At 40.8% G+C, this 143,453-nt stretch overlaps 4 protein-coding genes across 11 annotated transcripts; 3 read left to right on the forward strand and 1 right to left on the reverse strand.

Moving 5' to 3' along the window:
• Positions 1-49,934: 49,934 nt before the first annotated feature.
• Positions 49,935-60,429, forward strand: N6AMT1 (N-6 adenine-specific DNA methyltransferase 1). Of its 7 annotated transcripts, none has more exons than XM_038142660.1 (9): positions 49,938-50,114; positions 50,975-51,064; positions 51,480-51,570; positions 52,105-52,188; positions 52,295-52,436; positions 53,102-54,039; positions 56,533-56,714; positions 58,064-58,285; positions 58,600-60,429. In XM_038142660.1, exons 1-6 carry the CDS (start codon positions 49,969-49,971, stop codon positions 53,206-53,208), a joined length of 660 nt encoding a protein of 219 aa, XP_037998588.1. In that variant the 5' UTR covers positions 49,938-49,968; the 3' UTR covers positions 53,209-54,039; positions 56,533-56,714; positions 58,064-58,285; positions 58,600-60,429. The 7 variants fall into 7 exon arrangements, with proteins under 7 accessions (XP_037998597.1, XP_037998588.1, XP_037998564.1 ...); XM_038142636.1 differs by having other exon boundaries at positions 53,102-53,229; positions 53,608-54,039; positions 58,064-60,429; XM_038142653.1 differs by having other exon boundaries at positions 53,102-53,229; positions 53,906-54,039; positions 58,064-60,429.
• On the reverse strand, positions 53,541-65,281 carry CGGBP1 (CGG triplet repeat binding protein 1). 2 transcript variants are annotated; one of them, XR_005257583.1, is made up of 3 exons: positions 65,228-65,281; positions 62,027-62,988; positions 53,541-53,675 (listed from the first exon to the last, which is right to left on the reverse strand). XR_005257583.1 is itself a non-coding variant. In XM_038142682.1 (2 exons), exon 2 carries the CDS (start codon positions 62,965-62,967, stop codon positions 62,464-62,466), a length of 504 nt encoding a protein of 167 aa, XP_037998610.1. In that variant the 5' UTR covers positions 62,968-62,988; positions 65,228-65,281; the 3' UTR covers positions 57,736-62,463. The 2 variants fall into 2 exon arrangements, 1 of the variants encoding a protein (XP_037998610.1); XM_038142682.1 differs by lacking the exon at positions 53,541-53,675 and having other exon boundaries at positions 57,736-62,988.
• Positions 65,282-65,776: 495 nt separating this feature from the next.
• ZNF654 (zinc finger protein 654) lies at positions 65,777-96,040 on the forward strand. Its single transcript, XM_038137350.1, has 9 exons — positions 65,777-65,946; positions 74,615-74,760; positions 77,718-77,799; positions 79,063-79,198; positions 82,900-83,102; positions 83,836-83,975; positions 88,099-88,240; positions 89,594-91,910; positions 92,233-96,040. The coding sequence occupies exons 1-9, from the start codon at positions 65,815-65,817 to the stop codon at positions 92,238-92,240; spliced, it is 3,306 nt and encodes a 1,101-aa protein (XP_037993278.1). The 5' UTR covers positions 65,777-65,814; the 3' UTR covers positions 92,241-96,040.
• A 2,660-nt stretch (positions 96,041-98,700) lies between these two features.
• C1H3orf38 (chromosome 1 C3orf38 homolog) lies at positions 98,701-104,408 on the forward strand. The gene is made up of 3 exons (XM_038137364.1): positions 98,701-99,265; positions 100,608-100,828; positions 102,558-104,408. The coding sequence occupies exons 1-3, from the start codon at positions 99,133-99,135 to the stop codon at positions 103,131-103,133; spliced, it is 930 nt and encodes a 309-aa protein (XP_037993292.1). The 5' UTR covers positions 98,701-99,132; the 3' UTR covers positions 103,134-104,408.
• The last annotated feature ends 39,045 nt before the right edge of the window (positions 104,409-143,453 follow it).

Consider the following 143,453-nt stretch of genomic DNA (forward strand, 5'->3'; position numbering starts at 1 on the left):
AGAGATGGACGAAAGAGAAACACAGAGAAGTGCCAGCAGGAAGTAATTTTTTGGAAAGTCATGTTGAAGCTGAGATGCTGATGGAAGAGCAGGACAAAACCTGCTGGTTCTTTGCTGGGAATGAGGACATTTGGCCAGTGATTTGCTCTGGCATGAGGTGAAATGGAAGTAAAGATAATGCCATCAGCATCATGATTCCCAGGGTACCAGATTCCATGGGTAGGAAGTTTTAAATGAGTTCAAACAGTACGCAAAGAGCTGCAGAGTCAAGCAGCCATCCTACAGCAGGCTCTGTGGCCATTAAAAAGGCAGAACTCTCCAAGCTCCTGAGGTGGGGAAGTGAAGAGGGAGGTTCTGGGCTCTTCTCTCTGGGACCTAGTGGCTGGAACGTGGGAATGGTTCAAAGCTGTGCCAGTGCAGGTTCCCACTGGACATTGGGAAGCATTCCTTTACTTCCATTCCATTCCAATTAATACTTTAATACACTACCAAAACACACACCTCCCAAGGAATAGATCAGACCATGTGGATGGTCAGGGAATTTTTCTGGAGCACCAGAACAGCCCCTCCTTCTCAAGCAACTACAGAGTCGCTTTCACTTTGCTGCTGAGATCTCACTGTGGCAAGACCATGATTTCATGGGAGAGGTGCACAAGAAGAAACCATTTGCATAAATAATTATAAGTTTCTAGATAAGTTTCTTTTGATTTTTATGCTTTCCCATACTACTATGCTTTATCCTACAGAGAGGTGGTAATTTTTGTCATTGGTTGATGCTTAGCCACGATTCTCCTTTCCATGAGCTCTTTGTGTCTTTTGGATGATAAATCATGGAAACTTCTGTAAACTTGACATGTGTTCAGCATGAGCTCCTGCTGCTCTGTGGAAAAACACCATTCTAGACACAGCTACACAGTATTTATATTTACCATATTAGCAACATCCGACAGCATTGCCTGTTGTGACTACAAAATCTGGTTACAACAGAATTGGGGGTAGCATTGAGGCAACAGCCTACCTTGTCTCATGGCTGTTTATAGCAAATCTCTCGTGATGTTCTTTGCCAGAAACCCAAGACTTTGCAGCAGAAAGTCCCATTCCTGAGCAAATTTTAGAGGAAAATAACCCTCAACAGGTGAAACCCAGCCCCAAGCAACTCCCTGGAGAGTTGCCAGCTTGTTCCTCACACCTTCTCACTGACTCCCTGCTGCTGTCACTCTCCAAATACTCCCCCTTCAAATCTAGAGGCAAAGAAAATAGAAATCTTGGTGTTGGAAGTGTTTCACTACTTTTCTGGACACACTTGTCAAACCTTTCTGTAAAGGGCCTCGTGCCCCACTGGGATATTCTGGAACAGTGCCTGTGACAATGCAGGAATTAAGCTCCCATGAGCAGAAATGTGGCTCTATATCTGATTTACCCACCACTAAATGCTCTTAATTACCTCAAAGATACCTCCAATTACCTCAAAGATACCAGACACTGCAGAGTTTTGGGGTTTTTTTGCATACTCTTACAGTCGTTTGACACATTTATCAAACAGGTTATTTCACCCAAGTTAAGCTTGCTGGCTTTAACAGAAGACAAAGAGCAAAGCAAAGAGTTCAGGGGGATTTATTTCTTCAGAAACCAAATCATGCTGATTTCATCCACAGAAAATGCTCATGCACCCCCCAGATTCTTTAAACACAAAGAACACACGTTGCACATGATGTGTTCCCCTTATAGAATCCACAGCCCTGACAAATTACAAATTACAGTGGCACTGACTGGGCTTCTGGAAGGGTTCCAAGCAGCAATTCCTCACATTTCACCCACACTCAGAGCCTGGATGGTTGCTTCATTCCTGAGGCTGTGCTGCTACAAGCTCCTTGGAACAGGTCAACTCCAGCCTCCCTCCAAGAGCCACAGCATCCAACCTCTGCATCAGTTTGAGTGACACTGCACAGGGCACTCACTGCACAGTTTGCTTTGCAAAAACAATGCTGCTGCTCTGAAAATCTCCAAGGCAAGAGCCCAAATTATTTTAAGAAACATGAGACTGAGTGAAGAATGTGGCTTGCACGGCTGAAAATGAAGTTGGTCTATTTTGAAATATAGCTTATGTAAATAAAATGTTTGGCTTCCTTACATTTTTCTACTTAAATTCCTGCAAGAGTCAGTGAATTCAGATGGTTGCTGAAAGTCCAAATTATTCTAATTGTCTTCCAAAACTGAGCCTCAGTTTGACCAAAAAAAAGCCCCAAATGCCCCCAAAAACCCAACAAAACCAAAATCAAAGCAAACCAAACTAAACCAACCAACCAACCAGCCAACCAAAAAACCAAGCCAAAACAAACAAAGAAAAAACCAAAATCCAAAAAACACCAAAACAAAACCAAGCAACCCCCCAAACAAATAAAAACCAAACAAATCAATAAACAAGCAAACAAAAAAGAAACTCAAATCTTTTGGTTATTTGCTGAAAGACTAGTTACATGTGATTAATTTTAAATAACCTTGACTGTTTTCCTAGATAATGCTAATAATATTTGAGCTTTAAGCTTTAGTAACCGTGGAAAATGGAATAAAATTAAATATATTCTTGAAATAGCCATCCTGGACATCTAAATATGAAGCTGGAAAAACAGTGTCAATTACACCAAGATTTTATTTACACAGGATATTCACATTGTAGCTAAGTATCTCACTTGATTCATTATTTTGTGTTTCTCTAATCTTTAGCTCTCAAAACAATGTAAAAAGGGCTCTAAACAGAATAAAAAAACATTTCCAGAGTTACTGGTAGCATAATATTTAAGTCATGGGTGAATTATGGCACTGAAAAAGAAAAATCATAAGTAGCTTGGAGACACTTAACATGTAAGATTTTTTTTTCTCTGTATAGTCATATTCTAATATTATATTGCCATTTTCTTACCACAACTGAATACAATGAAATCAAGTCTCTCACTTGTTCATATCACAACCTATCTGGATGATTTTCAGGAAAAAATCCTTTTTTCTGCTGTGATTTCAGAATCAATATTCATTATCATGCGCAGAAGCAACAAAGAGAAAGATGCCCCTTTTAAATATATTTTTGCTTCTTTCCACATTTATCAGGCACTGAAATGCACTGCAGATATTTTGAGACACAGCTCAGGAGGGAAGGAAGAAAAGTTATTGCCTTTTAGTTCCTTTCAGATTTAAACAATCAGATCAAATATTCCCATTCCACCTCAAGAGAGACAAATGGGAATGAACCCAAAGATTATTAACCAAATCCAAAAACTAGAATTCTCTGGACAAATCTAGTAGGATATTTAAATAGATTTTAAAAAATTGTTTTACACAGCACAGGGTGAACCTCTGGGAATTACTGCCTCAGGAAACTGACTTATTATCAACAGGTTCAAAGAGGGCTTGGACAAATTCATGAGCATTAGTCCAGACACAAAAACTAAGGGGACTGAAAATCAAGGAACCCTGTCCAGCTCCTTGGCAGGGACCTGCACAGCAGCACTAGAGAGGACAGGAATCCCAGTTCAAAGGAAATTTCAGTTAAAAGGTCATGCAAGTCCACTAAATGGAAAAAAATATGTGTAATTATGCCTTCAAATCAAACAAGCTGCTGATAGCAGTTCCCAAAGCTGAACATATAAAGCAGGTGTTGTCAGCTCATGTTTTATCTGCAGAGTTGTGTAAAATGGGGACAAAGACATCCATTCAGCCAAGCAGGATGTCTTCAAAAGTGAAAGATGCTGCACCTGGATTGGGGCAATTCCTAGGCTGAATCCAGAACAGAACAACACTGGGGAGAAGGATTTGGGGATGCTGCTGGGTGAGAGCTGCACAAGCCCCAGCCCAAAATCCCCCCTGTGCTGCACCCAAACCCCGTGGGCAGCAGGGATGGGGGGATTCTGCCCCTCTGCCCTTCTCAGCTGAGACCACAATATTTATCTGGGTCTGTCTGCTGTGTTTGGACAGTACATTTGTGCAGGTATCATTTATATTTGACGTGAAGCATTGAAATTATAAAAACCAAAATCTGTCAGTTATTAAAATAAATCTGTCTTCAGTTAAAAATATATCAACAACAAAATGCTCTCTTTTTTAAGCAGATAAACTCATAGAAGGGAAATTTAGTTCAGGGACTGGACTGGGATAATTAAATTCAGTTTTATCCTGGCAGTAGATTTTGTAAATACTTGGACAGGTCTTCCAGTGCTTCAGTTTCTCACCTGCAAAATGACAATGAAAATCCACATCTCACAGCCAAGACAGAAATTCCCTTAAATTTCTGCAAAGCAAAGGTAACACAGGGTTGGGGAATTGTCGAGTCAATGGGACTGGGTTCAGTCAGACTGAACAAACAAGATCTGCCACTGGAATGTTCCCACTTCCAAATTGTGTGTCATACACTGAGTTTATCTTCACAGCCAGGAAACTCCTTAGGTTTTCAGCTGCAGAGGTTCTGCAGCCAGTGCCATAGAAATCAAGGTTAAAATATTGTGTTAAAAGGGCACTAAATGTCAGAGCAAGGCCATTGGCTCAGCTCGAAGCACTGCAACACAAGCAGACATTTTTCAGGTGGTTCCTTCAGATACGAAAAGCAGATTTTCAATCCAAAGAGCACTGGTGAGAGCCAGGATCTCAAAGGACATCTGCACCTTCAAAGGTCTCCCTTTGGATGACTCCTGTAGGGGAAGGGGGTGAGGTAATGGCCCAGGGATTCAGCCATAACCTTGTGATGGATGTGCTTAGACCTTGCTTTAAGAAACCCAGACACTTTAAAACTCAAAATAGCCAGGAAGACTGGAATACTTATCTTTTCAAACAGAGGAAATTCAAATTGTCGATGGGAAATAGAATGGAAATTAGAAGGATTTATAGATAGCTTTTCCTGTCTCATTGCAGGTATTTTGCTCCCAGGTGGTAGATCAGGAGATTTCTGGTTTGCATCACTCTCTACCCTCTGCTCCCAGGAATGTTTGCATGTTCCCTTTTAGGGCCACCTGGCAGCCTGCAAGGTGCCTCAGAAACCCGCCCACCATTGCACCAGCTCCACGATCCCTTAAAAGAACTTGGCATGTTTATGAATAAAAAAGGCAGGTAAAAAAAACCCCACACAACCAACCAACCAGCCAACCAAAAAACCCAAAAAAACCCCAACCCCCCATATATATATATATCTATATCTATCTATCTATCTATCTACCTATCTATCTATATAATTTATCCAGCAAGAAAGAGCACAGTGCTATTTTATTTACCTGTGAGATCCTATTATTAAATTTAATGCTATCATACATTTGGCTTTTTCCAAATACCTCCTTATTTTTTCACTCAAGGATGGTGAGTTGACACTTGGGACTGGTGCACATTAAATCCAACCCATCCTGAAAGTTTTGGGAGAAAATTGAAAAAAAAACCCCACAGTTAATAGGTGTGGGTTTTCTATACACAAAATCACCCCCCATTGCCTGTTTCGGATTGCCACATCCCTCAGGAAATAATCCAGTAAAACTGCCACTAAGAGAACTATGGGTAATGCAAGAACTTTAATATTACAACAAGAACTACAATAGGTGAGTGAATGAGTCAGAAATTCAATGAGGTGAACCAGACAACAAATTTCTTATGAAACTTTTCTTTTTCATCTGGAATCATTGATTTCTCACATTGCTAATTCCTGATATCTTTTGGCAAAAAAACCCTCTGAATAACCCAAATTATCAAAAATTTGTATTAATATACTCATTATTTAAGCAAATCAATTAATTAGCTATCAGCAATCCTATTTGTTGTTGTCACAGTACTTCTCTGTGTCATGTACATATTTTTCCTAGGGTTATATTCGGGTGTTCTCTAAATCCCACAGCCTGATGCCAAGCTCAATCAAACCATCACACTCTGCACATCACCCTCCTTGTCAACAGCACTCTTGTTAATGTTAATTATTGCAAGGATTAGAAATAGGCATTCAGTAATTAAGTGCACATCACATTAATCAGTAGCCTGTTAGCAAACTTCTCAAGAGCTGAAGGAAAGCTTAAGTGGCATTGACAGACACAGTCTGCATTTGCAAAGTACTGCTACTTCCTCCTGGTGCTTACACAGAGCCTGGCAAGTTTGCATAGTTATAAATTTATCAAATTTGTCCCCCACCAAAATTCCCAGTTGAATGGACCAGTAAAGATCTTGTTGAAGGAAATTCATGCTAGCATGAAGTGTTTCAATAGCTATATATATCTACATCTATCTCTATCTCTATCTCTATCTCTATCTCTATCTCTATCTCTATCTCTATCTCCATCTCTATCTCTATCTATATCTATATCTAATGTATGTTATTTCAATTTATGTTGTCAGGTTAGAATAGGAATATTGATATGTTGATGGACAACCATTCTCAGTTCACTCAATTCTTATCACCTATTTCTAGATTCTAACCTGGTTGTGAACCAGAAAATCTCTGAATTACTTCTGTGTTTTTATAAACTCACAATCATACTTTTCTAGGTGCCAATTCCAGCACGAAAGGTTTGTTCTGTATTTTGTATTGGAAACATGTAATTAATTATGCAGTTTTTAATAATTACCTGCACTGTCAACAAACACTGATTTGCACAAATGAAGATGTCACATCCTCTGAGCCTGTTTTGGAAAAAACAGCAGTGATTCTGAGGAATTGGTAGATATTTGCCCTTTTATTCATAATCAACTCAAAATCACACAGAATAAAGGCAAAATACTGAAGGAATGAGTTGAAATTACAGGAGAAGCAAATATTAGGTAGAGCATGAGAAAAACACCCTCATGGTGCTATCATTCATCATTCCCCACTGCCCATGGCAGGGAGGCAGCAGAGGGGTTCTACCTCTGGGCCCAAATTATGTTGAATGGTGTCATGAGCAATTTTGCAGCTCTAAGAGACTGCTGGATGCAGAGAAAAGCCACTAGAGCTGCCAGTAGCACCAAAATATTCTAACTAAACCATGAGCTATGGATCTGACTACTGTCTCTTGATTTCTTTTGCACTTTCCCAACTGGAGCATGACCTGGGATTCAGTTTTGTTCCTTCTCCCTGAGCGTCTGCCCCAAGGTGTCCGGCTGAAGACACCAGATAATACTCCCTGTTAAATTATCTCCATGGTGAACAGCAAACATTGCCCTGGGCCAGTAAATGTCATGGCCCTCACAAGGCCTGTGTTTCTATCTTGGTTGTTTTCAGGGGTCTGATCTTCATACTATATATTTTTTTTTATTTTCTCCCCTTAATTTCTATTTGAGGTACATGAGAGTCCCAGAACACTCTTACACCTTCCTTTTCCTTTTCCTTTTCCTTTTCCTTTTCCTTTTCCTTTTCCTTTTCCTTTTCCTTTTCATTTTCCCTTTTTTTTCCCATCCCATTAATAGTCAGGATATTGTCACTGGCTTTGAAATACTGGGGGAAAAAACCCCAAAAACTCAGCCACACTTTTCTATGTATCTGCTTGTCTCTCATATGTAAAAATGTCTTTTTTTCAGTCCATTAACACATATCAAACTGAACTGGAAATCAAACATCAAAATGTTATTCAGAATATAACTTTTCACAGTGCTATAATATGTCTTGTTTAAATACCCTAAGATTTATAGATATCTGGGGAAAAAAGCAGAAAGCTTAAAAATAAAGGAGTTTAAAGCCTGAAGTACATCTGATGGATTTAGGTAGTTATGTCTGAAAATTAAGCCTCAGTCTTCTCCAAGTCCCATAACTCAAGCTGCTTTGTATTTCAGTCCTACAAAGAACTAAATAACTCACTGGCTACTGTCCTGCAAAGTCATTTCCTCTCTTTGTTTTCCATACTCAAATTTTCATATCTTTTCCAACCTTTTGTGCTTAGAATGAGTCAAGTCTGGCAATTTTTCCCAGAATGGCCCTTTTTTTTCCATAGATACAGTCTTTATTATCCTCCTTGACTCCATCTAACACAGATTCTTGTCAGTGCTCTCATAAATTATTATTTTTTGCAGTTTTAGAACTGGTGACTAAAATGAATTCAATGGGACAATTTGTGCTAAATTAACAGGTACTGCTGAGGAATAGCAGCATCTATTTCAAATTTTGAATGTGGTTCTGTATGGAAAGCAGGAAAAAGCTCCACTTGTTAATCAGTTTTAATTATCCTGCAGAGAAGAGAAATACAGCGTCTCTCTTACAATTGGTCCTCTCATTAGAGAATACTACAGCTAATTTTTAAGTTAATTTTGCTGCAGGACCCTTTTGTTCCTACCCTTGCTATTATTTGTTTATGGACCTGATAAAAGGGAGAAGAAATAATCCAGCAGCAGGTCCCAGACAGTCTGTTTGGAAAGAACTATTCCCAGATTAACTCTGCAAGAAAAATGACTGGAAATACTATGATTTGTTGATTACATCTCCAATAGGCCAAGTCAGGGGTAAAGGATGAGCAATTCAAAATACAGAGAGCAGGGCCAATGTGCAAGCAAAGGCTTCTATTTTCAGGAAGACACATTTTTAATGCAGACCAAAAGAGACAGGAACAGAGAAAGAAACAATCTGTTCATGTCAAAACAGAGGGACTTTGTGACTGCCCAAATGAAAAGATGAGGCAAGATGAGAAAGGATAAAAATTATTATCTATCACTTTATTGTTTATATTATTCAAAAAGCAAAGAAAGAAGGGTTTGACATTTTGTGGGGCTGGGACAGGAAACCAGTACTTGCCCATTTCTAGGATACTTCAGACAAGTCCCATGCCAGCTGCCCTCTGCAGAGAAGAGAAATTCCCTGTTTAATAAAGTTGCTGTTTTTCATCCCAAAGCTTCTCCTGTCCCAAGGTTCTCCACTCAGAACATTACAGCCTTGTCTGTCCCACGCAGCATCTCTTCAGGGACATCTTCCAGGGCCATCACAAACAGCCTGACACCACCTGAGAGCATTCCAGATACAACAAACCCCATGGGAATTCTGTCACTTCTTCTGACAGGGCCTAGAAATTATCCTCAATTTCTTAGTCCCAGATGTTTTTGTAAATGTCCAGCTCCATCTTGGGCCTGTCCTAACGGGCAGATATTAGTCATGAATGATAAACACATCCTTGTAGCTACAGCTGTTCCTTCCCCACAGATAAATAATATAGATAAACAGGAGTTTTGGGGCTATTAATGTTATTGCCCTGAAAGATGCTGCTCCAGTTTTGGGAGCGCTGACATTCTGCTGCTGTAATTAGATTCCCAGAAGTGTTGCCTACTGATGGTGCCAAGTGCCTGGTGCCAATTAGGCTAAATTCAGACCTATTATAAGGATGTGCAATGTCCTTAGAGAGGCACTCACTGAATTTTTCCCAGACAAAATGATCCCAAATTAAAATATAGTGAAATGGTCTTCTGACCCTTCCTCATCTTCTTTTCTGATCATAGTTCTTACCTAAAGTAAGTTTTTTAACACAAAAATGTGCCAGTGACACCGGTACCAAAACTCTGTGCCACAATGGCTGAATTCACTTTGGTCCACTGGGGCTTGGACCATCTGGAAAGAAATCAAAAACCCTTTAGAAAGGGAATAAAATACATGGTCAGACTGTGCAGGTGAAATGGCCACCAGGGTGCCAGGGAGGTGGGACACTGGGCACAAAAACTGGTTTCAATAAAATGGCAGCAGTAGAAGTCAAAAGCAGATTTTAATTCTACTTGAAAAGAGTCTCTCTCACTTCTGGGAAAAGGCTGCTGTTCCACTTAGATTTAATTTGCAGTTAAGGTGAAATTCCTGAAGAATCCCCTGCCACTTAAAAGAATTGATTACCTAACCTAGAGTTGTGCAATATTTCATACTAGATAAGTTCTCCTATAGAACTTTGTAATTCTCCTATATAAAATATGAATGTAATGATTGCTGCTGAAAATCCATGATGTTTCCATGGAGAAACATCATGAATGAATCCATGAAGAATCCAAGAGGTGGACACTTGTGTACTTTGAGTTCTTATTATAGATCTGTACAAGGAAACGTATTTTAGAGCAGAGGTAACAGCTCCTGTGGTTAAGCTTTTCTCCTTAAGCTCTGCCATTCAGGCCTTTCTCCTACCACTTTGGCCTAGGGGTAACAAAATCTAGAAATCTGTGCCCTTTCTCCATGTCTCAGCATTGTTTTAAATTCAATTGCTGAAGTGCAGCAATTGCTCATGGAAGTGGGAGGTTGTCTGCAACTTCCATTTCAGAAACCATTTAGTCCTTACTTTATTTCCCATTGCTTCTCCAGTAGGATGTTTTTATTGTTGTCTCTCTGAGGTATAAAGAGCACTCATTTTGTGCCATAGGAATTGTATTTATTGTCATAAAGACAAGCTCATACTCAGCCACATCCAAGTAACGCTGCAGTGTTCAATAGTGTTGTATTGCTGGGCAAAATTTCACCAATCTTTCCAAACTTCTCCCTTCACTTATTTTCTGTCACAGTCTCCAAATGCCCCCTTTATTTTGGCTTCTTTCTAAAGGCAACAAATCCAAAACTGTTGAATTAAATGTTTAATGGAAAATGCTTTTTTTAATAGTATGATTTCTAATTTTATGTAAAATCCTTCTTTTCACAATTGAAAGATTATAAAGATATCTGATTTAAAAGACAGACCACTTCATTTGGAACAAGATAAAACAACAAAAATCTCCAGATGTTTCAGACATTTTGGAACAACAGAAAAAAACCCAAACAAACAAACTCTTACATTTTCTTTAGTTATTCAAAATCAGTTATTTCAGTTATTTAGTTACTCAAAAATTCAGGTCTTCATATGTAGAAATTGTTCATGCTTTAGGCTTGTCTCTTTTTTTTTTCTTCCTCCCTCCATATCCAGATAAAATTCTGTCAATTCTTTGTCTTCTTGTGTGAAATTATTCCTCCCTCCCCTCCCTACCATGCAAACCCCAGTAAAAACAGATGTCACCTGTACAAGCCAGGTGATTCCCTGTCTGCTTCTCCTCTTGCATCACCACATTGCACTTGGTTCTTCTCATTTCCCATTTAAAAAAAAATTAATTCTGCCCCAGCCAAACCCAGCACAACGTTGAAACTTGAATGGTAACTGCAGACACAGACATATATACACAGAGGGGTTTTTTTATATAAATGCATATATTACTCTATTAGCTCTGAGCCTGAGTTCGGTTTTTCTGGTTAAGCAAATTAAGGAAAAGATTAGAAACTGTAATAAAACAACAGGATTCAGTTCTGCTCCAGGGTCCATCAGCCAGTCCCTGGTCCTGTTTAGGGTGTCTCAAAGAGCACTGGAGCCAGCCCATAAATATTTAAGGAGATCATAATGACAATGATGGTGACACTGGGTCACAGAGCTCAGCAAGGAGTCAGGCTGCCCTGAAGAAAAGCCACAGAAACAGAGCAACTGTGATTGACCTCTATAAGAGAAAACATCAGAGCAGTGGGCTCAGACCAGCATTGTTACATCACTCAGGCAAGGAGTTTTCAATTGTGGTCACTGGCGCTTGTGCAAGAGCGTGCAGTGAGAAAATGAGTCTTTGTTTTAAACACACCAACCACTTATTCCCTTTCAACCTCAGAACACAGCTTTTCTTTTCTTTTTTTTTTCTGTTTTTTTTTCCCTGATGGCTCTGTGTTACACTAGTACATAGATTAGCTTCTGTTTGAATAAAACATAATCATTTTTTAAAATTATACACCACAAATGCATACATGCATAGAAAGAGGAATGTGGCTTATCGCTGAGCCTTAGTGGCCTCCAGACTTTCAGAATGGTTTTTCTGAACAGAGTGTAACAAAGAGGGATAGGAAAAAGAATTAACAATGCCCAGCATATGGACAAATCCTGATTCTGCCCTGAACTAGATACAAATTTTTTGCCTCCAAATACAGGGATAAAACTATATTGCTGTGTTTTGGTTCTCTCTTTTGATAGGACTAAATGAAAACTGCATGGATATAATGGAGATGGAATTTAAAGGGGTCCAATTTGAATGGGCTCTAAACAGCCTCAAAACAAAGGTCATTTCATTTCACCCCTGCCATGTCAGGGACACCTTCCACTATCCCAGGTTGCTCCAAGCCCCATCCAGCCTGGCCTTGGACACTTCCAGGAATCCAGGGACAGCCACAGCTTCTCTGGGAATCTGTGCCAGGGCCTCCCCACCCTCACAGGGAACACTTCCTTCCCAATATCCCATCTAAACCTACTCTATTTCAGTTTAAATAACATGTAATAACAACACAAAGACTTTGGAATTCATTCCTACTCAATAGGTGTCATTTTGGTCTCCCTCTAGTTGCTTCTGCCAAAATATTCAAGTATAAAATCTATAGCAATGACATGCAATATGCTAACTGTTACATATATTTTTCCTCAACCATTAATTTCTGTGTACTAAATTGCATACTTTGGCAGAATTTTTAAGTGGGCACAATTTAGAAATTGCAGTATAATATGATCTGGCCACGTGAAATGGCAACATTTGGGACACTGATCAGACAAAATCAGTAAGTGGTTTAAAATAGGTAGTTCCAGTTTTAAATATAATACAGAACATCAACCATATAAAATTAGTCCTAGCAGGTTAACAAAAGAATTCTTTATCCTCTTTATATGCACATAATCACATTCATCCACTACCGTTTCCATAAAATAAACTATATTAAAACTAAACCTTCCCTTGAGTGGCAGTGGGATCTTAAAAAGATTTTACTGATTTTGCTGAGTCAGAAAATGGTCCTGTAAAGTAAAAACAACATAATAAAAGCACTGAAAACAAAAATTCTCAGTTAAGATTTTATTGTAATATTTAAGATCCAGTGTGCAGAGCTCAAGAAATCATTATTCTGGAATAATAAGTGGTATTTGTTATAGATGTATAAGGTAGATATGTCTACATTTTAATGTATTTATATAATGTGAGCTGCTGCATGTACACATTATAATGAGATGGATATACTCAGTTATATAGATGCACACACCAAAGGAAAAAAAAACACATTACTGCAGCTACACATGTTTTTCAGAATAGGGAAAGGTTTTTGTTCAGACTCCAGTAATTCTGGTGGAAATAATGTGCAAGGCAGGCATGTTTTCCATTAACCTAAATTCTGTTAGCCCCCACAGAAAGCACACTGCTGAGAAATGATTTCATCCTGCACCCTTCAAACCCATCACCCCACATATCGGCTCAGGGTCCTGGGTATTGTAACCAGCTAATGTTGAAATACCAGCTTAATTACCTTGTAGAGTTATTTGTTTGTTCTGGAAAACTAATCCACGGATTCATGTTAATTCACAGACAGCAAGTCTGAGATCCACATGACAGGCTTGAGCCAAAGCACATTAAAGTCAAAGAAAGTTCATTGACGTCAAAGGTTTTCGGATCAGAAGCTAAAATAAGGTATTACAGCTCAGCAGTGAATAACACTTTTGTTAGGCCTTAGTTTTTGGTGGATGAGGGGAGCGATTGTCTTTTTATCTTTCTTCTTCTTACTCTCCTTTTTTCTTGTTTTTCCTTCCTTCTTCTTCCCTTCCTTCTTCTTTCCTTCCTTCCTGTTTCTCTCTCCTTTTCTCAGCAGACTGGCATGAGTGCATTGTTTTCACTGAAATTGAGTGGAGTTGTGTTATGGACACAACAGAAGTAGAAACAGCTCAAATATGGCCAGCTACTGAGCATCCCTATGGAATAATCCGAATTCCAAGCTGTGCTACCCTTAAACAAACGCCCTCAGCTGATTGGAATTTCTCATTGGCTGCAAAGCAGAAGAGTTCAAACACTAAGGGCTGAATTTCCCTGCAGCCACATGTCTGAAGAGTTATTTGTATATTTAAAGCAAATCCATAGGTTTCGTGAAATCCTCACCAATTCCAAGGAAAACATTGGAGTTTATGCAATCCTGACATTATACTCCATTACACAGCCCAAACAGGGGCCAAAAATATCTGAAATAGTGCAAATATGAGCTGTGAGATCCAGAGGGCACCTTGCAGACTTTGTTCAGATGTTTGTAGTGTACCTCTAATGACTTCTAGATCCAGAAAGGTTTCTCAGCAAGATTTAGCACAGCTCAGCCCTTTCCTGACACCATCCTGCAAAAAATTGCTGAACGTAAAAGAAGAATATTATTTTGTCCTTTCGTATTCATCATACAATTGGTAAAATTACCCGTGGCCTTCAAAGGAGTCTATTTTCCTTAAACATGAGAGTAATACATTGTCTTTTCTATCCTCTTCCAGAGGCTCAGCTGTCTGACAATCCTGAAATTGAAAAACAAAACCACTATGTTCCAAAATTCACCCATTTAGGTTTTTTTTACTAACTGCCTCTGTGAAGAAACAAATATTGTCTTAATCATATCTTGGGATGCATTGAGATCCAGCTGTGATTTTCATATGACCTCTAACATAAGAAAGATTTTTTTTGAATTGGGTTTGTCCACGTGTGAATATAAACATTAATTTCTGCTCCTATAATTGCATTTCACTTCAGAAACAGTATTTTCAGAGATGCTTCCAAAAGATTAATAAGAAATATTAAGTATCTTAAACTGGACCCCCTGCATGTATCAAATACAGCATCCTACTTTTGTTTTTTTATTTGTTCTCTATAACACTGTCTAATTGCATCTATTAATTATGCAACCTCCCTCAAAACCTTGATAAACAAGTCCCATTTGCAAGAAGAGAAGTTACTCATATCCTGCAGTAGAAAAAGCCTCTTACTTACATTTTGCTGCAGGTTTTTCCTCAAAAACTCAAGATTGTCTACTCTTCTTAAACATAAAACCAAGAAAATCACCATTTAGCTTTTGGAGCAAACTTGTTTTCTGATCTGGCCTTTGACTTGGAGTACAGCAGTGTAAAGGTGGTGAGATAGAACAGAAATAAGGAAAAATTAATGTTCAACAACACAAAGCCAGCTTCTTATGTGGTTTCTCTGCTCATTTGTGGAAGCATCTCACTGCACAATTACATCTACTAATGGTAATAAGTGATGATTTTCAATCTGTTCTCAATAAAAAATAGACTTCAGCTGAGTGACTAAAATAAATATTACATATACATATACATATATATATATACATATATATTTGTACATAATTAAAGGCATATGTATTGCTTGCCTGTTTAGTTTGCTGAAATCTCCCATTACTTTTCTCTATCTTTATTCTGGAATTCTGTGACTTCCTGAAAAGTTGGCAATCACAGGTTTTGAATTTTATGCAGTGGGCAATTTCTTCTTAGTTTTAATTCTCTCTTAATTAAATCTTTCTGGTGGTTAGATTTGCATGCGGGGGGATGGGAACCAATTTCAAAGACAGATGCCCCTTTTCCTTCATCCCCCATGAAAGTCTTCCATATGGAGAATGTCAGTCAGAAGCCTGGCCACCATTTAGAAGTCACTGGATTTTATGAAGCAGGGGCAGAGCCAAGTAGTGCCCAGAGTCACCTCTGGCTCCTTCCAAGGGAATAATTTCACTGATAAATCTTTATTCATCTTGTTCCACTGATAAATTAGTACTGAGTATGAATTCTTTTAATACAAAGAACAGGTAATACTGCTGAGTGAGGAGTTTTCTGCATCTTTGGACTGGAATTACAGTGGTTTTCCCCAAGTGGATGTAAAATACATAGCAAGTTTAGGAAACTTCTTACATTATCTCTCACATTCTCTCTGGCTCAATAAAAAAAAATCTATTTGAGTGATTTCAAATAGCTTAAAAAAGAGATCCAGCCTTCTACTTCTTATCTGTGCTAACATCATCATCCACCATGTTTAGGAAATGATTATTTTGCAAGTGGATATTTTCTTCTAATGGATTTTAAAAAATGTTTTCAGGCTGGGATAATAAAGCTTAATAAGGAGGAAGGAGATAATTTTTTTAATCAGGATTTCTCTTGAGTCTTATTTTAAATTCAAACTGCAAGATACCCTCTAATTCAATATGCTTAAATTAACCCTTAATTCAATAATGCTGGATCAAACCTGTGAGAAATATTTACATCAACATTGCTGACTCCCTAAACAAAACACTATCTGAGTCATGTGCTCACACATATCTGGGAGATCAATTATGGAGATGGATTTTTCTGCCTAAATCTTCTCACTGCCTGCCTTGGAATTCTCCAAGTGATGGTAAAGTGTGAAAGTAATTTAAGGTTGCTCAAAGGCTGCCTTTACTTTATAACTTGGTGTTGGCTCTTTGCTGAGAGCAGGTTTTGGATAAGCTTTGTTTATTTCCTGGTGACATCAGGATAACCCAAAGCTTATTAAATTATTAAATGCATGGCATGTCAGCTTTCTATAGCTCATCTTGGTAGGGCCTGAACTCTGAGTGAAGAGAAATGACCACCAACTTGAAAAATACACTGCTGCATTTGTCCCACAAAATGCAGGCCACTGCTGTGCCCATGAGTGATGCTGCCAAGCTCCAATATTGGGAAGTGACTGAACTGCTGAGCAAAAAAAAAAAAATCCATCAAACCACAGCTTTCATGTCTTAGGTGTCCAGTCCTTGGATCTGCTGCAAATATTCCCCACAAAAAGAAGCACTTGACTGCCTCAGCTCCCAGCTAAAATTGTCCAGATCAGACAAAGTGTGTTCTTGACCAAAAAAAAACCCAAAAAAACCCCACGCCCACATAAATTATTGTTAAAAATCAGCAGTTTGTGGTAAGGACCTGAGAGCAAGGTTTCACCCTTGGAAGCTGTAAGCAAGTAATAATTAGATTTCCAGGCCTTGCTGTGACTCTTTACGGGTTTTTCAGTCTCAAGGAGTGAAACTAACCCGTAAATGATCTGCTGTGGCCTCGGGTAGCAAACTGAACCAATGTGTAGGGGATTTAGACCATTTCCATAAATACATTTGAAAACAAAAATGATGGGTGTTTTCAAACAGGCCTCGAGTGAAAAAAAAAAAAAAAAAAGAAATTTTGAGGGCCTGTGCAATCTCTGCAGATGATATCTTCTCCATATGTGCCTGAAGTGCACTCCAGCCAAGGAGCTCTCAGAGAGCTCGAGCTGCTCTGACGGAATCTCACAATGTGCCTCTGGACTGGGATGGAGAGAGCACAGCTAAAATTCCTGGCTAGGAAATACATCACTTATAAACAAACCTGCTCCAGGAAAAAAGTCATGGAAAGCGCTGAAAGCAGTCACATGGCAATGCAAGATGTCAGCAAATGTCTTTTTTTTCACCCCAAAGAAAGCTGAAAGTCAGCACGATTGAATGTCTCATGCCTGCTTCCTTATCAGGAGTATTTTTGCTGGCCATTTATCTGAATAAGTACTATATAAAATTAGGAAAAAAAATAAAGGAAAAGAAAAAACAAGCCTACTGTCACTGTGCTAAATCACTAAATCAACTGCAAACAGCATTGACTGCAGTCTCAAGCCAAGACCTGGTAGGATCTGATTATTAAAAGATGCCTCTTCCCAAATTAAGGTGCAAATGAAACCATAGGCCAAAGTAAATAATATGGATTTTATTTAACAGCAAATGTGATGAGGAGAGAGGCAGGAGGGAGAGAAAGAGACAGAATGAGTAGGAAGAGAGACACCACCATGTGGGTTCCTGCAGCATCCCTCCAGTGACCCTGAGATTTCTTTATAATTTTTACTTGATTTCTCATCATAAAGGTTCTCAGACATATCTAGAATTTACAGCTCCAAATGGAATATATTCTTGAAGATTCCAATTTTTTTTTACTGTGCACTGAAAAATATGTTTTAAACCCTGTACAAAATTTAATAAGAAAGTGGTAAAGGTCTGGAGTAAGAGTGCGCTTGGTTAACATTGGGTAATTTTAATCCACTGTTCCTGTGTCATGATGAAATTATATTTCTTGTTCTCCCAGCTGAACAAAAACAATGAGGTATTTCACAGGCTGATTCAGATGCAGAATATCTCAGAACAGCTTGGAAATTCAAAGCTAATGCATGTAGCATTATATACTCCACTTTTCACCTTTAACATTTATCATCCCAAAAAGCAGCCTGGGCCTCTCTGTGGATGCTCACACTATTAGGCACAACAAACATCCAAAGTAGCAGCTGGAAAAGGGCAAAAGGAACTCAGAACTAAGTCTGTAAGACCTGAGCCAAAGAGGACAGCAGCTGTTATTTGGTTATTTGTGTTAGCTAAGTTGTATCAGTGGCAGATCATTTTCCGCCCTAATACAATTATGTACTTGCAGAAGTTGTTGTTGTTGCTTTTAATTGTCTGAGGATGGTTTAATGCTATTAGTAGGACATCTCCAGTCTTTAAAAAGGAAATTAAGATTGCGAAATGCTGCATGATTGTGAGAGTGAATGTATTGTTGTTCCACTACTGGATTTCACAGAAAATAGTTCAACAGTGAATTTTGCTATATTAGAATTAAATTCTCAGTGGAAAAATGCAAACATGCCAATGGAGGTGTCTTTATTTGCATCAGACAGTCATGTGACTCTACAAGCTTCTTAAAGCCATAAAATACTCAGATATTTGGGACCTTTTCAAATATTCATGACAGAGCTCAGATTGAGCAATTTAATGTTGTGAATTTCTACAGATCATATTTTAATCATCCATAAATATTTCAGAGTACTCCAAAATAAAGTCATTATAACTTGTGATTTAACAGTGATTTAGGATGTATGTTCAATAAAGTTATCACCACTGGAAAGCCATTTCATTTTTTTTTTTTTAGTATACAGGGTAAAAACGGCTATGGTAGTGGAGACATCAAGATCTGAGCTGCCTGTTCTTAATGCAACAGATCCCTTGTTTCAATTACAGTTTAGAAGGTCATGACTGAGCAGGACAACTTTAATACAAGTTCCCAGCAAGTTCTGCCTGTTTCCTTCTCTCAGCTGCCAGACTCCACATGTAGCTTGTATCCACCAGCCCCAGGTCAAGCAGGTCAGGTATTTTATAGTTATTTTCTAAAATTTGTTAAATCACCCCAGCTTCTTCAACAAATCAGCTGAAAAAGGTCCTGTCTTTAAAGCCACTGTAGTATCATAAGAAGATGGAGGAAGGTCAGTTGTTCACGGCCATCAAAGTCTCAAAAAAAGTTTACAGTGACAATTCGGACTAAAAATTAAACAAGTTTCTTACACAAGAAAGGCAAATGTTTTGGGAAAAGTAAATAGGGCATTTTTAAACATAGAATATGGCCTTACAGAGATTACATGAGGTGTTTAATAAAATGTAGTTTTGAATACTCCAAATTTTCCAAGATATGGGTGGAACTTGAAAATTGTTCAGTTCAAATCTTTACAGGCAGAGGGGAGAGAAGAACAATTTTACCAATTAACAGCTTCTTTCCAGTTGAAGTTGATAATTATAGGGAGTTTGTAGGGTTCAGGAAAATCAAAGGCCTCTGCAATCAGTCCAGACAAATATTTTTCTTGGTGTCTCTATCACTTGGACAATCTGCTTGTAGTTCACCTATTACTTTCATGTACTACATAGTTTATATATAAGATTATTTTCCAAATTCCATCTGTATATTTTGCCTGTAAACTCCTTCCTAGGTAAAGACCATCACTATCTTGCCAACCACAATTTCACAAGCTGTTTATTAAACAAAACAAAACAAAAACCCCAAAAAAACAAAAACCCAAAACCAAACCAAACAAACAAAAAAACCCATTTCATTGAATCACAGAATGATTTGGTTTGGAAGGGACCTTAAAGACCACCCAGTTCCAATCCCCTGCCATGGGCAGGGATACCTTCCATTATCCCAGGTTGCTCCAAGTCCCATCCAGGCTGGCCTTGGACACTTCCAGTCCAGTAGCTGTTTAGACATCTGTGTGCCATGAATTAATGGCCACATGCCAGGCCCTGGTCAGGTATTGCTCACCAGTGGTGCCCAAAGGACAAAGTGATGGCACATGGCTGAGGAGACATCAGGAATTGCTCAACTGCAGGACCTGCTCTGTGGATAAACAGAGGACATTGCCCTCACAGCCTGGAAGTTTGGATCTTCTCACATCCAGGGATTTGTTCAGAGGTGGTAGCCTGTGTCAATAGTTGAATTCTTACCATGTCTACCCAGTCATTTCAGCTCTCCCCACTATCTCATATAGGATCAGGCTGAAAGCACACCCATGACCCCCTCACAGTACAGTCTCCAGTGCTATCCCAGTGCTAAGTATAGCTGGAACTTGGCTTCTGATTTAAATTAAAATAACCAACCAGGCACACAGCTTAACCTATTCCCATCCTAAGGATACAGGGAACTTGATTCCCTAGGGAATTCAACTGTGCAAATGTCCACCAAGGACCATCTCTGAGGTCACAGTAACACCTGCACTGAAACTGGCCTGGTGATAACTTTTGTCTTCTTCCTCTGCTCTCCTTCCAGGCTCTGGTTCTTGGATCTTCACCTGGGCTCCAGTCCCATGCCCTGGGGTCACAGAGGAGAAAGTGGAAGATCAAGGGACATAATCCTGACTGTCCTAAATCCCAGGCTGTTGTCCCTCCTACTCATAGCTGTCAGAGGCAGTTGAGAAACCTACTGATCTGCTGCTAATCTCCCAAAAGCCTCTTCCAAACCACACAATCCTGGCTCTGACTTCACAAAATCTCCCAGTCCAACAAAAGTGAGGCTTCTCCAAGCACAGTCTCCAGTCACAGTCACAAATTGTGGTTTCTCGTAGGTGGAGGCACCAGCAAAGGCTTGGCTGGGCCTGGTGCCTTCCTGGCCTTCCCAACACCCACGGGAAGCACTTTGAAAAAGGGAGAGCACCAGAGATGTCACTGCACTGGCTGAGGGGGACACACACAGAGCACAAAGCCTTTCACAGGGTGTGGGGGGTTCTTCCCTGCAGCTTTTTATACTGTTGGGTCAAATGTGGCAGCTATAAGGCCTCGTCCGGCTTGCAGCGGCACAACATCGGGGGTCACACACACAGATCCTTGGGCAGAAAGGGAATTTATCTCCCACTCCCAGTCCTGTTAGAAACAAATAATCAGTATTGCAAATAATCAGTATTCCAATAAATAATCAGTATTCCAGGCTGCAGGGACTGTCTCCAAGAGTCTTGCTTTCGTTACACCTCACTGCCCTGCTCAAAGGTCACAGGAGGAACTCTGTGAAAGAATTGGAATTCAAATCCAGGTTTCTTAAACACCAGTTTTACTATGGCTCTATAATTAATGTATCCTATGCAAGAAAAATGTTATGCATCTTATTTTATTATTTGGAAGCAGGGCCTTCTGGTTTTTATATTCCGTCATGGGCACCAGTTCCATAAATACTTTCTGCACATGACTGATCCTATGCAGGGTCTGAAGTCAGACTGCTAAAAATACATGGCTGCAGGATCGAGGCCTAGATTTGTTTTCAGTCATTCTTATGAGAAGTTATTTATCTTCTGAACCCCCAAGCCACATCTCAGAAGGTTTTTAGGAGGAAACCTAAAGGTGCGCCAGGGCAGATAGCTACCCAGTCTTCTTTTCAGTCTCCCAACATGCTCTGTTACAGCAACAGCTTTTTACCCCCCAGAAAATGAGTGAAAATAGTCAGAAATATGAATGTATGGATCAGTGGTACATCAATGAAAAATATCTAAATTCCTTTTTACACCCTTTACTAAAATATATTGCACTTTTCAGCTGTTGCCATTTTTAAAACTTGCTTGGAAGGAAAACTGTTCTATGAGGGAAAATCACCTGCAATCCCCTCAACAGAGTGAGCAACACCAGCAGCAAGCCCAGATTACAGTAGGGTTTCATCATAGTAGCAAAGAGTGAGTAAGTTTAGCTACAAAACTGGACCAGACCCAACTCCTGAGAGCTGCCACCTCTCTATGAACAGTCCTGCACTGCCATCTGCAGCTGCCTGACAATATTTGGATTTCTCCACAAGCAGGCTCACATCAACATTGGCAGCAGCATCCTCCCTGTAAACACTAGGAGTGTTCAGTGGCAGGCAGACTTTTTTCCCACTAATATTATCATGCTAAAATAACCAAAATATTCCTCTTTTTCAAGATTGTGTTTGTTCTTTCTCCAGCTTTTTTTTTTTAACTTTCTTCTTTATCTCACTACTCCACTGTCTTTGCCAAATGAAATTGAATGTCAGATACAAAGTGAAACATATTTATTAACCCAGAAGATTTGTAACACACTGAGAAATAAGACCTTCTTAGAAGTTGTGCAGGATGTCGTAACTACACATGGAAAATATGGAAATTGTTTTAAATTTGTTTAGCTACGTTTATACCATTAAAACTGGGTTAACCCCTAACATCTATCGCCAGAGAAATATAAATAGGCTTGGTAGGATTTGATCTGAAATAAAGAACAAACCTGAGAAGATCCACAATCCCAAGAAATTTATTTGGGTGATTGTCATGTTCTGAAAGATTTCTGTCTCATTAGCAGCACATGGGCCAGGTCCTGCCTTCAGCCATCCTCCTACAGCCCTGTGATGCAAAGGGGGAATGGCTTTACCTTAAGGGACAAAGGCTTCTCCCAGTGCCTGGTCAAGTCACAGTGCTTAGAAACAGATCCAAGAGCCTCTTAAGAGGCAGGGGTTGGGCCAGAGGCAAATCTTACACAGGCACATGGCCAGGAAAAATGTCACATGGAGGAAATCAGCCAGAAGGATTTCAAAACTGGGATCTAGCCCTATTGCTGATGAAGTTGGGCAACCTGAACTGAGCACTTGCAGTTCCCCAGGTAACAACTACCCAGGGTTTCTCCAAGCCTTGTCCAGCCCGGCCTTGGACACTGCCAGGGATCCAGGGGCAGCCACAGCTTCTGTGGGGAGCCTTTGCCAGGGCCTCCCCATCCTCACAGGGAAAAATTTCTTCCCAATATTCAACTTAAACCTACTCTCTTTAAGTTTAGAGCCATTCCTTATGTTCTGTCCCTCCATCTCTTCTTCCAAGTCCCTCTCCAGCCCTCCTGGAGTCCTGGAAGGGGCTCTGAGGTCTCCCTGGAACCTTCTCTTCTCCAGGACCAACAGCCCCAACTCTGTCACAGCTGATTTTCATTGGAGAGATGCTCCAGCCCTTGGATCATCTTTACGGCCTCCCCTGGACTTGCTCCATAATTTCCAGAGCAAAGGTCTGAAGGAATGCATGTGGAAATTTAAACTGTAGCACAGGGATCAGTCAAATAGGGAAACATGGAGAAAAGTGACCCGTGACTTGTTTAATACCTAAAGTGCTTTCTGCACAAAGTGCTTCAAGGAAATGGTTTGTAAGGGTACAACTAATCCCACCTGCCAGTGTGTGTCCTTGCAAGTGTTAGCACAGCAAAACCAGAGCCAGAACATAAAGATCAAGGACACTTCAGTATTAAAAACTATTTTTAACAAGAGGTAAATTACATTCCCTGACATCATTTTTTATCCTAAATATTTTGCCCTATATGAAAGAGTCACTGCAAAGTAAAAGAAGATTTATGACTATGTGGCAGGACAAATTGTAGTGGTATACGAAGAGATTGCGTTACCAGAGACATTAGAGTTTAAAATACCGCATGAGCCTGGGCAGGACTGTGCTTGAATTTTCATGTAGCCAGACTGACATCTTGTGGTTTTTGCAGGACATCTGAGCTTGCATCTGAGGGGAATTAACTTTGTTAGGGCACTGTAAAGTTACACACATTTCTTTCAGCAGAACAGTGTGTGACTCTTCACTGCATCCATTGGTTGCAGCCAGGAAATTTGGAATTGTAGAAGCACGAAATACTCTGAGTTGGCAGGGGCCATCAAGGATCACTGAGTCCAACTCCTGGCCCTGCACAGACACCCCAAGAGTCACACCCTGTGCCTGAGGGCACTGAATGTCTCCTGCACCTGCAGTGGGAATTCTTACAGAAATGGAGACAAACTGAGCTCCTCTTATGAACAGATCACAGCTGCTAATGCCATAAATGCTGTGCATGCTTCCAAAGAACAGCTCAAAGCAAGAGCACACCTAAAGCTGGGAAATATCCAAAGTCATCATCTCTCCCTTTCTCCATGGAGGATGAAGAAGGAGTGAGGCCTGTCTCCTAACCCGGGACACTTGGGCTGACCCAAACTAAGGGGCATATGTCCCAACAATCTTTGCAAGACCTTGCACTCCTGATGCCTGGGCAAATGTTCGCGCTCACACTTCCCACACCCAAGCACTGGGAGCTCAGCGTGGGTGTAGTCCCCTGAGGACAAGTGGCACAAGCAGAGCACTCCGCCAATAAAAGCTGGATTTCTTTCCTCCTTATTTTTAACACAAGAGAATAGAAGGGGAGGAATTAAGGTCACCATGCTAAGAGAGGTGTTTCTGAGGGCAGACTGGAGCCAAATGCCCAAGCACATCAAATTACTCTGGCTGAAGTTACAGGGAATCAGCAGCTCGAGCTGGCCTGGAGCAATAAACTCAGCCAAGAGTCTCCCACACAGCTCTACTCCTGCACCTCCAACACAGCCTAGATTAAATGTCCTTGCTGCCCCAGCTGGGATCTGCTCTTCATCAACACCTGACTTCCACACCAAATTGTAGTTTAATGCCTATCCCTAAACACATAAAGCTTGCTGATAAAAGTGTACTGAGGGCTATTTGGTTACAGTTACTAAGGCAGCCATAGGCAGGGCTTGGTGTTCACATCTCCAGGCTGTTCCCATCTTTCTCCACTCTGCTCCCAAGCCATTTCTCAGCTTCTTTGCATTTTGAACAAACTCTGCCTACAAAACATCCATTTCTCGCACAGGAAGGGCAAAGGGGAGTGGGGAAACATGTCCCTCAAGATATTCCCTTCTTTTTCCCACAAGACAATTCAAAATTCTGGCCCCAAAAAAGGCCAAATATTTTAAAGCAGAGTATTTAAAGCAGAGCTGGAGGGTTCTGTGAGTGGGGGCATACCATGCCTGCATGAGCTCCCCCAGCTCTGCCCTCTGTTCCCAAAGCACTTCTTTTCCCACAGCCATGAATAAGAGAGAACACCTCATTCCATTTCTTGTTTCCCATTTGTCTTTACAATAAGCCCTTAAAACACAAGCATTTTCTGAAGACTGAGAGATTCACCTTTCAGTATTGTGAGGTAGTGAGCAGTGTTTGTAGACCTCTTAACTTTCTTAAAACCCAGAGCAGCCCCCCCAGCCACAGCTGGCAGCACTGGCACTGCTAAAGCCAAGACAAGGTCATGCTCACAGCACCTCATACCAGGGCTTGAAACTGCATAGGCCAGTTTTTATCAGGATAAACACTCCTGGAAGCATTACTGAAGCTACTGGGAACTATAGATGCAAGCACAGCAAGGTTTTCAGGGTGAGACAACACCTTACATTTGACCCACTGACAAAACTGAACAGAGCTGAAACCCTTCTCACCCAAAGGGGCTTGGGTGTCCTAAATCTTGTCTGATTTCTCCCATGTGTATGAACTAGCGCAACAGAGGATCATATTTCTCCCTAGAAACCTTCCCTCAATCAGGAGAGGCCATCAAAACCAAAGGATAACTGCTGGTGGCACCAACACAGCTCAAGAACCAGACAAGACAGCAGCCATGATCTGTAGCTCTTTTTCAGCAAAATGACTACAAATAAGGCCTCTGTCCTTCTTCCTCTTGCAATGTTTTCAGTTACTGTGTCAGGGAACAGAAGCTCTCACCACAGGCACCATCTTGCCTCATTTGGGGAGTCTGTGGTAAAGCTTTGTCTTCTTCAGCTCCCTTGTTAATTGTTTCAGCACCATGTGGTAGAGATCATCATTCTTCACTGTCCAAACCCATTCTATAATTATCTGCAGAAAGACAATGCTATTGACAGCTGGCCTCACCAGCAAAATCAGGGCCTGTACCTCCTCCAGAAGGGAAAACAGTCCAAGGAGGAGGACAAAAGCTGGTAGGTGTGGGCTTAGCTGGCTCTCAGGTCTTCAGGAAGGGGTTTAGACAAGGCTTTGCTGGCTCTGAGATGTAAGCTAAGCTGCTCAGAGCTGTGACCCATACTGGTGTGCAGCACTGCCCAAGTGAATTTTATGTTTCTTTTGAGCTACCATGAGCTGTATCAGACAGCCAAGTGACAGAACACTGGATTTTTGACCAATGGCTCATCCAAACAGGTGAGGTTCTCCTCCTTTTTGTCATATAAATGTGCATGGATTTTTCCTCAGGTGGACTCACAGAACTTAGTATCACACTGGGCCTGGACAAGCGAAGAGGCAAAATGAGGATCTTCAGCTTCCTCCAGTACCAAAAGACTTTGTGTTCTTGGAGAGACCCACCAACAGTCAGCAGCTCAGCTCAGCTGAGGAAAATCCTTTCAGGGCTGAATTCTTTACAAGCAAAGCCTCTTCTACACTCCTCAGGTAAGTGCTGCTGGTCCTTATTTTAGTTGGTTTCCAGCAGCATTCCCCTGGAGTTAATTATGCAGCTCACACTGCTGTTAATTACAGTCAAACCTAATCCTCCACATGCAGTGCACCCAAAACATTACCCATGAAACTGCAGCTTTGCAGTTACTGCACTTCATTTTATGCAGTTTCCCTTATGCTGCCCTGAATGCATTTTCATTCTCTGCCCAGGAGCAGTCCAATCCCTTCAGTAGCAAACAATAAATGAATCTTAGGAGGCTCTAGTGTACTTAGGAGGCTCTGGTGAACCTATGAAGAGGCAATTTATTTCTAACTTGGCACTAGGCACAGCGTGCCTTGTAAATGTCAATTTGTGTATGTGTGAGCATCTGACACTGCTCAGCAGCACATGGCTGGGGCCAAGAATTTGACTGACTCTGGCTGATTTGAGAGCCTAAAAATATTCTCTTTTATCAATATCCACCTTTTTGTGCTCATTTGTGTGTTAGCAAACCCCTAAGCAGGCCATGGTTTCATGGGAGTGTGGGATGGCCTGCCAAAAACAGTGTGATGACACAGTTTGTACCACTGCATACTTAGCTTTGTCACTGTTTGTTCTAAATCTGCTGGAATCAGAGACATTTTAATCTCTCTTATTGTTTTGTCTTCATTTAGATGCAGTGCCCAAAGGGCCTCTGGCAAGCAGAGATACAGCTAAATAAGTCAAATGCATTGTGTTTACTACTGTAGTTCCTACCGTGGGCCCAACTCTCCTCCCATTGACGTCAACAGTAAATCTTCCAATGGATTCAGTGAGAGCCAAAAATCTCTGGTCACACCCTGTTATGTTTTATACCAGCAGTACTGTGGGCTCCCGCTTCAAATTCTAGCTCTTATTCCAAGATGGGAAACGCAGGGGACTTTAAAAGAGGGTTTGATGATAAATGTCTGCATTTATGAGGCAAGATGCTTTGTTTGTTACTGGAGTGTGACAAAGGTTGAGTGCCAGAAGAAAATTTTCAGGAATATCAAGCAAAAAATTCAAGTTTCTAACTTTGCTTAGAACAACATGATAATAGTGTACTATGATAAACCAGTAGAATACTTAAATGACACCCTAAGTGTGCAGCTTGGATACACCAATTTTTCTATCTCATGAGTCCTTTCCAGCTGGTGACTCTCAATTCTGCCATATCACTTTCAGTTTCACCCAAGGAAATGGAATTAATTAACACTTAATTTCTCTCTTGAGTGTTCATGTTGCTCCCTTTTCCTAGTTCTCTCACCCTTTTCCCTTCATTTTTTGTGCTCTTTTCTGCTCACTGCTTTCCTTCTGTGTTTGCTGCCTCTCAAAGACCTCTCTGTTTGGAACTCAGCCATTTAGAGCCACCCAGTTCTTCACACCTGCAAAGCTTTTTCTCTCTATTATCAACTTTCATACTTTTGCATGGCCAAAATCACATAGTGCTTTCAGGACTGCTCCCTCTCCCTACACTTTCTTGATTCAGCTTTATTTCCAGTTCCTTAGCACTTTGATATGCCCCCCATAAATTAATTGGCTTTCACAGACACCTTCTCCAATAGGAGAGTTCAGCCTGTCTTGCCTGACACTCTGCACTGGCCAGACTCTTCCCTGCCTCCATTATTAAATCAGGCTGCAAAGCAGGGAAAAGGGAGATTGCATGAATTTTGCACAGTGATACCTCAGTACACTCCTCACCTTCAAGGGATGACTCCAACAAGTAAACCAAGCCTACAACAATATTGTTCATATCATGAGATTTCAGATGCTGAGCAATGAGGAGTAAGAGGATGTCACTTTTCTTTTTTTCTTTTTTTTTTTCTTTTTTTTTTTTTTTGTGGGGCTGCAAAGTGTAGGGGACAGTCAGGAAGGGGACACTCAGCACATCCCACACCCCATTTTCCTGACAGACCACTCTGTGACACTGAGGAAAAATTATGTTCCTTGATGAAAAGATGCAGAATCCACCTGCACACATGTTAAATATTCCTGCAAATGCTGGCACAAGTTTTAAGGACATCATTAGTGCGAGTCAGCATTCAGTGAAGGCAGACTCTTTAAGCAGGGAGGCTGGACTAGATGCTTTTCAAAAGTCTTTTCCTGCCTAACTGATTCTGTGATCATGGCATTTGTAAAAATCCTGAGGATGCAGGAAACATACACTTAAAATGCTGTGCAATGTCCCCTGCCTTCAATGAGCCAGCAAGTGAAACCTCCTGTAGATAGACCAGAATAATCTCTGGCTTTTGAGGAGCAACACCCTGCAGATCAAGAAAAATCCCAATATCACACAGACCAACCTGCTGCCTGGAAGGAAACACTTCCAGGAAAACCACCTTTGAAACACGAATTTTGCAATTTCTGCATGGTCATCATCATGCTTTTAACAGATCCTCTGGGAAACTCAACAGAATAAAGGTTATTTGGCATTATAGAAGTGTATAATGAGATGAGAATACTCAGTTATTTAGTTATTAATGGGATCTATAATTTAGATCCCATTCTTTGGACCACCCCACCTTAGCCTCTAAATTACATGTGATTGCAACTCTAACATGTAACAAGAGCTGCACTTGTGCTCTGGCAAGCAGATCTGTAAAAACCATATATTCCTGCTGATATTAACAGTCATTATACTTTTTTCTTCCTGAAGTGGATATTTATTCTTAATTCTGCCCCTTCTGAGTATTGCAAAGCCACATCCATTAAGGAACAATGAGTTCTGCTCTGCATCATGTTTCCATATGTTCTGCTGTTCTGCATTGTGAGTTAATGGATTTCTGTTCTGCATCACGTATCAATATGTTCCAAATCCAAGGCCATAATCCTGTCTCTCCAGACAGCCTCTGCAAGACAAGGAATGAGAAAGATTAACCAGAAACAGAATCTGAAGAATGTGTGCTTGCATAAATGCAATGCAAGACACGGTTTGGCTGGTGGGAAGTTGTCGTGACAGGAAGAAGTCAAGGGGAATGCAGCTTGAATTTCAAGAAGATCAGAAGCCTGCAGAGCTGGAAGATGGACAAATGTGTCTTGTGGACTAAACAAAATGCCATAAAAGCTGCTGTTACATAGGCATGAAACTATATCATGCCATATTTTCTGTGCTATTGTTCAGAGAATGAGTCAGTAATGTAGAAGGCCTTTCAGCACATTTTCCCTTCTGCTAAAAAAAATTCAGAGAATGGAAAAAATAAAAAATCTGATTGTGCATCTAAATTTTTAATTGCTCTTTCAATGTATTGGATAAATTCACACTTTCAAAGTTGCAGGTTTTGGGGCAGAGATTTTTGTTCTGCATGGCTGAGCTTTTTGGACAGCAGCACATCTGAAAACCCACTGCAGATGGATACCAGCAGTGGGCAGAGCTGGAAAACTGCATTTGAATGGGTCATGTATAGCTTTACTACTGGCACAACATCAGTCCCATGACAAAGTCAGAAAAATAAACCAAAGTGTCAATAAAAGATGCAAAAATAATAGAAGAGAGGTCAAACATTATCCCAAATACTGTATTGACCTTGAGTCCAGCTCTTCCATTAGAGACACTTAGTTTTATTTCAGTGAGGGCAGGGGAGGGGTGGAAAAAAATAAATATTTATTTGTATTATTTACATTGCTTTCTTTCTTTATGAAAACAGTAGGAAACCAGAATAGACACCCTTCATCTTATGGCAACTGCAAGCAGACTATAAATGGCAATAAACATTGAGTTAGGAGCTTAGTCAGGAGATTTTATTGCAGATGCTCTGAGCAAGAGACATTTCCAATCCTTCACGGTCCTGGAGATGTGGAGTTCTCAGCTCCCACCCTGAGAGTAAAGATTCGCTGTTTCTTACAAGCTAATCAAACCACGGTAATCTTTTATAAAGATTGCACAGCAATAGGGTAAATTATGTGGAGGTTTTCTTCTGCAAGTAACCACAAATTGCTACACACTACGAGTAACCACAAATTTTAAGTGCCATTTGCAAGTACTTACAGTACCAGGAGTTCCTTAGACTAAAGAGCACTGAAATATTGAGTCACACACGCTCAAAAATCATCTTTTGCAAAAAAAAGGAAAAGTAGTTTTTGGACCCAGCCTACAGACACTTAATGTTTTATTATACTTTAATCAAAGCCCAATTAGTCATAAGATAAATTTAAACAGACTTCAGCAATAAAATGTCTGTCTCAGGCTTGTCTTACGCAACTCGAGAGCAAAGAATAAGGGTTTTTTTAATGGAAAACAGTTTTGTTTGAGTTAAAGAACATTTATAAAATCAGCTGCCAAATCACAGTCTTTGTAAAGGAAAAATATTTTAATTGGCTTTCAGATTTTTCCTGATGAGGCATATTTGTTATCTTTTCCATCTGTGCACCTGAAAGCATCCTCTGGCTCGAAGGACTTCTTCAGCGCTTATGTTAGCACTGTCATTATTATTCTTAGCATAGTATCTGGACTATTGTGGTAGGTCTGTAAAATGTTTTTCTGATGGCACACAAATCTTGTCAGCAAACGCACTCCAGTCTGCTCTCAGCTGGTGCGTAGTAAAGATAAATAACTAAAGAATTCTCCATGTGACTTCACGCAATATCCTTGGTAAACTATTTATTATGTCTGGGGCTATACAATGCCCTGTCTCCCACTCTCCACTTTGCACAATTTAGTGATTAATGGTTAAAAAAGGCAAAACCCCTGCCAGTTTGAACAAAAAGTCCTGGGGACTTGATACAGCTGGGCACGCTTCCAAATTGGAGGAGGCACCAGTAAACCAGTGCAGAATGTTACCGATCCGCTCCAGGCATGAGAGATCAGATCCCAGCTTGGACAAACTCCACAGAGTCAAACACAGTCAGCAACCAGTTCAGGAGTCCTCAGGATGTCCCTGGATGTCGATGATCCAGGTCTGGTCCAGTGTCACAGCTTGCTCTGAGGAAGCACTGTGATGGTAGGGGGGATTTTGTACTCACAAAATCATTTTGTACTCACCAGGGACCCTCAGCCCTGGGTGTTCCTTCTGTCTCTGGGTGTCCCTGGGTGTCCCTTCTGTCCCTGGGTGTCCCTGTGTGCAGGGAGGGCTCTGAGCAGGGCCCAAGTTCTGCTCCAGGGGCCAGCAGTGGCACCAGAGCCACGGGCAGGGACTGAGCCCAGCAATTCCCCTGCACAGGAGGCAGAACTTCTGCCCTGGGCAGTGCCCAGCCCTGAGCAGAGACCAGAGAGGCTCTGGGGTCTCCTCCCTTGGGATATTCCAGAACATCTGGACACTGCTGTGCTCTGGGATGGCCCTGCTGGAGCAGGAAGGTGGCACCAGATGCCCCTTCCAGCCTGAGCCATCCTGGGATTCTGTAGGCAACATTTGCCAGAGCCCCAGTTCAGTAAAAAGTCTTTTAAATGTGGTTAATACGAGTTTGCTGAAGGTTCCTCTGTGCAAACCAAGCCAAAGCTGCTCAGTTGGGATGGGAAATAAACTCTCTCTTCAGCAGGAGACATTTAATAAACTGTAGGCAAGGTCGAGGACCCTACATCTACAGTTTTCTTCAACTAGTGTGAGATGAACACTTAATTTGCAAAAACCAAACACTCTTCTTTCACACATGTAAGTGAAATATGGAACTTCTTTGCTGTGTTTCACATGTAAATGAGATGTGGGCCAGAATTCTTGCAGAACAGAATCATAATTTAGAGGTATTGTGATTGGCCAGGAAATCTTATGACTGGCGCTTCCTAAATCAGGTGCTTAATTTTGCAACTTGATGTCTTAGGATTTTTATAAATATCAGGAATTGCTTTAGGGAGCTTGTTTAGTTGATTTGGACTTTTTGCCATTTTCATAAGAAATGTGAAATATAACCTGCTTTCTTGTATCTCTGCAGAAATTCCTGCCTGTTCAGCAGCTGCTGAAATCTAGACCCACCTAGATACATGCTGGTTTCAAATTTGTTTCTCTCACCAATACTAAAACCAAGCCTGGCCAAGAAAACCCAACATAACTTTGTCTTTTGTTATGAAGTGTCTCACTACGCCTCATCACAATGCAGAGATATCACAGCACTCTGAGAAGCCAAAGCAATGTACAGGGAGAAACAGGGAGAAAAGCAGTGTTGGAATGATGAGAAGAGCAGGCAGCTCTCCAAAGACAGGAGAAGGAATAACTGAAAAAACACAAATGCAAGTGCAGTCTTCCCCACAAGACAGAGCTCAAAACCAGAACAAGTAAAGGCACTTTATGTAGGAAAGAATTTGTATTCTGCAAATTCTGTTGTGATTTTATGATCTGCTGTTCACAGGTTGCCCATCTCTTGTCTTGGTAGGGTGACAAAAATAAGGGGATGAAGTAGAAAGGGAAGAGCAGGGGTAAAAAATTAGAAGAAAGGTGACTCCAAGGAACTGGGTGTGCAGGTAGGACTGCAGAAATCAGCCAGCAAAGCAGCATAGGAGGCACAAATCACAGCCACTTATGCTGAGGCCCCCATTTGTGCCTGGATGAGAGGGAGGTGGCACCAAGGCTGCCAACAAGTCCATCTCCACAAGTTCTACAAGCTCCTTGGTTTCCTTGGTTCCTACTAAAAGTGACCCAGGTAGGAGCACTGTGCCACAATTCTGCTAAAATTTCCACAGAACACCTTCTGGGGCTTGTTCAGGTTGGAAAACAAATCACAGAAATTCATGTTCAACACAATTCAAGCCATGTTGGCTTCTGAGTTTTCACTTTTTTACCGAACTGGATTCTCCAGTACAATCCCTTTAACCATGAAATGAGCCTCTTAGAAAAAAGCCAGCTCTCCACTTTGTACAGCCACTCAGAAGGCAAGTTCACACTCCACCTGAAACAAGCAGCATCAGTGCTCCCTCCTTGCCTCAGGAGACTGCAATTTGCCTCCTGTACATCCATCTGCACACAAACATGTGTGGTTTGGCTCTGATCAAGGTCTGGAGAGAACCTTTTCCCTCAGTAAAAACCCAGATCAGCTCCACTTAGAAATATGTGGATGAAGCACTCTAAAGGCTGAATAAACAAAAACATTCTTGCAGATTTGAGGCAGGACGACTTGGCAACATGTTTTTGGAGGAATTTAAATCTTCGGTTAGTCCTGGAATTCCTACAGCACTACCAATTAAATCTACAAGTCAATAAATAGCAAACTGTGTCTATTAATTAAAGACTACAGGTCACTCTGTTGGTATCCTCACTCTAAAGGGTTGCACAAGACCTTTTTGTTTTGAATATTTTTTGAAGATTGTTTTGCAAGATATGCAATCAACAGTTAACAAACAGCATTTTAAAATAAAATTGAAGAAAAACAAGATACTCTTTTGTTAAAAAGTAAAAGAATGCCCAATCATGGAGAAGAAAGTCCCTACTTTAAATAAATGCAGTAATTAAAATGGAATCATAGAATGAGTTCCTGGGCTCCCAGCACACACAGCCAGGTCATATTCAGCCTCCCATCCACCTGCAGATATTTTTAAGTTACCCATTTAAAAACAGACTGAAGCCTCAATTTATTTTAAATTAGCATTGTTACTTTAGCTTCTCTTAAATTCTTGGGAGTTTTCTCCTGAGTTTAATGAGCTTAGCAGTGCTTTTACAGAGTAAGTGTTTAACATGTGCTGACCATACAACCAGCAGGATAATTTCCACTGGAGAAAATGATTTCAAGCTCCATAAATCAGAAGCAAATTTACAATGTTCTCCTCTAATTGCTGGGAATAGTTTGAAAGCAAGAGGAGAACAAAAATATATTAAAATAAAAAGCATGTTTTAACATATTGCAAACAAAAGAATCCACTGTGTCATTGTAGTGACATCAATTCACTCTCTACTGAGTACCAGGGGAGTCCTAAATTCAGATGTCACATGTGGTAATTACTGCAAGCTCCCTGAGCCAATTGGGTAGAAAGGAATAGGAAAATAAAGGAGAGCCTCTTACAGCACACTTGCACAACCCAAATGTCCAGATCAGAAATAAAATTATCAGACTTCTTACAGCCTGTCAGGAATTCTTTCCTATAAGAATGCATGTAAAAGCCCTATAAAGGTGAAGGCTACTCGGATTTCAAGAGATTCATGAAGAACGTTTCCTGTAAGGCCAATACAAACTACAAAGTAAATGTATGCATGAGAATTAAAACTCTGCTGAAGCAGCACAGCATCACTGGAATAGGTACAACCACCCATTTTAAAACAGTAATTGCATCTGGAAACTTAATCAGAAGTTAAACCTTAAACCCCAGATAAGCCTGATTGTAATATGCACAAAATAAATCTTCAGGCTAGGAGTGTGGTGGAGAAATAAATCTCTATTTCTTACAGGTGTTAAAAATCAAAATAACATTCAGCATCCAAGGCTTTTGTTTGGAAATCCATCACGGGCCAAAGCTCCACATTTTTATGGATTCATTTATAACCCATTTTGCAATCACTTGCTGCATGCCACATGCAGTGTTCTGTGAAATCAGCTAACTAATTACAAAGTGCTGAACTGGACATGCCCAGACCCAGCACAAAAGAAAATTCCTACTGCTCTGCTCATTTGAAAGTCAAATTTCGAAAACAGAAAGGGGAGGCAGCAAACCTGCATTTCTGGGAGACATCACGGGGGCTTTCAAGCACAAACCTAGAGCTTCCAGATGTGAAGATGCAAAGGCTGCCTCTTTTTTTGGGATATCTTAATGATGTCATCAATGCCTCAGAGGTCCCACTGCAAAAACATTGCCTGATGGAGCATGGCTGACAGGTTGTGCTTATAAGGAAGGGGAATATGAGGTCAAAGAGGGTTCTGGACATTAGGATACATGACATGAATGTGTATGGAGGTTGCACAGTGCTTGTCTTCTCCTGGCTCCTGTCTGCCTCTGATCAGTGCAGTTATGTCCACTCATAGAAAACACCTTGTGTGGCTCAAAAAGGCCAATGAATCCTCCTGAAACTCCTCTATCTGCTGCTAGGACAGGATGCACTAGAACCACACTGGCTTCCCAGGCACCTGGATGATGAAAATAAATTTTCCAGGAATAGGAGGATGCTGGAAGCACAAGATCCAAGGTCAGCTGACAAAGGTGACAGCAAGCAACGTGCCTCTAGAGAATGCAGCATCATGAAGTAGCTGCACCCAAATCTCTGTATCAGACAGAGCTGAGAGGAGTAAGAAGATCAGGAAAATGCCTTGTGACTTGGCAACTGCAATTCATAACATTTGTGCTCAAAACTGTCTGCCCATTTGCCAAAAATTCATCTAAGAAAAAACCCAGCCTGGCTCTTTTGCTTTGGTGACAATCCTCTGACGGGATGTGGAGAGGGAGGTTGCTGAGGGAACGTCAGAGCCATTTAAGGAGTGAATTTTGTGAGGAATACAGATGGGAAAAAGCAAATGGAAATTGCTGAGAGCAGGGGGACACACTGGTCCCTACTGGTCCTGTCTCTGAGGCAGCAGGGGCAGTGCCATGTCAGGGCAGGGCATCATTTCCATAAATTTGTGGTCCTTTAAGCATCAACATAATCTAGTGGAAGGCAGTTGGAACCAGATTATATTTAAGGTTTTTTCCAGCCCAAACCATCCTGTGATTTTATCAGTGCATGATAATTTCAGCTTCTAGAAGGTATAATTGTAGTGACTAGGCTTGTAACAAGTGTGGTTGTCTTTTAGGAGACAGGGATAATTCTCTTGGTGAATTAACCATTTTTACCTGTCATGTATTCTCTGTTCAAATGTTCTGCCAAACAAAGCATCAAGCTGTCTGGTAGTGTAGTCTGAGGGTGTGTGGGTTACTGTGCCAGCTTAAAGGCCAAAACAATTACAGGGATAATCTCTATATATTGTGCAGAAGAACAGGACAGTTCATTTAGGGAAATACCTGTTGAATCTGGAATTCTGTGCCTTGCAATGCACATTTCAGAAACAACCAACTAGGTATGTGATCATGCAATTCTACATTGCTTCTTCTCTTCTTTTTATTTAGATTTTTTTTAATGGAAACTTCTTGGCACAGCTTTTCAGTCATCACTAATGAGCACAACTGCAGTGGGCTGTAAATAAATAATCACATTTGAGACATAAAAGGAAACAAACTTGTTCTTGTGACTTCAAAACATCAGTTTCCTTTTTTCTTCTAAACATTCACAAGTTCTTATGTATTAATCAATATGTGTGATGCTTGAAGCTTCTTAAAGCGTGTACCCTTTTGGTTTGTCTGGCTATTAATTAATTCCTGATTAATTGTCATTAATCAGGAAACACTAATGTAAAAAATACCCAAGATAATTCTTCCTTAAATTTCAGCAAAAATCTCACTAGAACTTACTCTTCTTCAGACAGGGAATCATCATGAACTACAAAAATCCATAGACCGGACTTACTTAAAAAATAATTCTAGTAGTATTGGTTTACTGATACTAAGATGTGAGTGAAAATACACAGCATTTCCAGGGTGTAGTAAGAATTACAATATGCCTTCCTCTAGCAAATAACAGCTGTAAGTTCTTTAAAGTCTTGAAGGGACAAATTGAAATTCATCCATTCATCCATCTAAAGAGAAATGTCAACATTTTTTTCAAATGTTCCAGTTAAGTTAATGTGTGTTATTTATCTGTTTCCCTTTCACAGACCTCATTCTATGAGTGCCGAGATCCATGTTCCAGCAATGGGAACCAGAACCATCAACAACTGCCCAGTCACAAGACCCTCTTTCACAATTTCATGCTCTGTTTTACCTGAGCATTTGAAAGGGCTTGAAAAGTGCTAGCTCTCTTGTAGGGGCAATGGTGACATAAAACTAGACAGGATGTTAAAACAACTGAAAAACTGTTGAGTTTTCTCCCATTAACAGCTGCCCAGGAAAAAGCTCAGCTCCCTCTCCTGAAGACTGCAGCAATAGGATTCCCAATATCTGATACTGTGAAGCAGTAAAAGTTGTTTCACACTCACCCATCTTAATTGTTATGCAGGTAAACCATATTTAGTAAAAATTAACTTTTCCAACCTATTTAAATAGAGAAATATTCTGCACCATCAGAGCTGTCAGATCTTTCAGGGCTGTGGGATAATCCAGGTGCTGTAGACAGAGGGAAAAAAAGCAATGGGGTAAGTCCCTATACCATAAAGGAATTCCCTCTCTATCCACTTCAGTGTGGCTAAAGCTGGCCTTGCTTGATTAAAAACAATCAGGTTGTGCAATCCTTTGGCTCCGTGGCTTTTGGAACACAGGATGCATGAGGGGCAGGAGGATTCTGAGCTGGTCAAATCAAGCACCACTGTTTGCTGTTACAAGAGCACCTTCTACTGCCTGTGCTGTGGCATTGTGTTAGGAATGCTGAAACTTAACACAGCTCCCTCTGAACTCATCAGTGCCCTCCTAAAATAATGTTAAAGGGTGATCTCATGTATAGTTTGGCAAAGGAAATTATGCAGATTTCAGACTACTTGTGTTTTTAGAACTATTCTTTGAGCTTCAATTCAAAATCTCAAATATTTCCATGCCTATACTCTGTGACCCATGCAGATGCTTTCCCTGCTTTTCCCCTGCACTTATGTTCAATTTCTAGGTTTTATTTCAGTTCAAGCATAACTGTTGAGACTATTTGCAATTTTGCTGGAGTGGAGGATCACATAGCTCATAAACCAGCCATTAATAAAGCAGCAGCTTTAATTACAGTATGTTTCCAAAGCTGAGGCATTTGAATTCCACGTTCTCAAGAAACAACAGTGTCCTGCCAAATTATACACTACAGGAACTATAAACATTGTTTAGAAAAATGCTACTACAACCATCAGACACAATTAGTCATTACAGATCTATCTGCCAGGGAATACTGGAACTTTTCCTTCCTTTTTTTTCCTTCTTTTTTTTTTTTTTTCCTCTTGGTTCTGTATTCTTGATAAATCTGCCCAAATTAAATTGAGTGTCCTCACTTAAGTATCTCTTTCAGGGGAAAAAAAAGCTATTCATGAGTTTCTTGTCAACTGTCCCATGAATCAATTCAGTTGCAACATGACACCAGAAAGAAGCTCTGACCTTAACAAACCTTATGGACACCAAAAGGGATGACTCAGCAATTGAATGGAGAGAAATAGAAATCATCCATTAAATCATTTAGTGGTGACAATCTTTTTTGTCTTAGTAACCTAGTTCTCCACTTACGGAACTAATGGAACCATGGCCACCAAAAACTCAGTGTATTGTGAGTTCAGATCTCCTTCTCTGCCAGTTTAATTGTGAATAGCCTACTCTTTTTCTTTTTTTTTTTTGATAAATGTAAACAATCTTGAAAAATCCAACCCTGTACTCTGTTCCAAACAGTTCCTATTTCAGACACGCTATGCAGAAAAACAGTCTCCACAAAAACTCAGACAGCTTAAAAACTAATATGAGTGGCCACATATAAACAAAAAGAGATTTTTGTTCTCTTAGAAGACCCCCTTGGGACTGGTACTGCAATACATCTGAATGATTGTGGGTTTATTCTGTCATCTCACAAGATAAGGCTTCCATGAACTTGCTCTCTAACCACGTGCACAAGAGCTTGGAATTTATCCTATTGTTCAACTAGAATGCAAGATGTGTATACAATGCTGTCATCCCCTTGCTTGGCAGTGTCCCACTCTACATGAGAAGGCTAAAAAATTAGTTTCCAGAGATGAATACTCAGCAGAAATCTCAGCACCTCGTTTTTGCATATTTTCCCTAGCAAAAATTCAGCCCAGTTTAGCTTTTCTCCTTTTTCTATGAGCGTCTGGATAACATCAAGTGCTGTCAGTTAGGCTAATTCTGTTCTTGTGTGAGTGGATTCATTTTGACATCATTCTAGACCTGGCCTCAGTTTTGGGTACATACCAGTGGGGACAGGTGGAATTTCAGTAATAACTCTTGTCTCCTTGGCTGTGTTATAAAGCTAACCTGTGGAATCCAAGCAGACAAAGCAAAAGTGTGCTGAGGTAATTGGTATTTTATTTTGTACAATTTCTATTTATATTGAACATTTTAATTATTGAGAACATATCTTAAATCTTATAGACAAGACTAGTTTTGCCACTTTTCATGAATCATGAAAGCGATCTGCTTTTAGAACACTTACTTTTTGTACCATTTTCTAAAATTAAGTTGTGGGAGCTCAGTCTGTTTTTGCCCCTGTGTGTTTGGACATTGTGAGTTGATAATTGTAGCATGTTTGTACTACAAACCGTGCTCTGAACAAGGGCTTAAATCTGTTCAAGTTTCTTCATGTGAAAGGAATGTTGGCAGGGCTAGAGAGAAAAAAAAAACCAGTAAAAAAAAAACGGTCTTGCACGAAGAAAGGAACTTTTTCTGTGCAGTAAATGTGATGTGAATAGAGAGAAGACACATTGTTTTCCTCTTGTTCTGGCACATACCGAGTGAATCAGGTGTGATTGTGTTTAATCTTGATCTATCCAAACAGGTTGCTGCTTCGACTGTGCATTTCCTCAAAATTTGCTGTTTGCTTTCAGTAAATTATCTCAACCCTCAGTCTCTGGCTTTGTCCTTCTCTTGCTTAAAGGAGCAGGGAGGAAGGGCAGGAGCTTATTTGGAGTCGAATTTCCAGCTGGTGTTAAACACCACAGTGCCGAAAGTGGCAGTCATGACAACAGTCTTTCACTGCAGGACACACTGCAAGGAGTTATCTTATTTCTTTGGTGGAAACAAGGAGTCCCAGGCTTGAACTGAAAAGAGAGCTGTTTGGGACAGGCATTTTGAAAAGCCCTTTCTAATTTTAAGGAAAGTGTCAATGTGCAATAGAGTGCCTAGAAAACTCTGGAGCCTGTGTCATGGATATCTTTAAGGACATGTCAGAAATGACCTCAGTGGCTTTTTGGTCCTTCCTTGCATGGGAGAGAGGAAAGTCTAAACCCCTCAGGTGGATGGAAGTGGGTGTAATGGCAGATTTGAGCATTTTCTCTATTTCCTCACAAGAAGACAGGTCAGAGGAAACCCCTCTGCAGGCCTGTCCAAGACTCAGCTGTGCCAGGCACTCTGTGTAGCTTTGAATCAGGCCAGCAGTGTGTGCAGTCTGTCCTCACCACTCCCCCCACCCTCTGTGGCCCCAAAAATTGCAGGCTGTGAACCAGAGGCAACTCAAAGCTGTCCTTCCCTGTGCCACAGCAGTGACAGAGCTGCTCTCCCACCACCAGGAGGGGAGGCTGCTGGAGTATCTGCCCTGGATTGATGGTTTCTTGGTAATTTTGGGAGATCAGAAAATAAAACACTTCCTTCCATGCCTTATACATACTGTAAGACAAAGAAATGTAATGGGAATATCTTCCCACTCCTGCCCTGTTCTGATGTTTTTGTCCTGTTCTGGTTCTCTTGTCCTCATTGCCAATAGCTCTCCATTTCTCAAAATCTTTTCAAGCTGGCAGTTGTTAATCAATAACTAAATATTTGAGGATTCTTGCCTCACTATGGGATATTGGAGCTGGAATAAGGTTGAGTGATGAGCCATTCACAATTTTTTACTCTTAGTTAAATCATTAATGTTTATAACCTGCACTGCTATTTCTAAAAATATCACTCATATTCCAACATCACTGTGATACTACAACAAATATTTGGAAATTAGATAAACTTCAAGTTAGTGAAATGCCATAGGGTCAAAAGAGATTTGGAGAACAAAACATTTCAGTTCATGTCAGGGATTTACAGAAACAATAAAGTTCTATTATTTTCATATTAAGTTCTTTCAATCTCCCTGAAATTCTTCCTTCTTCCTCCCCTGCACTGCAAGATACTAAATTTACGCTAAAACTAGAGTTTTGAACAACTGTTGAATTTCTCATTTTATCTTAGTAAAATCCTCTTAGAACTAGAGAAAGGCCAAATTGTTTGTACTTTTGTGTTATCAAAATGTAGTAGAGGAAACTATCCATAAAATGTTCACTTTGTAAAGACTTGACTGGCTTTTTGGATGTAGCTTATGTTACATGCAAAGAGTTCTGATGGAAGGTTTACAAAGTTATATATAGTGTGGGAAGAAAGATGACCCTACTTATTGTCATTTTAAAAATGTCCAACAGTCTTCATGAAGTCCTTAAAATGCATTTTGATTCTTTTTATTCTCTTGAAAAAAACACTCTTTCACTTGTTCCATCCACATCTGCACAGTCAGAAACTGCCCTGGAAATAAAACATTGTGGAGGAGTTTTATTCCTGCTGCTCAGGCATTTTGCTTCTCAGACTGGCAGACATGGGAATGCTGGGAAGACATTGTGATGAATTGTTTGTGGGGGAAATAAATCCCTGACATTTTTCATGGGTTATCTGCACAGTTGGTTAAAATACAGCACTTCCAAGGTTTTCATACAATTTCCCTTAGCCAGAACACTGCTGGGAGGCAATGCAGAGCCTAGGCTGGTAAAGAACTGGGATAAGAAAGTCACAGAAAATGGAAGAAGATGGATCTACCAAGACCCTTAAAGCCATTAATTTTCAAGGAAAAGTTTCTTTGCTTCAATAAATTCTACAGGCATTAACTGATGTGGCTAAAGTATTCTAGGATGTCTTCCTACTCAAACTTCTTATTTGTTCATTTTCAGAAGGAAGAAGAAGTTTAGTTAGATCCAAATTTAATAGTAAGACCTCTGGTACAGTGAAGTATTTATGTCTGATTTCAGCCATGGGGTTTGTGTAATTTTCTTTTTCCCAGAACTGCCAGTTCAAACAACTGTAGAAAAACGATCATATCACTTTTTTTCCCTATTTGTTTCTGTATCTGGAGCTCCGATTAAATTCTTGGTGCTAGAAAAGGTAACTCTGGTTTGTATACTATCATCAGGTATACAAAGATCACATCCTTAACACAGAGAAGAGAAAAAGTCTACAGGAATGAACACCAACATCAGTATTAACTATAAACATCTCATTTTCAAATTATAACTCTACATATGGCGTTTTGTTAGGTCTTGTGCAAACCCTCTGCCTCATCATCTCCTTCTGCAAGTTGTAGCTGAGTGCAAGAATTAATTATGTGACCCGTGGGTAGTGAAAAAGGTTTGATGAGCCAAAACCTTCCATTCATTTCATACCTTCATAAAAGCATTGTTCTGATTTGCACCATTTCCAGTGAAAGGAGGATGGATGGTACTTGGAAGAATTGCATCAAGGCAAAATATTGTATTTGGCATTTAAATTCACAGTTGATAGCAGTTTCAGAAATGCCTGATTCCGACAGTCAATGCCAAGGGCTACATTTTTTTGTATTCTGTAATACTCCTCAATAATTGCTCCAAGACTCATACAGAGAGAACTGTGCACAGTGAAGGCTGTTACTAATTCTTTGATCAAAATCAGATGATTTGCCTTTCAGATATTTCTGAGGTTCCAAGCTGTTCTTGCTTTGGTTTTTGCTGTAAGAATACTTGATGCAATGTACAACGTACATGTTTGCCCCAGCTCCTGAGCCTTGTACATGTGTGAGCAACAACAATCAAGGTGCAGTAAATTTCCTGAGGATTAATGCCTGGCTGGGAGGGGATGAAGGTCAGCAGCACAGCCAAGGATCATTAACCCAAACTGGTCATTAATCTCAAAAAATATTTCATAGCAAGTTCAGTATTGTTATTTTAAGATGGCAATGAAAAAAAACCATGGCTGTAGGAATTTTTATTTGACAGGTTTCATGGTAATATCTAGTATATTTTATAAAAAAATAATTTGACTTAGAAGAATTACATTAATTAATCAGACCACCAGCCTATCTCCCAGTGATTGATTAGTTTTGCTTTCTTTAACATATGTAACATCAGAAAGGATTTATAATTCTTTTTTCCATGTGCAATTGCTGTGGACCTATTAAAGAGTGACCTGATTTGTGTATCTATTTACAGGTTTCTATTCCCTTCCCAAATTCTAACTCCTAGAGCTTACTTACATCTCTCTCTAAATATTTGTTTGATGGAACATCTACTCAGGGTATTACATTTCAAAGTGATGTTTCAAAAGGCTGTTCTTTGCACAGTAAGGATACTACAGATTTACTCCCTTTAGAAGCAGAACTCCATCTTAGTACTCCCTTTCCTGAAATAAGTCCCAAAAACCCCCAAGATACTGGCAGCCCTTTTGTTTAGGCACCAAAGATGCCAAGGAGCTCAAATATCCCCCCAAATCTTCTGGCATATTCCAAAGTAGCACTGATACAGGTGACAGCTGATGAAAACCTTTACAGACTCAGCAAAAAGGGGAAAAATGCAATTAATCTTACACAATCCGAAAAATCTTTCTAAAACAAAAAGCTTTTTTTTTCTTGTTTTCTTTGTTAGTTCTGTGTTTCTTCTTGCTAGGAAACTTCTTCCTGGGAGGTGCTCCTCAGCTTCTCATCCTTTGTAATTTAAATACCTTTTGGTAGAGATTTGCTGCTGAAAGGGACAAAAATCCTTGAGTTCAGCTCTCCAAGTTTACACGCAACAGATGCAGATCTCCAGAGCTTTGTCTCAACTTGCCGCCACATCACAAAATATTGTCCAACTTTTCTTACAAACTTGAGCCCCGCACTAAGAGACCAAAGTGAGGGAGAAGGAGTGACAAGGATTCATCTCAGCAGTTTTCCTGGATCCAGCTGAGGTCAACCTGCAGTGCTTTGGAGCATGGCTCACCAACCAGGCACCTTGAAAGTTTGAATTCTAAATCACCTCATTCATTCTTCCTGACATATGTTATGTCTCTACTTGTAACATATTTTTAGTATTTCCTTTAAAATATATTAACAGGTGTGAGTGTGAAGAACAGACAACTTAAGGAGGTGGTTGTTACTGGACAAAGACTCCGTTTGGGTGTAGTCCAATGAAAATATTGCAAGCCAAAAATAAAAAAGCTTCACAAATCTCACATTCTTATTGTAGATCAGGCTAACTCAGCCAGGAATATGCTAATCTTCAGGTTCCTTCCCACAATATATTCAGTTTCTTCTTTCAGTCATGCTTTTTTGTGTATTTTCTTTTACTCTTCCTTCAAAAAAGCTAAGAAATGTAATTAAAGTCGATATTAAGAAAAGTAATTAAAGTTGATATAAAGTTATGGAAAGCCATAGAAAACATGGCCTCTCATTCATAGTCCCTTGCACTCAGATTGTGTTGGTGGCAGTTTGCTCCTGTCTTGTACTGCCATAAAATCCCTCACTATGGGCCAAAGTTTGCTATTCTATCTTCGACCGAACAAAGTATGGTTTCAAAATGTCATTTCTGAACAACATTTCAAGGATTGTTTTGAAGCAAAAATCCTTTTTAATATCTCTTTATTAGGTTTTCACAGTATAATACAGACAGGAAAAACCTTTCTTGTCTTTAATTTTCTAAGTTCCCAAGAATTGACTCATAGTTTCAATTTCTTCCTTTCATATGATGTAGTTTTTAACATTCACTATTTTAAAAGCTTCCCTTGTCTTCCATCCTAATCTATTCTCCAGAAAGTCCAAGTCTTTTCCTGGCTTCAACAGCTTTCCATCCCCCATTAATGAGCTTCTTTACAAAACCAGGACACAAAAGATATGATATAAAAATACATATATACATCATAAGGTAACATATATTCCATTAAATAAAATTTTTAATTGCCATTATAAATATATGTATGCTTACATATCTCAACATCAATATACATAATACTTCCAATTTTATTTCCTCTCCTTCTAACCTAAGGTATGTCTATGTTATCTCAAACAGATTTTTACTGATTTTCCATTATGCTGATTTATTTTCTGATGGATGACAATAAATTTATCCTGAAATGTATAAGGACAATTATAACTGTGTCTTCTAGGTTTTCTATCTTCTGTTTATGAATATTACAGTGGTTATAGCTCTGATGAAGTCAATAAAATTATAAATTAAAATAGGTAAAGATCTGGTGTGGTGCATTTAAACCCATTCAGATGCCTATGATGAGACAAAATTGGTGTTAATTCTTGCTTTTTCTAGCACTGACTAATTGAAATAACCAACTGACTGTGTTGTGGCTGCTTCTCTGTACAGGCTGCTATAGAACTTAATTTCTTGTGAGTTCCTGGAAAAGCCAGACATCATTCCTGCTCACTGAAGGAGGAAATGTTGGTAACCAGTTATGAAAGAAAACTCCACCACAGCTCTGCTGCTTTAGGTGCTGTGGCTTAACATGCAAATGAAAACCAAAGGACTTGGTCATCAGTGACTTAAAAACCCCAATTCCATTTTTGCCATTAGCAGCAGGTTTTTCCCAGGTTTCTGGCCTAAATCCAGTTAAAACAACTATATATGACTACTTACTAAACATTCCCTTTCTGCTCAGTTGGTTATGGCATTATTCACTGTCTCTTCCCAAGTGCTGAAATACTTCTATGCACTGTTAAAAATTCCCTGCCTTTCCCCTGAGGCAGCTGCATTTCAGTGTTGGAGTGATGTAATAATTCCTTCAAGAGTTTGCAATTGGTTTTTAAAGCTTCACATGCACTCCAGGATCTTTCAGGGAAGGCTGTAAACAAACTTCCAGCATTCCTGCTCTCTAATATGTCATCCCTGGACCATTCCTTAGCAGGTCTAAAAATCCCACAGCTGTGCTATGATGTACTGCAGAATGATGTAAGGGCACAGATTTTCATCAGTCAGGAGGGAAGTGATAAGAGATTTGAGCTATTCACCTTGGAAATAGAACTGTGTGTAAACCCAGATTTGACTCATCAGGCAGTATCTGTGGAGATTGGGATGTTTTCTTGGAGGATAAACCCCAAGGTTTGTTATTTGGTAGGTTAGGGAACTCAGGTATGGTTAGAAAGGGTCATAGGGAAATGTGACACTTGGAAGAAAAAGTGAATTATCCAGAGACTAGAAATGAGTAACATCCAAATGGTTTTCACATCAACAGCAGCAGTAGTTCTTCACTTAATATCCAGGAAAGCAGTAAAAAGATGATATTCTTTTGGCCTTGGTTAAGTGATGAGCATGTTATTCAAGGATGCCAAGGTCAGAAAGGGATGAAAACATTTGATTGATGTAAGAGATAGAAGCAAGGGAATGAATGAGAGCAGGAATAAAAACCAAAAAAACCCCAAAGCTTATTGGTTAAACAAACATCTCAAGCATGAGATGGTGTCAAAAAGAAATAGGGTAAATGACTGATCACTAAAAAAGCCGTGTCTTAGAAGCCAAAATATATAATGTAAAATAAGAATTATTAAAATTTGAAGGGTTCAAGGCCAGGTTAGACAGAGCTTGGAGTTACCTGGTCTAATGGAAGGCAGGGCATGGCAGGGCACTGGAATGAGATGATCTTTAAATTCCCTTCCAACTCAAACAATTTTATGGTTCTGTATTTCTATTGAAGATATTAAATACTAGAACAAAAAAGATTGGACGTGTCCAAGAGGACAAGAAGGAAAACAGCAGGACCTCTGTACTACTGACCTGGGATAACAATTAAAAGGAACAGCTGAGTGATGATTTTGGCCATGTGGCAGAGGCAGGACACCTTGCTACATTACTGCAGTGTCTGTCTCCATTTTTAAACACCAAAATTAATCTGCTTAGGCTCTCATGCAGCTTGAGATGTGATGTGGAAAAGCATGAACTAAGCTGGAATTGGCAGCAGGAGCCTGAAATGAACAAGAAACTGAACATAAGTTAGTCATAAACTATATTGAAAAAGAATAGTGACAGATGCAGTCACTACTGGTGACTCCTGAAATTTGAATCCTGGGGCTGTTTGTGCTTAGTGATTTTATCAGGATCCTTGCCATCACTGTGATGGCAACAAGAAATCAGGAGACATCAATTTAAAATGAAATTATCAGAATGTGAGCAATAGGCAAGCAAAAAGGGAACTTTTAAAACCAATAAAATGCTACAGAGTTGTCACTTTATGGTCAGTTATTTGGAAATTATTGAGGAAAACTTAGGAAAACGAGCTGATCACAAAAGGTCAAAAAATGTTTCTGCAAAGGAAGTGTAACCATGAACCTGGCATGTACCATGAAAATTCCACAAGAGATAATGAAGCTTGTAAATTATTCAAAGCATCCGTAAGGTATTAACTTTAATATTTTGTGCCAGTCACATTCAGGGTGAAGTCAGACTTGAATCCATGTGCAGAAAGTCTAGAAGTGTGGTAAGAGAAATTAAAATAATGTCTTGCGACAGGAAAATTTTTAGAGTGTGTTTTATTTAGTGAAGGAGAACAAGGGCTGATGAAAACTTCTCTTTGCCTACAAATCCACCAAGAAAAACTGTGAAAATAATTGCTTAAGTTTACATACTTGACAGAAGAATGAGTGTAAAACTTATCCCCTCTGTATTTATGCTAGGATCTACAAGGTTTCTAATTATTAGAGCACTGAAGTGTTACCTTTTGATTAGAAATTCTGATGGCAAGAGAATGATCTACTTTTAGGAAGATACTTGCTCAGCTGAAGAAAGAAATTATGAGGTTTCTTCCAGCCTTCTCTTGGCAGTTCTGCTCTTTGTAGTTATCCTGATTGCCCTACTTCCTCAAATGCAGCAAAACAGGAGAATTTCCAAGTCCAGCACAGGCCTAGGTCTCTTCCAGGAGATGCATCTGTGAAATGTTTGAGAATTTTACAGAGGAAGCCTTTGAGGGCTAAGAGGAAATCATGGGTTAAGGATTCTGTATGAGAGGCATGGCCCTGAATTCCAGATGGGATGAAGCCATACAGCTTAGTGTAAACAAATGGTTATGATTCCTGTCAAGATCAATTTTTCATCTCCATAAAGCCTAGTTTAATAACATGGCACAGGCACCGCTGAAAAAGGGGAATATCAGCTTTCCAACAATTTCCCAAAATTGAAATAGAATCTGTTTTGGCAAAAACAGTACAGTTGTCTACCAAGAAAAACATTTTAGGTAGGTAGTTATGTAAGCAGTAAAAATAAATGTTTTATAAAATGCACCCACAAGGACTTAGAAGTATTAAAAAAAGCCCCCAATAATAATTAACCAGATTTCATGAAGTATGAAACAGCCAAAAATAATAAGCAGTACAGCTGAAGGAGGTGAAGTAATTTCTCCTACTGCACTCCAAAGCTTGACCACCTGGAGAGACTAAAAAAATATATCCGAAGAATTAATTGTCCTAATATGGGCACAGTGCAAAATTCTGTCTCTTAACATGACTTCATTTGGCCAAAGGAATGGAATTGTATGGAAGCTTAATATGTTTTACAAGTACTTGTTTCTCTGGCACAGCAGCAAATCTTTGGGAAGGCAGATGAAATGAAGGAGCATCTACTACATTTCCTTTGGAGCCAAAAAAAGCTGGTATTGTCTCCTGAAGAGAAAGTAACATTTTAAATTAAAAGGTAATATTAGTACAAGATCAAGTCCATGAATAAATTTACTCTGGAAACTGAAATTTTCTGAACTTCTGAGCTTCTACAATTGTTTTTTCTGGGTAGTGGATCAAGAAGCCTATTTTAAGATAAAGCTTGGTGGTTTAATTTCCGTGACAGGACAAAAACAATCCTTGAGTCAAAACCTCATCTTTGGATCTGTGAATATTAATCTCTGCATATCTGATTGCACTGACTTTGTTGTCACCTTTTTCCTCCACTGACCTAGAGAGTCACCTCACTCAGAATTTGAGTGTTCAGGGCATTGATAATCCAAGATACACATTTAATGGGAATTAGAATCTGTTCAGGTCTTTCTTCTGCTTTTGATCAGAATGTCTTTGGGTTTTGTTGAGTAGAGAAAATCATTAATCCAATCTGTGGCCTGAAATTTTTCCTCAATCCTAAATTACTGCCTCCAGCTCTGGGGTCTCAGCACAGGAAGGAGCTGGAGCTGCTGGAGAGAGTCCAGAGGAGGCACCAGGATGTTCAGAGGGATGGAACAGCTCTGCTGGGTGGAAAATCTGAAAGAATTGGGATTGTTCAGCCTGGAAAAGAAAAGACTTCAGGATGATCTAATTGCAGCCTTCCAGTACCCAAAGAGAGCCTACAAGGAAAATTGAGAGAGACTATTAACAATGGGCTGGAGTGGCAGCACAGTGAAGAATGGCTTCAGATGGATAGAGAGTAGCATTTGAGTGAATATTAGGAAGAAATTATTTTACTGAGTGAGGGTGAGGAAGGCCTAGCACAGGGTGCCCAGAGAAGCTGTGGCTGCCCCTGGATCCCTGGAAGCGTCCAAGGCCAGGCTGGACAGGGCTTGGAGCAACCTGGGACAGTGGAAGGTGTCTGACCATGGCAAGGATGAAATGAGATTAGTTTAAAGGTCCCTCCCTACCCAAACTAATCGGTGTTTCTGTGACTCTCAAGTTCAGATGCTTGGTACATAAGGATGATGTGTAGATGTGCTGGCTAAGAATCACAGTAATATAGTCCTTTTATTATTAGAAAACAGAGCTTTTTTGGATATCAATATCAGGGTTTACCCCGTGCGTTTCAGAAACTTCCTCAGCAGCTCTTTCCTTCGGGTTTGTGCTGACTCCCCGTGGTCGTTTTTGTGATGGAAACACCATTTGTGAAGCCGACACCGAAATCAGGAGCAGGAACAGCATCGCCCTCCCTCTCGGTCCTCAGGAGCACCGGCGGCGGGGATGGCACATAAACCACACCGATGGTGTTTAATGTTGGATTGAGGCCATGAGATGCCACCGCACCTGCTGCAATTTCGGGTCGAGCACACCCGAGCGCCGCGGAGCGATGCTCGGGGGGAACGGCCGCGTTCCGCCCCGTTCCTGCCCTTGTCCCGCCCCTTCCCCCGGATGCGGGCCGGGATGGCGCTGCCCACCCCGCGGTACGAGCACCTGGGCCCGCGGGGGCCCTTTCGGGACGTGTACGAGCCGGCCGAGGACACCTTTCTGCTGCTCGATGCGCTGGAGCGGGACGCGGGCAGCCTGCGGGAGGCTCGGTGCGGCGGGGCTCGCTGGGGAGCCGGGAGGAGCGAGCTGAGGGGGGATTGCTGGCACAGGGGTGTTAAAGCTGTGAGGGAGCTCCAGAGGGGCTTTGGAGGTGAGGAAGGGCCAGCAGGGGGGTAAGCTGAGGAGGGATTGATGGCACAGGGGTGTTAAAGCCATGAGAGAGCTCCAGAGGGGCTGTGGAGGTGGGGAAGGGCCGGGAGGAGCGAGTTCAGGGAGAGTTGCTGGCGTAGGGGTGTTAACGCCATTGGAGAGCTACACAGGGGCCGCGGAGATGGAGTAGGGTCTACACGAGGGTGAACTATGTGGGGATTGCTGGCACAGGGGTGTTAAAGCCATGAGAGAGCTCCAGAGGGGCTGCGGAGATGGGGAAGGGCCGGCGGGAGTGGCTGAGGGCGCTTGGCTTCTTCAGCCTGGAGAAAAGGAAACCTCGTCGCTGTCTGCAGCTTTCTCTTGAGAGGCAGCAGAGGAGCCAGCACTGGTCCTGCTCTGTGTGAGCTGAGGGGCTGGCCTCAAGCTGTGTGTGGGGAAGGGTGGATATCAGGAAAAGGTTCTTCTCCCAGAGGCTGGTGGGGCACTGGAGAAAGCTCCCCAGGGAATGGTGACAGCACCATCCTGACAGAGCTCAGAGAGTCTTTGGATAACAGTCCAGGGATGCACAGGGTGGGATTGTTGGGGTGTCTGTGCAGGGCCAGGGGTTGAATTGGATGATCCTTGGGGGTCCCTTCCAGCTCAGGATATTCTGTGATTCTGTACTTCAACGTGTTTGGGAGGACAGCATGTTCTATAATGTTGTCTTGAGCAATGCTGTGTCTGTTACAAACAAAAGTCATCCAGAGTGTTCTTTCTTTAGAGTCGAGATCTGCCTTGAAATAGGATCTGGATCTGGTGTGGTTTCAACATTTCTGGCTTCTTCCATCCTTGGACCCAGTGCATTTTACATGTAAGTATAACAGCACTTAAAGTGTTGCATGCAATAATGAAGGATGCCTAGCTCAGGATGCTTAGCCCTCTCATATATATTTATTATTTTCACATTTTAAAAACTAGTCTTTTCTCAATTCTATACATACATAAATCAAAGCAAAGAGAGCTTGTTGAGCATTTCTGAGCTTATGGTGCAGCCTGAAGTATTTACTTCAGGTTCTGTAACAAATGAGTAGTGCTGTGACTAGAAATGCATTTTCCCATTTCTCAGACAAATTGCTGAGCCTACACTTGTGTTTGCTGAATTTAATCCTTTTGAGTCCCTTTTAACTCAGAATATTCTGTGATTCTATAAATTAGCTTGTGGTTCATAGTGTTAAACTTCAGGTACAGTACCCTATAACTTATATGTTGTAATATTTCCGTTTTAGATGCACAGATATCAACCCCATGGCAGCTTACTGTACCCAGGAGACAGCTCTGCTTAACAATGTTCACCTGCAGCCTGTCATCACTGACTTGGTAAGAGAGAGGTTTCAATAGTATCTCCTTCATAGTTTGTGTAATTTTTTAATACTTACTGGAGATCATGGAATCACAGAATAGTTAGGGTTGGAAGGGACCTCTGGACATCACCCACTGCCAAAAAAAACCCAACCAACTACTCAAGCTCTAAAATTCAAAATTAAGCTCTAAGAATTAATTGTATTAATTAAATAGATCTGTACATATAGTTTGGAAAGTGCTGGACAAGGAATTCTATAGTGGCCTGACATTATCATAGCCCTTTGTCTGAAGTTATGCAGTTCTTGAATCTCAGCCTTTTCTGATTTAATTAGAACTTTTGTCTGTTGTTACCTTTAGTTTCTTACAAAATTTGATATGGAGAAAAGCTATTTTTTATCTTTAACCCTTTTATATATTTATAAAATAGGATGTAGGTAGGCCACAATAAATAGGATTTTAAATGGCTGAACAACTGCACTTTTACAAAACATTTGCATTCTTCATGTTCCCAAAAAAAACCCCCCACACAATCATCAACTTCACCTACAGGTCAAAGGATTATCCCCAAGATTAAATGGGAAGGTTGATCTGATGCTGTTTAACCCACCATATGTGGTAACACCTTCTGAAGAGGTAGGAAAATTTTCAAATACACATTAAAAATAGTATTGCTACTGTCTGTTGTTGTGACAATTCTGTCATTCTGTTTTATGATGATCTTTGCTTTCCTTCTTCCTAGGTGAAAAGCCATGGAATAGAGGCATCCTGGGCTGGGGGCAAACAGGGCAGAGAAGTAATGGATAGAGTTTTCCCATTAGTACCAGACCTGCTTTCACCAGGAGGATTATTCTACTTGGTCACAATTAAAGAAAATAATCCAGGTGATCACTGTCCTTGGACATTCAAATAGGCCAAACCAGGTTGAATATGGTATAAATCAAAATGTTGATCACAGATTGACCAAAACTGCAAGCAAATTTATCAAAACTAAGAACTCCCCAAGCTAGTTTGGAAAGTGTGTGAGACCCCAGCAGCTCTGCAGGAGTTCAGTTCCAAGTTTGGAAGGTGGATTAATTAAGTCTGAATTAATTAATGATGCCAGGCCAGTTCTTTCTTATGGAAGAGAATGGTGATGTTAACTGAAAAGGCTTAGTGGGAAATGTGATGTCTTTCATTTTACAGGTGTAGAGAAAAGATTTGGTATTGTTCCTTCTGATTTTATGCTTAATGGCCACAAATGGTCATGTAATGACAAGATTATTCTTCACACCTGATTTATTAGGCAGCTTTTGTGAGAAGGTGCTACAAATTTCACTTTCTCCTACAGTTTAGCTTCAGACAGAATTCTAGCAAAATACTGAACTGCAGTTTGTAAATTGTGAGCTTTATTTGTGTTTGGTGGGAGATTATTTTCCATAAAAGTTCCTGTGTGAAAGAATAGGAGGACAGAGTTTAGAAACTTTGCTTTACAGCTTGACAAATATTTTAGAACTGTCTTCTATAACCAATTTCAACTCATTTGTAAACACTGCACTTTCCATTGCAGATGAAATTCTGGAAACAATGAAGAAAAGTGGCTTAAAAGGCACACAAGTACTTTCCAGGCAAGCAGGACAAGAGATGCTGACAATCCTCAGATTTAGGAAATCTTGATAACTTCTCTTCACCTGCCAGGTAGTAGGCATGAAGAAAATTGTACACAGAGTTGTCAGTTGGTAAACACTGAAGTGAATGCAGTCTGCCCTCTGTTAATGGCAGGAACTTACTCATACAAAACAAAAGAAATAAATGAACCCAAAAACTGAACTGGGGAACCAAATTTCAATGGGTTCATAATGATTTAATAACCTCTGACATAATCAATGCCACACACCAGAGAGTCTCACCTCTACAAACCATGCACATGTATCACTTTTAATTTGTAGTCTTCAGCTGTCATTGGTCAGAACCAGGATCATTTTACACCATCAGCATTCACCACAAACTGCAAGTTTACAAGCAGCAGTGTTAAGGTTTCCTTCTGTTGGCTTAAAAAGTTCTTTCCTCTCCCAGGATCAGCGTTCTCAGCACGGATCACTTTGGCCTTGATTAAGGACCAGAGTCTTCCACGTCCCTCTGACCTTCAGAGAAGAAGAAAGAGCCTGGTTAAAATACACAGATGCTCAGAGTTCAGGACAAAAGCATTTGGAGGAAGTTTGGATCAGTGCTCAGATGGAAATACAGTGGCACTTTATACAATGCAAAATGTGAAGGCAGAGTTAGGAGTTGTTTCACTTGTTCTCACATAGCTGTCAAATATTTTTAATACTCAGGGTACTGAACTTCTCATCTCTTCCAACATATGTTCCAGCAGCAGATAAGGAGGATTCTCCAATTCTTCAATCCTATGTAATGAGAACAACAGTTCTGCAACTCATTAAACACCTTCCCTGATCTTCAGAGATGGCTTCTCAAGGAATGATGGAAAATTTTATTTTAGTAATTGTACGTATTTATATTGCCATTGGGATTTTTTTGAGGAATGCAATTTTACAAATAGAAATGAAATTCTAGTAGTTTTCACTTTTTTCCCCCATTTTAAAGAAACACTAATGTAGTTTTTCTGGTGTACATTGAAGTGTTTTCTGGGGCTCTCATTGTTTTGTCTGTGGATACAAAGCTTAAATAAGTTGGCTTTAACTCCCAGCTTACTTTTGACCAAAATAAAACCCAAACAAGTTTAGAAGGTGTAAGATGGAAGGGCATTAAAAGAAAGTTCCATCGTGATTCTGAAGAGATCGACTTGCAAGACTTGTGTTTGTGTAATGCTCCTATAAACATTGTTTTGATATTTGTAGTAATTTGTGTCATTTTAGCAGTGCTTTATCACAGGAGGATACTAGGCACAGTGTAGTCCTCACATCAGTCCAAATTAGCAGAGCCTCTTACTCAAAAACTTTTAGAGTTGAAAGTGGGATGATAATTAGATGTGGTTAAGCTAAATAATTGCAGCTACACTGTCAAATTAAGGATAATTTGACTGCAGACTGGACCTAGAGCTTGTAGGATTTCCAGATTTCAAGCTCAGGGTTGAATGCTACCAAAACCTTTGGCCATGGTTCAAAAGTACTTTGTTCTCAGGTGCTGAAGTTCTTATCTAGCCAGTTACTGAGTATTTCTCAGTTATTATCATTATCATCCTCTTCAGTTGAATTAGGAGGCTCTGTTATGGTAATAAAATCAGACCCATTATCTCCAGGGTGCACTGAGCACTGCTTTGGTTTCTGTTCTCCACCTGTAATGTTTAATAGCTACAGACAGGTTTAATTATGAGGCCACATCTTATTGTAAACTTGATAATTGCTCTGAGCCAGAGTTACCTGAAGAATCTACAGGAATATCCTTTTTATCAACATGACTGGAGAAACCTTTATTGTCTGGGCATTGGAAAGAGAAAGTGATCCTGTGGGTTTAAAAAACATCTCCCCTTCAATGGCTCCTGGCTGCCCTCACAGAGTAATGAAGAAAACTGCAGGTTTTTTTTTTTGTTTGTTTGTTTGTTTTTTGAAAGATGCTGCTGCACGTGAGGTTTTGATTTTAAAAGAAGCAAGATAGCAGAGAGGAGGGATGGAAAGCAGGTTTTTAAATGTATTCAGTGCTTCTGCATGACTCTAATTCAACATCAGTCAATTAAGAAGTTGAAAAAATTGGCTGTTCACAACAATCTGCACTGTAAGGGATGATTGTTTCTACTGCTTGTTCTCAGCATCTTCATAAGGACAAGTAATTTGGATTTTGTGTGTTCCTTTCTCAGCATGTCTTTAAGATTATTTTCCCTCTAAATATTTTTAAGACATCGAAGCACTTAGCTGAGCCTTCCCAAAAACTTTTGCCCATGCAAAGTTTCTTCATAAAGTTAGAACCAAATTGAAAACAAACAGGAATTTTGTCTGTAGCAATTGTCACCTCTGCTTATGATGGAAATGGTTACCAAAGTCTAAATTACCAGAATGTTTTTCCCAGAGTACTATTTTGGAGAAAATAATTGAACAACTTTCTGAAATGATATGTTTGGATTTCTTTTTTTCTATTGAAAATTTTGTGTTTGGATGGAGCGTGTGATCAGGAGAATCCTACTGATGTTTATGAGGACCTGAAAAAGCCAAAAACTCCAGCCTAAATGGAAAATATTTATGGAAGAGAACTCCGTTAGTGTAACTTCACACACAGCAGGGCTCCACTTGAGCCAAAACACTCCTACCACAAATTGCATTTTTGTGCACTGAAGACACCTGGTGGCTGCATCCACAGCCAGCTCTGAGAGAAAAATTAGTTATTCAGGGAAGTTTTTCTCTTGCTGAGACTTAATTACCACCTTGAGTCATTCTATTTTTATGATATTAAGGTACAAATGAGATTTTTTGATCTCCAAATGGTAATTTAGATTTTTTAATTTTGTTTTTTAACTCAGTCCATGGATTTGAGACACTGCAAAAGTATAGTTTTGCTTTAAAAGCATGTTTCAAGGGATAGTAAATGCTAAATAAATACAAAATAAGTATTTGTCAAAGTAAGGAATGAGAGTCCTAATCCTCAACTGTATAATTAGGAAAGGCAGATGGCAGAAAAAGATGTCACCAGATGAGAACTGTCTGTAGTAACTCAGTAACTTTTTTGCTGAATCCTAAGAGATGTCAGGTAATAAATTCCAATAACTTATTCCATTTAAACACAACTAGCACAGCTCTCTGTGTTGGACATGATTATTTTGGAGGAAGAGGCTCCAAAAACATGGGGTGAAATTCAGACCTGAGGATTGCTATAAATAGAAACTTTACCTGATTCAGTCCCCTTTGTCACTGCTGTTGCTACTTTACTGAAGGCAAGTGAAAAAAACCCTACCATAATCTATGCAGTGTTCTTTCTGTCCCACCTCAGTTTTTTTTTTCCTGACAAGACCAACGTTCTATTTCGGAGCTGCATTTTTCCTGTTTGCAGGAAACCACAGAGTGAGACACAGCGTTCTGAGAGCGGGCTCCAGGAAGTCTGCTGAAAATTACCTTTTAACACTGCGTGAAGGAGGTTTTAGTGCCTTAAAGGAACACGTTCCAGTGTCCCATCAGCTCCTTGCCTGTCACTGGTGATCACAGAGCTCAGGATTTACTGCTGCACCAGCCAAGGTAGCCCCTGCAGTTTTACTCCTGTAATTCCCTGTTAAAGGAGGGGTCAGCTCCTTCATTCTGATGTAAGTCCTTCACAACACGAGATTCTTTGCATCTCCCTGCTTTTCCCTCAGCAGTTTCAGGAGATGAGCTGAGCCTTCTTAAACAAAAGCACACATCTTGAGCCAGGTTCTGGATTGTAGGCCGAATTGGGTGCTCTCACAAGGGGGCTCAGTTCATTTTGTCCAGAGCTGGCTACAGCTGTAGTCAGGGGTTTGTTGTCTGTAAAACACTTCCGTAAGTGCAACCATGGGTATTGTAGCTGTTGGATTTGTCTTGAGGTAATGACAGGCTTCAGAAATAAGGGGAGGGAGGAAACAATTTAAAACTAATTATAGAAGAATTGAGGTGAGAAGGTGTCAGTTACTGCAGTGAAATCGAATGCTGAAATGGAGCTATTTTGTACACCGGAGGACAGATTAAAAAACCACTTGAGGCAAACCAATATACAAACCCCTCCTAAAAACCTCTAAAGTCCCTAAATACTTTTCTGCCAGCTCTGAACAGAACTACTGAACAGTAGTTTCACCTGAGCAGCAGTAGCTCTCTGTATTCCAACTCATCCTGCACTTTCTGCGTCTATCTGAGATGTCTTGTAGATATGAAAGAGGTGGCCACACGAGCCACAAATCCCAAACCCTTTGTAAAAAAAGTGGTGGGATGAGGAAAAAAAAAAAAGTATAACTGTCAGAGATTGCCTCTCCTTCAGCCTATGCAAATAACATATATCAAACCTAATTATCAATACCACTGTGGCCTGAAAGCTGTGTGTACTTAATCCTGATGCATCCTGGATATGGATTGAACTGCCTTGATTCAGTTAAAAAGGTAAAATGTCACATCAGAATTTAGCATGGCCTAATTATTCAACTTTAAATATTTGCTTCACCTAGTTCTGCATCAGCTTCCACAGAAATCCTGATAACCCTGATTTTGCAAGTGTGCATGTGCTGTTTCATACACAAATTGTCCACACAAGAAAATTTTACAAAGGGTATGTTTATTTCTATTCTGTTTTTCCATTTCACAACAAAAAGCACTTGATCTTAATGTGCTGTGACCTGGAAATGACTGAAAATGAGAAAATTATGGTTCATAAATTCATCAGTCAAGATGTTGCCTGAATTTATCATTGATCCATCCTCAGATGTCAAGACAGGTCAGAATTCAGGAAAAGAAATGTGTAAACAATCAAACCCACACTTGATGATAATTTTTGATGGGTTGATGTTATTTGCTCAATTTTCATGAAGTCCCCAAGAGAGAGGGATCAAACTGTGACCTTTTTGGATTCTTCCACATTGCAGAAGCCCTTCCTGAAAAGATCTGAGGCCTTGGGTAGCTGCAAGATCCCGTACCTACAAATTTACTGCAGTGTCAAAATGCACAGCAATCATTCCACCTGGTATTCACTTGGAGCAGAAGGCATCATTAGGGAATTTCTGTCACCATGAAGAAAATCAGGAATTGACAGGAAGCAGAGGTTTTGTATAACCAGTCCTGAAACAGACTTCAGTGTCACTGCACAGGTAAATCAACCAAATGTTTCAATATCTGATGACACCTTAGGCTACAGCAGCAGCTCCTTAAATTTTCCTGTCCCCATCTATTTATTGTGTCTTATATTACACCACTCTATGTGAACTACCACATGTTCTTAATCCACTTGATTGGTAAAATAAGAGATTATGCATAAATTCTACAAAAAAGGAATACCTTTATTTTTTTTAAGAGACCGTTTTTTCATTACCAAGTGAAAACTTTACAATGTAAAGTATTTCTCTTCAGTATTGTTTTAATATAAAAACTTAAATCACTTACTCTGGTCTTACTGTTCCTACAGGAAGTCTTGTGGCACTGCAGGACCCAGGTATCTTCAGCCTCACTTTAGTATCTACTCATAAGTTCATGACTTATTTTTTTAAATAAAACCATTTCTGTGGCCACTCACCATCAACAAAACATCCCTACCACCAAAACAAAAATGAAGCATCTTCATCAGACCAAAAGAGACTAAACTCTAACAGCACTATAACAGTGAGAAACTTTGTTAAAATAAAAATATTTTGAAAGTTAGACACGACTTTAAAATTGTACAAAGACAACAAGCACTCAAATTACACAGAGTAAGTAGCAGTGAGTATGTGAATGCAACAACAGTGAGCCTTGCCTCTTTTTATATGTAAATATAAATAGAGATTATCCTTGTCAAACTTCCAGCTTTTTTTTTCCTTTTTCCTGAAAATCAGCTCATTATGCTGCAAAACCTAACAGTGAGCATCTCACTCTTGAGTTCAACAGAATTGCTAAAAGGGGCTCTGTCTAAAACCAGCCTTTATACCATGAGAATATCCCATACTGTGCAGAACAAGTTTTTCTCTCCACTGAAAAACAATTCCCTTTTATTATGCTGAATGCTTCACCTTTCCATGGGACCTGCCAAATTAAAGGCTTCAAAATTATTAAAAATTCTGAAGCTTGCTCCTGTTTTTTCAAGAACATGAAAGCTGAAACTATCATGGTGTGTCCATGTAAGGAGTCACACAACAGAGAATGCTCCTGTTAGTATTTTACTCTTTGCAAGTTTTGTTTCGAGAAAAACACTTGGGAGTAATTTTAGTTAATTTGGCTAAATTAGTTTAAGTAGTGGTCAGAGAACAAAATATTTTTTCTTTTAATTTTTTTTTCTATTACATTTAGAGTTCAAATATATTCTTAAAACGTGGCAGAAAGTATCCCTTAGAGCTTGTCCCTACATTTGGATGTCAAGTGAAAAGCTGACACTGTTACCATCCTCCCTTTACTTCTGAGAGTTTTCTTCTTTACAGGAAATACATTCTTGCACAATAAATTAATCCCCCATGGTGACTGTTCAAACAACTCCATCACAGCCTCAAAACTAGGATGTAGTTATTCCTTAGGTTTAGATAGATGAGAAAACTTCTGCTGTAAATCTTCCCTGAGATCAACAGCAATTACAGTTATGTTTTATCCAGCTGCAGCCATACTGGCAAAATTATGTTCTGAATTTGAGTGTTTGCAGGACTCTGTTTCATGACAGAATGCAACCACTTACTCATATTTTCTGTAAAAATGCCTTGGTGATTTGGGTTATGTTCATGATTTTAAACTTAGTTATTCTTTCTAGATTACCTGGAAGTGCTTTATTTTTCATGGCTTTATTATTAATGTTTGTTGCAATGGATCAACATCTTGATTTTCAAAAAAGCTTGAAAAGTATTGTGGCTTTATTTTTAAATGAAAATACCCTATTATTAAGACAGCAGTGTCCTGCAAATTGAGTCCATTACACTTGCCAATTGCTTCATTTTTATGTAAAACTGTAAATTTGAAAGCAACTTCATTTTTTTTCTTCTTTTTTCTTTTTCAATTATGCAGGAGCCTATTTAATGTTCTCATGAAGCATTTCAAAATGTCTGTCAGTCTGTCAGTTAAGGGAAGAACACACAGCATCTAATCCTATCTAAAAGTATTATGGGGTGCAGCCTGGAAAATCCCATCTTAGCAAACTGAGCAAACTAGCCCAAACTCCTTTTGCCCATCCCACTTCTCATCCTACAGCTGCTTTTGTTTTCTCAATATCCTATTCTTCTCCGTTTGCTTCAATTCTAAGATAGCATTGCTGAGGTTTCAAAAAAGATTAAAAATTAAAGCAAGGATGTTGTTTCACTGTAAGGAAACAGCAGCTGTGAGAAAATACTTTGAGTTCTTGTCAGGACAGAAAAGGCTATTGGCAGTTTACCTTTCACTTTGCTTCAGAAGATTTATTAAACAGTTCTAGCCCAAGGCAGTTAAGGATTTTAAGCTAAACCCTAGCTTGTGCAATAAAAAATTATATTTAGGAAGGCATATCTTGATCTCTAGGATTAGATTAAAAAGTTGCTGCTGTTATTTCTGTCTGAAGTCCTAGACCAGCAGTGGGCTGAGCACCCCTGGACTGATGCACATGGGTAAGAAACTTTCTGCTTTTTAGCTTTGTCCATTTATTCCAGCAGGTTTCATAGCAGGACATGGAACACAAGTGCATTTCTGCAGACTAATTGCACAAAAAAATAGTTGTTGCTAAGTATGTAAGCCTCTCTCAGCCCAGCAAAGGAGACTGCTCTAGATACAGCTGGGGAAATAGCTTTAAACCCAAAATAATCTGGTTATTTTGTCTCTTTTCAGCAATTCCTTGGTATTGCTGTAAATAAACTGCAGCAAAACTCTGCTGGGGAAAGGAAGCTGGACAACTGGCTCCACCCTCAGGAGTTAAAGCATCCTTATGCCATTGTACCCATGGAGAGGGAGGATTCCTGTGCCCCCACGAGATGCTTGGCACCTGTCTGAACCCAGAGCATCTAGAGCAGGCAGAGGTCAGTTGTATTCCAGCACTTGGCACAGTACTCCCTCATTTCATTCCAAACCTTTATGGAACATATGTGTTAAGTGAACTATTTGGCATCATCATTTGGAATAGCTTTGTAACTATTTACTAGATTTTGGAGAGGGTAACATTATTGAAATTCTTCAATTTCCCATTTTGTTTTCTGCCAGTCCAATAGATGTGGCTGTGGCACAGAGTAAGAAATACAGCCCAGGTCTGTAACTCCATTTTAAGTTCAAAATGTATCTGCCTTCCTACTTGTGTTTACAAGTACTGAAGAACCTTTCCAGTACTGTTTTAAAAACTATTTTATCCACTTCAGCTCCTTTGACTGAAAGGCTGATAAGGCCAGGGGTGTAAAGGACCTTTAGGGAGAGATGGGGCAGCCTCTTCTCCTGTGCACAATGAAAAAACCTTCCCAACTCCTCAGTTTAGTGCCTCTACCATCCCCAATTTAGATTTAGCATAGTCCTGTTAGTAGGAAAAAGGCAATAATCTCTGCTAAGAACTTGGTCCAGTATAAGTTTCCCTTGACAGCAGCTGCACTGCAAACCACACTCAGCTACTGGTTTGTCTACTCAGCTTTCAAATATTGGCACTGAAATGGAAGGGGGCATGTGAAACCAAGACAAAGGAAGGGTGATTTTAGAAAAGCAGACATGGCAAACCTGCAGAACTCCCAGCCTTATGAGAATAGGGGAGTTCAGAGGTCAGTGCAAGAGACTGGCTGGTTAAGCTGGATAATGAATACATCCACAGTTGCACCAAACAGCATAAGAGAGAGTTCTAGAAGAAAAATGTTTCCTGTTTCAAAACGTAAACCAAGCTTGAATAGAAAGTTGCAATAGTCCTCCCCCAACAGAGCAGTGATATTTTAACTAACCATCCTAGAGCTTCTTGCATTTCAAAGGTGCAGCACCTCTTCTTGGTCACTCAGGGACAGGATACTGGACACAGCAATCCACTGCCACGAGCAGCAATCCCTACCACACCTTCTTCTTAGATGCACTGTGAACTGGGGTCCTCCATTCAAGTGCCTTTTTCTCAGCCTCAGTTATAGCTGGACTGAACAGAGATCAGGTGTATGCCAGGGATGCTCCCTACATTCCTCACGATACATCGATGTAGCTCTGAAGTCCACAGCAGGGTTAGCAACAATCTGTGGCACACCGCTAAGTTCAGGAGTAGATTGTCATTTCTACAAGAATACAAAATAGCTTGTAAAATCAATATGTAACACTGTATATATGCATGAATATAAAAATAAACCACACCATCAATATGTAAAACTTCACAACAAGGATGAAAACAGTTCTCTTCTCAACGGTCTTCAGTGTTGATGAGCTGGTTCTCATTGTCATAGCCATCAGGCAGATAGGCTTTCCTTAGCTGCTCTGATTTGGGTATGGAGCTGCCATTCTTAACGTAGCGGGACAGGAACGCTCGCACAGAGGGGTGATCGGCCTTCTCCAGGGGGATATTGGCCTCCAGGCACATTTTCACAAAGTCCTGGATCACACTGCTTTTCTCTGGCTGGGCAGCGCTGTTGCACTGCAGGGAGGCAGTCAGAGTCCTTTGCTTCTTCCTGACGTTCTGCTCCTCGAACTCCGCCTTCCTCTTGGTGTGCGTTTTGGACTTGAGGTGGTCGTTGATGGCGGACTTGCGCACGTGGTTCAGCACCACGTTGCAGGAGGTGCAGAAGAGCTTCCCGCCGTCCTCGTGCAGCTCGCTGCCGAACTCCGTCACGCGGTCCTGGGGGGTCACATACAGAGCCGTCTTGGAGCGGTTCCGCGACGGCGCCGACTTCACCCCGAAGCGCTCCATCGCTGCCTCTGGCTCGCCGAGCTGGGGAACGAAACAGGAGTTCATTCAATGTCCAGCCTGGCACCTGCTGACACCTAAAATGTCATTAGTTACAAGTGATACACGTTTGTGACACTGCTATTGAAAGGCTTTTCATCTGCAAGTCCAGGTAATTGGGAGAATGAAGTTCCTTGTGGGCCAGAGCAAAACGCTTTTTTGGTTTGGTTTTTAGGTTTATTATGAGGAGTGCTTTTTGTTATTTGGGTTATTGTAAGAGTCTATTTAAACCGTACTAAATTCGGACCATTAGTCTATTTGGACTAGACTAAAAGTTTATACTTTTAGTGTAAGATTTTATTAATGTGGTGAGAGGTTTTTTCTATTTGATTTTTTATTGTATGTATTATGAATCTGTTAAGATTGTGGTGTATATATATGTGTAGTTATAAGGTATTAGATTGTAATTACAGAAAGTGTTTTTTAATAATTGTTTGAAGTTATCCTCACATCACTAATATTGTGGTGATTCAACAGAACCCTCAAAAGCCAATCTGTTAATCACTTAAAGTCAAACAAAACCACTTTTTGCTTTTCTTGAAGAGCCTTTTTTATCCTTAGAACTTTAGGACAAAGGGTCCTTTCTTCTTAGCATTTTCAACATATTTGACAGCTTCTTAATTATGTTGAGTCAGTGTTTCTCTGTATATTTTATACAGCAAGCAAGAAAACCATTACTGTCACTTTTAAAAGCCAGTAACCCCTAACAAAAAACAACCCCAAACCAAAACCAAACCAAGGCTTTGCCAGCACATGTTTGGAAACAGCCCTGGTTTTTAAACCACAGCTATTAGATTGAACCTGGAGCTTACAGCAAATAATTTTTGTCACTGCTGGAACAGCCTAATGGGAACATAGAATTGCATCTATTGCAATGCCTAATAAGAAATTATATTTTCCAGGAGGTTTAACATCACTCTAAACTAGACCATGTCACCGAAGCGGGCAATTAACCAGTTAAGCGCTCTGAAATCAAACAGTGTCCTTTTGTTGTTGAGGTAGGGAGCAGCTACTGCAAATCTCAACTAAAGATAATTTAACACCATTTTAAAGTAAAGTTGAAGTCAAGTAACAGCTCTGTTCAGGTTTGAGGTTTTCTGAGCAAAATTAATGGTCACCACATTAACTGCCCATTTCCTTAAAAAAAGCCAAACAAAAAAAAAAACCAAAACAAAAGGCAACAATGATTCTTTTAATATCCTGATACCCCCAAATGTTCTTATCTCTTCTTGTTTTTTTCTGTTACCTCGTTTGCTGTTGCAACATAAAAAAAAAAAAAAAAAAAAAAAAAAAAAAAAAAAAAAAAAGTTGAATACATTTTCTGCTTCCAGGACGGGTTTTACCCGCCCTGGAACTAAGGGAATAGAGAATGTTATCTTCAACACTGTCTTTTTTTCTTAAGCCATTGCTACATGAATAGATAACAAGCTTCTGCAAAAAAAAGGAAACAAAGATCTTGGTATTAGCTACTTTCCTAGTGATTTTTTTTTTCTCTCACTACAGCTTTGCAGACCCGTAAATCTTAGACTGATACAATGATAAAGAATCTTTATGCAGCATCAACGTAACCTTCTTCATCCTTTTTGTTACTTTATACATGAGTTTTCGAAGCAACCATTTCCTGAAATCAAGCAGAAGTCCTAACCTAACAGAAACTTGTTGCTTTGGCTTCTGAAAGGCAAAAAAAAAATTCCGCCACCAAACCAGGTGTTTGTAGTCCTACTGCAGCAAAATCTCTCGGGATTCTGAGAGCAGCAGAACAGAGGATTTTTGGTAGGCCTATTTTTTTTTTTGGTGGTGGGGGGAGGTGTCAGGTTGTGGCGTGGTTTCCTTGCAGAGGGCTGCTGCCTCCCCACCTCGGGGTGCCCACGGATCCGCTCCCCGGGACACTCCGGGCGAGGCGGCGGCCCCGGGGTCTCGGCTGCGACCGCTGTCACCGCACCGGAGCCGCTGCGTGAGGAGCACAGCGGGTCTGCATCTCCAAGCGCCCGGCGAGTTCCACCCTGGGACCAGGACCATTATTCGGTGCGTTCCTCGCCCGGGTTTGTCCCCCGGGCTGCCGGCGCCGTGTGCCCCGTTCAGGTTAAACGCGCGGAGCCCGGCCCGACACAGTCCAGGCCCCGCGGCTCCGGCCCTGCCCCGCAGCGCGGGTGTTTCCCCGGGAGGCCCCGCAGCCTCCTCTCCCCGCGCGGATCCGCGCCAGCCCCGTGCCGGGCACCATTACCCGCAGCGGCCGCGCCGCCCGCCCGGGGCCGCCCCGGGGCTGCTCCGCCGCCGCCGCCGCCGCCGCTCCGCGCTGGGCCCCGCCGGGCCGGGCCGGACGCGCCGCTCCGCCGCAGCCGTACGGCCCCGCCGGCCCCGCCCACCCCGCCGGCCCGCCGCCGCCGCCGGAAGTCACTCGCTGATTGGTTGGTCGCGGAGACGGGCGAGGCTTGCGCCCAATTAAGAATGGGGGGCGGGCGTGAGAACGCTGATAGAGGCATGCACCGACCAATCAGAGCGTGGGCGGTGGCGCTCAGTGGACGGGGCATCGTGCAGGAGGCTGCGGAGGGGGGCGTGACAGACGGTGCGAGCAGCCAGTGGAAAGGCGGGACTGAAGTAACGACGAGACTTTTTCACCAATCGCAGCGCGCTCCCGCGAAGGGGCGGGGCCAGAGGTGAGAGGCTCGTTGATGGGCAGGGCGGGCAGACCAATGGGAGCGCGGAGCGGCGGGGGCGTGGCCGGACGCTTGGCGGCGCGGCGGGGGTGGCTCTTCCGGCGCGGCGGGGCGGGGCGGGGGCGCTCGGTACGCGCGGGGCGGCGGGGCCGCCATGGCGGAAGACGAGAGCGACCAGGAGTCGGAGCGGCTCAGCGAGGAGCTGGAGGCGCTGGTGGCGCCGGGGCTTCCGGCCGGGCTGCCCGCTCTGCTCCGCAGCCAGTACTACTGCCGCCGCTTCTGCCAGGTGAGCGCCGCGGCGCCGGGGCAGCGCCGGGGGCAGCGGCTGAGGGAGCCGGGCCGGGCCCGCACGCTGCCGGGCCGAGGAGCGGGGTGCGGGGCGCGACCCGGGGGAGCGGGGCCGGGCCGGGCGGGCAGGGAGGCTCCCGTGGGGAAGGGAAGGAGGGCGAGGCGGGTCCCGGCGCGGGGCCGGAGCGGGAGCGGGCAGGGAGAGCCGGGGGCGGCTGCGGGGACACGCGTGGTGCTGCCGGTGCTGCGGAAAGAACGATCCCGGGTGGCCTCGCCTGCGTGGCGGAGAGGAATTAAGGGCCTCGAGAGCGGTTCTTGTCTCGCTGACCGGATATAGACCAGGGTGTTTTAGGATTTTTAGGGTTTTGTCCTTTGAAAAGCAGCTCTTTCTCGATGAGGGCCCGGGATTGTTGTGCTCCTCGCAAGCCCTTTAGGTGTGCCTTGCAAAGTGACAAGCACCAACAGGTTGCTTCTCATGGTTGCTTTCATCAGCAGGTGTGGATGGAGCATTAGTTACCTTTGGTATATTTCAGCCACGCCGTTTACTGCTGCCCAAAACACAGCCCAGAGGTCATTTTATATAGAACTGCTTCATTTTATCAACTTTTTCACTTGCGTCACCACTACAGTTGTCTTCTGGCATCTACAGAAGTGTGATGCCATGTTGTCGCTTTGTTCCTGTTTCATCGTTGAGTGAAACATCCTGTTTGAAATATTATTTACTGTTATATGTGCTTACAATAATCTTGGGGGGCATTCTCACTAAGCCCATGGGTTGCTTTTTGGGGCTGTTTATCCTTTCATGTTTTCTTCTGTTTCATGATCTCTCAAAAATTGCAGAGCCAGTAAAAGGAGAAGCAAATGTTTTTGGAAGTCGGGCATTTTCTACAACTGTAAGGAATGACAATCATATTTGATTATGTTGGCTGGTTGGAAAGACATTTACTTTTGCTCAACCCTGGGGGTTTTATCTTAAATTTTTCTCTCTGTGCCTACTGTATGTTGAATTTATTGTGTTGAGGAAGTGTAGACAAGGTGAGAGCTTCATGTGCTAATGCCAATTCCAGGGAACAGTATGAATTGGTAGGAAACAGAAGAGGACAAGGCAGAGGAAGAATTTTCCTGTGAAATAGTTGTATCACAAGTGTTTTATGTATTTTATATATCGTGTTGATTTATGCAGATTTTTTTTTGTGTGTGTAGGGAGATTGCCAAACCCTCTCCCCTACTTAGAGTTGATGAACTCTCCAGAAAAGCAGCCAATGTTCTGAGTATGTAAAGGGCTCTGCTCCTTTTCTCTTAAACTTTCTTTTCAACAACGCATAGTTTAAATAATCCTGAAGAGAGTAAGTTAATATATTAACAGTTTGTCCCCAGGGGTTTTTGGTGGGGTTTTTTTTTGTTTGTTTTTTTTTTTTTTTTTTTTTGCTTGTTTTGTGTAAATTTGGCCTGGTGTGAACAGCAGTCATGTGCTCAAAGTAATCAGTGTTTTGTTTAAACATGCTTTTTAGTAATGGGTTTTTTTGCTGATTTAACTACACAAACACAAGATCCTAAGGGGTGTGCTGGTGTGAAAAGCCTGTAGCTGTGTGACGTTCATGGATTGACAACAAATGAAGTTGTATGTGCTCCACATGAGCTCATTTTTCCTCATGGGATTGACACTCTGTAACTATACATGTTATATATATTTGTACTTTTCTATCCAGATCTCCTGAAGGATGTATTTGGCTGCTGAGCAGACTGAGCCTTCCCACCTCACTCGACTTTGCACTGCTAACACAGTTTTGCTTGTCCTCATACTCATTTGGCCCTTCTGAAGGTCCTGGTTTGCCTCCTGTGCTCCTGGTTTTGTGTCCTAAGTGGAACAGCAGTTGTAGAAATAGTTGCTTAGCGATGGTGCAGTGAGTTTGGACTCCCCAAAAGAAACATTGTTATTTTCAGGATAACAACCTATCAAAACACTTGGCTGTGCTTCAGACATGGTGCTGGAGCTTGCTGTCACCTGAAAATAATATTGTTAAGATTGCTTGTAGTTAAGCTGATGAAGTCTGAGCATCTCTAAGTAAGAACTACAGGATAAATGAAGCGAGGTGTAAGTAAAGCCTTTTTTAGTCTGTAGGTCTGTTTTCTGTACACAGAAAATCCTACTGATCTTTGAGAGAGTGGCTTAGAGCTTGAAATGTATTGCTGAAATGAATTGCACATCTGTCATCCTTGAGTGATGTTAGAAAGGTAAAAAACCTGCTGTAAACAGCCAGATTCAGTTCTCTTGAGGCCTGGGGTATTGTAGCTCAACTTGAGTTTTGGATTGATTAAGTACCAGTTAAAAAAGATGAGGTGTCAGGATTATGAGAGCATTTTCCTTAAATTTATGGGTAATCACAATTTAGTGATACAAGATGCAGCTGGAATGTGGCATCTTGAAGCCCATTTGTAGTTTTGGGATCTGGGTCTTGTAGGTGTTTGTGGTCATAGAGAGTCGTTACAGCCTGAATCTTTCAAGGCAAAATGGAATAAAATCTTTTCTTGGAATGGTATTTGAGATTGATGACATGGGCAAAGCAGAAATCAAGCTTTTTGTGGCTGGAAGGGAAAAAAGACTGTTGGAAGATGAGTCAAGTGCCCAGCTTATGCATCTCACCAGCTGTTTCTGTGTTACTTTTTTCAATTTGCTGATGTGGCTTTTCTTCTTATTTGTGGAGTTCCAGGCCCACTTGGATGTTGGGAAAAGCAAATCTGCTGTTCCCTGCTTTGGCAGACAGAAGAACAACGCATCTGTAACTACTTTTTAAGTTAAAGACATTTGAAAGGTGGTACCTAGAAGAAACTCCCTCAGCCTAAGAGTATCAGCTTGTGTTTGTATGCAGAATTTGAAATTGTTTCAGGTTTCTCAGGAACTGTAGCCATTGACAGGTTCCTGTGAGACAGAAATACACATGGTGAAGGGCAGTGAAAACAGCATAGATGGTGACTTTTTTGGTATGAGGTTTAAGGGGAATACTTTTGTAATTGGAAGGATTAATTTCCAACTTTATTTGGCTTAAAAACAAATTTTAATGGTGAGCTGAGAAATGGATATAGCTTCCTTCATTGCACTGGAAGTGGGTACAGTTTTATTAACTAGAAAAAGAAATTTCTTTTTGGAGATATTTTCTCATAATTTTAAATACTATCAAAATATTACAAGTTGCTTGCAGCATTTCTGCAGTTGTCCTGAGGGCTGCATAACTATACTAGATGTTATTTTATGTTGTTGGTACTATCTGGAATAAACACCAGGTGAGTTCGTCTCAAGTAACAAGGTGATGCTGTGAGGGGTAAACATTCCTTGATCTGTTCTTCCTGTGGCATCAGCTTACAACCTTCCAGCATGATCCCACTCCTGAAAGAAAGATTACCTCCTTTGCTTACATTAGGTGGTGGAAAAACAATTCTTGGGCTTATAAAAGAAGTTAAGTAGTAAAATATAGCAACACACCAGAGAAGAGTTTTTTCTGGATTTATTTTAGGAGGCAGAAAAAGGCAGGGAGGGGTGTGTGACTCAATTGTTGTTCGTCTTGCTTTGTGGTGATGGAGGTAAAAAAATATACAACTTTATTTGTTTGTTCTTCTGACATTGGGGTTAATACCGTTTCACACTTTTTGTGCCTAAATTTGAAAGTATTTGCTTTTGTCTCTTACTCTGGACTTCAGATCTATAGTGGTTAAGTTGTTTTTATATTAAAAACAAAACATAACCAAAGCAACTGCAAGCAAAACTTCCCCAAACCTTTAGGTTATTCCAGACTTTATTTTATCAAATTTTTGGACCTTTGGGATCCATATTTGATCTACATACACCATTTTAGGGCTCAGCTACACAAGTCTTGCTCACATGAATGCTGGTAGTGAAAAATGATTTCTTCAACATCCTTGAAGCTTATTTCTCTGAAAAGGCACAATCTGTAATTTTTCACCACTTATCTATTTGTGTAATAATTTGTAATGTTGATGTTTTGGGGTTTTTCTACCTTCCTGAACAAATATGCTTTATCCTTGTTAATGGCTCAAATTTTAAGAGCGCTGTTGTAAGTAATATTTGACTTTCTCATAGTTTTGAATGTTGATACTGCTTGTTACATGAAAGCTTGCAAAGGGCCCAGCATACATTCCAGTAATTAAATTTCAAAGAGTACCATAACTACTTGAAAAAATTTAAATTTAAAAATTAACCTGTCATGGTGTTTTTTACATTGGGACTGGTGGAAACCAGTGTGTTCACTTTACTTATTGGTAGTTTAGTATTGTGCTGCTTGAGTTTCAGGGAAATTAATGTTTAAAAGGAAATCCTTATGAAATAGATGTGGCAAAAGCACGTGGTTTTTACTGCCAAGTTGGATGCCAAGATGAGCTTCCAGTTGTGGTGAGGATTTACCTGTGTGTGCAGAAGGGTGTACTTGGCCTGGGTTAGGTTGTGTCACTCCTTCCTCTGACGCTTGATGGGAAGACTGATAAGGGTCTGTCATGCAAAACTGGGCTCTGGTGGGTGAAGTGCACTTGACTCCTCAGTCAGTTCCTGAGAATTCACAATAGCAGTTGATTTGCAAGCTCTTTATCTGAAGATTGACTCCTGCAGGCTTCCAATCTTCAGTGCTCTTGTCATTAACATCATAAAATCTTTTCTTATTCACATATTCAGGGTGGTTCTCATCAGCTTTTGTGCCTGCTGTCCTTTCAGCTTTACCCTGGGAATTGGTCTCCCTGTTTTACAAGTAGGATTAAGGAGTTACTTTTTTCCAAAAGAAACATTCGTACATTTGTGCTATACATTGTAGGCTTTTCTTGATCTTTGTAACATCTTTTTACTTCTCTGAAACTTTCCTCTTTCGCACTTTCAACTTCCTGGTGTTTCTACTTCTCGAGGTTTTCATGCCTTTTCATTAAGTATAACTTTTGTATGGAAATAAGCTCGTTATTTTTCTTTGGAAAAATGTATCAGGATTATAGTTTAGAAAGGAGTTGTAGGTTTTTATACCTAAAGGGAGGATCTCCAGTGAGTAATGCTTCTGTCTGATGGCTTTGCTACCTGGGCTTCTGTCAAGCTAGAGAAGGCACACTTGGTGCAGGAGCTAATGCAAAATCTAAAAGTTGTCCTTTTGTTTAGATAAGGAAAAGAAGTAATGGCGCTTCTTCACTGATACACCTAATAAATTGTATTTTACTGGTTACCAGTCATGTGGATGTAAGCAGTTGTGTGTTCACAAGATTGGCAGTTCTCCCTTTGATATGTGAGCAAAACAATTCCTTTCATTAGTTGACTTTTTCATTTGGGGGGCGAGGTGCTAACCAAAAGATGAGGAGGAATATTTCTACTTTTTCAGTATATATATTTATCTCTCAGCCATAAATCACTGCTCCAGTCATCCCAAACTGCTTTTCTAGAATTAATGTATAGTTTTCACTGTTGTGCAAGTGACAGACTATATACATACGTGACTTTTTTGCTGGCTAAATGTAATGTGCATATGGTACCCAATCTTGGGAATTGTTCTTGCCTTTTGCAGGCTGAGGAGATGGATGATATTTTGGAGATTAAGAGTAGGGGGAAAGCATTTAGCTTTAAGAAGGGTAGAAACTTGTCTCATAGGATGCATCATGCTGTTGCTGGGTGATGTGTTTTCTTTTGCCACAAGTGTGATTATGTTTAGTTGCTCCTTATGTAATATTCACATGTGAATTGCAGTAAAGGCATTGCTTACATATTTTAGTATAAAGCCATTTTCAACTTTTACATGTCAAGTAATATTTCATATTACCCTAAAATCGTAAGGCTTTTCCTACTGTCTCTTTGGATAGTAAAATCCTTATTTTTAAGGACATGGTTGGCTTGTTTGTATTTGGAAACAAAACAAAATGCTCTTCATCCACTGAACAGGTTCAAAAGACAGTTAAAAAGCTGTAATGATTTCTTGTGATGTTTCCAGGAAGGGTAAATGTAGTATTACTCAAGTTCTAGAGCTGAACTTTGGTATCTGAGCTGCTCTGGTATTTCTGCTGATCAGGCAATTGTGGTGGGTGCTTTTAATTACAGATTTTAATTTTCAGGAAACTTTGGTTTTTCTAAGCTCGCCTTTTTTGGGTTTGTCCTCTCATGTGACAACCCTTACATATGTTTATTATAATGAATGACAACCTTTCTATTTGCCAAGAAGCTTTCTGTGTCTGAAAACTATAAAGAGGAAAAACTCACAGAATTGCTGTGGGTTTAATCCTGTGGTGACTTTACTGTTAAATCTCACAAGAGGCTATGGGAGTAACTTCGTTTGAAATCCTTGTAATGATAAACTTTTAAAATTGGTGGGATTTGTAGTTTTGTTTTTTTTTTTTTGGTTTTTTTGAGGAATAGGAAAAGCTGTAGCAACTTCTGGCCTAGCACTGCATAAAACATCTGGGGTTTGTGCCCTGTATATTTGCAAATCTAATTATTTGCAGTGCTGTTTCTCTTAAGTCTTTGAAATACAGCCAAATAACTTTATACGTGCGTATTTAATCACTTAAAATATGCGTGTATAATTAATCAGTTAAAACATCATATTCCAAGCAAAGCTATTGTTTCACTGCTATAGTCCAGGTTTTTACTTACTTCCTCATTATTGGGGTTAGCTGTCTTAGCTGTGCACTCAGAAATTTTTGATGAGTCTGGTCTTGATTTTTTCAATGGGACACATTTGAGTCTTGGATTTTCCTCTAAGTTACTAAAACCTATTAAAGGAGGGGAAGCAGTGTGTTGGTGTGGGAGAAAGGTGGAGCTGAATTGGGGGTTTGGTATCAGGAAGGTGCTTCAGCCTTTATCTGCTCTGAATAAGAGGGAAAACAAAAAGGCCCAGTCCCTTCATGGTTATTAGCAATGGCAGGTACAGATAGAGTGGGGGTGATGCTATAAGGATATTAAAAATTGCACCCTAACAGAGACTTTGAGAGCACCTGTTGCAGAAATTCACATAAAAAAGGTTCCTTCCCTTCTGGTTTTCTCTCCCGTGTATTGAACAGGGCCACTGTGCATTGGCAATATTATGTTCTGTTTTTCCTTGGTTGACACCATTGAAATTGGTGTTCAAAATGTGCTGATAAATTTTTACTTATGTTCTACTTTGCAGTCCTCTTTCAAAGTATGGCATCTTGAGTATTCTGTGCATAAAATAGAGCTTGGTTTCTATTACAGAAAAAGTTATTCCATGAGATTACCTAAAACCAGACATTGAAGTATACCTTATTCCCTGCCCCTCCTTCTGTATAGAATGTGAGTGAAGTGTGGTTTGGAATTTATTATTTTATACTTGGTTTAGCTTTTTGTCCACACACTCCCCACACCCCCATCTTTTCCTGGTTGTTGCAGAAGTCTTCTGAGACTTGACCAGTTAGATTTCATTTTTCATTTTCCTGTGGCTGATGAATTCATGGTTTCAGGTTATCTACATTCAGGAAAAGTTCGCTATTCCTGTTTTTCCTGAGCAGTTTGGGATGGGGGGGCTGTTGCTGTCAATGTGTTTTGGTACATTTGAGCTGCAGACCAACTGCCAGGCCAAGGTGGTTTTGCTGCTGTGCTCCTTTCTCTGCTGGCTCTGGTATTTGTGTGGCAGAGGAGTTGGTGCAGACTGGGACTGATGGATTTTTTGAGGAGAGAGGCTGTTCCCTGTCCATTAATTCCTAATTGAGCTTACATTGGGTTCAGATGAGTCCTGGAGGTGCAGTTAGGGCTGTACAGTAGGACACAAAATGTTGTTTCATTGCCTGAAATAATTTATGAACATATCTATACTGTGCCCATCAGGTGCAAGTATTGTGGAACATTCTGGTGAGAAGTGATGCTTTATTTCCACCTTTGTTTGACCTTTTGGAGGTTGACACTTCTAAAGGATGTTTTTTGTTTCTGTCTGCTTTGTTTTTCTAAGCCTTTTGTGGTTTTCTATAAAAGGGACTTGGCTAAAACTATTCCAGGGAACTCTTAATAGATCTGTGAGGCAGGACTAACTTAAAAAATGTTTAGTCTTCTTAAGAGGAAGAGTATTTATGTACAAGTCTGCTAGTTCCTCTTCAGTTGACTTAGATATTTGCTGTATTAAGCTAACAGTTTTTCAAACAAATTACTAAAATAAGTTTGGAAAACTTAGAATCTACATAAAGTATGTCCATCTCAGCTGCTGTTGCTTAGATCCATCCTAGGTCTAAATAAAGCCAAATTTACTCATTTGATCAGATAAGGAGGAGGGGCTGGAATGTTTGTGACTCTGCTGACATAAAGGCTGGAAAGAGTGCAGGTTACTCTTTCCCCTCTTGGAAAGTTTTTAGACTAGAACGTCTGGATGTTGTTACAGACTCCCTAATTTGCATCCCCTTGCAAAATAAAAGCTTGTGTTTAAATTCAGAGAGCAATATCTACTGTGGCACAGCATAAAAGGAAGGTATTTCCTGTCTTTTCCTCTGAAAAGAATAGCTGAAGGTCCCTTGTGATGTTCCTTTCATGATATAGGTCATAAACCAGAAAACAGTCACATTTTTTAGGTTACAAATTGCTCCTGAGGGAGAAGGTGGGAAGCTAAAGCAGGTATAGTGTCAACTGCTTCTTCTTTCTGACCAAGGAGAATGTCTTTGATAATAATGTGTATTTTCATGGTTTTGCCTAGGTTGTTGAAGACTATGCCGGAAGGTGGCAGGTCCCTCTGCCTCAGCTGCAGGTGCTGCAGACGGCGCTGTGCTGCTTCACGTCTGCCTGTGTGTCCTTCCCAGCCGAATGTGAGCACGTGCAGTATGTACTGAGTAGCCTTGCTTTGTGAGTACTTCTTTTTTGTTATTCCTTCCTTTACAATAGCAGAGCAAAAGGGTTTCAGATCCTCAGAGCTCCCCAGAGGGGTTTTACAGGTGGTGTAGCTGCACAGAACCAGAAATTGCTTATTAGAATTTATTTTCATCTTTTTTGTATCCTTGTTAAATATTCAGGTTGGCTATGATAGTGTTTTGTTATAAGGGATGTCTGGCAAAATGAATAATCTAAGAAATAAGTGATCATCAAAACCTTATTTTGGAGTATTTGAAGACCAGCCTTTGCCAGTAGATAATTTTAAATCATTTATCTCAAATTTTTACTTCTGTACTTCTAGTGATGTAATAAGCCAAGTACTTCTTAAGATAAATGTCTTAAGAAAGAAGTCAATTACTTTAAAATCGTATAGATTTTTATGTTTGAGTCATCAAAATGCTTCTGGGAATTACTTGTCATGCAATTAACTGTCCCAAAGTCACATTCAACTTCAAGGATTGCAGGATGTTGTGTATAAATTTTGCTCTAATTTCCATTTTCTTGATGCATTGGTAATTTTCCCACGTGAAGACTAAAAGTGTCAGGGTAATAAGTGCATAAGGAAAAATAAATGCTGTATTTACATGTTGGTGAATCTTCACTGTGGACATTTCCTGTTTTGTGTGTGTGAAACTGTTTGACAAAGGACTATTTATGGCATTATAAGACCACAATTTTCAAAGTTGCATCAAAACATGGTGACATCTGTTGCGGTGGGTTTTTTCACTAGTTTTAAGGGAAAAACCTATCAAGTTCAAACCATGTTTATATGTACTTTTACATAGCAAAGCTTGGGAGGTAAAAAGGTGGAAATTCAGGTATTTTTTTGGATGGATACTTTCTGATAATCAAGAAGTAAATTGGTCACTGAGTTCCTGTCACCCTTGTCTGTTTTGATTTTTGAGACTCCATGAGATTTGCTTTCATTCTAGGATGTCAGATTATTTATTCTTCTGCCTGGCTGGCACAGTTTTGCATGTGATGTGATATAAAGGGATCCCAGGGCTTAGTAGCTGCAGTTACCTGGGCAACCTTGCTCGAATCTCTTTTGAAAATTCAGTGTATGTTAGGTCTTAGTTCTTGGAAAGCAAAACTCTGCCTGCCTATATTGTCATCCTTGAGTAAGATTTCCTTGGTAACCAGACTATAAACTGTTAACAGGAGCAACTGGTTTATTTCCTATAGTTAATAAATTTGCTATTCATATCAAATGAAGCAGCATCTGCATTAATATCAGGGGGTTTTATAATGGTGCCACAGTGGTGTTTTTAGGCAGTCTTCTGATGCCAAAGCAGTGATGTGATCAATCTAGATGGATATAAATGTGGATATGCAGTGCTGCAGACAGTTTTGAAATAAACAAAGTTGGAACTGACTGTAGTGATTTTAACTGGAGACTGGTGATGAGGAAATAAAAATATTTTGATGGCTTCCTCTATTAGACTGTGAGCAAGTGCATTGATGAAGCAGAAAATTGTAGTTTACACTTGTTCACTATTGATTTCCAGATTTTTTTTGCAAGATCCTGCTTTTTTTAAATCAGTCAAAACAAATTTAAATGCAAGCATGCATCACTTGCTCTAATTAGTTTCATCTTATTATTTAAGTTCCAGTTTGGTTGCTTGCCAGATCATGATGTGACTCACGGCTGACCTTTCCTGAGAGTCAAGTATGCTGCAAAATTTTGTTTAACATGAAACAAGCTAATGTTTTTTTCAGAACCATGTACTTATTTGGGTAGGGATTGTTTTTTCATTGCATATTTGAGTTGAGATTCACAGATTTAGCCCTGAGAGAAATTCTGTCACTGAACATACTAAGTTTGTATCTATTTCTCTAAGCCTGTTTTTGGCATAGTTAATCATTAGTTGGAAAAAAAATACTTCAGCATAATCTATTGGAAATCTAATTTTATGGTACTTTTCCGTTATTTCTATAGAAAACTTAATTTTGTCTGTGAGTATTAAGACTTATTTTAATGCACATGTTTAATGAAAAAGTTGGTGAGTAGAAAAAAATGCCTTTAATTTGCGCAGTATTTTTTTAAGTCCTGCGTGTTCTTCTGAGAGTTGCTCAGTTCTTGTCTGCTGCTCTTGACTTTCTCAATCAGCAATTGCAGCTCATTAGTGCAGTGCCTGCCTGGTACTTTTTCCAAGTAGAAATGAGATTTCTCAGAATCTTCAGGCAGAACAGTAACAGTTGCACTGCAGATCCACGATTGCCAAGTTTTTGATTGAATTCACTCAACTGCATTATCTGGAAGAAGGCTTTTATAAACAAAAACCTGAATTGAAAGGAGATCTGGAAAGCTGCTTTTTACCAACCTCACTGATTCTGTAACAGGATTTTAAAGAAATAAAATGCTAGACCAGTATTTTAAGATGATAAAAGCCATGGAGACCACAAATCAGTTTGACTCTAAGCAGCTCTTGAAAGTGTTAGTCCTTTCTTCACCCATTTCTGCCTCCTCTTTTTGGGCTAACACTTCTGAATTCATCTTGCTGGACAGAGAACTGATCTGATTAAAAACTTGGTGGTGATGGTAAAATTCAAGTTGTATGTGTTTGAATGCCACACAGAAGGTGAATATAGTTTTGTTTGCATATTTGCGCAAAAGCTGTCCCTTTCTAAATAATCTTCAAAAGCCTTTTGTTGAAAATATAATTAATACCTTTTAACCAACATCTTCATAGAGAGACTTCAGTTGTGGCAAGACAGGCTGAAATGAAATAAAGTGTGTTTGTAGAAAGTGCCTGAGAACAGGAATTGTTGGCCACCAAAAACCTTTCAGGGACTCCACATGGCACAGGTCTAGAATTCACAGAACTCTTAATTTTGGTTTGAGTGCTGCTAAAAGTAAGAGACTTAAAGTAGTTTGATTTTTTGATTCAATGTGTTTAGTTTGACTTGTCACTACTTCTGTTTTCTAGGAGTTTTTTTGAATTGCTGCTGTTCTTTGGAAAGGATGAGTTCTATGAAGATCCTTTGAAAGATATTTTAGGTTCAATCCAGGTGTGTTGCCTACTTTCATATAAACTTTTAATATTATTTTAGTGGATTTCAAGACAGTTTTTGTGACTGTATGACCTGGAGGAAATGTGCCATTATAGTGAAAGAAACTTTGTTTGTTTATGTCTATTTAGAGCTTAGTGTCATTCAGTTCATGACATGAAATCTCATGTTTCCCCTCTGGTTTTAATCAATAAATTTGAAATTGAAGCTTCATCTCAATGAAGTCTTCAAGTCAGCATAAACATGGATAGTTTGAATTGTTCTGTTCTTTGGTAGATTGGGACAGAATTTTCTATGTCTGTGTACAACTTTATAAGATAAATGACCCTAGATTAAGAACTTGTTTTGCCAGGTAAGTGTGGGGTTTGATTTGTTGGGGTTTTTTTTAATACCTGAATGGATTTTTAGGGTTGTACCACCATGAGAGGAAACTTTGTAGGGAAAGAAAGGATGAAAAGCAGGTTTGTGTCTCTATTAATACTGCTTATGGAACTGCAGTTTGAGAAAAAGCTCTTCCTTTGCTGTTTTTATGTTCATACCTGTCTGTTACTGCTTCTCCAAATTAATGTGCCAGCACTGTTTCTGCATCAGTTGTGTAATCTAACTGGCAGTGAAAACAGGTATGTGGATGGAAGTCATTCTTCTGCTGCATTTTTTGTTTCAATATTAGATAACTCTGTCATTACTAAAATTTTCTGTTGATTAATGGCGTTGTTGACACTTTTACAGCAAATAATGCATGGGGATGAGAGGGAACTTGACATGTGAAAATAATGGCTGGCTAAAGCATTCCATGATATTACAGGCAAACGTAATTCCTGTTATGTAGAGATCTGGAGAAAAATGGTTGCTTGAGGGCTGGTGACTCATGGCTTAATTCAGTTTTTCCCTCAGAAATCACAAATCCAGCTCAACATGTCTAAGTCTGTGTTGGATGCCATGAGGTGAAGGCTTGTCTCAGTGTGTGCTAGTAATAGCTCCAATCCAAGTTGGTTTTTGCATTGTTGTACAAATGGAAGGCTGTTTCTGAGGGCTGTAGAAGCCATGAATTTGACCTTCAGCCGTTCTGTACCGGTATTTGTAGATAATATCAGTTGTTGCTTTAGGGCTTTCTGAATGGTCAGTGAAAGACTTTGTAGCTCAAATTACTGACTGAGGAAATACTCAGCCATGCATGGGTTTCCTGGTTATTTTGGGATAATCTAACTGGTTTTAGACAACATCTTTTTTTTCTTTCTAATTTTTTTCTCTTTTTACACTTAGGAATGTCAGAACCTTCTAAATAAATACAGGAATCTGAACCTGGAATTAGTGACTCGAATCATTCGAGATGGTGGACCATGGGAGGATCCAGTATTACAAGCAATTCTTAAATCAAAACCTGTGTCACAGGAATTAGGTACTTGATTTATCAGAGTAATTTTCTAGAGTATTGAAAAATGTGTTTAATTATGCTGTTTTAAAATATATGGGGTCAGGTGTTATCAGCTGGCATTGCACAGTGTTTTAACTATTTTTCTGTAGTAAAATGTGCTGGTCTCTTTTTTTGTTTGAAAGAAAGCCGAACTTCTTTGCTAATTTAAGTCTGCTTTTATAATGTGGAGATCATATTTGTGATTTTGTATCACTGGCAGCTATGGAGTAGTACATAAAATTCACAGGGTGGATTTCCCAAATCTAAGTGTACACTTAAAGCATGGAGACCAACTTGACTTCATTTAGACTCCTGAAATAACATGATTGGAGAGGATCTGATGTGTATTTGTCTCCTGCACTCTGACTCATGTAATTTTTCTCTTCACTTGTAAATACTTGGTCTTGTGGCTTTTCTTCATTCTGTTTCCAATGATGCCCATGGCTACATGTGACAGCTGCTTTCTGTTTATGGATATGTAATTCCTGGAGCTGGGAAAGGTGCAGTGCATGGGAACAAAATCACTGGAATGTTCATGAAAGTTCCTAAGAGGAAAAGTACCCAAGCTACAGTAAAGTCTTTACTAACATACCAAGCAACAGTGTTCCTCAGGGGACCTCTTAAAAGTTGTTTTTAGTTTGATAGTGATGGAAAATGCCAGCTCTTCTCTAGTTATTATGGTGTAGTGCCTGATAGAAACTCATCACTGTGTTTGTGACAGTGTATTCATTGAGAGAGAGGAAGAGCAATAAAGACAGGACAGCTCAGTGAGCTGCCTCCTTAACCAGAACAAGAATATTGATAGCAAATTAACGTCATTATGCCTCTGTTGTTCTGTCTCTTTTGTGAAGCAACTGCTTAAGCAACAGATTTACCCATGATTTTTATTAGATATCTCATAAAGTTCTGGTCAAATAAGTACAGAAACAAAATGAAAACCAAGATGAACCTTGTTTTGTTCTGCGTCACATGATTTTGGTGATTATGATGGGGAGTTAGGTCTTGATCTCCATCTCTCCAGCAAAGAATTAGTTTAGTCCTTTGCTATAATGATTCTCTTGGTCATCATGAGCCCTCCTATGATGGGTAACAGTTTGAGGATGTTTGTTTTTAACGTGGCAAAGCAAGAATGAGACCTGTTGTCACTAGATGAGCACTTTGTTCCCTTTTGTTTCAGGCTGCGTCTCCTTCCCCTCTGCTGAGAGATTTTCTCTCCTTTTACCTTGATATTCTCACATACACCCTTGACACATCTCATCTGTGCTGACAAACCTTTTATTGTAGATAATTTATATTTTGAGAGCTTGTTCTTTCTTCCTCTCACTTCCTCTAAAATTTGATTCTTGTGAAGTCTTACACAAAGCAAGCATCCTGTGCTGCTTTATAGGCTAGCAGTGTTTAGTGTGTATTTTGAAACTTGGCCATGTAGCTCCCTCAGGGGTTATTTTAAATAGGAAAAACTGCCTATTATTGCTGAATCACCAACCATTCCTTGAAAAAATCAGTTTGTGTCAACTACATAATCCTGTCCTGGATTTGTTAACTCCATGGAGAAGCTTCGGCCAAGACAAACCTCTCTGTGCCTGTCTTTACAGGAGTTGTAGTAAACTTTGAGATGTCACAGTCTCTTTGGAGATGACTGGAAACAAAACAGTCGTTGAGTTGAAAGAAAAATAATAGGGTTGAAACATAGGGACAACCACCTTGTAATGGACTAGGGAAAATGAGGTGGGCATCTAGCAGAGAACATGACAGAGGTGCAGTCAGAGGGAGCAGTTAATGAGTTTCTGAGGTGCTGGTTGATGTCTGTTGCTCTAAAGCAAAGCATCACTACCTGGGTAAGAATAAATGTTGTTTCTTAGTGTATCTCAGGCTTGGCCAAACATTACTGTAGCTGGCAGTTGTCTTAGGTTTAGGGGGTTAGAAGAGCTCTGTGTGCTGCCCTGGGAAAATAGGACAGTCCAGGACAGGGATGGAGCACTGCGTTGCCAGCAGCATCACTGAAACTGTTTGGAAACAGAGGAGGCTGTAGGAACCGCTGCTCCTGCTGCAGGGGAGCTCCTGCTGGCAGTGGTGTAGGGTGTGGAAATGCCCTTCCCTGGGAGAGGAGGCTGTCAGAGTCTCATTTTTGGAGCAGAAGGGACCTGAGAGTTCCCCACACCAAATGGGAAAAAGAACAGGCTGAGCTCTGCTGTGCAGTGCAGTTCTCCCTCCTTTAAGGGATAAGGATGTTACAGCCACTTGTTAGATGGGCAGCATTTCTTTACCATTAGCACTTATCAGAGCTGAGTATTTCCAGCCTTATTTTTCAGTAATGCTTGCATACAAAACAGAAGATGTAGTTTATTATCCTAAGGGTGCTAATTCAGTAAAGGAGAGGCCTTTACTTGGCTCTAAGGACTTTTCCATATAATGACTTTTTCTTGAAGTTCATCACCCCCATTAGATACCAGCTTGCCTTATAGTCCTCTTGTTTTCTGAGTTTGTTATCAAAAGTGATAATGGATAATGGTAATGAGATGTTTCTTTCTTACAGTGCATCTGTTAACAAATCAAATTGAAACCTTACACCTTGGATTATACTGCTTAAATGTTCATTAGCATGGAACACTGCTAGCTTGCATAAAAATAAAGATGCTAGAGAAATCTTGGGTTTGAGTGTAAGACATTATTTCAATCCTTAAAAAAATAGCTTCATCTGAAAGGTTATTGTACATGTAATCTCTTCATTTTGGAGGAAAAACTTCTTTGTTCTGATTGTGGTTTTTAGTAACCATTTCTTAAGTATCACTTGAAGTTGCTTTTAATTAATACAGATTCCTTCTAAGGGATGAACTTTCACCCTTCACTGACTTCAAATTGACAATCTCATTCTTTCTTTAAAACATGAAAAGTACCACAAAAGTACCACAATTGTAGCCTTGAGTGATGTTTTAACTTATAATCCAAAGAGATACTATAATCTGTATGATCTTTTATTATAAAGATGTAAAGCAAGTCTTCTAGGTATTTCTTAATTTCCATTTACTTCAATGTTGAGTATTTTCAGTATCTCACTTGAAATATTTTCATTCAAATATTAGTGTTAATATTATCTTTTAGAGCTAAAAAACAGATTTCCAGAAAGTAAGAGCCAGAATTTAAAGGTATTTAGATAGGAATTGTGCCCAGTAGCACTTTCAGAGGAAGATATGTTTTCCAAGCAAGCAAAATTATGGCATTCAAAGCTTCTTAAGGCAATAGCACATGAATTGTGGTTAACTTTTTTCACCACTTTGAGGTCTTAGATTTTAATGGATAACTTGAGGTTTTAGAAAAAGATTATAATTATAGCTTTGGAAGTGATGTCAATCCTGTGCTTCTGACAGTCATACATATTCCACTGCTGAGAAAGGAGGGAATTTTCTTTCTTTAAAATAACTCACATCTGCTTCTATGTAAGTTTCACCAATCCTTTGCAGCACCTTCTATTAACTTGTTAGAAACAAAATACTGAATTAGATTATTGGTTTAATAAAATAACAATAACAGATTTCTTATGGTATTTACTTTAATATCTGATAGATTTTTTAACAGAGCCTTTATTTTTTAATAATATCTGTTATTAAAGACAGCATTACATTTAGATATATTTGTTGTTTGGACTTCGTATTCTAATTGCCTTTAAATCTTTCTTTTCTGTGCAGTTAACAAATATTTAAGCTCTGAAAATCCACTGTTCTTTGAACTCCGTGCCAGATACCTTATTGCCTGTGAACGCATCCCTGAGGCAATGGCTCTTATCAAATCTTGCATAAATCATCCAGATATCAGTAAAGATCTGTATTTCCATCAAGCTCTTTTCACCTGTCTTTATATGTCACCATTAGAAGATCAGCTATTCCAGGAGGTATTGTTTGTCAGTATACATTTCTTTTTTAAAATGAAGTGGTGCTTTATACTTGCTGTGTACAAGTTGTCAAGAGGAGTGTGTGGAACTCTCATTTTGTGGAAACAAATGTCATAAAACCAGGCAGCCACACTGATGTTGTTCAACTTAGTGCTGGCTTAAGCTTGGAAAAGTTTTAATGTGAAGTGCCTACAAATCTTGTTAGTCTAAATGCAATTTTTTGGTCAAGTATTCTTGTAAATATACTCCCTAAATATTTTGTAACTTCATTGTATTGACTATTTTACTATTGACAATTTTAGTAAAAGCACTTGAGCCTAATTGATGTTAATCATACATTATATAGTTTTGTCAAAATTTTTAATGGTGCCCCAATATGTAAAATGACACCTGAGCTGATTTGATTTGAGCTATTTTATCACTGATAGCACTTAGTAGATAACAGTGCTTTTCTTAACCTTGTTCTAAGAAAAGCCACCCAAAAGTGGCAAGAGCAAGTGCTTTTGTGTTGTATTTTAATTTCTCAGACAATTATTCTGATGGTCATTACTCTAAGAAATATCAAAGAGCTCAAAATCCCTCCAAAATCTTTATTTATAGATGTACACAAAAGCCATTCCAAAGACATCTTGTGTTTATAGCAGTTCCTGAAGTTTTTAGTAGAGCAAGGTCTGATTGGTTTTGATTTCATGTCAGCAAATTGATCTAAATCAATTTTATTTTAATTGTATAGCACTTGTTGAGGACTGATTGCAAGAGTGGAATTGAGATCATCTGCAACACTGAAAAAGAAGGGAAGACTACCTTAGCCTTACAGCTTTGTGAATCCTTCCTAGTCCCACAGCTCCAAAATGGGGACATGTATTGTATATGGTAAATACTTTATTTCTGGGGAAGCAGCTGAGCAGAAAATACACGCTTATTGCCAAAATGAAACTCACCTAACTTAAAAATACCAGATAAAAATGATTTTTAAATGTTGCTGGTGCTTCTGTTGTGCCTGTTTGTCCTCTTACACACAGTCGTATACAGGGTAGCCTAATAGTTCATAACTCTTTATTTACTGTTTCTAAGTAACAGAAAAGTGAACCTTTACCTACCTTACCTAGAAATGTAGCTTTTATTATTGGCAGAGTGCAGTCTGTAGGCTTAACCATGTAGATATTTTGTTCTGTAACTGTAGTGTGTCACCAATGTGCTTAAAAAGAGAATGTGTGGTGCTGGAAATGTGCTGTTAATTATGGAAACTTGGATGTCATGAACAGAGGTATCACCTTGATAGGGTTCTCTAGAAAACATTGAAGATGTCTTCACACACGTTCAGTTATCTTGATACCTGGACTTGTTTTTAGGGCTAAGCAGTGTTTTCTAGAGTGCTGTGAACAAATGTCATCATTCTGAGGACTGAAAGGACTATAAATAATCCTTCTGTTGAGCCTGTATAAGTTTGGTACCTAAAGGAACATCTGCATTCCTTGAATAAAATATGCTTTGTTTGTTTATGTAGTTATAGCAAAACATCCTGGCAAGGATTTGATAGAGATCAAATTATCAATCTGTCTAACTAATTTTAATGTTGAGGTCAGAAGCTACCTTGGATTTCTGTGTTCACAGATTCCAGGAAATCAAAAAGCTTTGTTGTCTTGAGAAACTAATGAAAGTTAGATATTATAATGTTTTGGTTTGATATTAATATTTTTCCTTAACTACTGGGCTGTAGGAGGAGTAATTGCTCAATCAAAACCATTTGGATTATGATCATGACATCCATTATAGTACAATGTGTTGATAATAGCTACTGACATTTTTCATCCAGTCTGTCCATAAAAAGATGAACAGGACTGTCCCCATAGGAAAGATGAAGTTCAACCAAAAAGGTAGAGTTTGTGTGAGCTCAATGGGAATTGAATCCATCTTTGCTGATTCCTGCCCAAAAGCTGCATCTTCCTATTTCTTACTAGGAAGTTACAGGTGTAACTTCCATGGATTAATGCTTTCTGACTGGAGGAGTCAGTCTTTAAGAAATGCATTTTCAATACTGTAATTAAAACTCCTTTTGCTGTGGTAAAACTCCTTTTGCTTGCTCTCTCCCAACTGATCACTGAGTTTTGCATAATTCATTTTTTAAATTGCTATTCAAAGCAAGATGTATCTCTTTTTGTTCTAGCAAATTGGATGTTAAAGATGAAATTCCAGTAGGGGCTCGAATACTGTTTGATACCTGGTTTTCAGGGAAATAATCTTACCATCTCAGTACTTTAATTTATTCAGGATATAGACCTTGAGAATCTTTGGAAGGGAGTTCAGAGCACTTCTGTCTGTGTGGCTCCAACAGATGTTTCATTCTTCACAGATGCTGAGCCTTAACAATTGTGTTCCCAGCAAGAACTCTGTGTAATACTTATTAGCTGCAGCAAAGCTTGTGAAGGCATGACTGTACTGTAGTCCCAAGTTTTTGAAGATGTAGGATCCAGGTTAAATTAACCTACAGAGTCTATTTTTCCCCAGGGAAGATTTTAGTGTCTCCAGCACAGTATAAATCATCTCACCTTGTCTGGAAATGAGGGCCTTGCAGATCTAACAGAGATGTAGCTGCTAACACTACAAGCAGAGATAGGACAATACAACAGATTAGAAAGCTGTAAATAGCAGATATTTGCTACAGCCTATATGAAATCTAGCTAAAACCATCAGCTGTCGTCTTAGAGGAAGATGAACTTAAACAGCTTGGTCACAAAACTGAAATTTTCACTGATCTTAAGAATAAATTCTAGATTCAGATGAACAAATTATTTTTCTGAAATTAAATCATCAAACAAGCTGTGCTTGGTCATACTAATTTTTTTTGGTGTGAAATAACATTAAGAAATCAATTTATAATACTTTCTATCGAAGTGTTGTCTCTTCAGGAAAATACACAATATTTTGATGGAGCAGGCATAGATGGCCTTCCTTCTCTGACAGATGGTTTTTAAATGCTATTTTGGCTGTTTCCAGGTGATTCCTATGCAGTAAATTCAAAGAATTTACTATAAGTAAATTCTTTGGACTTACTGCAGTAAGTCAAAGAATTTTTACCACAGGTTTGGTCAGTCTTTTGGCAAAGTGTGTTCACTACTTATTACGAGTAGCAAAGGGTTTAGATCCAGCTAAGTTAGGGAGGGTTAAATTTCATGTTTCAGGTGGAGGCACACAGTGGTTTTGGTTTTGGTATTTTGTAGGTAGTTAAGAGCCTGGAATGCATGGTTGCTTCTGGTAAAGAGGTGCTGACTTGTGTGATCTTCCAATAACAACTTAAATTGTCCCAACAAAGTCAGAAATGGACTTGAAAAGGAGAAGTCATTGTATTGACATAGAAAAATAAAACCAAAAGACTAAAATACTGTTTCATGTCAGGGTCTAGGTAAATGGTGGGTAGCACCTTGTTCTTCAGCCATGCAGCTCTTCCTTCCACTTGCAGTTTTCTGCTCTCCTTTTTCAGCTCTTTCCTTGTGGCAGCCTAGCACTTGTCTGAATACACAGCAAGCCCCTGTAACCACTAATCTCTCAAGAAGAATTTGATTTTTCTCACGTTCTCTGGGATTAGTATTGAAATGGCTGCTCTGAAATGGTGTGAGGCAAAGCAGAGAATGAGATGGATTATTGAATTGTAACATGTAACAGCAAAACTACTCAGTTCTTCCTTCTGTACTTCAGGTTGAGAGTTCTACTGAGTTGTCAAGAATAGTTTAGTGCATGAAGACACTAATTTCAAACTTGCATATGAAGTTTGCAAATATATAGAATTCAGGTTTCTGGCCTGGTAAAGGCAGAGGTGAACAGTTTGTATCTTTAGAAAACCAGAAAGTTTAATTTTCTTGTGTGTAGAGCTGCTTATAGGTCTCCCTTTTCAGTTTTCCCCCATGAACTTGATCTTTCTTTCAACTATAGTTCTCTTGGGTTCTGAATGAAAGAAACCAATCAAGGTCTCAGTGTCAAGAAGAATTCTAGAGCTGCCCTGAACTTAAAAGTGGAGTTGGGTTTGTCATAGGCAGTTCTGTCACTTCCCTTCCTTCAGGCTCTGAGCTCACTAAGAGAAGCTTAACCTCAAAAGGTGTGTCTGACTCTAGAAATCAGCCAAATATTTTGTCAGTAGCCAGGTTTGTTTTCTGAGGGAGGAGACTGTTGGAGTAGAAAAGAGTCTTCCTTCAGAAAATGAAAGTCAGTGGGTCCTGCTTCCATCATAACACTGTGGTGGGATTTCTCCTGAGTCCTAACTAGAGCTACCCCTGTGTGAGATCTTAGTGCTGGCAAATCTTCTTGTGACTAAAAGTTAGCCCAGTTGCCTTCCTAAGTCTCTGAATTAAAGTGCGCAGAAGTTTGATGCTGTAAACTTCAATTAGCTCTATTTTATAGGCTAACACATCACTTGTGCAGAGTTTAGCACTAATCTGTTCTTACATTTCCTTTTCTCAGGCAGGAATGTTATTTAACTGCAGATCATGGAGATGTACGATAGCTGTAGAGCCTGAAACTTTGGTGTAACTGCTCTAGGCAGAAAACTGTGCTGTAATAACTGGAGAACATCACTATTTCCTGCCACATCAGGAGCTTCCTATGCTGCTTCCACTTTTCATATTCAAAAGCTTCTTTTCCTGAAGGACTCTTCATCCTTGTACTGGAAGTGACTTAATCCCAAGAACACACAGATGTTTATTGCCTGTGGTGTTGAGGGCTAGGTGCTGTTCCATCTGATTTATTGTGCACTTCTGTGAAACTGAGCTGAATACATGAATGTTTTGTTGAATATTTAAATGGTTAGTGATAGCAGATACCCTGAATGCTTTAACAGCATTTTCCGTTGTGTACGTTGTGGTGTTAATTAAGTCAGTGTTACACCCTCAAATATTATTTTAATCACAGAATATGCAAGTAATTGTATTTAGTAATGCTTTGTGCTTAGTGAGAGAGTTCTAAAACTCAATGTAATTGGAATATTTTATTCTCTACCTAATAGGGACCTGATCTTCATTTGGAGTAAACTGCAGCTCAAATCCAACCCATCCAAGCAAGTATTTGTGGACCAGTGCTACCAGCTTCTAAGAATTGCTACAAATGTCAGAGTAATTTTCCCTTTCATGAAAGTCATTAAGGATGAAGTAAGTTGTATTTGTTTTTACCTCATCTACCATTCTTTTAGTAATCAGTTAAAGAGAAGTGATGTTTATGTCGTGTAATGACCACTTTTGGTGAAAAGGTAAAAAAATTATTTTTACTGAATTCTGAGTTTTTCTGTTTCTGCAGCAAGTTTGAGGAATAAGTCCATGGAATATATGTGAATGATTGGGGTTGGGTTTTTTTTTTTCAGGCTGACCTCTTAAAGAAATAGGATCTGTGCAATTGTACGTACCCTTCATCATTGTTAAATTCTGAATCCTTTTACCCATTCTAATCAAAACTGGAAAAAATGGCTTAATATAACATAAAGGAAAAGGCAGAATAATGCAGGAGAAGACATTTATTTTGCTTCAGAAAATTGTGCTGTATTTCGGGTTCAGATCTCAGTCTTGTTCTGCCCCATCTGCAAAAGACGTCACGTGCAATGCTTTGCATACAGGCCTGAGAGTTGTTTCCCAACAAATATTGTTATTTATCTTTGACCTGACTTAACAGAGCTCCGTCATATTTTATGCCCTGAATGAATTCTATATTATTTTGTCAGATCTAAATGCAATAATTTATTGCTGTTCAAGGGTATGTATTCTAAAATGCTTGTGGTGATATTGATAATGCTATTTGCTTCTGACTAGTCTTATTTTTTTAATAATTCCCTGCTTATGGAGCATTGTCTGTATTTGTTAAAACCCAAATACAGGAGGTATTAATTATTTCTAAATTTCCTGTACCTCTTTTGACTTTAATCTCCTGTCTGTTGGGCAGAGTGTTTCTGATCATTCCTCTGAGTTCCATGTTTGTGACAGGGTCTCCAGCTTCAAGTGTGGAGTAGGAATTCTGCTCATTAGAAAGATGGGTCATCAGTTTTAGAAAATGAAACCTTTTAGACTTCTTGGCCATGGGTTGTTATGGTTCTCCTGGTTCAAAACTGAGCAATATTACCATGGTCTTCATGTAATTCAAGTTAAAAAAGTTACAACAGCCAAAATATAGAGGAACTGTCTAATTATAGTGTGAAGCAGCCTAGGTAATAAAAAGGCAGGCAGAAGATACTGATAGATTTGATATGATCTCTTGCAGTTCTGGTTTATATCCCCAAATAATTGTCTTTAACTACAGAGTTGCATGGGGCAGAGCGGAAGCTTTGTAGCTGTACAGCTTTCAGTGCAAACCATTTCTGTATATGTACTTAGAGCCTTGTTTGGGCAATATTCAAAAACGTTCATGCCCTTGGATGAAGTTCAGTAGCAGGATGCTTTCCTGCTTTGCAATAGACAAATATAAATATATGGGATGTTTGGCAATTGTTTACATACACTGTGATTTCCTTCCTGCAGGTTGGTGAAGATGGCCTTCAGATCTGTGTTGAGATATGTGGATGTGCCCTGCAGCTGGACCTCCGTGAAGATCCCAACATGAAAAGTCTTATTTATAAAGCAATCGCTCATTTTCTGCCAAATGACTTGGAGATCCTCAGAATTTGTGCTCTCTCCATCTTTTTCCTGGAGCGCACCTTGGAATCTTACTACACTGTTGAGCACTTGTACAAATGTGCAGATGAAGAATACAATGAGTGCACTAGTTCTGTTCAGAACCGCGTGCGGTTCGAGCTGCTGCCCATCTTGAAGAAAGGATTGTTTTTTGATCCCGAGTTCTGGAATTTCTTGATGATCAAGCAGAATTGTTTAGCCTTGTTGGAGGATAAAGCCTTGGATGGCTTGAGTGAAAGTACACTGGAAAACTCTCCCGCAAACACAGAGAAAACAGTGGAGTACAGGGCTCTGGGTGAGGAACGTGGCTGTTTAACAGATGTCAGTAATGGGGAGCTTGACCCTGGAAACTGCTCCGGAGCCCGCTCCAAAGGGAATGCCAGAAAGAACCACCAAGCTCTTGAGGCGTCCAGAACATTGGATCAGGCTGAACCAAGGCACCGCTGTGTGATCTGCAACAAGGAGTTCCTTGGGGATCACATAGTGAAACACGCACAAGCTCACCAAAAAAAGGGCAGCTTCTCCTGTGTGCTTTGCACCAGGAAGTTCAGGCAGAAAGGACTCATGCTGAAGCACTTAAGGAATCACGTCAGGAAGATAGAAAGGCAACATCTTGCTGCAGCTCTTGAGGCTGGTCAGGAGGCTCCTGTTCTTCATGAAGTGCAATGTTCTGGTGTGTCTGTGTCTCTTGAAAATGGGAATTCTGAGGGTTCCAAAGATACTGAACCAGAGGCTACAGTAGCTCTGAGTTCTGATCAGGTCCAAGAGGAGGCTGAGAATGCAGAACAGGTTTTTGAGGCAGTGGAAAACCATCTAAGTGACCAGGATGATGCTACTGAAAACAGTAGTGACAGCTGTTTTAATAATGTTCCTGATGCTTTAAGTACAGAGAGTTTGCCTGAGGATGATGAGAGCTCCAGTAAAGAGTCACCCATACTGCATAAAGTGAATGGAGTGTTTTGCCCTCAAAAAGATATTGATGCTTTGGATGAGGAAGGAACCTTTAAGTGCCCTGCTAATGGTTGTGCTAGAGTGTTTAAAAAAATAAGATTCCTCAACAAACACGCCAGAAAAACTCACCCAACTGATCTGAAGGTGCAGCAGCATATAATGAAATGGAATAAAGGAAAATGCCGCTTCTGCCAGAGGAAATTTGCTGATTCCCAACACTTTATAGACCACCTGAAGAGACATGTGTATCCAAATGTTTACTTTTGTTTACACTTTAATTGTAATCAGAGATTTAAGCTGTCGACTGAGCTTGCAGAACATACAAAAAGTCACAGTGTGTTTAAAGCTCAGTGCAATTTCTCAAACTGCTGTGAGCTATTTGAGGAGCTCCCTTTGCTGTATGAACATGAGGCTCAGCATTATTTAAATAAAACCGCAGAATGTTCAGAAGATGCAAGTGAAAAAGATTCTTCAGATGATCCTTCAGAACTTTGTAGTTACCAAGATGATGATGAATCCGTTAATGAGAAAGAAACTGTAGATTTACCAATTCCAACCTGGAAGTCAAGGAAGGATTCTGCAGAACCAAAGACATATATTCAAAGTGTGGAGAAGAAAGCAAATAATGTAATTCACAATGGAAATGAAAGCTCATTTGAGTGTAGTGCTCCAGTTTTAAGTTTGATAGACCAAAAGACACCTGTGTTACAGCCAAATCCTGAAAACTGTAATGTTGTTAGTGACCAACTGGTCAATGGGCACAGTGACCCAGATCAGACATCAACCAAGGCAGCCCAGGTAGCTTTGGACAGAGTAGCAGATGAAACAAGGACAGAAAATGGGTCAGTGTTACCAGTTTTACAGAATTGTCACGATGCACCACAAAATAATGCTCCTGCAGCCTCACAAGTACCTTCTAAACCAAATCAGACAACAGAGACTACTTCATATGGTGTCATCTTAACAAAACCCTACGTCAGACCTTTGCCTCCCAGTTACCTTGATGAACGTTACATTAGCATGCCAAAACGGAGAAAAATTTTGGCTGATGAGGTAGATGCTTACTCTGAACAAGACAAAATTTGTAGCAAATCAACAGAAAGATTTAGATGTGGCAACTGCTTGACCATCTACTGTAATTCAGAAGCACTTGAGGCTCACCTTGCACAAAAGAAGTGTCAGACGCTCTTTGGATTCGATTCAGATGATGAAAGTAAGTCCTGCAGTCCTCCCATGCTGGTTTCTTTGGCAGTCAATAGCAATCAGAAAAATGTCTTTGCAAACAGGAATAGATAAGACATTCACTAACTAAATCACAGTACTCTGCTAAATTGGAAGTTGAAATTGGACATGCTGTTAAGAATGAGTGGTGAGAATTTGTAGGCAAACTAATGGAAAAGATTTCTGATAAAACAGAATGGAGTAATTCAATCAATCAGTCTTTCCTTGCATGTTTGAAACTAAATATGGGGAAGAACATAAGCAGTGTTCTAGATTAAGGAATGTTTTACATTCTGATCTTTTGTCTTTTACAGGTGCCTGATTCAATGTTATGGAGAAAAGTATCAGATGAGGAGTGGTGTAAGGAAACACTACATGAAGCAGCATCAGTTTGTTTCCCAGTTGGCCTTAATCATGAAGCAGTCTCAAATTCCTATAGAAAAACATGACCTTGATAAAGACAAAGCACATTTTCTAGACAAAACTCACAAAGGAGTCATAGGAGCTCTGCAGGTCTTGAGTCCAGAAAAGTTGCTACAAAACCCCCAAAGTACCAGTTATCCAAAAAAGCCATGTTCATTCCAAATGTATCATTGAAGCTTAATGGCACAGCTTTTATAGCATGAAGGTTGAAGGACAATGAGGCATAGAGGTGAGCAGGCAGAGGAAGCAGAGGTGTTCATTGTTCATCCAACCAGCCAGTTCTGAAAGCTGCTTTAGTTTGTGTGGTTAATGGGTATCTGTCCACACAGCTGAGAAGGAATCATTCAAGGAGGTGTTACATTCTTACCTTGTGGATAAATATATAAGAAACCATGCATTCTTTTTTTTTTTTTTTTTTAAGTCTGAGTATGTGAGTCAGCTCAAAAGAATGGAGCTTGTTTCATAAACTGCTACTCAGAATCCAAAGAGGAATGTGGGAGGAAATCTTGAGATAGAGGGGATGCTGAATAGCAAAAATCTTGAAATACAGAAATTACAGAAGAAGCAGGAAAAAGTGAGTTGATGTGCTATTTTGTGAAACTTGCACACAGTGGAAATCAGATGCATGCAAGAGAAGGCTGAGGTAAAAGTGACTCCTGTAAAACATCTGCTGTAGGTGTGGGAAGACCAACACAAGTGATAGATTGTGTGGATATTAACAGCAGCTGATGGAAGCAAATCTGGAATGTTGGTGGAATGTTGGGAGGGTTAAGCTTGAAGAGTTCAACTAATATTCTGCAAACACAGAGGTCCTTCAGCTGTTGGGAAGACAGACAAGAACTTGAAAAGGCAAACAGAAGCAGAGCACATCAGGTTGGGGTGAACAAAAAGGTTAGGAAGAACCTGTTTCACATCTGTTATGTTGCTTAATGGTGGTGGGCCACAACTCAGTACTGTCACTAGTTATTCATTGTCTAGAAGGGAGAAAACAGGGGTCCTCTCAATCGTCAAGACACGTTGCAATCCTATTTAGTAGCATCCCTTGAAAGGAGAGCCTTTCCCAGAGGCTGGTGAAGGAATTACTTAGATATTAAGCACTTTATTCACAATTCACTGTTCATAGAAACAATCACAATGTGAAGACAGGAAATAGGAGTCCTTCAATTCTATATGGAAAACTGAAATACAGAAGATTTTTGAAACCAAAAAGATGCCATTGTAATTTTTGGTCTTCCTACCCTAAGGCAGAGGTGTGGCAAACACGCACATTGTCCAATTACTGTGCAAATTTATCCTCTAATTTATTTCGCATTGTCTTGCCACATAATATTTTTTTTTATTTGGGATCCTGTTCTATGAAAATTGTAGTGTGATTGCAGGCAGGGGAGGCACAGGGGTAAAAACTGATGTTCAGAGTCATTCCAGAAATGTTGGACAGCACAGAGCAACTGTTCCTGCTCAGCTGTCACTGAAGAGTTCATCACAGTGTGTGCAGGGCTTAAATCAACAGGTGGGTGAAAATTAATGAGTAAAAAATCAGGGGGTGCATAAAACCCCCTGTTCATTGTAGCACTGGCTCGCTCTTGCATACCTAAGGGTTTCTCTGTAAGACTGGCTGTGGAGTAATTCTGGAACATAAACTCAGTAGTTCAGTAATGCCTCTGCTGATAATCCTCTGTGGAACTAAACAGATATTTGCATTAATTCTGCTTTCTTTCCCCTTCCTGCAAGGTAAAAAGAATGCAAATTCAAAATCATGCTCTTGAGTTCTAGAAGAGTTTTGCCTTAACTTTGAGTTGGATTAACATAAAAGGTTATAAAATTATGATCACAGGTATATGTGCATTACATGAATCCCAGTTATGGCCCACTTCCAGAGATTTGTATGATGTTTGAGGCACCAAAGAATTTTTTTTGCAGTTGCAAAAAACCTGATTTAAATGCATCATTCATTATATATACATATATACACACTATATATATATTTACATGTACAAATACATTAAAATTTTTAAACATTAAGTTAATGGGGTCCTTATCAGACAAATGCACTTTCACATTTTTTACTTTAAGATACCAACTAATTTTTAAGGACCCAGGTACTGTGTTGAATGTTCCCAGGCTCCCCCTTCTTTGCTTGACATTGCTTAAATATATTTGGGAGAAAAAAAAAGGTTCACTTTTAAGTATTACAGTTCTGAAAATCTAAAAAGTGATTCAACAAAGATACAACAAAGTTGATTGTGTAAAATCTTTTTAATGTACCTTTTAATCTTTGGTGCTTTTTTGCCTTTTCCCTGGAGCTCCATATATTTGAAGATGCTTTAAAAACATGATTGAGACTTGTATTATCTTTGGTTTAAGTGTGTAGATAAATGCATCTGTGTACATGCATAAACTGTGACCATAATTTTTTGTACCTGCATTTAAGTCATTTTTGTTCCAAGATGCTTTTCTGGGACACCACCATTTGTTTCTCTCATGCATTCAGTGTGTACACTGAGGAGAATAGGAAATACAAATTCTTGCATAGGTAAAGATGTGCATCACCTAACAGTTATCAGGAATCTGTTAAATTGACTTGAAGTAGCAAGTGGCTGGTAATGTTTTAAAATAATTATTTTCATTTCAAAAGACATCGCGTTTTCTTTAAGCTACTGTCTGATACCTGTTGGTATTCTCAGATAGTTGGAGTATTAAGCAACTTTAATCAGAGGCAAAAAGATACTTGGATCCTGTGTGGAATAATTCTCCATGCTTTTTAAGGATTCTTTTATTTTGACTATTTTCCCATACCACGACTGCAACTTCTAAGGCTGAAAACAGGTTACAAGTCTTGAAAGTTGGAGGCTTTTTGGTTGATTTTATTTTTCCCAGGCATTACGCATTGTGATATAATTGGAAATCCTTGAGGATGTATCACTTTGATTCAATAAATCCTGAAGTACATGTGTAATGTAAGCCTTTAGCTACCCTAAAGCTGCCTGAAGCTGTCCATGAGCTTAGGAGCTGGATCAAAGTTGGTGCAATTAATAACATTCCTCCAGCTGGATTTGGACTTTGCTTTTAAGAGTGTCTCCTCTAACCCCATCATGTTTAACTGTAAAGGTCATGGAATTTCTAATTTCAAAAAGCTGCCGTTTGGTGTAGGCATCTTTCACAAAAAAAAAAAAAAAAAAAAAAGGAATACTGAAAGTAGGTTGCAAGTGGTCATATCTGTGGGACAAGGTCACTGGTACTTTGGTTATTTAGCCATATTCATAAAAATTATATGAATTGTATAGTTTGGATAATTTATAACATTAAACTTTGTGATTTTAATATCACATGGAAGGTTCAGCTGTACTCATTTCTTTCATTGTTTAACACCAGTGCTATGGACAAAAGACCCAAAGGGGGTGGTAGTGTTACTATTTTCTTAATTTATTTGGTACTGTATAACACCTTTCTGATTAAATGCAGCATATGCATTTTGGGACTCTTAATTTGTAAAAGCTGTTACAGGTTCAGCAAGAAAGGAAATTTGTGCTTCCTTGTTGAATGTTAAATTATTTTACTTTGCATTTTATATAAGAGTACAAATTAAAACTGAGCCATCAAACTGCAATAAATCTACAGTAGTGTTTCATTTTAAAGATCTTTTGTACTGTACATAGATTTGTTCAATAAAACATTGTCTTTGTTGTTGATAGAAACTGATCTTGTCTTTTGGAGAATCACTTTGGAAATGCTGCTGTGATGTTCAGAGCTACTGTGTTATGTTTGGTACATGATGGTTGCATGGCACCTGTGTGAAGATGCCAGGTCTTGATGTTCCATGTGTGTGGATATTTGGATTTGAACAGATCAAGCTTCAAAATGGGGGCAGCAGTTAATTCCTAAGGCTCAAAATCCAAATTTGGGGCCACAGACAATTCAGGGTACAGCTGTTTTGAGATACCTCTGCTTCTGGTTGGTTGTCAAGTTAAGGCAGAAGGACAGAGTAACTGCTTTTTCCTTTTGCTTCAGAAAGTTCAATACTGCTGCCTTAAATTACTGGATAATTTAGATTTAATATTCACAGCCTTGTAAATGCCTAGGTTTTTTTGACTGCAGATTTTTGACTGTCTTCTGGAAAATTTTGGATGGTGACTTTTTTGTGTGTGTGTAACTTCAAACTTAGCTTTGTTTTCTACTGTGGATAATTTTGACAAGGTCTTTACCTGAGAAAGGTAAGCGTGAGTGTTAGGGTAAGGGATCTCAGGTACATTTTGCCAGCAAAAATATTTATCAAAATGGCAATGTATACATAAGCCATTAAATAAATTAATTGTTCAATATATTAACACCAAATATAAACTACACCCCCTCAGATGGACAGGAGAGAGAAAATACAAAGAAAGTCCTTGTAGTAACTCCTTGAATTATGACAGCAATTTATTGTTACAAGAGTACTGTTCACCTTTTGGTTTATATAGGATAATAATTTTACTGTTTCTTCTCCTTTGGGAATGCCAGTTCCTGCTCAATGCTCAAGTCAATTAAAAGTTTGAATAAAAACTCTAAAGGGAATTTTGAGTTATGAGAAAGAGAAAAAAATGAAGCCTACTTCTGAGATTATCCCTTTTCCATCCCCATCACCTCCAAAGGAGAAAGCTTTACAAAGTAAAATAATATATAAATATAAATAATTATAAATAATCCTGCTGAAAGGGCTGGTCTTGGTTTAGAACAGGAAAGGGGCTGTGGGGAGATATCAGTCGTGAATATTGAAAAGTCTCTCCAATCTCTCTGGTGCCAGTGCAGTTTTCCTCTCTAAGGATTAATGGGAATGTGACTATTCTGAGGCAACCTCTCCCACCCCATTTTCTTACTGAAAACACAGCACACATCTCAATCTAATTTTTAAAATGGCATGTTGATGGTTGGTTTTTTTTCCCACTGAATTCCAGAAGAATTGGATAGGTATTACTCTTTGAAGGCTGCAAATACAAATAAAGGTTTATTGAAACATAAGCAAAATGAAGCAAAGGTAATTTATATTTCTCAGATGCACTGTCTAATTTGTAGTTTGCAGGATTGATACTAATCAAGAATGTTAAATCATTGTGCACATGAGGGGAAGTTTGGCACAGCAGACAATAAGCATTATTACGTTAAAGCTTTCCAGATGCTTCCAGACTGAATTTTTATCCGAATGTTGAACTTAAAATTCATGGGCAAATTTTGTTCAGCTGTTTCTGGCTCATATGGAATCCGTTGCTCAGCTCAAGAGAACAGCTCTTACTCAGCTGAATGTGTGTTGCTTTTCCTTCTGATCAACCTGGGGACATCTGCATGGACATTTTGTAGATCTCAAAGAGGAAACATTCATCTGAAACACAGGGATAAGGAATGTGTCCTCTGTTCTCATCAGTGTTCTGTTGCAGGTTTACCAGATCTTGAGGGCAGGCACACCTTACTACGGCTCTGAACAGAGCCCTCCATAATGATGAGTTCAGTTGTTTGTGCAAAAGCATCATCAGTAATTGGAATGTGGTTCTTTTGTGTGTCTTTACAGGATCTGGGTGTTCCTGGGTTCGAAACCACAGACAGCTTAAGCACAAAAAGGTGGTCTCTTTACACATCCCTATTACAGCATGGGGTAGAGGAGAGTGTTGGCTTTTTCTGCCACAGAGAGGTCAAGCACTCTTTGCAACTTTATTTTTCTCAGCATGTAGCTTATGATGCTTTGCTCAGTGGAAGTTTCTGCTGTCTTTTATTCCCTTTTTTGTTCATCTTTCCTCTTGTCTCTTATGAAGCATCCACCACCAATTGTTCTGCCCCAACAGAGGAATAGTGCCAAGTGGAAGAGCGACACAAGGTTGAGAGCTGCATTTAGTAAAAAAAGCATCTTTAGCTTATAGGACTTTGTTTCCTTAAACAGGTGCTGTGCTGTTCCCATTCCTGGGGCCATGCATCACTTGGGAACAGGCAGTGCTTGCCTCAGGCACAAGTGGATGACTCTGGCTTGGTCCAGATGAGGTGACTAGTGCTAGGAATCATAGAATGACATCAGAGAATATCCTGATCTGGATGGGACCCCAAGGATCACCAAGTCCAACTCCTTGCCCTGCACAGGATCCCCAGAGCCACACCCTGTGCTAAGAGCTGTTTGAACTCTGCCAGGCTGGTTCTAGGGAGAAGAACCTTTTTCTAATATCCAGCCTAACCCTTCCTGACATTTCAGGCCATTCCCTGGGGTTCTGTCACTGTCACCACAGAGATCAGTCTATCCCTCCTCTTCTTCTCACGAGGATGTTGTGACTGCAGTGAGACCTCCTCAGCTGAAGAGACCAAGCCCTCCTCATACAGCATCTCCTCAAGGCCCTTCCCCATGGACACTCTCTAAAGGCTCAATAACCTTCTGCTAGTGTGGTGCCGAGATGCCCCAGGACTGGAGGTGAGGCTGCCCCAGAGCAGAGCAGAACAATCCCCTCGCTGGCCATGCTGTCCCTGATGTCCCCGGGACAGGGATGTCGCCCCTGGCTCCAGGGCTGGTTCCCAACAGCTGTCCATGGACCATTCATTACCCACACAAACCTTTCCATGCCGCTGCTCTCCAGCATCTCCCCGGAGCTCAGCACGACTTCAGGGTGGGCTGGAAGAGAAGCACAGACTCAGTTCCAAACTCTCCATACGTATAACACACAATCTGTGCACTGAAGCCCGCCTCCCTGCCGCGTTGCTCCCTCCGCGGCCGTTTCTCCGAGCGGAACCTCGGTGCCGCCCGCTCGTTCCAGCCGGCGCCCGGCGCTGCACCAGGCGCGGCCATGGCGGGCCCGGGGCTGAGCGAGCGGGAGCGGGCGGGATGCTGGGACCTGCTGGAGCTCCTGCACACCGAGGAGCTGCTGGCGCTCACCGACACCGTCACCAACCGCCTGGTGCACCCGGAGAGCCGCCAAGGTGCGCGGGCAGCGCCGGCGCCGCCGGCCTGGGGCCTGCCGAGCGGGGCCGGGCCCTGCGTTTGCTTCCGCCCGCCCGGCGGCTGCGGCTGCCCCGGGGGGGCCGGGGCTCGCAGGGCTCGGGGTCGCTGCCGGGAGCCTTGTCCTGCACAGCCCGGCAGCTCCGGGGGTTGGCTGCTCGGAGCTTGGGGTTGTTCAGGCCGAGGAAGCTGCGGTGGCGACGGGCTCGTAGCAAACCTTCGTCTCCCTTTCCTCTCAGACCCCTGCGGTTAGCTGCGAGCACGGCTGTGCCCTTCGTGGTTAAAAGTATTGAAAGCTACAGAGTCTCTCGCTGTTGGCGTCAGTCACATTTGCTTTCAGGTTTTGAACTGGTAAAAAACGAGTCTGCATTGAACTTACTTTTTTTTTGCAGGATGCTTCCAGTTGTGACCATCCTCCATCACTTCGTTGAGATTTGTTACTAAGAATTAATTTTTTATGTGAGTTACCTGAGGCCACTGGGTTTGTTCCCCAGTGGCCTCAGGTGTATATGTATATATATGCACACACTTGATGAGTGTGTATATATATATATAATGTATATATATATGCTCATCCTAAAGCCTTGAGTATATCTCATGTGATGTAACTAAAACCTTTAAGATTTGCCCAACACATTTCTTTAAAAGGTGTTTTGCTTTTCTCTAAAAGGTTGTTTTTTTTGTTTTTTTTTGGTTTTTTTTTTCTTTTTTTTCCCCCCTACTTTTTGCAGTGGTTGTAAGTTAAACGAAAAGATTTTTGTGTTTTGCTTTTGCTGTTTCCTTCTGGTTAGATTTAGGGTTTTTATAGGTCCCCTGTTAAGTACCTAGCCTCAGTTCAGGAGGGAACTGTATGCTACAACTGCTTTAAAGAAGGATTTAGGTTTGTCATGTTTCCTCGTTCTGCCACAGAGCTTTGTAGCTGAATTTTGTTTATTGTTGCCATTCAATGCACCGTTGTTGTGCTAGGATGCATTTTCTTATGAGCATGGGAGTTGTAATCACATTAGTATGGAAATAAAACAGATTTAATTCCATCTCCAGCAGGCTTGAGGAAAGAGGTGGAACCTCTTTCTCAAACTGCTGTGCCTTGCTGAAGCACTTCACTGGAATTCCTGTCCAAAAAGCATTTTTGCAAGCCTTTGGGTGTATTCTTTGTCTGATATGATGAGGCCAGATTTCACTTTACAGACAAACTTTCAGTCTCTTCGTGTCCTGCCACCTCGTCTTATACTGTGTTTGGAGTACAGGAGTGTAAGAAATGGCTTAGGTTTGGGGTTTTATTGTGAAAGAAGGTAATTCTAACTTCAGTTTCTTTCTTTGCAGAGGCCATTCATGCTATTCTGGTGTACAGCCAAAACGTGGAGGAACTTCTGAGGCGCCGAAAAGTCTACAGAGAAATCATCTTCAAGTATTTGGCGGCGCAGGGAATCACGGTGCCTCCCTCCTCGGAGAAACACGTCCTGATCGAGCGTGTGCGGCAGCTCTGGAGCGGGCAGCTCACGGCTCGAGCCCCGGAGCCGGGGCACAGAAAACCTCCTGCGCAGGTGAGTGCTGCTGGAAATCCTCAGGCTGCTCAGCGCTGCCTCCACAGGGTGAGCAGTGCAGATGTGGCTCTGCGCCTGTAGGGAGGTCCCAAACCTTTTTAACTCTTGGTTGGCTTGGTTTTAGTTGCATTTGGTTTGGTTGGTTTGTAAGTTACAACATCTGAAGGTGTCTGCTCTGTTTTCCACAGTATTTGAACTCTAATGTGCAGGGTCTTCTCCATGCTTTGAATTTTTTGGTTGTCTGATAGGCTAAAATAGAAGATATTCACAAATAGTTTTGTGGGTTCAGGGACAACTGAAAACAGTATGAACGGCACAGAAATCCTGCAGAGGCCCTTGTGATTTTATTGAGTTTATATATCGATAAAATGTGCAGTTTCCAGGAGTGACAGGCCATTTGTTTTCCCTTTTTTCCAAACAACTGAACTCATCATTATGGAGGGCTCTGTTCAGAGCCGTAGTAAGGTGTGCCTGCCCTCAAGATCTGGTAAACCTGCAACAGAACACTGATGAGAACAGAGGACACATTCCTTATCCCTGTGTTTCAGATGAATGTTTCCTCTTTGAGATCTACAAAATGTCCATGCAGATGTCCCCAGGTTGATCAGAAGGAAAAGCAACACACATTCAGCTGAGTAAGAGCTGTTCTCTTGAGCTGAGCAACGAATTCCATATGAGCCAGAAACAGCTGAACAAAATTTGCCCATGAGTTTGTAACACTTAATACAGTGTAAGAAAATGTATTTTGGCAATAATAGGTTATTTTGAAATTAAAATCTTTGCTATTTAGCAAATCCTCGTGGTATAATGAACTTGAAGGGGTTTATTTTTGGTTCTGATTGGCCCCCTTGCTGTAGTTCAGAGCCCTCGTGGGCAGAGGCCCAACCTCCTGGGCTGTGACAGCTCTGTCCCTGTTGAGAACCTATTGCACTGAGCTTTCACTCAGGGATTAACTGATGACAGTTAGCATTTAGCTGAGAATTGTTTTCAAAACAATTTTCTGTTTGCGTAATTAGAGAAAAAAGAAAGGTTTCTCTTAACAAAATTCTTTGGTTGATGGTACATCAATGAAGTACTTTAAACACATTCATAAATTTAAAAGAAAGTCAGTTGATTTATTTATCACATACATCTTTCTTTGCATTTGTTTTCTTTGTATTCTCATCTCTTCACTACCATTTGAAGAAATGGGAAACTTGAACCTGTGTAACAGAATGGGAAATTAATTTCAACTTGTGGTGAAGCAAATACAGCATTTCTATACAGAATTCTCCAGACTTTTCACACTTAATTGCTTAATGCTTATAACACAATTTAATACTTTGGTGTTACCAAACTTGATATTTGATTTATTTCTAAAAAAAGTCTTGCTGTCAAGTCATAAGTACTGAGAAGTCCTACAAAGTAACTGTACATTTAGTTCCAAAAAATGTCACTTTACATCCTTCCCCTGCCTTTTTTCAGTAGAACCAGGATTTTCCTCTTTGTTTGTAAAGAGCCCAAGACAGTGAAGCACTTTCTAGGTGTAATCCAAAGAACCTGTCCTGGTTCTCTACATTAGATAATCATGTTAGTAAAAATAAATGAGGTTTTACTTTGGTGTTTCTCTTCAGGCACTTTGGCACTGTGAGCACTTAAAAGGTTTAATGTAAGTATGTGTATGATTTAATGTTTTTCTGAGTGATAATCTTGCTGAACAGGTCTAAGAAGAAAATTTGCTTGATTGCAGAGTCACGGAAACGGACAGAAGTCACCACAAGATGACATCGGTGGTTTAGCAGGAGAATTCTGCCAGTGGTACTTTGAACTCCTGAACTCTCAGCACCCTTTGGGAGTAAAATCTGAAGCAACGTGGGGACCACAGCATTTTTGGGAGGATGCCAAACTAAAGTTCTGTTACAACACTTTGGAAAAAAACGTGGAACAGTATGTGGGTGCAGACATGGTGAGCCTGCGCCTGCTGTCCTTGGTTAAAGAAGAATGTCTCCTCTTCAATCCAAATTTGCATTCCAATGGCCTGAAATGTGCCATGTCCCCTCATGGATTGGTGCTGGTGGCAGTGGCTGGCACAGTACACAGAGACAACGCTTGTTTGGGTGTCTTTGAGCAAATCTTTGGGCTCATCAGCTGCCCCATGAGGAATAACACCTGGAAAATAAAACTGGTGAACCTTAAAATAGTAGGGCAGAATGCTCTGGAGCCTGGGATGCAAGTGGAAGAACCTTCTATAAAATATGAGTTAAACCAGCTGAGAGAGTTCTATGATGGGAATGAACTGACTGTGTTTGAACCTCAGAAATTCTGAGCACTTTATCACAGCTGGGTGAGGGCCTGGATTGTTCCTGCCATGCGGTTTCTGTTCTCTGAGTAAGATTTGCTGAGTGGCAAGCTGAGATACAGGGTATTAACACAGGTTATTGCTGTGTTAAGTGATGCTTCTGGACACTTTCCAAGAGCTAATAAATATTTGATGGGCATTCCTTCAGGTTTTGCACTGTCATTAGAGTGGAGTTTGGCTATTCATGGTTGGGTTTAAATATGGATTGGCAGCCATGTGTAATGAGAGGTTCACAAACTGCAAATTCTGGGTGACGCCACTTGAAACTCTCACCTGAGCTGTAGCAGGAAGTCATTGCATCTGGCTTTGGAAATTTGGGAGGGCTAAGTGTTTAAATGGACATCTGAGTCCCAAGAAAACCAATAGAAAACCCGAACCAAAACACTGAATGGAGGCGGCTGCTCTGGATGTTCTAAATGTGCTTTAATGGGACATTGCAGGGAACTTGGCTTTGCTGAAGTTTGTTTTTTTATCTTCTTTGCAATAATTGCTTCCTGTCCTTTTACCTTCTGGTTCCAATTTTGTCATGAATACACACAAATTGTTCTGTCTGTGTCCCCAAGCAGACAGGCTTGAGATGGGTGCCCATTTCTAGCACTGACTGTCTTGGATCAAGAACTTGATTTCAAAACTTGCAGCAGCACTGTATGAACCAAATGCTCTGATAGTTATTTTGTTTATAATTACAACAGAGTTCTTAATATAATAGTTGTGATTTTTCTATGTTTTTTTCAAAGTAAGTATTTTGTTTACTCTGAGCTCTTTTATTACAGGTACTGAAAGTCCATTTATTACCACTGGGTGGTTACAGTGATAGGTCACGCTAAGAAAAGTACCCAATTACCACTTAATAATAGGAAATTATTGGAATTATTGTTGGTGTAAAACTTGATTTTTTTACTGTATTTATTTATATGGGATTAGAGGTGAAGTGAGGTGAAAACTTCTTTTTCTGCATCTCCTTTGATTGTTTGGGAATTTTGCTTTAATTTTCTGGCTTCACTGTTTCAAGTTCTAAAAACATAAACATTCCCCATAACTTAGTAGAACCAGAAGAACTGTTCCCATGTTTGTGTTGGTTAAGTATGGCTGGGTGTAAGGAAACAAGGAGGTTCAGGTATGCACAGAACTGATCTTTGTGAACAGTCTGAATCTTGTTTTCTCCTTAAAGTAATTTCTTTTCTAAGCAGAAGTTCAGATACTGTGTTGGGATGTTCTTTGTCAATAAACAGCTGAGTTGTGGCTTCTAATTTTTCTATTGTTTAGAATAAATATCCTTACTTAGAGTTCCAAATTCAATTTTCAAATCATTGACACAGAATGTTTCAAGAGTAGAAAAACATTGACTATGTGGCAAATGTGAGAAAGTACTTTTAGCTTAACCTTGACTTCAAGGGAAAAGTTAGGACTTGTTTAAATGGAGCTGAAATTGTTTCTGGACTTGTTTAAATGGAGCTGGACAAGTTTCAAGAAGCTGAAATATTTACAGGAATTATTGAATCCTCCTTTTTAGATGCTGCTGTTCAGAGCTGAAGGAGTTAATTGTTGATTTATCATTGGAAGCACTGGATATTTTAGTTGTATTTAGGAGATTGAAAAAATGAAGTAAAGTTTCTTCAAAACTGTTATCATCCATTTTCCTGTGTTTCTTACCACAACAAATATTTTCAGTAACAGTTTCTTATGTCTATCACTACCACTGAAGCTGCAATGCTAAATTTGTGCTTTCTAGATCTTTCTCTGGTAAATAACTTGATAAAAAGCAAAATTCTGATCTGTAGCAAAGCATGTGGAACTTCCTGAACGTTAAAATCATGTCTCTCTGTGCTTCCTTTGGATGCTCCCCATGAAAGGAAGGTTTTAAGTGTATCCAGGAATATGTCAAAGGTGTCTAATAGTCTTCATCTGTTTAGACTTTATCATTTTTTATTCTGCTGCTGTTTTTTTTTTTTTTTTCTGTTGCAATTGTCTTCATTGTGACAGGAAATCTTTTCTGTTCCCTTGTCACAAGATGCTTCTTGCTTGCTGTTTTCTTGCAATCCATTATCTGTCTCAGTAGCTTGTTCTTTTTTCCCTAAGAGTTTGATAAGGGTAAACTCTGCAGGGTGATAAAATTCTGTAAAAGGAGAAAAACAGGCCTCCAGTAAAGATGTCAACAACCATAGTATTTTGCTTTTAGCTCTTGTAGTGTACTTCAGCTTTCAAAGCATTTTGAAGGTGTACTGCAGCTTGAAAGATTCTTTTCTTTTCTAAGGGCACAAAGTGGAAATGCAAAGTTAAATGTGGGTGTAAGTGCAGGAGTGATGAGTGCTGTGACCATCCCTGCTGCCTGCAGGAAATCCAGGGGCTTGCTGGAGCCTCAGCAGGCGGCAGGAGTGGCCTCTGGGTGACATCTGGTGGCAGATTCATCGCGTGCCTGGAGCTGCAGTCCCGAGGAGACTGTGCAGAACAGGCTGCTTTATCCCACTGTTTGCTGGCAACAAAATGCCCTGAAACTGCCAGGTTTCCCCTTGCCTTGATCTAAAGGAAACCTTGAAGGGAACCCCTCAGCAGAATTGAAACTAAGAAACCTCTTATATTTCTGGAATAAACGTAAAGAAATGACAAAAATACAACAATTATTTGGCTTGTTGCCAGTAGTAGTTGCCCTTACAGAAACTCTTTAGAGACCTGGGTTAGAACAAAGCAGAGATTTTTGTGAGAGTGGTGTTTGTGCAGAGAGGCATCTGCTGGAAGGATCAGGGGATGTGTAATTCCTGCACAGCCACCTCTTCTCTGCCCTGTGAGAGCATAAATTGCAAGGGAAATAATATCATGTTGTACATGCTGCCATAAATCACTCGTTTTATAACCAGTTAGAGCCTGAGCTGCTCATCTAGATGAGGTTTGGGTGCCTTGCCAGCGTTTTCCCACTTAAAACTATTGAAAGGAAATTGTGATATTTAATAACTTGCCTGTGATTTTACAACACAGGCTCATCTTTGCTATCTGAGCTTTCTTCCTCCTCAGCTGCTGAAGTCTGTTGTCCCAAATAATGAACAGGAGCAGCTTTCAGGTAAGGAATGAATGAATAATCTGGGGATTTTCCACCAGGAGAGGTGACAGCACCACCTTTGCCATAAGAACAGTGGGATTGAGTAAAACTTGCAGATGTCACATCCACTCCTTGTTGGACACTTCCAGGGCGGGCAATTCCATCACTTCCCTGAGCAACCTGTTCCAATGCCTGACCACCCTTGCAGTGAGGAAATTCTTCATAATATGTAGTCTGAACCTCCCCTGGCACAAGTGGAGACCATTTCCTCTCTTCCTGTCTTGTTCCCTGGGAAAAGAGAATCTCACTACACCCTCCTTTAAGGTAGCTGTAGAGAGTGATAATGTCCCCTGAGCCTTCTTGTGGGTTAACAACCCCAACTCCCTCAGCTGGTCCACATCAGACTTGTGCCCCAGACCCTTCCCCAGCTCTGTTCCCTTCTCTGGACACACCTCAGCCCCTCAATGTCTCCTTCTTTTTCAGAAGCCTGTAGAAAATCACTGCAAGTGTCCTCTGAAGCAGCCTGGATAACTCCAAGTGTGCTGTTTGAATACCATGGTATAATTCCAAAATACCAAACCAAATGTTTTGATTTTTCCTCTTGGCAAATTGCAGAACCTCCCAAGCACTAGGAAAAACATGTTCTTGGGTTCTGTCTTGACAAGCTCTCGCAGCCCTTACTGAAAAGGCTCTTTTAGATACCCCTGCTTGTCACTGGGTTATTTGGGTTGTGTGGATGAGTGTTGCACTCTGGTGTGCCTGGCTCTTTTGTCCTAGTGTGAGTCCTTTACAGTGCCCTGAGTGCTTCTGCTGCAGGAAACATTTCAGTGCCAGTCAGGAGGCTGCTTTTGAGGAAGATGCTGTGTTTGCTGCCACACCCACAATCCCTGTAATCTGATTCAGATTTCAGAGCATTCACCGTGGAGTGGAGTTCCCTTGGGACAAAATGGACCAGGAAGCTCCTGCAGCCCTGTGGCCAGAGTACCCTGCTCTCTGTGAGGCACTCGGGCTGCAGGACCACCCTGGAGCTGGCTGGCAGTAAACCCCCAACACATTTAGAGATGCTGTGCTGGCAGCATCTCAGCAACAGCTGTTTCATGCTCCTTTTGCACAGCACTGTTTGCTAATGTAAACACAGCTTAAGGGTGATGAAAATGGTAATATGCCCTCCTTAGGATGAAATTAAATTAGTTTTCATCCTAATGCTTTCTTAAAATGTGTGTATATATATGTACATAGATATTTTTAACAAGCCCTTCACTCACTTTCTAGCATTTCCCTTGCAGGATTTATATTTCAAATGGAGTAGTTGTCAGCTCCTCTTTAACACCAATAAGCATAAGACATCATGTCAGTACTTGTTCATCTATTCCTTTTTCTCAGTTCATTAGTGTTATTTATTGCCTGGCTGGATTTTGAGTATTAATGAATTCTCCTCAAAGTTTGCATTTTTTATTGAAATAAATCGATCCGTTTAATATCTCTTCAGTAATTATATGTTTAGATATATTTGCACAGTGCCGCAGCTCTAACAAGATTAGTGGCAGGAAAATCCCATTCTGCAGATTAGTGTGATTTATTGAGTTGAACTTTAGGATTTTCCTCTGGTGCTTCATTATGAAGGTTTATTACAGAAAAACACTTTGTCTTCAATTACTTGCTGGCTAATGTGCATCTGAAAGGCTCAGATGAGCAGTCATTTTTTTTTCTCTGAAATTAGAAACATCATCCTATGAGACACAAACTCTTTAAATGCTGCCATTAGAAATACATCTCATGACACTAAAAGGATCTCAGTATTTTCAGTTTACAATTCAATTTTCCATTCTGTCACATCTGTGGCATCCTGACAGTGACCAAACCGTGAGCTCCCAGCAATGTCTCCTGCATCTTCCAGGGGGTTGCCAGCGCCTTGCAGCTGCCTCTCTCTTGAAACATGGCTGGGCTGGGGTGCTTGGGTTCCCCTGGCTGCCTGCAGACTCATTTCTACATTAAAATTTGTGTTGGTGACAGAAACTGCTAAACATCTGAGTGCTAACCATGGCACAGATGACTTTGCAGCTACTGTAATAATCATAAAAGTCTCCTTCCAGCTGTCTCCAGCAGCTGCTTTCCCCAGATATAACAGGCAAGGACTCTGCTGGAGGCAGGAGGGCATCACACAATTTACTTTGAGCTCAGTAAGGGGTTAACAGCAAGGACAAAGGCTTTCAGAGCAACAGAAGGGCAAATTCTTCTCCAGGTGAGCTGAATTTCAGTGCTGGTTGGTTTTCCATGTTATTGACCCAGACTGGGATTGGGTTGTGGATCTGCCAGGTTTTAGGAGCCCAGGAGGGCTGGTTTGTCACTGCCAAGGCAGCTCCTGCTTCAGCCCAGGATGCCACCCCTTTACAGCTTGCTGGGAAACATGAACAGTATCAGTGGTGACAGTAAAACCACTAGATCATAAAATGAACATGTTAAAAACATTCTAATTTGAACACTGTTAATTGTTTTCACATCTGGGAGAAAACCACCCACAAGAAATTTTGAGCTGCGGGTGCAAACTCTGTTTTTGCCCTAAAGCTTTTCAATATGGAACAGAGGGCTTGGATTCCAACCTAAAAAAGTTGGATGCTTCCAGGCTATAGCTGACAAACTTTGGCAGCAGGCTGACACAGCTAAGCATGATGGATAGGGTTTTTTTAAACCCTGCCTTGAAAAATATCTGGCTGTGGGCTCCTTGGGGAGAAGCTGGTGTGTGGATGAGCCCTTCCAGTGGTCCTGTGACACAAGGAGACAGCCCTGCAGCCCTTTGGAAAAGACCACCCACCCTGTCCTCCACTGAACCTGGGAAGAGGTAAAAGTGTCTCCTTATCCTAAAATGTGTTTCTGGGGCTTGAGACTCCACATGTGGGAAGCTGCTGAGCACAAGTGTCCTGCCTCTTGCTTGCATGATGTCAGCTGTGATTTTTCATGTCCTGGAAGCCATAAGCATTGTATAAATGTGTAAGTTTTATTAGTAACTATGCCATGTTTCAATTGCATGGAGGTGGTGCAGTTACCTGGGACAGTTCCTTGTGGCTAATCCACTTGGTGCGTCCTAAATCAGGACTTTTCATCAGAAGGTATGTGTTCTACCTCCCTGTCTGCTTCCCCTGGCCTCCTGTGTGCTGGGCAGGGCTGGAGAGAATCAGAGGCTTTGTATTTCCATATCTGCTCACAGTAACTAGAGCGTTACAAATTGGGGAATGGGCTTAAAATTAGCTTTACTTCTTTTATCTTTTTGTTTTCACCCTTTTCACTTTGTACTTCTGAGCTCCTCACTTCACTTCCAGATTCCTTCTGCTCTCAGTGTTCCCACAAGATAGTAACACATGTTGGAAAATCCCTGACATTTTCAGTGTGCAAAAGGAAAATGGTCCTGCTGGAAGGTTGTTCCCCTTCTCCCAGTCCCAGTGATTGTTTAAACAGAAGTTTAAACAAAAACGTTCAATCAAAACACCTTCAATGTCTATTTTTAAGCTGGGAAATCCTGGATCTACTGTTTGTAGATAGGTTTTTTTGTGGTATTCCAGTTTTGAAACAGAAGTAAAATTGAGCCAGAAAAGTATGGCTACAGATCCCAGGTCAAAAGTGAAGGGCTGCTGGACTGGATTTCTATTTGTAACTACTTTTTTTGTGATGTAGTTTGATCTCTGCAGGTAAAAGGTTTCTGATGAATTGTGTGCTTGTGTGCTCCTGAATGGTATTCAGGATGTTTAATTTTAAACCTTGCATTCTTTGAATGTGTATGTGGCCTGTGTGCTTTTCTATGTCATTTCTGTCTTCTTGTCTCTCTCTTTCTTCCTCTTCCTCCTTCTTGGAGCATTTTGAGTAACTTAACATCAAATGGGCTTAAAGTTTGCTAAGTTGAATGGGCCAAGTTAATGCTCTGAGAAGTGTTTTATGTAGACTGGATGTTGTGGTAAACCCTTTGTCAAACTCCCTTGGTTTTTCTAAAGTGCTGGTAAAGCTGTTTTGACCTTTTGAGAGAATATCTTGTCAGTATTTTCTCAACTACCAAGTGCACACTAGGAAATATCCTCAAGGAACAGTGCCAGTGTGAATATTGCAAACTCATTAGGGTATTAGTGTATTTTTATCTTTTTTTTTTTTTTCCCCATTTTAAATCCTGTTGTGTATCCCAAAACCTGAGGTGAGTAGAAGGGGAGGGAAGTTGTCTCTTGGTGCAGTTCTGGGGATTGCTGCCTTGCTTGTGGCAAATGTTGTGCCTGTATGTATTTGTTCTCCTATTTAATGTACAGACAGAAGTGTCCCTCTTCCTTCTCAGCTGAAATAATGTTTCACATTGATCAAGTCACTTTCTTTTTCTAATTTTGTGCCATCCCCAAAGAGTTATTCACAAAACTTTGTCTGGGGGCTCTGACAGCACCATTAGATCTGTATTTCCTTGAAGGAAGGATTTGGGATGGAATAAGAAGCTCTGTTCCTGTTCCTGAGCAGAAAAAAGGATGTTTTGTGTTTGCACCCAAGGCAGGCTGCTCATTCAATGTGTTGGTCACTCTGAATGTCCTGAAGGAAACAAAGTGGCAGAATAATTTGGAGGGGACAATGACCCACCTGAGAGTGAGGGGATGTTCCCTCTGCTCTGAGCCCTGGAGAAATGAAGGGGCCAGGGAGTTTGGTCTGCTGGTGACAGGCACTTGAGGAAAACATGCAATCATATAAAGAACTCCAGCAAGCACTTGGGACCTTGATTTTAAGAAATCAGGGGAAAGAATATTTTCCAGCTCTTCCCTCCCAGTGGCTCTTTTCATACTTTTGAATTGACATGTGAGCCAAGGTTTGAAATCCATAACATATGGGGGGAGCGTGGTAGGAATATCTTTTCTACTCCTTTTTTTCTTCTTTTTTCACTGTTTTGAAGCTTTGTTTTGTGTCAGGACATTGTAAAGTCTGCAGAGACACAACTCAGACCTGGCAAAGTCATGCTGATGCCTTTGTTGTCTGGTGTTAGCTCCAGGTGAAGGATGGGAAGGGGATGAACTGTTTGCTGAGGAAACAGATTTTTCAGGCAAAGTCCTGTAGGAAGAGCTGTTAGTTAGGAGCGCTGAGCTAAAATGTTTTATTCTATTTTTATTGGCAAAGTCCAGCCAGGGAGAGGTGATGGCTTCCAGCAGTGTTGATGTGTAGGAGCAGAGGAGAAATAGTGTTCTACTCCTCCACCTCCAAGGAAAAATGGGGTCAGAGGGAGCACACTGGCCTGTTTTGCTGTGCTCCTACCTCTGTTCACGGGTGTGTAGATGAAAATAAAAAGGTTTTAATTTGTTGTTGAACTGTAGATACAAACTTGCAACACTGTTCTGTTAAGATGAAAGTGGCTTTTGTTGTGAGGAAAGCTTTTATAAAAACGTCACGTCTGAGAAATGGCACTTGGAAAATCAAACTGCAATCCAATGCTGGCAACTCTATAATGTAGCTATAACTCATTATGAAAAACACAAAATAAATCAATAGGGTCATCAGCTGATACTAAACCATGTCTCAGAACTGGGCAGGTTTCTGTGTTGTATTTGCAGATGACTAGATTCTGGTGTGATCAAAAGCCTTGCTCAAAATTTACACTGCAAATCACTGTACAGCACAGACCCTCCTCAAGTCTGCTTCCTTTGTCAGGAGGTGGTGATGGTGACAAAGGATTAAAAAAATAAAAATAAATTCGTCATTTACTAGGCTTCTTTCTGCTACTTGACATTATTTTCAATGACATCAGTGGCACTGAATGTGGCTCTTGGGGACACAGTAATGGCTATATAGAAGCAAAAGCAGCTGCACAGGGAGTTGGTGCTGAGGAATCAAGGCAATTAGGAAAAGGTGCTAGAGCTGGGTTGAGTCAGATGTGAAAAAATTGCACCCTGAAATGTGATGTTATCAGTGATCATAGGCAGAAGAGGTGATTTTCTCAAACTGGGCAGCTTCCAAAAGATAGGAAAATATTCAGAGGTAAAAATCAGAATTCCAGCCAGCATTCAGCTACATGTCTGTTCAGAGCTGAACTTCACAACAGCTGCACTTACAATGCTGTTTTGCACATCTAACACTCAAAAGATGTGGAAAATAAAATTCAGGATGAATTTTAAGAACCCAATAGAATAACCACCGTGGCAGATGTAGATTTAGGGTATTCTGCACTTTCTGAAGGATTTGTTTTTAATGTGAAGCATGTACCTTCACACTCTGTAACATGTGCTCTGATTCCCTGACAGATTCGTTCTGCACAGTCCCGCTGGAATATTGGCACTCACACCATCTATAAACAGACAGTCAAGGTTTGTGTCTGTCAGGACTGGACTTCATTTTATTTACTGCATGGTCTTTGGGGGTGGGAAGAAAGGGAATTAATCAAAAGAAGCATGCAATTCTCCCTTCCTCCTTCCCTTTTTTTATTTATTTTTGGAACTTGAAAGCTCTCAGAACTCCTCATTATTCCCAGGGTTCATTTTTTATTCTTTTTTCCCAGTAGGAAAGCAGCTGATCTCAGCAGGTGAGGGGCAGGGCAGATGAGCTGTTGGAGACAAAAGGCATTTCCAGAGATCATCACAGAGATAAGGGGTCCTCTGGTAGATTACTGGGGGTGAAGGGGACAGGGTGCAGAGGCACTGGGGGCTGGGGGAGGAGGGTGGAGGTAGAGGGTGCAGAGCAGGAATAGGCACAGGGAATGGTCTTCCAGGGGTCACAGTGGGGAAATTTGCCTTTCTGCATGCAATGTGTTATCCCTGAGTGCTGTGCAGAGTTTTTGTGGGATTGCCTCCTGTCTGGCAGATTTAATGCTGGTGGAAACCCCCGTGTGTGTGATGTACTAGCAGTGTTTCCATGTGGGATCCTCAGTGTGCTCCAGCCTGTCAGTAGGGAAAAACCCTACAAGCAGGAGGCCCTTAGTGTTCAGTGGTAGTGTCAGAAATGATACCGAGTCATTTAGTCAGGGGTTTTGTTCACCTTTGCCCCAGGGGAAGGGAATTTTAAGTTTCTTTTCAAAGGATTGTTTCAGCACTCAAGGCCTGATGTCTCAACAGACTGGGAGTAGCACAGAAGGTACACAAAGGATAACAACCATCAATGACCAAACTACAACCCTGGCATGGTCAGAGAAACCTTGTCTGAAAAAACTTGAGAGAATCAGGAAATGAGAGCCTAATTAACATCGAAGGTGGAGAGATTGATAACCAATAGGAAACCAAATACTGAGAATGGTGTAACTTGGGGCCAATGAACACTGAACCAATGAATTTCTATGGGTTTTGACTCTGTAAGTGTGTTAAAAATGTAGTAAAATTGATGTGTGATGGAATGATTTCCTCTGCACAGCTCGGGCCCTGTATGGATAAAATTATTTCTGTTGCACATCCTGGCCAGAACAGCATCCTGGCCAGCATAAAGTAATGCCTTGATTCTCCAACACTAAAAATGCTGTTGGTGAGTCTTTATTTTTCCTGCAGTTATGGAGACACTAGGGAGACAGCTCAAAATTACACATAATGTAGACAACTGAGAAACTCCTTCAGGGCCAGTGCACTGCCACATGTAGTTCATGACCACCAGCACAGAACAATGACACGCATTCGCTTCGAGGACAGGAAGAGTAACAGCCTACAGAAGCCTTGTGCCAATCATTTCTTTTACAGGTAGGACTCTCTAGAGCGGAGTCTTCTAGTTCAACTGAAGTAAAACAAGCAGGATTACAAAACTTGGCAGTGTTAAAGCTGGGATAAGAAAATTCAGCAGGAATGAGAAAGTCAGGGGTGGCTCCGAGAGAGCGGGATGGAGAAGGGAGTGATGCCCACCGCTCAGAGTGATGCTCACCCGGGATTTAGTGACCTGAGCCATAAAACCTTTGTCATGAACGTGGCGGAGAGGAGCGGGCAGAGCCCCAGCCCCGCTCCATCCGCAGTGTGCTCAGCGGCCGCGTTGCGGAGCTGTTGCCCCGCGGTGGCGGCGCGGCCGCCGCGCTCCGCACGGGAAAAAGGCAGCAAAGGCAGGAAAGAGGGAAAGGAAGGGAGGAAAATGCAGGAAAAAGGCAGGAAAGGCCACAGCAAGAGGGGACGAGCTCCACAGGCAATTCTCACGGGATAAATCGTGGATACCGTGCTCTCCTCCGTCCGCATGGGAGGTATCCCTGCACAGCATCCCGTGCGCGCTGCGCGCATCTTCCGTGCGGGTGGCAGCCCCTGGCCCGGCCGGGTGGCACCTGGCGCTGTGTGCCCTGTCCCGGAGCTCTGCAGCTGCACAGCCGGCCTGGTTTAGCATCGCGGAGCTGCCGGGGATGCCCTCCTCTGCCTGTCTAGTGCCCTCCTCTCCTGCCTCGCTTCGCGTAAGGGCAGGAAGGCCTTGAGGTCCTGCAAGGAGAGGGTGGCTGCAGCAGTCAGATTTACTGACTAAAACCCCACCGTTTTGGCCCAGAGTCTGGGGACAAACTCCTGGATGGGATTTCCCTGGGGTACAGCCATCGTTCCTTGAGCAGCAGGTGTTGGGCACGCTGAGGAGGCAGCAAGAAAGCTGATGGTGGCATGCAGTGGTGGGAGCCAGGAGAGGAGTTTTGATGACTCAGGAGGGCTTGTGCCTCCTGAGGGACACTGCGGGCAAGCCCAAATCCAGCTCGTGGCTGGAGTTGGAAGAGCAGCAGTACTAATATGGGTCATTTAATTCTCGCTGAAACCCTGGCTCTACAAAGCTTCATTCTTTGGCAGTGCTCGCTCCGTGCAAGGGTGTTTGCAGATGAACAAGTCTTGCTTAGGTCTGCGATAAATTATGATGCAGGCAGGGCACCTTAATCTTGATCTGAAAATTTAAACAAAACCTAAACCACCCAACTTCACCCCCTGGCAGTTCATTTCAGGGGGTAGCTGTTAAAAATGTGTACTGTGCTTCTCATTTTCAATGACCTGGATGTAGCTGTCAGCCCCTGCCTGGGGTTACTCCTCTCCCTGCTAGGTCCAGTCACCCTTCCTAGAGCAATAACCAAGGGCTGTTTGCATTAGGGATGTGTTGCCAGCCAAAACCTCGGGCTCAAGTTTGTTTCCTTTGTGAAGAAACAATGTCTGTGCTGTTGGCTATCCCCATCCCACTGAAAAACCCTCTTCCTACTCCTGCTGTGATGATGACAGGCTCCAACCTGGGGCAAATTCATGGGAACAGTGGTTTGGAGGGCAGTGGCCCAATGCTTTCACACTGGAAAAGCAGCTTTTGCTGGAGAGAGTGAGGAGCTTTTACCTTGGCTCCAGCCCACAGGCTTTCTTCAAAATATCCCTTTCACATGGAAATTGCTGCCAAGTGAAGATTGCTGGCTCTGGCTGGCATGTCAGCCACTGCAAGAGACACAAAGGTTCTGTATCAGTGGAAATATGTGACACAAAGGAAGGGGAAGGGTTTGTTTTGTGCTGGATACTGTCATCGGCCAGCAGCATCTTTGTGGCAGGGCTGGGAGAAGGGGGAGTGGGTATAGGAAAAGAGAGCTAGATTTATTAACATTAATTCCAAATAATCAGTTTTCTGCTGAAGGCAGCACTGCAGGTCTCAAATTTCCCTGCCTCAGAGTCACTTCTTGAGTCCCTTGGCTGCACCATGGCCAAGAAAGCACACCTGCATTAACTCTGCTGCACGTAATTTATTGAGACATTTTACCACAATGCTTTTTTTGTTCCCCATCTCCAGCAAAACAAGAGAAACTCCTAGCATGGCCATCCTACACGTTGGTTTTTAATCAGGATTCCACTGTGCAAACAAGGCAGGTGTGCTCTGAGGTGCAGTCCCTGTCTGCATTGTGATTGTCTTTGGAGATTGGGCTATGGCAAATTCCCAGGTTTTTCAAGGAAATCAAATCATACTTTTGTGAAAGAAAGTTAAAGACAGAAAGGTACCACTTGGTCTCACCTTTCTTACCGCAAACCAGACAATCAGGCGCTGAGTACCAAAAGCATATTGCAAATTCCCACCTGAGGTTTCTGATGTCTGCAACATCTCACAGGAACCTTGACATTTCCTTAGAAAAGGCAAGTTGTGTCTCAAGGGAAGAAATCCAGTCCGTGGTGGACTCTCACAGTGCACCTTACAGTGCGGAACCTTCTGAACCTGCTCAGAGATTCTGGAGATCTGGCATCAACAGCTGAACTTCTTTTTCTCTGTGGATCTCTGTATGTTGTTGTACAGCCATTTCCATTAGGTTATCAGGCTGGAGCTGTTGAAGCACAGTTTCCTCATCATCTTGCTTGAAGGGCCTTTTGAGAACTTCTGTTTTCTTAGCAACTTTCAAATGGTTGCTTTAAAATTTAATAATGAATTAGTGAAGATGATAAAGAAGTGAAAGGTGCTACACCTGAGCTTTGGAAATTGCAGACACGAGGACTTCAGAGCCCCTTGCAGTGCCTAAAGAGGGCTTACATAAAAAAGGGAGATTGACTATTGCATGGGCAGATGGTGATAGGACAAGGGAAAATGGTTTTAAACTAAAATAGGAGAGATTTTGGGATATTAGAAAGAAATTCTTGACTGTGAGGGTGGGCAGGCCCTGGCACAGGGTGCCCAGAGAAGCTGTGGCTGCCCCTGGATCCCTGGAAGTGCCCAAGGCCAGGCTGGACAGGGCTCGGAGCAGCCTGGGATAGAAGAAGATGTCCCTGCCCATGGCAGGGCGTGAAAGTAGTTGAACATCAAGGTTCACCCAAACCATTCCATGATTCTATGAAATTATTATGATGTGATTTTGTGTATACATTGACTTCTAATGAAATTTTTTATTCTCTCCTTGAAATCTCTGTTGTCATTTAATTTTTTTTCTAAGTCATCCTGAACAGAAAGAAGAAGACTTACATTGAAACTTTGCTATTTATTGTGTAATTTTCCTTTCTTCTTTCTGGAATACAAAGTGAATTTTATTCACATCTCACTTCAATTCTGTGGATATCTGGAAATTTATGGGGAATGAAACCAGAGCTATTGAATTTCAGTGCATTTTAAATATCTGTCAGCATCAGCTTCTGCTCTTTCCTACAGGCTTACATGGTGCTGTGTCTCCATGGGCAGCTTGCAACTAGAGAACTCACCACACCTGAAACCTTCTTGATAAGGAAAGACAAATGCTAATGGGCTTGGTTCTTTTTCTCTTTTCTGCTTATTCTTTGCTTTTTGGAGATCTCTGCTATCCTCATTTTTAGGCAAACATGCCTTACTCCATTTCTGTCACTTACATTTCCTTCCCTCTGTGCTGCTCACCTCCTTGTGAAGCCTTAAATATCTCTTTTGCTGCATCTCACTGTTCATTAGGATATTTAGGCATCTTCCAGCTGCTCCATCTGGGGTTTTTAATTGGAACAAGGATGCCTGAGGGTGAAAAGAGAAGATGAGGGAGCAAGTAAGGTGTGGGTAGGGCAGAATACAGATTTTTTTACAGCTGGGAGAGGAAGGAGCTTCCCTGCAACAAAGGAACAGGAGGGGAAAGAGATAGGAGGGAGCCAGGTGAAGGGAGTTTTGGAAACCCTGATTAGTTAATGTTTGAAAAGTGCTGCTGTTTGTAAAGTCAGCTGTATATGCTAATCTGCTAATCTGTGTTCTGTGGAGTGTTCTGGTTCATGAATCTTGGCTGATTAATCACAGCTGACTTGTCCATAGCAAGGACTGATGGGAGTGTAATATAAAAATTAGGCAGCAAAGAAGGCTAGGCTTTTCCTCTTTTCTGAAGCAAAAAAGGCATTTTAGTTTGAGGAACTTTTAGAAGATTCCCTGTTTGAGTGAAGAGAGCACTTCCCCCAGCAGAAGGATCCCCTGGCTGACCCTGGTGTGCCCCCTGCCCTGGTGCAGACAAGGTTGGTGAAAGTTCCTCTCTCATTTCGGTAATGTTTTATAGCAATATCAGGTGGAATAACAAAGAAAAGTAACATTGCAAGAACCCTCAAACAACCCTTTCTCACTTCAGGTGGTATAAAAAATCTCATCCCAGATGGTTTGTGTGAATTCAATATAGAAACTGGGGGAAAGCAGCAGGTGATAAGAACATTTTTGTGTGGCCCAACGTCTACAAAAATGGACACGTTTTGTGTGTCCCACAGTCTTTGTGAGATGGTCTTTCAGGTGTCCTGCTGGGCCTGGTATTCATAACTGACATGATAATAGCAATGATGGCCAGGGAGAGAGATTATTGCTAGAAGGAACCTGTTTGGTCATTTTTAGAACTAGAGTTTGTTTGTGGTGGGGTATTGGAGCAGAAATTAAAAGCTGTTGATGGTGTTGGATGGAGTTACTCCTTGCTAGTTTGGTCTTCATGATCATGGTGAAAGTTCTCTCAGAAGAGACCTGACAATCAATAGCTGTAGCAGCTTTTGTTCTCCCTGTGTCAGGCTTGTGGGCCTGAGCTAAGGTATTCTGAAATTATTTAGTGTTGGTGAGTGTGAGGCACTTTTTTGGTTATGTGCTTTTTTTTTGGAAATTAATATAGCCTCTGTTTGTGTTAGTGCTTTAGCACAGGTGGTGACCCTTCTGAAAAACCTCGGTGTCTCATGTCTGGTCTCTGCTAAGTGTCTTCAAAAAGCCCTAGTGCTCTCTTCTCTCTGCTGCTCCCATACTGCTTGGTTTAAACTGCTTGGTTTATCCACCCTCTTTATAACTGTAATTAGAAGTGGTATTGCTCAAGAGAAAATCTTTTTTTTTTTAAACACAGGCAGGACAGGGAATCCCTTCTTGTTTTAAAAGAGAAATCAGAGTTGAAACTTGCATACTAATATGGCAGTTAGGAACCATGCTGACCTTTACCTGCTACTTTAATTTTAAAAGCACAGGAATGATGTGCAACTTCATCAGCACTTCAGTGGCAATGAGGGGAGAAAAACCCCCAACCTTTGCTCCTGTCTGTCACTTTCTGTTCAGGCTTTCTTTGTGCATGTGATGCCAGCAGTGCTACTTCCTTGTCTGATTGCAAGGAACTGTGAAAGGACACATGTGTGTTTGGGATATCTTGGTGATTGAAGTTCTTCCCCTGCCCCCAAAGAAAGCTTTGTTGTCTGGGGGAAAATCCTAAATATGTCAAAGCAATGAACTGTGGATAACATCATTTTCAGAAGGGATGTGGCAGAGCTGTTTTTCTTTTGGGGTGTGTAAAGGTTGATGTAAATTTTCAGGGGAGTGGAGAGAGAGAAAATAAATATTCCTCTTTGGAAATAACAGATGCAGAACTCGAGTGGTGACCAGAACAAGGATTTTGGGAGCCTCCTTGCTAGGGAACAGCCCCAAGGTCTCTGTGTCCACTGGCAAAGAAGGGCATGTGAGGAGTCCCAAAAGCTTGAGATGTCCTGTCATGGCAGAAAGGCTTTCCCCTGCTGCAGTTCCTGCTTAGCAAATAAAGAATATCTGTAGAGAAACACTCACTGGTGTCCTGCTAATCTGCTCAGTTGGGCACTGCAGAGGGGAGCCCTCAGCTGAGAGTCTGGCAAATAAACATCAGCTGAACAATCTTCATTTTACTTGGCTGTGAGATAAATCTGAGAAGCGTCCAGTGGGTTTCTCTGTCTGTGGTGCAGTGAAAATGCTCATGGATGGTTTTCTGCCCTTGAAGTGCTGATGTTGTAAAATGCAACATGGAATACTCTTCTGTTATACAATGACAGGAGGCTCTGTGGGTTTAGCAGCAGTGTTTTGAGCTTTCTTTTTTTCAAGGAACAAAATAATAATACAAGACCCCTGTTCTAGCTACTAGTGATGAGAAGGTCACTGGGTCAGCTCTTGTTTCTGTGTCTGATATCCAGGCCTGAGAGAGTAATTTTCAATGACTGTGCCTTGTCCTGTTTTCATCTTTGGAAGCCATTGTTTCCTTTTCCCTCCATACCAAAGACAGTATAGGGCAAGGGCAAAAGCAAAGATGCTGGGCTGGTGGGAAACAGGGAGCATTTGGACACTGATGCCCAAACATGAACATTAAGATGAGTTGGGGTGCAGGAGCTTAACCTAAGCAATCTATCAGAGAAACCTTTGGGATGGGCTGGCTGCTGGAAAAATGAGTTGTTGCAGGTAGGCTGTGTAGTGGCACCTCTGGTGTCCCACAAGTTGCCTGCCCTACATACTCTGACCTACATAGTAAAAGCTGAACCAGGTTTTTCACTGAACACTCTTTCCCCTATCATTTGGGAAAACAGATTCTTCACCAAGTTCTGTTTGTCTGGAAAACCTGAATTGTTTGTGTTCTGTCTGTCTGTGGCTTACTGGAGGTGAAATCTGCCTGGCTCCTGACCTTCAGCAGATCCTTTAGGACTTTTCTAGATGGGACTTCACTGAGATATTTTAATATTATGTGTTTGCAAATATGTGCTGAACAATGTGCAGCTTATTCTCACTGACCATCCCCCTGTCCTTTCTCCCACTCTTTTATCTGGAAGCAACATACTGCTAAAATAGCAAAATCTGTAGGATTTGACTTGGAAGATGGTTTGGATGCTGTGATTGGGAGTAACACCTTTAGACTCGTGTTTTTCCTTCCATCTTGTAGAAAATTATTCTTACCTCAAAATATGTATTTATTAATAGAAATACTCATCCTGATTAATTTCTAAAATAGAAATAAATGTCACCAGAGTTTCTCCACATCAAATCATTCACACAGGCATTTTTAAATGTTGCTTTACATATTCATGCTACATATTCATGCAATACTATTTTAATTAAGTATGGTTTTGAGGTTTTTTATCTTTTGGGCAGGGCTGTTTTACAGGAATGCTTCAGTTTTTTTTTTTCTTTTAACCTTTTTGATGTTTAGTTACATAAAAATGGAGGTAGGAATATATTAAAACAGGAGAGGCAAATCTATAGACTTCTTGAAGGTTTCCCCACAGTCTTAATAGGGACCAGGATTTAATCTCAAATAAGTGATGTGTTTTTTGTCCTATCCTCACAGCTTCTTCTTTATGTTTAAAAACTGTTATTGAATCTCCTCTTGGATCTGAATATTCTTCCTTTGTCATATATCACTGAGGGAGGAAGGGAGCAGAATTATTTTGGAGCAGAATTTTAGGACTTGAAAAATTGCATGGACATCAGTAATCGTTTTTTGGTTTTTTTTTTTTTTTTTTTTTCTTTTCTCTCCAGTATTTCACGGGGAAATATCTCTGGAATGCATTTTTCTCTGAAAAAAATAATTTAAACCCAAGTCAAACTTCTTTTGTAGCATCTGTAAGCACTCCAATGAGCTGATCATTGTCTTAATTCAGCCTAATTTCTTTTTTTCAGTGACTTTCATGTACTTATTCTGGATTTGGCATTAGCAGGGTCTGAAATTGGCCTCTACTTGGGTTTTAAAGGATGATGCAGCCTCAGGACTCTTTCAAAGACTTGTTGCAGGATTAGGGCTGTTTGATTTTGCAGTAGGAACTCTTTGTTTTTTAAATTTGATATACATAGATGGATATCTGGGACAAACAAACCAAGCTAAGAGAAAAATGTCTAGGCAAGCTTCAGGAACTTATTTTAACAGCTCCTGGATATGAATGTTCAGCTGCTCATCAGTAATTTTGTAGGGCTTAGGACCCATAATTGCTTTAACTCTTTGCTTCTCTATTTAGTTCTTTCCTAATCCACTCCTGGTGTGCCATCTTGTATGTTTGGCTATTTTTTAATTCTGGCTGTAGAGCATGGACAGCTCCTGTGTAATTTGCTGTCTGTCCTAATCTTCAGACGCAATCAGTGTAGTAGGGCACAAAAGGAAATGCTGCCTCATCTTCATTTTCACAATGATAAACCTTTTTGACCTTCCTAGTATTTAATTTCTGTCTTTTCCCTCAGATTTCTTCAGTGTGAAAGCTATTTTTTTCTGGGAGTGAATAAGGAGGGAGGGGAATCTTGGAATTAAAACCAACCCCCTGTTTAAACCTGTGTACCAAATGCTAAAACAAAAATGGATTAACTGCTTTAAGATAAAATTGGTCTTTGACTGAAAACATGTTTATCATAGAGTGCTTAAGTCACAGAGCATCATTTATTGATGGGAAGTGATGAAAGACAAGGTTAGTCAGTGCAGACTTGATCATGAAATTGCAATTTTATTAATGGATGCAGAACCTTATTATTGTTTTCCCAAATAGGAAAACGAGACAGAGTATCTGTGTGTGGCTGTGAGTGATGGATAGCTCGCTAAGCTTTCATATAATTTGCTTAATTTTAGTAGGATTTGTACAGTAAAATTCAGTGTTTACAGGTATGTGGGCCTCTTAGCTTTGTACCTGGAGAACAATAATAGGTTTATTTGGCAATTCCTCTTTGGGAAAGGCAAAAAAAAGTGTATCAAGAATTCCACAAAAATGCCAGTAACTTGAAAAAGCACAGGCATTTTGTGGCTTTTGAGCTACAAAATAACATCATCTCTAAAGCCTTAAGTCCCAAAGCATAATATGACAAAAGGGGATTTGCCTAATGGAAATAAAAAAAAAAAAAGTTGTTCTGCCACAGATTGGTCCAGAGGCAAATGCTGAAGAGGGAGCTCATCATTATTCTCTCTTCTAAAAGAGGAGAAAATTGAGGGACAGCAGCCTTGATCTTATTGAGAAGAAGATTGAAGTGAAAGACAAGGTTGGTTGTTCTCGCTTCAGAAGGGTCTGAAAGCTAAATTGCAAAATCAATTTGCTGTGGTTACTGTAACAATTAAACTGACGTGATGAAAAGATGGAGGAGGAGGATGGATCAGAGAATCCACCCCCACAAAATATCTGTGTGTGCAGGTGGCAAGTGTTGGAGCTGCCAAGGGTAGAGCTGCCACGACTGCCTTTCGTCTAATGTGACAGGCGGCCATCTCCTCCCCTTTTCCATCTCCTCCCAAGGTCTGTGCTGATTTCCCTGCTCAGATTTCCCTCCTCTGACAACTTTTGGGGTTTAAACCCAATCCTGTTTTTCGGGTGTCCCTCAAACAGGTGTCTATCTCCTCCTGAGATGTGTGTTGCTTTCCCTGCTCAGATATCCCTCTTGTGATTATTTGTGGGGGTTTTCAACCCTAGTTCTGTTTTTTTGGGTGTTGCACAAACAGGCAGTTATCTCCTCCCCAGATCTGCGCTGCTTTCCCTGCTCAGATTTCCCCGCTCTGGCAATTTTTGGGGTGTCCCCAAAAATCTAACCCCTTAGATTTAATTTTTGGGTGTCACTCACTTAGACAGCCATCTCCTCTCCTTCATCTTCTCTGATGTCCGTGCTGGTTTATTTACTCAGCTTCCCCTCCTCTGACAAATTTTGGGGTTTTAACCCCTAATTCTGTTCTTTTGGGTGTCCCTCAAACAGGTGTCTGTCTCCTCCCATTTTCCATTTCCTCCTGAGGTCTATGCTGCTTTCCCTGTTCAGGAAATCTTGAGGTTTTTTTTACCCCCAAATCCTGTTGGTTTGGGTGTCTCAGACCTGAGGATCCTCCCTGTCTCATCCTGCTGGTGTTTGCACAGCACAAGGAGACATCTGCTGCCCACCAGCTCCCGCGTGTGCCCCGGCAGAGCGCCGCAGTTGACTGGTCTCTCATTTATATTAATTGAACATGCTGTATTCTGCATACACCACTGATTACCCTCATTTATTTCAGCTCCTAAAGACCCAAGGATTTCTGTTGCTTCACCCTCCCTGCATTGTTTTACTCATTTGGCTCCAATTAGCCTCGGCTAATGAAAATACATTATACCGAGCCTCTCGTTACCCCGTTGCAGTTTCTAATGACATAATTTGTGAGTTTTGAGCCTTCTCAAGTAGAGACATTAGGAATTGCATTACAGTTTCTTCGATGGAGTGGAGAAATATTAATTGCAGGCATCTGGGCTCCTTCCTTTAAAGAAGGCTGGTGATTTTTACTTAACTAATAAATGTTGACATAATCAGGGAGCTATCAGCACCATATGTTGGCCTTTTGTGAGATGCAGATCTTATCCCTGCCCGGCTGGGTAAGGAAATGCTTCAGTGTTAGCACCATGTCTTGGTATATTTTTAAAGCATCACTCAGCACAGGCAGATTGCTGTGAGAGAAGAGATGAAACCTATCTTTAAAGAGCAGGTGGGCCGTTTCCCCAGCCATCCAGGTGAGGTTATCTTTAATGATAAACAGATGCCAAAAGCTGCGTGTGTGCTACCGTGCTTATCTCGCGTGGTATTTGCAGAGCCCCTTTTTGTTAGCAGAGCTTTGCCCTGGGGACTCTGAGGGAGAGGGTGGAAGGGAGCCAGATGGAGCAGTCAGCCTTCTGTTCGTGCGGGGTGCGCTCATCTCCTCTCCCTCCCTTCTCCTTTCGGGAGCGTCATGTGCAAACATCGGGCCCTGAGGATGCCACAGCAATTAATGAGATTTGAGGGTCGAACCTGAAGGAGAGGTGTGCTCCTGCCCTTCATGGAGGGATTGGTGCCACTCTCCTGCCTCACCATGCCACAGAATTAATTCAGGGGAAAAAAATGTATCAAGATTGAAAAAAAAAAAAAATCATGGATGTGATGTGTGCTGCCAAAACACAACAATAATTCTTCATTGTGTCTAGTCCAAGCTGGGTTTTGACACAGCACACTTCAGCCCTGAAAGCTCTGCTCATCCTCCTGTTTCTTCCTTACCTGTTGGCTGTCTCAACAAGGAAGCTTCACAAAATGTCCCTCCATCTGTCTCTATTCTTTGGAAGAGTTTCTTTGGCCTGGTGTCCTCTGGATTTTTCTGAAAACTCCTCATGGCCTTGTTTCTGAGAGAAAGCGAGACGTGATCTGGGGGCAGCTGGCTGGTTAAGTCTCCAGTACCTCAGGGATGTTTTTCTGCTGTCAGTCTTCAAAATGTGTAGAAAAAGAGGTTGTTTAGCACATAAGTAGCTGTTAAAAAGGAAGGGAGGAGGTATGGGGAGGCATTATAAGCTGTGGCATGATTTGAGTGGCTGCCTGGTAGCATTCCACATAGCCCTCTTTGTCTGAAGCAGCAGTTGGCTGCGTGGCAAGGGCTGGGAGGATCAGTTCTTCTCCATTAATCACTCTCTCCTCAGCATCGCCTCTCCTGCCAGCAAGCAGGATCGGATTCCCCCAACACGAGGTGTTCAATTTCCCCATGAATGGGATCAATCAGACCTGCCCAGCCCCGTGGGATGGCCATGGCTGGCTGGGTCTCCTCCACCTGAGCACGGGCTCAGTGGCAGGGCCTCATCCTTACCCTGAGGAGCTGCAGCTGGCACAGCTTCCAGGCAGATGAGCACTTTTGGGCAGGACAAGTGCTCCTGCTGGAGCAACAGCCAGGTTCAGGAAGTATCACCTCGTTGTCACACCCCTTGTTTTCAGGTGTTTGTGTTGTCTTGCTGAATTTTTCTCCATGGGTTTTATGGAACAGAGCAGTCCAATACTTTGCTCCTGACTCCCTTTCAATTCCTGTGCATGCTCTGAAGAGATGAGATGGGCTGCTGCTGTATTTATCCTTCCTTTGGTTCGGCACCAGCAAAACTGAGAATTATTTAGGAAACCCATTATCAGGTTGCACTCTGAAAGCAGCACACAAAATGTGTTTACTTGATTTGTTGGATAATATCCTTTATTTCTTGCCTGAAGGCAACATGACAGTTGATATGTCAAGAAGACAAGCTGAAAAGAACTTTTTACTGAAATAAAATGGTGCCCCTTCCAGTAGCTTGTCCCATATTAGCATTAACTGCAGGTACTTCCTCCACACACATCAGCAAGCCAGGCGAATGCAAGCCTATAGTGTCCCTGGAGGTAAAAAAACCCTGTTTTCCAGCAAATGAGAAATAAGGGTTAGAGTTAGGAGTGTTCCCTAACCAGCCATGTGCCATCTTCCCAAAAGAACCAGAGAGAGTTGTGTGACATAAAAAGTACGTTTCTACCTCCAGAAGCTTTGCGGATGAGGAACCTTGCTCTAATGGGCAAACTTGTGTTTTCCTGAGGATGAGGATGGAGGGGCATTGCTCACCCCTTCTGGGCCGATGGTTTGAAGAGTAGCAATGAATTTTATTGTCTTTTGTGACTGAGGCTGTCCCTGGCTGAGGTGGATCAGTGTCTCATAGCAGGGGTCGTGGTGGCCTGTGTGAAGGTGGGGATGTGCTGGGGTGGGTCTCAATGCCAGCTCTGGCTTTGGAGCTGGGGGTACTTTTTGCTTTGCTGGCTCTTCTGGTGGATTTGCAGAGCAGGGAGAGGCTGGAGCTGTGTGAGGGAAAAGGAGAAGGTGGCTGAGGTGCCACTGGAGGAGATTTGGCACATGGAGGGGGCAGGGAGCCAGAAGGACTTGTTCCTCTCTGCTGGCAGGGTGACTCTGAGCACACAGAGTGAGGAAAATCTACTTGAAAAATGAATTTTTAGATGAGACATGTCATTTAAGTAAGAAAGCAGAATGTGACTACTCCTCTCTATTAAGATGTGACACAAAGACATACAAACACACTTTGGGGTGTCCAAAGCACCATGACCCAATTTCTTCATCATTCTCTTCCCTGCTCCTTTTTTTTAAATTTTGGAGACATAGTGCTAAAATACAAAACAAGAACAGAAATCATTGGGCAGTCTTCAGTTAAGAAGACTTTTATCCTTTAAATAAATCCCGCCCTGCCACAGAGTGAAAAGCTAAATGGGGCAAGAGGAAAAGAGCCCCTGAGAGGACAGGCTTATTGATCCCTGTAATGAATAGTCTTGTGTTAATCCTGCTGAGGCAGCGTCTCAACACTTATGGCATTTGGCTGGAGGTAAAAAACGTGTGTGTGTGTGTGTAAATTCATGTCTCCATGAAGTGTTCCAGCCATGTTTTGATGTGCTGACTGAAATATCATGGCCAGGCTAAATCAAAGCTGGCTGCTTTGGTTTGCCTGCTCAAATCCTGCCTCCACCTGTTTTGGAGGACAACAGGAGATTGTTGCGAGGGAGTGCAACTCTCCCTAAGAACAGGAGGGTGTGGACCATGATTATGGTAACTCTGTTTGAATAAGATGGCTGAAGAGACATTTTTAAGTGTTTAACCCGAATAAAAGACTTGGAAGCCATCACTGGTGTACCCTGGTACACTTTGGTGACAGCCTGTGTGTGCATCTGGCCAAGACTTGATCTTTGTGCAGTGTCCCCCATTACAGCTGCTGATCCCAACTGCAAAGCTAAAACTGTGTCCTTTCTGCTCTTTATTAAGGATGTTGACAAAATCTTGCCTTTATTAATTAACCAAACCCATGCCCACTGTAACTGGAGGTAAATCCAGTAATTTTGGGGAGTTGATTTGTTTATACAAGGTTAAAATCTGACCTAGTGGCCTTTATTTGAATGGGGATTGAGTAATGTCACCAACAAAGTTAAGTGCAAATGTCTTGGGATCATCTTCTTGTTTAGATGTTGCATTACCCCTCCCTATTTTTAATTAAGGTTTGCTCTGTCTGGGCCCACTTTACATTCTTCAGCATAGGAATAAAAAGTTTTGAAGAGTTTATTTTTCAGAGGTTCAGTGTCACTGTTCTTGCTGGATTGATAATTTTAATGGGTTATGTTTGGAATGGTGCCAAATTCTAATTTTGGAAATTGAATTGTTTTAGTGATTAAACAAAGTAACTGAGGGCATCACCCTATTAAATAAGATATTTCATGCATATGATTAATTGTAATCTCAATGTAAATCGTTTTGATTTAGAGATTAATGTTGATTCTTTGCTTCAAATTTACTGTCCATTTGTTTTCTTAATTAAAATTAAAGGTAGAAGACAGCAGAAGAGCCTCTTCAGGATGTTGATGTTCACTTTGTTAAATAGAACATTTTTCATTAGGAGGCTCAGAAGTAATAGGCTTGGTATAACTATATTAACCCTCAGACAATAGTGGATAGATTGTATGGGTTTTCTATTGCTGGCTAAGCTTGTCATGCTTTAGATCACTTAAAAAATATTGGTAGCTGATTTTCTGGCTTGAATGCAGTCTCTTTCAAAATTAAAAGGTAGCCTTTGAAAAATAGCTTCCTGCTTTTTAGAGAGGAAATTTCTCCACCACGCTACTCGAAGAGAGTGTATTTAAAAGTATATCATGTTCCCAAGTCAAAATAAGAGTGTGTGGGGGTAGAGGCAAAGTCTCCTGTTCCCCATCACATAAAGCATCTATGCCTGGTCCTGGTCCAAATGGCTCCAGCATCATATCAGCTTCTATAAATGGTTATCTTCTCATTGCTCAGCTGTTAAACTAAATCCAGGGGGGTGTGTTAATGTACTGTGTTATCTCTGGGTATGAAAGCCAGGAGCAGCACAAGGGCAGTATTGACACAACACTTGTGCTTCCAATGTATGCTGAGCAAAATGTACATTAAATACTTTTTAATACGGAGGGAAGCCATAGAAAGGATTTGTTGTGTTCATGCAGTAGAATGGTAACAACATTAAAAGCTTTTTAGTGCAAGGATGTTGGGCTTTTGGGGAAAATGAATATCACTGATAAAGCTGCAAAGCTGCTTTGTATTAATGGGGTATGTTATGATACAACATGGTGATCTTAATTCATCTTAATAAGAATGCAAATTATTGCCACAGCAAAGCAGTATTGAAAATCATTGGAGACCAAATAATGACAGCAAATTCCCCCACCTCACCACTCTGGTGCCTGATTGTGATTTACAGCAGCAGCATCTCATGCTTGATTTCTAGGAGATCTTGAGATAAGGTTGATCAAACTACAAAGGCAGAGGAAACTTGGAAAAAAAAGTAGTGCACCAGAGAGCCATCAAGTACATTGAAGTAATTTGTGATGGATGTCTGACTGATCTGATCTTTGTCTGCTGCTTGGTTTTCTGTGCTGTTCCTTCCCAAGATGTGTTTTTATGGCTTTTGATGCAAATGAAAGCTTCTCTGCCCTTTAATGTGCAGACCACCTGCCCTATAACAAGGTAGCAATCATCTGGCTCATGTCTGCAGCCTCTTTCATTGAACCAAAGTCCACTCCTTGCATAAATACTTCTGATCAGATGATATTAATCCATTTTCAGTTGTAAGATTTTGGAGTTGGTGTTTGTGAGATACAGCTCTGATGGAGTAGCTTTTTTCCCCCACAGAATGGAAAATTCATTCAATGTGGAGGCTATGGCTACCATTTCAATAACAACCATTTAACATGTAACATTTATTAAACTGTGAATGGTTGAAAACTTGGTTCTGTTGCATTCCTGGCACTGCTCATGTAGTGAGCACTGTTAAGCATTCTAAAAACATAAACTTAATCTACTATTTCCTAGTGTTCTTCTCCTATGGAAACTGATTTAAGCCAGTGCTAATATAGGGAAATCCCCCATCAGTTTTATTTTCCAAAGAGTTTGTTTGTTTAAAATTTGAGGAAAATTTTCAGAAATCCTCCTGTAATATGTGTTGTATCAACACAACAGTGTATCAACACAGCACATCAGTGAGATACAACATTAAAAGCAGCTTCTGCTGCCTCAAAATGTGCTTTCTCACACGTCCTGCAGGACCAGCTTGTTTTCAAGATCTGTCACTGGTTGCACTGTAGCTCCCAGAACTGTTTAAAATTTCCTTCTTTTCCAGATGTGTGTTTCCTTCTTTTCTGTGTGTTTATGAAGCAAGCAGGGTCTGGGCTCTGTGTCCTTGTCAGTTGTGCAAACACAGCTGGATTGGAGGGGACAGCTCGATGTTCCCTCTCTGCTATTTGGTTTCCCAGAGAAATCAAAGATAATGATAGGGGAATGTTGCCCTAATTTAGGCTTTATTGGAGCCAGCCTACCACTTTGTAACCACTACAGACAGAGCTGTGCCCTCCCACTGATCCTAGCAGTGTGCAATTCCCTAATTATCCCCTATCAATGGAGAACTTCCCATGGAGATCAAGGAGGCACTGAAGAACTGCAGAGAAGTACCTGTCTATTTATCCTTTCAAAGACCTTCTAAGGGAGGAAAAAGAAGCCCTTGGGCTGCTCTCCCATTAGTTACCTCAGGAGGATGGGGACACCTCCCCTTTTGGTGAACTCCTTGGCACAAGGGAGCAACTGTATCATCTTCTTTTTAGGAATGAGGTCTTGCTTTCCTTTGTTTCCTCTGGTTAGATTTGAGCCAATTTGTTCCTGATGCATTTTGTCCCTCTCTAGTTAGCTTTGTGTCTTGTCTTTAATGCGCTGTGATTAATGTTGGTTCTTTTGTATTCCTCAGCCATGTAAACTTGTTTTTGACATATGATTTATGTTTCTTTCTGTTTTCAAGTGCCTCTTTCTGGCACAGCCGTGATGGTCTTGCTATGCATTCTGTTCCTCTCTATCAGAAGAAAAGCTGTTTTGCTTAAAATAATTATGTATGTATATACTCATGTCTTTTTTTTTCTTGGACTGCTTTAATCCACAGTGTTATTTATTACTCCCATATGTCAAATTCTCAATTGCTTCTCTTCTATTTTCCTGTTAGTCAGGACTGGAGCAGGAATAGCTCCCCTCTAGTACTTTCTCTAAATTTATTTTTTTTGGTAGCTGGAGGTGGTTAGGGGAGTTTATCCAGAGATTATCCCAGTGAGTTCCAAGTGGTCACTGTGGCTCTGTGCTGCTTTATGAACATCCCTAGATGAAATTCTCTGCCCTATGCATCAGTGGCTTCTTTTCTGGGCTGCTTTAGATCTGGTGATAGTAAATAGTGACATCACCCTTGGGGCTCTTTTTTTCCTTTTTTTGGTCTTTTTTTCCTTATTTCACATTGAATTACACTTGGAATTTAATGTAATAAATTCCTGTGTTCTTCCTACAGAATGAGTGGTGCTCAGTTGTAGAGTTTACTCAGGAAAGCCTCTTCTAGTGCTGGTTGAAGTATTAGAGCTCCCATTTGTTCCTCTCTTCCTCTCTCCCCTGCTCCTAGGGTTGCTGAACAGACATCCAAGTGAGTTTCCCTGAGTGTCAGGCTGCTGCTCTTTCTGATAGACTCTATTACAGCTCCTTATCACTTCCCCAGATTTCAGCCCCCTGGGCCAGATCGTTGCTTTTGGAACACTCAAATTTTGTTATCCTCTGCTGTTCGATCTGCCTGCAGATCTCTCCCACTTGATAGGCAAGCTGATACTTTCCCCCCTGCTCCTCTTATCTCTGCTCAGAGACACTTCTTGGTGGGATAACATTCCCTAGTTGGAGGAGCCAGAGATGCCTTGCTGGTGCCATCTGCACAGCTACAGAGAGGCATCTGTCTCTGTCACTGCCAGCCCACAGGATTTGTGCCTGGGCTCCAGCCTGGCCCCCACCCAGCCCCATCAGTCACAGGTGAGCCTGTGCCCTCCAGCTCCTCTGCAAAATCAGGGATCTGCCCTGAAAGAGATGGACAAGGGGAGAGGACAAACATCCACAAAATCTTGGTTTACATTTGGCTTCTGTTCTGTATCAACATTTGGAAATAGAGGTGGTTTTAAATTAACACAATCGAATTACAAAAGGCTTATCAATCAGAATGGTAAATTGTAAAGGAAATTAAATTCTTTTAGACTGCCTTGCTGTGGAGTGCCTAATCACTGCAGGGGATAGTGCTTAATCTGAAACCTTTCCTGATGCTGCTTTCCTTGCACGGGTGGGAGATCACCTAGAATAGGAAAGCAGGTTTTTTCAATCAATTAAGCACAGTATATTTACTTTAAGTATATGCATATATATTTTATTCCTTATGTCACTGCTTATTAAAATGAAATCCATCATCATAATTTTTCAATGACTTATAATTTAACCTTTTGCTCTATATAAATATTCAGTTCTCCTTATAGCAATCAGAAGAAAGCCTGGTGAACCTAATAATTCAGGATTTAATACAAAATATGTGCAGGAGATAATTGGTGAAATGACCTTTCATTTGTGGCAATAACTTCATACTCCTGATTCAGAATTATTCCCCTGCCTTCTACCTCTTTAGGCTTGTTGTTTTGAATAATGACATCTCTCAATTGGCAGATAGCAGATCTGAAGGAAGGAGTTTTCAGGAGGTGAGTTATGCCCCATGGACCCACTTCTGCCTAGGGTGGAAATGTCTGAGAGCCTGTCAGTAAATGAACCTGGGCTGCCGTGAGCACTCTTGGAATAGCCCAGGCTGGCATTTCACACTGAGCATGCCCCAGGACCCTGTCTAAGCATTTTTTAGCTTTTAAACATTCATAGTGAGAGGACCCAAAGGTACTTTTGGTCTTTCAAGAGTTGCCAAGTGCTGCTCAAAATCGAGGTTTTTCAGGGCTGTTGGTGAAGGAACCATGAGAAAGAGTTAAATCCCAAGTGTGGAGCCTCTCCCACAAGCACAATCTGTGGATCCAGGGGACAGGCAGCGACTGTGTGAGCTGGGAGGTGTGGAGCACATCTGGGGGTGGCTTCCAGGAACCAAAACTTGAGGCTTCAGCCTGTCATGGGAGTCCACCTTCCCAGGAGCCATCTCTTCCCAGCTGTTTTGTCCCATAGTTGTGCTTGTGTGGCAGGAATTGAACGTTTCTCTCCATTCCTGTCAGCATGGAGAGGGCGCAGCTGTCTAGGAGTCAGCATCAGAGGGCAAGGGTTTGTTTCTTGTTTCTGCAGGGGAAAAGGAACTCCTTTACTACCTTGGTGTGCTTGGCACCATTAGCTGGGGTCACTGTGGTGAGAAATGGCAGCTCACGAGGCAATTTAATGTTTCAGTGCTGGATGAGAAGTGTGCATGCCTAAGGAAAGGCTGTTCTCCACATCCCTGCTTTTGTAGGGAGAGAACTCCTGTCATCATTTCCTAGGAGCCAACTGTGACCATGGACAGCACTCCCTGCAGCCCATCCTGCTGTTGGAGGCCATGGATGCTGTTTAAAAGCTGAATATTTTCATTTAGAAGGGATCTACAAGGTTTGTCTCATCCAACTGCACCACATTCCAGTTCCCCAGCACTTGGACACTGCAGCTCGAGGAGTTGGAGCTTAATTATTCATTGTTACCTGAATATCTCTGATTGGAAAACATATTTATGAATGGCCGTAGGAAGCTGGATTTTATAAACATTCCAGAAAGATAACTCTGAGTACCAAATGCTTTATCAGAACCCAGATAAAGATTACTTGTAAGACAAGAAATGTGATTGAGCTAATAGAAAATACCCCAGATTCTCCAGTTGGCTTGTATGCTAACACTATTCTTTTTTTTTTTTTTGTTCAGATGAAAGGTAAAAATATGTGTGTTTCCAGTACATTAATTTTAGTGCCACTGTTTTAGCATTAGCCTATTTTTTTTTCTTACCTTTCTATTCCCATATATGTAAAAATAACTTATTTGCTAAAGGGGCAATTTAAAATTCATTTCACAGTGGACAGAGGAGACCAGAAATCTTCCTTAAAGTACTTCTCTTTATTTTACATCTTGATTGCTCCTGGACATGATGAATGCCCATTTTCCTATCACAAGCAGCCAAGAATTGAGGCCAAGTACCAGCAACAACATGGATGGTGCTGCAGAAACTTCCATCCGCTGCCTGCTCAGCTCCAGAGGAGCTTTGTGCAAGGAAAGGCATCTTAACTTGCACTATTTAAAGTGCTTTGGAGCTGAGAACTGTTTGCTCTTCCTTGTGAGGCATTGCTCATTGAAGGCAACCATCCATTTCCATGCAAATATTTGGTGGAAGTCTTTTTGGTTTGCTCTAACATATATGAAATTATGGGAACTGATGGAGACAATATTTCAATTTTCTGTTCCTTGGCAGCTCTGAGCACCCCCTGTTGCAGGAGCAGTCACATGCTACAAAGGCCAGGTGCTCTAGAAAAAGTTTTGAACCCATGCATCACTTTGGTAAAAACTGACCTTCAGAGCATAGTTTTTAAACCATATAGTGTCCTGTGTAGAAAAAATGGTATGTGCCTTCTGTCTCCATGGAAAATAAAAGGGGGAGGTCCTATGGCACAGCAGTTGAATGATCTCTATATCACTTACTTTATTTTAATAAATTGTATCTGTCTAGCCTGAGATCTTTTTCGCTTTCCACAGTGTTTGGGATCTTTAAAGCTGTATTCCACACAATTTTTCCAGTGAGAAATTTTTTGTCATTAGGAGCCCAAACAGATTTGGAAGGGTGTGATGAACATGAAACTAGCCATGTGGTCTTGGAATATGAATTTTGTGTGCCATTTACCCTTGACTTCTGAACAGAGAGGCTAGAGGTATTTGCTTGTAGCCAATTAATTTTCCAGGAGAGTGTTAGCAGATTATTGCTATGCTTCAAAACAAATGAAGTTTCCATAATAGGTATAATTCCCATAAAAATATGTATTAACTACCCACAGATTAACAGCAGGGGAGAAATAAATGGGAAAAAAACCTCACTACAAAGATTTTTATGGGAAGTTGCCCAGAGGAAAAGGAGCTGGGGGTGCTGGTGGCTAAGAGGGCCAAGGGCACTGGGCCTGGATCAGAAACAGTGTGGCCAGCTGTTGGAACCCAGGATTCTTCTCTGGGTGCCCTGGATGGCCAGAGCCGCTGGCAGGGGGCTCTGAGACCATGGCATGCAGCCAAAGACACACGTGGGGTTTTGATCTTAGCCCATGGAGCAAGTTACTAACTCTGTATGAAGAATTACAAGCCACACACACAAAAGTTTAGATAGTATAGTAGAAGTAGTCACGAAGTAAAGGGTAGGATTTCTGAGTGCTGTACAGGGGGGTTTTAAGCCTTGTACGCAGGGGTCCAAGTTTTGTACATGGGGGTCAGGAGTTCTAAGATGGAGGGACTTGGGTGTGCCCTGTCCTCTTTCTTTCTCCTTCCTAGCCTCCATGTCTTTGGTGATGTTGGCACTTACAGATTGGTTTAGAGTAGAAAGTCACCATTCAATATAGATAGTAGGTATTGGAGAGAAAGCATAAACATGTAGTACGTAATATATGATATAAAAGATGGCACCAGCCCCCTGGGAGGGCAGTGTGCCTTTGTCTGAGCTGCTGAACGGGCCACAGCAGTTCAGGGAGAAGAATCTTGTAGATAACCAACAATAAACTACCTTGAGAACAGACAACAGAAGACTACTGAGTCTTTCTTCGAAGGCACGGGTTGGAGGAGGGACTTTTCCATCTTTCGGGGTCATCCCAATCTGGGGGTGAAGCCCCACAGCCAGCAAGACCAGGGCAGTGATTGTCACCTGTGTTGATGAGGCCACACCTCAAATTTTGTGTCAAGTTCTGGGCCCCTCACAATAAAACAGACATTGAAGGGCTGGAATTTGTCCAGGGAAGGATCTTGGAGGTTTTTTCCAACCTAAATTATTCTGTGATACATTATTTTGAGGCCAACTCTTTGAAAAGAGACAAATATTTGTGGAGGCAGGGAAGGGTGAAAGCCCATTGCTGGGAATGCTTCAGAAGGGACTTTATTCAAACAGCATTTATTGTGCATTTCAGGGAGTTGTTGGTACCATAATGAACATGTGGGGGAAGGCTTCTGGGTTATTTGAAATTAAAAATGGAGAACTAAATGGCTCAGGTGAGCAGGCAGGATTCTCTCCTTGTGACTGGTGGCTGTCTCACAACCCAAATTTGCAAGTTGTGTTTTCTGTCTTGTGCTCTCCCCTGTGCTGTGTCCCCTCAGGAAAGGATTTGCAGGAATGTGAAAACTTTGATTATTTCTGTCCAGGATTGAATGAGGCTGGTGAATGTGGAGTGATGCCAAATAGCAATTGGTTTGTAACATTGCACCAGGGAGTTGAGCAGCACCTCTCTCTGCTGATAGAGCAGGGACCTGATCTGGCTGGCTGGGGGCAGGAGGGAAATTATTTTAAAGTTGCTTCCATACACATTTGTTCTGTTGAAATGATATTGTACCCACTGTTTCCTCCCCATCACATCCCCCAAATGTATGGATGCCACTTCATGTACCAAAGGGAAGAATATTTTGCAATAATATTTGTAGTTGTTCTTGGCATTTCTTTGCTAGCAAGATGTGTGGCTGGAAAGTTTAAGGTTACTGCTATAAAAATGTCATCTATTATTTGAGGGGGAAAAAAAAGAAAAAGTGATACATGGCTATATGATAATGAAGCACTTTGATTAAAAGCATTCAACAGCCTGTGATGTATGGGAGCTCGCTGGAAGACCATTGGAGTGTAATTAATTATTAGCTGTTCTTTATGAGCTCTGGTTGCTCTTCTGCTAGCAGGATTGATTGTGAATGGTGGCAGAGAAGCAGGCTCTTGTTTGGAGTGCTGCACAGTGAATATCTGGGTGCTGACAGGAGCAGGTGGTGTGAGATGGGTGATGGAGAGCAGAGCCTTCCCCCTGCAGCCGCTGAAGTCAGACAAGTTGTTGAGGCCATGGAGCTGCTGCTAATGGGTTGGGAGCCAGCACAGCTCCTGCCTGGTTGGTGTGGAGCTGTGTCCTAAAAATGGTGGTGGAGCACAGCAGGACTCTGCTTGGGTTCTCAGCTTTGCCTCAAGGGCTGCACACACTGCCACAAGGTTTTTGTGCTGGTCTCCACGGCCCCTCCTCTGCCCTGGGGTTTAATTGAGGAGTTAACATAATTTCTCCCCTTTTATGACATCTACATATGCTTTAAATTGAGCTTTTCAGAAGGGAATAGTGCTAATTCATTTCTAGAGACAGCATCTGAGAAGTAGTTAGTACTGCAAAGGATTTTTGTAATCAGTCATTCAATAATTTGAGTTAATGGAACTTAAGTGAAATAATAAAAATGCTTCCCCTTATTCTCAGAAATCTTTGTTTCCTGTTAATGTTGCTCTCTGTCACAGAGTAAAACACTTTAGGCTATCACTACATCTGGAAGCATCAAAACAAATTTAATACAATTTTTACATAGATAAAACCCTCACAAGAAGTTAAAAGTTTGTCTTGTGGTTGTTGCGTTGATTTGGCTGCCTGAACTCTTGGGAGAAAGAGCCTGAGATATTTCCAAGATCCTCTTCCAAGTGCAGAGGAAAAACTTAAATTGCTGTTTCTATTATTACAATATGAATTTATTGAAAGTTGTCAAAGGATTTTTCAGGAGTACTTTTCTGAAGGGAACTTGAAGAAAAAAATCTGATGCTGGAAATGTACATGCCCTGCTGATGGATTTCATTAAAAGCAAAAAATCAGAAACCCCCAAAGCAACAAAACAACCCCAACCCTAAAAGCATTTAGTGATATTTGAAAAGCAAACCAGAAAACTTTGAATTGGGATGGATCCTGGGGAGCATGAGATAATCAATACATGTTGAGTGTAGAGTTATCCCATGAAAAAAGAGGTTAAATTTGGAAATGTTGAAACTCTGTCCCAGCACTTTGTTCCCTTACTCTAGGGTAAAACTTTAATAAAAATTTTACTTTTTACTGAAAACTGCTCTTATATTCTGCTGTGGTCTACATCAAAATACAAGAATAGAGCAATTAGTCTTAAACATTGTCCTGTTACCTTTGGGTTAGAAACTTTGTATTAGAACAGTTTTCTTTTAAGGGTTGTGTTTGCTGGAGCAATCAAGAAAATCATGGGTGGCATTTTCCCAACCAGTCCTTTGCATAACAAATAATGGAGGGCAGTAGATGGCAGTCAGGAATGAGATTTTCACTTTTTCTGGAAAAATCTATTTGGGGCAGCTGCAAGGAAAAGAGTCCGGGGAGGAGCAAGGCAAGCGTGGCTGGGAATATTTTTTATTAAATCCGTGAAGGAATGAAAGGCCAAGCACCAACTGCCTGCAAGGCTCCAGTCTGCCTTGATGATGTGAGAGGGAGGGAGGTTTTCAGGGCTCTGTGAAACAGCCCAGGGCTGCAGCTCTGCGTGTGGCTTTCCTGGATGTGGTCAGGAGCTCCCAGCCCTCGAGCTGAAACCTGGAAGCACTTGGGCTGCAGATCTCCAGCAGTGGTTCCTGTAGGTCCAGCCTTGGGGAGGGATGATGTTGGGAGGTGAGGGTTTCTCTCCCTCCCTCTGGATGGGAAGGGATCTGTGCTTGGAGAGGGGGGTCTCTTCCTTACTATTCAGCTGGGAGATAAACAGGATCCAGCTATGGTCATGTCTTTTCTTCCTGAAATATTTTTTTTTTAGTGCAGTCCCACTGCCTCTTACTCTGTAGCTTATTTCATATGTGAAAATAATAGTTTATAAATTACATTTGTGGTTAACTTTTGCTTATACATCATAAAGAGAAATATCCTATAATTATTATGGTCCCCTAGTAAATGCGCTGTTATTACCTAGTTATTTTGGCCATATGGATTACACCATATTTAAGGTCCCAGTTCAATAAAAGTACATCTGGTTCCTGTGCTGCAAAAACCTATTAAAGATTGAGGAAACCATGCAAATAGATTTATATGGTCTTTTGTTGCATTTTACAGTGTTTAATTGGCCTTTCTATTGAGAGTAACCATGACAAACTTGAAATTCTGGGAGTAGCTACTTGGAGCAATATTCCTGTAGTTCCTGCAGAGTTAATATCTGCCATTCTCCTGTTAGGACATGTTTTAAGGGTCTCACTTGTTAGAGTCTCCTCCACTTCCTTTGGGAGAATATCCCACAGCCTCATAGATCTCCATGTCAGGAAGTCTTTGACCACAATTTATGTAACTGCATATGTTTCATATGGATTTCTCCTTGGACTGTGCAAAATATGACACAGGGCTTCAACAGGGATTAAAAAAAGAAAAAAAGGACTTGAGCATGAATGGCATTAGGAACACTTTCTATGTAGTCTATAAAGCTGGTTCACTAAACAAAGCTGAAATTGGGCTGAAGGGAAGATTTTGGGGGAGGGATTCCACAGCTGCAATTAGCAGCATTTCAGCTCATGCAAGTTTACCAGGAGCAAAGTAGTAGCAGAAATATTTCTGCTTCCTCTCCACTGACAGGCTCCTAGCCAAGCTGTCTCTGAAGTTTTCTGATGTTCTTGTGCTTCAAACAACCATCTCTTGCAAATTTCAGACCTTCCCCCCTATTTTAATTTACATGTCCCCCCACCTTCAGAACTTTTAAAGTACTTGTCATGTCTTTTAACATACTTAGCAAGTATAGACATTAAATAAATGTCTAAATTTGTTGTGCATATGTACATCAAATTTAAGACTTGCTCCTGGTTTAGGTGAGGATATTGAGTGCCTGTCCCCCACCAGAATTTTTTAGGCTCAGGTGAACTCCTGATAATGCCGGTGGAATTGTGTGTGGTCTTTGTCAGCTATGATATCCAAGCCCAGGACCAGCACTTCTGTGTCATAGATGGGAGAGAAGGCTGATGTTCCTTAGGCTTTAATCTGCTGCTGGAAGTTTCTTTGGAAAATCACTGCAACTTTTTGCCTTGGTTCTTTTCCTCCCCTCCTTTCTCCCGAGTAAATCTTTAATGAGGATCTGAGTAATTTAGTGTATCTCTGTTTCTGAAGTGAGAGGGCAAGAGTTTTGCGTTCCTTATTAAGATATTTGTCTAAGATGGTTCTGGATCATTTTCTTGTTGGCATGATGACGACTTTTTTAGCTTTAGGCTCCTGCTCTCAGCTGTTATTAAAGTGCGAAGTGATAAACTCCTTTTATCTGAAAAGATGTTGGAGACTTAATCACAAAGCATACCCTGATAGCATTAATTTCTGCTAACCCATTTTAAGGGAGTGAAAGTTGAACCTTTTTATGACATTCTTCATCTTTCTGTAAGGAAAAATAACTTTGGAGAAAACTTTATCCGTGCAGGAATTAAAATTACAGTGCACGAAGGATACCTGGGATATCAGAGCTGAGCTCCTGTGCAGTCAGCTTACTTAAAATGGGGACAAAATAGGATGAATGTCCATAGGATTCACTGGATTTCTCTTTGGGACCATGCATTTCCTTGGGGCTGCCTCCCAGGGACGTGGGCTATGCTGTACACTCAGGGGGATAAAAACCCTTCTTTTTTTTTTCTCCAAAAACAAAACTTCAGACCACATATATCCAACATTTAGTTTTGCTAGAGCCCAAAGCATAGCTTCTGTGTACAGCGGGCTGTGACACATTTTTAGCCTGAAAACACCTGTATTTTATTATTAATGATCTGGACCTTTTTTGAGGGGGAGGTAGTGAACAGAGACTGGTTTTGCTGTGTGAGGGCACATTCCACTTACAGCTACAGAGTGCTGTGAGTGGGAAAGGGGCAAGAGAGGAGCTACAGTCAGAGACTTAATGAAAATGGGAGGGAAAGGTTTGTAGGAGATCCATCTTCCTAGGGAGAGAGACAGAGGAGAGGGCTCCAGCAGCATGTTGCTCAAAATCCAGGTTTGAGTGAAGGGCTGTGAGGAAGAAAAGGAGCAGAGGAGCAGGAGAAGGAGCTCCCATCTGGAATGATGCCACCAGGAGCAGCTGCTCACCCCACTTCTGCTCCAGAATTTGTAAGGGCAGATTCCCTGCCAGGAGAGGGGAAGGCGGAGTGTCCAACATCTGCCACATTTCTGGTTTCAGTGCCTGCCACAAGCTGCCTTTCATGGGAACACACCAAGGCTCCCTCCCCTCTGTGTGGTGTCCTGGCAGGGATGATGGGAAATGACAATACTGAACCAAAAAAAATCCCATCCAAACATGTTATTTGGCTAAAATGTAAATAAAGGTCTTGCAAAACCAGTGACCTATTTCCTGCCCTTTGGCTCCCCACATATGTCTGGAACCAAATGTTGGAGTTTGAATAGTTTTGCAAATCAAACCCTTTATTAGGGTGAAAGAAGTAGATAATACAGATAAGTAGAATAAAATTCCTCATTAAAATGAGCATGTAAAATTTGTCTTTTTGGCAGTGTTGTCATTGTCTCTACATTCAAAACAACTTTGAAGTTGTTCCAACTTCAGCTGAAGTCTGATTTCCTTTGAGTTACCTGCTGTTTCACAATAAATAAAATGTAATATCAGATTTTTTTAAATTTTTTTTTTTACTTTGTGTGAAATGTATGGGTATGCTTGACAGACTGACACAAAAAAAAGATCCTTAGGAAGACAATATGCTCAGGGTCACAACATCTGCCTTTAATGTAAATTGGACCCTCTAAAGGCATTTTCTCATATGCTGTGTTTGCATGTTTTTGTTTATTATTGTCAGATGAGTTGCCTTTATGAAAGGGACATGATCTATTAACTGTTTACATACACACATCTGTCTTTTAGGGACATCTACTGGCACAGGAGAATGTGTCGTGGCTGGTGAGGGTGCAGGTTCAGCAGACTGCTGCTCCTGTGATCTGCATGAGCACCCACAAGCAATGTTTGCTCAGCCTTGCAGCTGTCTTAGCCTCACACATGCATCCTCCTGGGCTGTCGCTGTAGTTTTCACTCTTTCCAGGAGAATGTTTGCATTAAGATGCTCAAAAAATCAAGTAGAATAAAATTTGAAAGTGAAGTAAATCCTGAGCAGATGTAAGCAAGCAGAAGTCTGGTTCAGCAATTCTGGGTTTGGAGTCCAGGAGCTACAAGAAACTCTTGTATTTCTATTTATCCTTTGAGTAGGTTTCTACCACTGTTCCAGATCATGTTTTTTCAGATTTTTCCCTGGAACAACACAACCAATAGAAATTAAAAAGAAAAGAAATTATATTTTCAGTTGAGTGCAGAATTTCAGGTAGGTCAGCCTGGTGCTTCATTAACATTGGGATGTGACAACAGCATGAAGTGTGAACTGCAGAATATGAAAATGAACATTAGATGATTTTTTTAGGGTCATGTGCTTGCTGCTACATGCTAGACATCATGGATGCATGGATATCTGCAGTTGCTGGGCAAGAAAAATTCTGTTTGTGGTGGAATAGCAATGAGGAGAGCAGGGTGGAAAGGTCTCACTGCCATTGTGAGTAAAAGGAATACCAGCAGCAGGTCCTTGTGGTAAAAACATGACAAAGATCAAAGAGGTCTCCAAGTTGAGTCTCCTCCCTCAGCACCATGGATCCAGAGCTGCCAAGATCCAAATTAATCTTCCCTTCATATTTAAAAACTACAGAGAGAGGTTTGCTGAGATGTTGCATTGTCATACTTTGCTCTTCTTACTGATCTCTGCACAAAGAGATGTAGCTGTGACTTCTCAATATCATGAATATAAAACTTTTCTGGTTTTTCCCCTGTGATTTTTTTCTTTTCTTGCAAAGTTTATATTTGTACCTCCCCTTTCTTGTGATCATGCTCTAGCAAGCTACTTGGATTTTCCTAATTTCTCTGTGACTTAAGAGACAAACCAAAATTATACATAGGCAGCTATTTTTTGTGGGTTCTCTCCCAAGCTTTCCTTATAGGGGTTCTGGTAGGAAATATTTTACTTCTTCTTGTAAATTAACACTAAAAAGTACAGAGAGCTGCTATTATTTGAACATAGGATTTTCTGTGAAGAGAATTCAGCTTGGCTTTCAAATTCAGAACTCACATGCAAGTCTGACAGGGAGAAATCTGTATTCCAGCATCTTCAGTCTCTACTTTAGACTTGTGTGGTATCTGGTTATGGGACAGCATTAAATCTTTGTGTGACCAGCTTGGGTATTTATATTTTTTTCCGTGTGTGTGAGGTGGGGTTTTTGTGTGTGGTTAGTTTTTTAGGTTTAGTTGTGGTTTTGTGTGTGTGTGCATTTTATATTCAACTTTAAATTTTTATAGCAGAGTTTGGGGTGGTTTTTTCCCTTCCACTGTTCCTGCCTAGATGATATCTCAGCTTTGTAAGTGTTTTCTGAATTGAAATTTGGCACAGATATCTTCATCCAAAGAAAATTTGAAACAAATACGGTTGTGAAACATGCTCATGTTTTCAACAGATGTTACAATACAGTGGGATCTACTTACCTGGTCAGTACATGACCAAAAATGTCTCATTTTAGATGACTGGATATTTCCTGGAGTTGTTCACATCTGGTGATGTTCTTGTTCTGGGTGATTGTGTGGAACCTTTAAAATGAGAGCCCTTTCTGGTGAAAATGTGTTGGTTGAGGGTTATCACTCTTTACAGCTGATGTCAGGAATGTTTATGATGGGATGGGATTTGAATCCCTGGGATTAACTGGTGTGGTTGAGTCATGTTTTGAGTGCACTCACACTTATGATGAGTTAGGCTCTTCTGGCTGGTGAATTTAGCAAAAACCCAGGTGAGATATTTGTAGCACATTGGCTCAAAAATGTCTTTTTGTTTTTGAATTGAAAAGTTACAGGGCCGTACAAATGTGTATTTTTTTTAACTGGGTAAAAAAGAGGGTGAAAAAACTATCTGTTTTCATTAATCAGGCTTTTCACCATGCCATTTCTGGTTAATGGTTATTTATTTTATAATGGTTTGAGTTGGGAGGGAGCTTGGAGAACATCTCATTCCAACCAAAGTCCCATGCACTGCATGGTAGAATCAAATCCTGTGCTGGGTGTAGGATGCTTCCATAGGTTTAGAGCACCT

The sequence above is a fragment of the Motacilla alba genome, chromosome 1 (genome assembly GCF_015832195.1).
Source record: "Motacilla alba alba isolate MOTALB_02 chromosome 1, Motacilla_alba_V1.0_pri, whole genome shotgun sequence".
Lineage (NCBI taxonomy): Eukaryota > Metazoa > Chordata > Aves > Passeriformes > Motacillidae > Motacilla > Motacilla alba.

Coding starts and splice junctions, on each gene's coding strand:
- N6AMT1 (XM_038142626.1), top strand. CDS start 49,969: ATGCGGGCCGGGATGGCGCTGCCCACCCCGCGGTACGAGCACCTGGGC. Junction 50,115..50,974: donor GGCAGCCTGCGGGAGGCTCG/GTGCGGCGGGGC, acceptor TTCTTTCTTTAG/AGTCGAGATCTGCCTTGAAA. Junction 52,437..53,101: donor AATTAAAGAAAATAATCCAG/GTGATCACTGTC, acceptor TTTCCATTGCAG/ATGAAATTCTGGAAACAATG.
- CGGBP1 (XM_038142682.1), bottom strand. CDS start 62,967: ATGGAGCGCTTCGGGGTGAAGTCGGCGCCGTCGCGGAACCGCTCCAAG.
- ZNF654 (XM_038137350.1), top strand. CDS start 65,815: ATGGCGGAAGACGAGAGCGACCAGGAGTCGGAGCGGCTCAGCGAGGAG. Junction 74,761..77,717: donor GTACTGAGTAGCCTTGCTTT/GTGAGTACTTCT, acceptor TCTGTTTTCTAG/GAGTTTTTTTGAATTGCTGC. Junction 77,800..79,062: donor ATATTTTAGGTTCAATCCAG/GTGTGTTGCCTA, acceptor TTTTACACTTAG/GAATGTCAGAACCTTCTAAA.
- C1H3orf38 (XM_038137364.1), top strand. CDS start 99,133: ATGGCGGGCCCGGGGCTGAGCGAGCGGGAGCGGGCGGGATGCTGGGAC. Junction 99,266..100,607: donor GCACCCGGAGAGCCGCCAAG/GTGCGCGGGCAG, acceptor CTTTCTTTGCAG/AGGCCATTCATGCTATTCTG. Junction 100,829..102,557: donor ACAGAAAACCTCCTGCGCAG/GTGAGTGCTGCT, acceptor GCTTGATTGCAG/AGTCACGGAAACGGACAGAA.